Source organism: Chiroxiphia lanceolata, chromosome 8 (assembly GCF_009829145.1).
Source record: "Chiroxiphia lanceolata isolate bChiLan1 chromosome 8, bChiLan1.pri, whole genome shotgun sequence".
NCBI classification, from domain to species: Eukaryota; Metazoa; Chordata; class Aves; order Passeriformes; family Pipridae; genus Chiroxiphia; species Chiroxiphia lanceolata.
In genome coordinates, this window is record NC_045644.1 from 12,227,743 (window position 1) to 12,340,792 (window position 113,050).

Here is a 113,050-nt window from a genome sequence, read left to right on the forward strand (position 1 = left end):
TATAATAAATATTCATGGCTAGGCTTCGCGAACGAAGATTTGGGAAGGCACTATCCACATTTGCTACAGGCACACTGGTGGCTTATGAGGCCAATACGTGACAGACATATCTATAATAAATATATCTGAGAATAAATAATGCTCAGGAACTGCTCACAGAGATAGTTTTCAACACTACCGTGAATCTGTTGCTTAAAATCTGTCTTAGTTCCTCTCTTCAACCACTGCTTTTTGCTTCACTGTAAGAGTTCACTATAGTCACTTCTACTCGTTGCACATAAAATAGCTTTGACACCAGCTCTTTTTCCATCTTTTGGCTACATATAAAACATTCACAGTTTAACAGCCAACATTCATAGTAGGCAGCAAGCTGAGCTTGCCCAAAGGTCACAGGTAGCACTCCTGAGCAACTCCTGTGTTAAAGTTGTTTCTCATACCCAAGCAAGGAAGAGAGCTGCATCACCTCCATCACTCGTACTTGCAGCCAGCCATGGAAGTCAACAGTGAAAAAGAACAAGGCAAAAAGAACAAGGCAAGAACAAGTGCTGTGGTATTTACATAGAAATGTATATGCACAGAGGCCTTTGGATTTCAAAAGTTTGTCACAGTTTTTAAAAAATAAAATGTCCCTTTTATACTCTGAGGAGTTAGACATGCGTGCTTTTGTGTTTAGAGGATTTTCTGGGGGTTTGTTTTTTTTAAACTAATAAACCCAAGACTTACTGTAGACATTTCACAGGATATATTCGCACCATTTAAATTACAAAGACCTATCACTTTTGACAGGCACATTCAACATGTTTTGATATAAAATTTAAAAAAAAAAAGATAATTCTTTCTATAGAAAAGGAAAAACATATTTCAGATAACTGCTTCAGAAGTGGTGACTTGTTATAAATGGATCAGTGCTTTCTTCCAAAGAAATACTCAAAAATATTCCTAATTAGCAGTAAGCTAATTACCACAAAGCCTCCCGTGTTCAGCAGTGACGTGCTAAATCACCCCCGCTTGCAATTTCTAGAGCTTCACAAAAGCCAGAAGTGGGAAGAAGGAGCAGTGAGAGGAGTCACCGCCTGCTCTCTTGGGAACAAGCTGCAGCTCCCACTGCTGCCAGGCAGGAAGTCCTGGTGGGACTCTTGCACCCTCACTCCCTTCCCAGCCTTCCCTCCAGGCAAGCTCCATCCCTTCATCCTCATTGTCTGTGCCCATCACTGCTCTTTTCTCTCACTTTTCCGACCTTGTTTCCACTGTCTTGGTTTGATTTGCTGTGAGCCTGGGTATTCCCAACAGCACAAGGTAAGTCAGAGCCTTTCTGTAAAAGTTTTTCCAGCCTGCCCATCAGTGAGCACAAGATCCCCACTATGAGACAAGGGCATTGCTTCTTGCACACAGGTAGGTTTTTCAGCCAGGGGAAAAGACGAAACAGAGCATTTAGTGTGCAGTATTTGGAAGTTGTTTTGTTTGGGGTTTTCTTTTTTCCCTAAAGACTGATGGAAGTTCCCAAGCAAAAATAAAGCCATTTTCTTTCCATTTTCGAAAGCTGAGGTATTTCAGAATATGCCCATCAAACCCTATCCTAATCTCCAGAACTTGGAAGAAAGAAAATGTGTTGATGAAAAACCAGGAAATGAACCTGAAAAAAATTGGAAAATTCAAAATGTTTGAATTTCAACATTTGCAATGCAATTTTGTTATTTAAATAGAAACAAACTGGGTTTGGCTTTGTTAAAAAACAGCAGAAAATTTCAACAGAGATGTGAGCTGCATCAAGGCAGTTTCCCTTCTCCAGCTCAGGTTCAGCATTTCTCCTTCTTGCCATCATTGGCTCTTGAGTTGCTCAGCTCAAGGGCATGCAGACGATGCAGCTGGCTGTGCAGAGGTTTCCCACCTCATAACTACTCCCAAATGTGAAGAAGGATTATCAGGAGGTTCCCCAAATCAGAGATTTTCGGGGGAATCCCAGATTCTCCAAATCACCAGCATGTGATAATAACAATGGCACTGGAGAGACTTTCCCCCTTGGGGAGCAGGTGCTCCCTTGGGCTGGTCCAGCCCCAGCCCCATGGACCCTGAGCATCCCAAGCTCCCTGTTCCTCACAGCCCTCTCTGGACAGCTCTGGGCTTGGAGCCTTGGCCTGGCTGCAATGCTTGGGGCTGTTGTAGAGGTGGGAATTGCAGAGTGAGCTGCCCTGGAGGCTGATTCAGAGAAATTGCTTAATTTAGCTTCTCTGAATCACCATGAAGAGGAGAAAGCTGCTCTCTGACTACAAAAGGAACTGGAAAGCTTAGCAGAAAGTTTTCCTCTGTGAATCCTCATCCCCAGTGTCTCACAAGTCTGCTTCAGGGCTTAATCCACATGGCCCAAATTTTAAACTGTCACCGCAAGCATTATCTAGCAAACAAAACAAAAATAGTTGGGCCAGAGCAGAGAGTAGCAAGAACCACTTCTGTTTGTGTTACACACCGTTTGAGTTAAAACATCATTAAAGTTAGCCCCCAAAATCTGCCTTCGTTCCCTGCCTGGGGACCACAGGCAAGGAGAGCCCAGGGGCTGCATTTGAAGCTCAAGGATAAGCTCAGCAGTTGCCTGGACAAGTAACAGTGTCAAGATCTCCAGAGACAGTGAGTGACCCAACAGCCTGCCAGTCAGCTCAACACCCACTTAAAATCCCACAGAAAGTCATGGCTCATTTGCCTTGCTGCTTTATATAGAGGATCCTGAGCAATTATTAAATCACAGAGAGAAACTTAGAGGGGAGAAAAGGTCCCCAGACTCCAGCTCTCAGGTCAGCCTCTCACATTCAGAACATCTCTTTGCCAAAAGGAAAAAGCTCGGTCAGAGTGTTAATGGCTGGGACATGGACTCAGGAGAGCTCTTTTTGTTTCCATTTTATGTCCTGGAAATTTGCTAAGGGGTTCTCTTGGGCTGATAGACTTCAAAAAGAGGGTTTGCATGCTCACACTATCTGTGGGTCAGTCTGTCTGCACCCCACTTTGCCTGTATCCTCCTCCACAATCTCTTAAGCTTGGCAATTTTGAAAAAAGTGATGAAGGAAATCTGCTCTCTGCCCTCACTGGCTTGTGCTCAGCTATGACAGACACATCCAGAGGGAAAGGGCTCCTTGGTGATGGACAGGTCAGTCCTCCCAACCCCTCTGCATTTCTGTGGACCAAGAGGCTGCCACAGGGCTGCTCAGGGCTGGTGTGGGGAACACAGCCTCATCCTCTGCCCAGGGGAATGAACAAGGAGAAATATGGGTGCTACTGTCAGTGCTCTGCAGGGAGTCAGGATTCTCCACCCACAACAGCATTTATCAACTCACAGCACCAAGCAGTGGATTCGGGCTCTGCTGTGCAATGAAAGCACAAGGCAGACTCTGACACCACATCATCATCTCTGTCAGGGTTATACTGATCCGAGATTCATTTGTGGAGTCTGATCCACGGCTTCAAACCCAAGCCCAGGAATTAATGTAAAACTCAGTCACTGGGAGCCCCCTGCATGCCTTGTGCCTGGGCACTCTTCATTGTGCCACACTGAGATAGGATGGGCAGCTGTTGCCATCAAAAAAATGCCACTGAACTAAACAAACTTCATTTAGAAGCTGTGCCACAGGCTCCACCTCATTACCTGAAACAATCATGTCCATCAAATCCCCTTGTTTTCACAAACTTTACTTCTGGCAAATGATTGGAAGTGTAAGGCAATCTGAAACAGTGAATGTTTTGCAGATCAGACAGTGCTCGTCACAGAATGTTACAGCTCCTGAATTATTAATAGTAAAAAATGAGGTGTCCCAGAGCTGCTCATTTCTGGATGAGGGAGAGTAGGAGGGGGGTAAGAAGAGAGCATTGTGCTATTACGGGTTATTTTTATCCAATGTTTCTATGCTTCTGTCATTAGCTAATTGATGACACAGCCTGTTTAATATTATGTCTGCCTTTGGTATTTATAGTTCACCAATTACTGTAGTATCTAGGTGCTACTAACAAGCTGCTCTCAGATGAATTTGGATGCTCGTGGCCGGATTCCTTGGTGCAAGGAACTACAATTCACTTGAAGTCAGATGTTTCACGCTAGCCAAGGATTTATTGACTAGCCCACTTAATCATGTGTGGTGATGCTGGATTCCAGTTCATCCAGTACTGGGATGCAGCAACAGTAGGAACAAGGCACCATATCACATTGTGCAACAGTGACTGCCCCCAGACACCTCTAACATTTCTCCTGCACTTGTCACCTGTGATGTCAGAGAGCCAGTTTTACAGTGGGACACCTCTGAGTGTCATCATTTCCTCAAGCAGAGCCTGGAGCATTCATATCAAACTTTCAGATATTTGGTCCAAGCACCAATTCCCTGAGAGAGGAAGAGGAGATTTCCAGGCAGATGTCCAGTCAAATACTTCCCAAATACCAATGAGGTCTGTGTAGGTGAATTCACAGCACTGAGCCATAACATCGTAAGTTGTATGAGGTCTTGCACTCATGGCAGATGGTACTGACCTTTGGCAGAGCTGCTTGGTGAGAGAAGCAGTACTACCCACATGCAGAGCAACATCTGACTGTCAAAACTGCTCTCAGCTCTGACAGGCAAACACCAAACACCTCAGTTCGAACTTTGCCCAGAACCTCTTGTTCCTACACTACACTACCAGGAAAAAAATGTCTCAGACATATTAATTTATCTTTCCACCACTTCAGCTTCCATCTGAGAAAGACACATGCACAGTCCCAAGGACACTGTGTTCACAAAGGGCTTGCTGTTCGAGATGCAGGTCCCTTGGGCTGTGAACCATCAGGTCCTGTTGGTCTGTGAGAGACAGTAGAACTCAGCACAAGGATTTAGTGATTCAAGACCCACCACGAACGGACCTTGGACAAGAGCCATCTGCTTCTAAGTGCTACAGGTGGCATGCACAGGACTGGTTACCTACAGTAAAATGGCAATTTTCTGTAATTGTAAACAACATTGGTGCCCGTGTATTGCAGTCCTGCCTTTACTGAGTAAATCTGAGAAATAATGAAACCTGAGGAGAACATTTGAACTTTTATTGTACAGGGTAAAAGCTCTGTAACATTAACAAATCAAAAAACATTACTTCCCGAATAGCAAAATACCAGACCATTTACATTAGCCATGCTCAGACTCCTGCTGCGATTGGTGTGTAATTGTCCATCAGCAAAGAACAATCTCTCAAAATTAGTGCTTGTCACAGAGCTCCAGACTGCCTAGAGCTGCACTTAACAGGGCTTATAGCTGAAATGCACAGAAATCTGCTTTTAACCTCAAATCAAAGAACAGTCTTTCCAGTGGCATTCTCTCTGCAGCTGCCCCCTGCCTCCTTTTTATCCCTCCTTCATGAGGGAATCTAGTTTGTCCTTTAAAAGCATCATTGTTTTATAGAAACTGGCACATTGTGATGCAGCTGTGTGTGACCCACTGATTGCTGCCCCTACAAGACCCATGGGGACTTGGGGACCTGATGTATCCCAGTGCAGCATTACATTATATTACAATACCACAGACACTGTGCAGAAGAGATAAGTCATGAGACAGGACTGAGGCTCAATGACAACTGAAGGGGACATTCCCTTCCCACCACCAAGCCAGTTCCTAAGGCATCCAGCATTATAGTGGTTGGTCTGGCCAAAACATCCCCCATCAGAAGCGAACACCCCAGCACCAGAGCATTGTTGTCTGCTCCTACTCCTTCTCACCCATTTCTAGCCAGAAATTTTGTTATGAAGCTGAGACCACCTCACCATTGCAAGTTTTGTTAAAATAAGCACATGTATTTGATGAGTTTCATTTTCAATAAGCTGGCATTTTCTGCCAAAATGCATTTTGTTAGAAAACTCCCAGCCAGCTGTGACAGCATTCAAAATTTCTATGAAATTTCTTTTTCATTCATAAAGACTGTCTGTATTTTTAAGTTAGAAAGTGATGGAGAAAAGCTTATATGCCTCCAACATTGTATTCTTTAGTGGCAGCTCCCCAACAGGAAAAACAATAGCCTTAATTTTAAAAGGGAAGAGGAAGGCTGCAGAAACATCAATGGAGAAGATTATGTGGACTGGGGAGAAAAACAGCACAATTAGCTCCTGTCTGCACCCAAATGCTTCCTGTGGGATCTTCCAGCTAAGCCAGTGATGAAGCAACACAGTCAGGCTGGTTGGAGAAAGCAGCTTTGTCTTTCCTACTCCAGCACACAGCAAGTGGCAGCCTCCTCTCCAAAAATTTTCCCACCTCCGAGGATTGCTCTGTTTCACACTTTGTTTTCCCTGTCCCTTATCTCCCTTTTAGCTTCCCCAGTCTCCAGGAGCACACAGACATCTGGGGGGCTGTTCGGAAGCTCATAAGGCTCCCACAAGTACCCAGAATAAACTAATCTCTAGCAATTAGATGGAGGCGTTTTGCTGCCTTCAGTCAGTTGCAGAGGGAAGCAGAGGAGTGGTTCTGCTTTCTCTCTGCGCTCAAATCACAGAAACAGCAGTTACCAACGCAGGCATTGGCACAACAGATCAAAACAGAGGTTCAAATGCCTAAATAGCCTCTACCCAGACAGACACATTAGAGGGAGAAAAATCAAAGAAAAGAGCACGGTCCCAGAGAAGTTATGAAATCATTTGCTTTAGCAGCTCAGTCTTAATCTGCCAACAGCTCCCCTACAAGGCATGTAAGAGAATAAAGCTAGAAGAAGATGGGAGCCCTCTGGGAGTGTGATCTCCTCCAAGCAGGGTGAAGAAGGTCACAGTGCACTTAGGGTTGAACACAGTGTAAGGAGTTCAGAGCACATCCACTGCACTGCCTGGCAATGGGGAGCAGCTTCTGAACTAGACAGTGAAGGGAAGAGCAGTTGCTGCACGGAGGGCAGGTCTTTTCCTTCCCAGCCTTCCTCAGCCATTCCTCACCTGCCATGGTTGCAGCACTCAGGCTCCCCGTGATGACTCCTGTCACATCTTTAATACCAAAAGGAGCACCACAGGCTCTGACCCTGCTGGAACAGAGGGATCAGCACCTGCCTTGAGCCTGGAGAAAGGCAGATCTGCCACAACACCGGTCCCCTCTGCTTGTGCATGGTGTCACCAGAGGGAAAAAAGCATCTGGGAACAGCACAAGTTATGCCTGTCTGTCTCTCACTACTGCTGCAGCCCTGGGTTTCAGGGTGCTCCTGCAACCCTCCATGAGCCACTCTCCTGGATGTGCCACCTCCACAGAAGTGATGGCAAGGGTCTGAGCATCTCCTATGTTCAACCTTTTTGCCATTCTGGGCAAAGAAGAACCAGGGTTGCAGTGACCAGTTCACCCAATGTGTGCACAGCATCTTCAGGATAAAGCATGATCTTGCTGGCCTCAGGATGCTTTGTTTAGAAAGCACTATCCATCACCTCTATCCAAATCCTGCTTCCAGGTGGACATACAGGGCAGGACACAAGAAAGGACAGTCCATCTGCACCAAATCAGGAGAGGAAAAAAGAACAGAACAGAGCACTACAGGTTTTACTTCAGTCTCATAGGGGTTAAATAATCCCCTTGAGCTAAATCACACATTTGGAAGAGCTGAACAGTGATGTGCTGACACACCTTGGCACTGTTTGTTAGAGGATGGAGAAGAGCTGCCCCACAGCTGCACAAGGTTGCTCCTCACATTTTGCCCCTGCTCCTGCAGTTGGGTTGACTCAGGCAGGACACTGGGCAGGATATCCACCCCTGACATGCTTATTCCCTGCTCTTTGGCCAGCACCCTTCTACTCTGGAGTTTACACCAGTGCAAGTTGGCAGAGATGAGCTGACAGCAGCACTGAGCATTCTGCCCTGCCTGCAGTCCCCTTGCACTACATTTTGCATAGCCCAGACAACCCAAACTGGAACCTGAGCTAGGATAAATGGCCAAGCTGTTTCTCAGGATTAATCATCCTTAGATATGTTGCATGAGACTGCCACAGCCTCCACGGCTGGTGAGGTATTTGCTGTCTCAACTCATTGGGAGGCAGGAAAATGAAGCAGCTCTGTGAGGTATCCCATTACTTAAACAGTTTGTACTGAACCTGAAGTACCTCACAGGGAGACAGCCAAGGATTTGTCCTTCTGTTTTAACAATCCTGCCCCTTATCATAGTGTGTCTGAAACATTATAACAACAACAAAAATCCTCTAAAAAGACAGGAAAGTGTCCATTACTGCCCTATGCAAATTCAATGTTTCCAGTGGAGGAGCCCTGAATACATAAAAAAAATTTAATTGTGACCTTTGGCTATAAAACAGATTTTGCCCAGGGTTATGTCAGCAGCATGTCCGATTCCTCGCACAGATCTTTGATTCAGGGAATGTTTAGGGTTGGAACAGAGGCACAGTAAGTTAACTCTGCTAAATTCATCACACCACAGAAGCTGAAGGAGGCAGGGCTGAGGCAGACAAAGCTTGACGAATATTCAGTGCAGTGCCTGAATGTCCATCTTGGTTATGGGAGGGGAGAGCCAGCAAAGCTGCAGGATTACAGTGCTTGGAAGTGGTGAGCCCCTTCCAGGCACTGGGGTTCTCTGGGGATGCCAGAGAAGCAGGACTCTGAGACTGGAGATGCTCAACTGAGTGCAGTCACTCATACCTTTCTAATTTACCTCATTGCAGTTTGCCCCACTCCAAGTTGCTGAGCTTAGGAGGTGAGAGCAGGCCAGAGAGGAGCCTGCACTTTTGATTTCCAGAGCAAAAAGGTTTGATGCAAACTACAAACACACCACCACCACATCCACCACCCAGTCTTCATTTCATCCACCAGAAGGGAAAAAAAAATAAAATAAATTTAAACTTAAGAAAGGCTTCCAGAGACCTCATAAAAAACTACTTCACTAGGGACCAAATGACAGAGCACTGAGACCTCCCCTGTCCAGGGGTCACCCAACCCAGGGAAACTCTTAAGAGGTAGTGCACAGACAGCTCCCAGAAGAGTTGGGACAACCCCACCCCGCAAGGGACAGTGACATTCACCCCTTACAGCAGCACTATCAGAGGACTGACCTTCTCCACCATTTCTCCAGTCAGACTGCAAAGGCACAAAGCTGTCTTCCTGCTTAAGTACATCTTCATCCTGCCTCTTTCCCTTCTGCTCCCCCCTGCTCTCCTACCCCCACCCTCTCCTCCTCCACCTCACACCATCTCTTTTTCTCTCCTCCACTCGAACCTCATTTTGTGGCAGCTTCCACACAGTATATTTTGGTGTACATTAAGGACAGAAGAGCCAGAAAGCAAGGGTGTGAGTCCTGCTTCGAAAGGAAGAAATAAAACCAGTCTTCCTTGTCCGCACTGAGAGGAGAGGGGTGCACAAAGCCACTGACAGCAGGGCTTCCCCAACAACTTACATTTCATGAGAGCATAAAAATTATATTATTGGCTAAAATCTGTGTTTATTTTTAGCACAGATGATAACTGCTGTCAGCCACATTTATCTCCCCGCAAATCAGATGTTAATGATGATGGAGCAGCTCAGCTCACCAAAAAATTTGCTGGAGTGGTGTCTGCATGGGAGGCAGCACAGCAACAGAAGACAATGGAGGCGAAGGTGGGGAACCAAGCCCAGGGCCCCTGGTCATTTAGCCCTAGCTCCTGCTACAGGCCCTGACATTCTGTTGTTGCTCCTCTGTGCACCCACAGCTCTGCCCTTTCCCTCTCTTCCCCTAAATCCTCCACATCTGGATCTGAGCTAAACCCTTACAGTCACCCACACAGCCCATTACTGAGACAGGATCCAAACACTTTTGCCATCTGCTGTAAAGCTGGTGCCAGGCTGACCTTGGGTTAAGCAGCCAAGTCAAGGCTGGAAGTTCACAACCCCTCCAGGGTGATGTAGTTACCACTATACCCCATATACACCAGGAAATCTTGGCTGCAGACAATACAAGCCATCCTGTCTTTTAAATACGTGCTGTGCGTACACTACCCATACGTCCATCACAAACACGATTATCTTCTAAGTATTTATGTCATTTGCTGTAGTCCTCCACAATAAATCAGATGGCAGTATCAACATCAAATCATAAGGGAAGATCATTTGATATAGTAAAGCAGTGCTTTAAAATTGTTTATGACTGCTGTATTAAAAAAAAAAAAAAAAAAATTGTTCCAAAACAGTAATGACTTTGCCTTTAAAAATGAAGATATTAAACAAAAATTATAGCCCCAGAGGAGATAATTGCAAAAACGTAACAGAATAAAATAAAATTAAGAAGATGGCAAAATATACCTCCATCTTTGTAGATCCGAGCTTTCCCATTCTAAACACACACAGCGCTGAGGAGCAGCATGTTGGCATAGCTGTGCTGTCTTCCCTGTGTCCTTACCACCACTTTCGGTTAAATTAAGAAAAGTGTCATTCAGAACAAGTGTGTGCTGTCCCCCTGCCCAAGCAGTCAGGGAGGAGGAATTCTGTCAGCAGCAACATGGTGCAGTCAATTCTCATCTGAGACTAATGTGGTTCTGGGTGTCTTGAAGTCCCCAGTTGCCGCTGCTCACCCCCAGGCAAGAACCAGGGAGATATGCACCCCGGAGCTAGGGAAGTGCCTACCCTGGCACAGCAGCTCTCATGTAAGACAGTTTAGGACTCTTACTAATGTTATTTCTCTAATAAAGAATGATGCTGTTTGCTTCAAGAGTCAATTTCCCTGTTATTTCCCATCCCATAATATCTGACTGTGTGTAGGGCCACTCTTCAATGAACAATGGAGAGCATTCTCTCTCCAAGAGGCTTAGTAATACAGACAAGTGGTACAAAAAAGCAAACTTGTTCCTACCTGCAGAGGCCTCCAAAGTAGTGAATCTGCCCCAAGATGACAAAGCAGATCCAGGAGTACTCAAAGTCCCATCACCTACACAACTTCTCTGCAGGACCAGGGTCCTCCTGGCACAGAGAGGAAACCAGGACACCTCAATAAAGGACCATGCAGGATGCAGGTATTTCATGTCCACAGAAATCCTGTAAGTCAGAGCACTCACCAGAGCCTGATGCTCTCAGAGAAAACAGCAATGATCCTCTTCTCATCCAACTCAAAAAGCAGAGTTCTTAAAGGTCATCTGGACTTTCTCATGGCCAGGCAAAGTCTGTCCTGGTGACATCATGGTGTCCCATGACCCTTTGTTCATTCTCTTTAGGACATGCTCTCCTGAGCACCATTTTAAATCTTTGAGACTGCAAGGTCCTTGCAAGTCAGGTTGCCTCTTGTCTGAACATTTGGCTGGTGCATCACATGTGGGATAAGATTTTGCAGCCCCAGCACAAAATAAAGATGCTCCACACTGCACTAAACCTACTGCACATCTCATTCTCCCTTCCTCTTCTCCCCCAAAGATCCCCAATTAATTTTCCTGTGCAAAATATAGTCATTACACGCTCAGATTACACTATAAAAGAGAAACCCAGTTTTGTACTGGAAACACTCTTAGCCAATTTGTCAAGGACTGGCAGCTTGCACCAAATCTTTAATAATAGTCCCATAAGAGCTATTACAAGAAAAGCACAGTGGATCAAGCAGTGGTGGGAAGACTCTGGCATTACATGAAACAGGGCTGCAGGCTCTGTGCTTGCAGGCATCAGCCCAGGACACTTGAGACATTTCAGTGCTCCACTTGCCACCACCTGTCCCTATAACATCCTCGTGCCAATACTGCCATCAAATCCAGCTGCTGAACAGGTATGGGTGTAGCTCTCCCTACCTAAGCGTGGCTTTACCAAGTGCAGTAAGCTCAGGTAAATCAGGAACAATTATACTGTACCAGGTGCCTGCCCACCCAGCAGTGGCCAAAGCCTCCAACAAGCAAAGGTCAACCCTCACCCACATGGTTGCAGCAGAGCTGCTCAAGTGTAATGGTGATGAGGGAGGGCACCTATCACACAGGCAGAACCCTTTCAACACCACCACGAGTAGCTCCAGAAAGGAGCAGTAACAGCCAAGAGCACCCCAGCAGATCCCAGCTTACACCAAGGTAGAGCTAAACCTGGCTCCACACTCCTGTCCAGAGCCTGACCTCCTGACACACACGGCTGGATCAACAGCAGGCATCAGGTTATGTCAGAGGCACAGTCCTTCCTCCTCTCCAGCAGATCCAAAGAACCAGTGAGCAAGCAAAGCCCCTTACACAAACCCACTGCTCCTGAGCTATGGAAATGCAAAGAGGAGGGGTGAGGAGGGTGTTGTTACAGTAGCATTCAGAGGAAGAATTTGTGAAGTTCCCAGAAAGGAGACTTTAGAGATATGAGACAAAGAAAGATGTTAAGATCGTGCAAATGTTCCTTGTGTGTCTCCCAGGAGTCCCTGGCTTTGCATTCCAAATTATTTCAGCTCATCGTTAATCTTTCTCTATGCCCTGCTCACCAAGCAAGTAAAAATGTCATCCAGTTGTCAAAAACTACCATGTCTTACAGAGGAAATGCGTTTGCTCCTTCATGCTCATTCTCTGTGCCAGAAAGACTGACCAAACCTGTCCTTCTCATGCCTTATTTTAATTTGCCCAATTGGCACTGTTTGGATGTGGAGGGTTGTTGCTTCTGCATAGCCTGGCTCCATGTGTTCCCTCCACCCTCTCAGCACCTGGAGGTGCTGGTCCTTAAGAGAAGCTTTCCACCAAAACCACCTAGAAACTTTTCCCAGATGGTACTCACCATCCCAGCAGTGGGCATAGCTTGGAGAACAATATCCTAAACTAACAAAGAAGTAATTCAAAATCTTCAGGGAAACAAGGTTTGGCCCTGGGTTGGTAGAAAACCATGGAGCAAGACGTAACCAACATGCACCCCCACCCACCCAGAGATCTTATGGGAGCAGGGCAGCTTCACATTCACTGCAGCAAGTGAGGTCCTTTCCCAACATCCTCAGTTTGCAGAGCTCACTTGGCCCTCAAGGAAGCACCAGGTAAAAGGCAAGGAGTAGCAGAGTTGCTAAAGCCAGTCATAAGACAAACAGCCCAAATCCCTCTGGCAGACACACTAGCTGGAAACAAGATGAGCACGGGGGTGAAGTCCTTTTAGAGGAGAGGCAGCTTCTGCCACCCCTAAACCTGCAAGCAAAGCAGGAAACCCAGGAAGCTGAGGCCAAAGGGGCTTTGGCAACTGAATGGCAGAGTAAATTAAATTTAAAGGAGGGAGATGGCATAAAAGGGCCATAAATGCACCACAGTGAATTATGCACAGCCCTGAGCCGTGGTTACAATCCTGTGATCCAGACGGCTGCATTTATCACCACAGCACTTGCTAAACTCTGTTCCAGTTCTGGGAGCAGTTTCCCTAGAAAATGGCTCATGTTTCTAGAGTTGCCAGGTCTTTCACTTTTTGGTTTCTTCCATCTCTCTACCTTTTTTTTTTTTAATAAGCAATAAACTCTTCGAAGTCCTGATGTTTGCTCGAGCTCCCAGCGCTTCTTACCTTCCATGCTGCCCTTTTCCTCAAGGGGCTTTCAGTCTGTCCCTCTCTAAAAATAATTCAAGAGAAATTACAGAGGAGTTGTACTCCATCTGCCTCTAAAAATGGGTTTTGTGCTCATATTATTTGCCAGTGACACTCCATCGGCACAATTACCACCGCTATTTTATCTCTCTCTGCCTGCAATGCTGATGAGAGAGCAGCAAACAGTGCTGGTGTTTAAGCTGAATAAGTCACTTAAATACATTTATACCCTCAGATCACAACATACAGCATAAATCTAACCATCTATCATGCACTGACTTGATACAAATACTCACCACGATATCAGGCAAAGCAATCACACAAAAAATGCAGGATGATTTGAGCTGCAGCTGCTTGGAAGTCTTTGACAAGGGTATTAGATGAAAAAAATTGAAAAAAGGGATGAAGCATCTCACCTAGATGTGGCTTTTTCTGTGCTGATTCCACAGGGAAAGCAGTGACTTAAAAAACTTCTTGGTAGATTTGCAGCTATGCTTGTAATATCCTAATCCAGCAAGGGATTGCCCAAGGCTCGGCCTTGAAACTGGCTTCTTTTCATGAGCAAATCAAAGAGAAAAAATGCCCAGAACCAGAATGCTTTTTATGGGGAACCTGGATGCAGGTTCTGCCTGCAAAGCATCTCCCAGCTGCCCTCCCCAGCTCTGCTCTACTGCCCTGTCTGTGCACCAGGGCTGGGAGGCCTGTCTTCATCACTGCTGGATGAGAAGATGGGAGATAATTGGGATGATGCTTGGATCCTGTGCATCTGAAACATTTCTGAGTGACTCTGCCATAGACTTGACTGGTAAGAAATCACCCTGTGCTTCCAGATGCCTGAGATGTGACACGATGTCTGAGCAGGGTTGTTATGAAGTGTTTTTTTCTTGTATTCTTCATCTGGAATATGCTAGAGAAAGGTGAAATATTGTTACAGATCTCACTGTGTCTGGAGTCAGACGTGCTCTGTGCAATCCACCCTCTTCTGCAGCACCATTGAACCAGAGGACAGTGGTGTGGGCATGTTTTCCAGGGGACAGATAAAGCTCAGCACAGTCAAGTGCTTTGTAGTGGTCATGTAAACAACTCGGTGGTGATGGCATGTTGTGATCCTGGGCAAGACCCATTCTCAGAGCAGACAATTAACCTGACACCTTTGTTGCAAATTCCTTCTCCCTCAGCACTACAGAGTCCAACACAAGAACAGGGAATATGTGAGCCATGGTCTGTAAGCCTTGTATGGTAAGACACTTTTGCCCTTTTCTGCCTTGCAGGTGCTCAGAGAGCAGAGGGATGGAGGTGCCACACACTCAAATTGGAGACAACACTCAGCCTCACATCCACCCTGAGGATCTCTGCTCCCAGAGCAACATTTTGCCCACAGCACATAATTATATGGACTGTGCTTTAAATAAAAGCATTTCCTAGTGGAAGCATTGTTCAACAATCCCAGTCTTACTGTTTTACCAAGAGTCCAAAAACAGTCACAGAAGTGTTGATTTTTCCCCTTAGGATTGCTGATTGCTGGCTTTCCCATTAGGCTGGCTTTCCCAAAGGCAATTTTCTCAGCCCTAGGGGAAGACTTTCCCGACACTCCACTTCATGGTGGATTTAAGTAAACCCCACTGGTTACCTGGCCTCTCACAGTGAGCTGGGGAAGAGGGGAGGAGAGAGAAACTGCAGAGTGGGCCAGCATCCCTGCCCAGCTCACTTCGGGGCAGGATTTGTCTATGCATGCACCAGGCTGGGGAGAGAGGTGACAGAAGGAATCAGGCAGGTTACAGTGTCACCAGAGTAGGAGAAAGCTGTTTTGTCTGACATCAGAGACAGGGTTGTATCAGAGAGCCCAATAGTCTTCTGTATTCAGGTGAACTTTATCTCAAAATTTGGCACTAGAAGTCTCAGGTTCCCATCCTCAGCTCCAGAAAAAATAAAGAAAATCTCAGTGACCTGGTCTTGCCCCTGGTGCCTGCAGAGCACTAAAGGCAACAAGTGGCCACTGCCTCCCGTTTCTCTTCTTCTCTCAAATTCAGCTTCCATCCAGGGAGGGCAGATGCCTGGATGAAAGCAGGGGCCAGTCCTGGGGTACAGCAGCAAGTACCATCACTGTTCCCCTAGGCAGACTCTGGGCTATTTGGAAGCATCAGCCTAGAGACTGGAGGCAGCCAAGGGCAAAGCAGGTGCAGCCCTGGGATGGTGCTGGGGAAACCAGAACCAGCAGCACACAGAGGGAAAGGGAGTGAAGAAAGCAAGCTGCAAAACTTGATCAAAGCCCAGCAGAAATCTGCACACTGCCAGCAAAGGGAACAGGCAGAGGAGGTGTGATGGGTGGCAGAGGGCTCAGAAGTTGGCTGCCAGCTCGCACTGAAGTAGATAGGAAAGAAAAAAATCAGTTATCCCTCAGGCTGAAGTAAATTATGAGACACATCCCTCAAGAGCACGAGGTGAAGCTCTTGATCAGACAAGCGATGCTGGCGTGTAATTCCCCTTGATATCACCTGATTTGAATTTTAGTGCTTATGAAGGGTGCATGACTGACAGCTCTGGAAACTGCAGGCATCTGTTCCTGTGCAGAAGAAGGAGAGCACACAACCCTGGGCATAGCATCCCCATGCCAGCTCTGACGCTGGCTGGAGTTGCAAGGAGAGGCAGCACATCTGGGGAAGGAGAACAGAGCTCATCCCTTGCTCTGTGTCCAGAGCTGGGTACAATGGGGCCAGTTGATGCCTCGTGGGGACAGGCATCTGCCCCACGTTAGGTAAAAAAAATCAAGTTACCCACCAGAAGTAGAAGACATCCCAGGGTTATGAATCTCATCCTTCTAACACCTGTCCAAACCATGAGAGCTGGGTGGGAGCTGCAGAAGTAGAGGGGAGTGTGTATTCCAACACTGGCCCAGTACCAAAGAAGTAATCTTTTGGACACACAGCCTCCATTCACACACACACCCCTCCCCAGCAGGATCAAGCATGGGGTCTACCAACAGCTAAAACCACCAGAAACACCACCACCACCAGAGCTACAACACTTTTGTAAGACAGAAGCACCTCATTGCTGAGGATGACCCTCAATGTATCCATCCAAATCATCAGGCTGCTCACCCTGTATTACGGGCCATGGGAATGGTTTCCATTGGCCTGGGAACGGTTTGCATGCTATTAACAATCAATATCAATGGTAAAAGGCAGAGCAAAAAATAACATAAAATGAGATGTAGATTCAGTAAGCCCACACCATTTTAGGAGCAAAGTAGAAATACTGTCTATTTAATTGCAAATGGAATATGCTAAACCCTCAGCTCATGTACTCAGGCAGAAATCTGTTGACTCTTGTAACCAAAGTTTACTTAATTGCTCACTTCTTTTAGTTAATGCACCTCACTAACTCCTCTGCTGTGTTGCATACCAATTGAAACATGCATTTCTGCAAAAAGGACAACAGGATCCACTCCAAAGAAAAGCCACAACAGAGGTTGCTTTAAGGAATTTTGAAGGTAACTTTTTCAAGAGAAGCTGACTAGCAAAGCTGCTGCAAATTCAGGACTAGTGTAAGCATCAGGAGTTAGCAAATAGCTCACCACTGAGCAAATAAATCAATGCTGGGCTGTTACAGAAGGCTGGTCCAAGACATTTCAGGTCTGCTTGTCTTTTTCCTCTACAGCACCTGAATCAGCAAGGGACTTGGTAATTTCTGGAAGAATTGTGTACACTCAGTTAAAATAAAACTCCAGTGATGAGTTTTCCTAACCAGCCAAGAGGGAGTACTTCTGAACAATAGCACAGAAATTGCAGAGGATGAGGGAGCTCAAAAGGGGACTCAGAAGCAAGAACATTTATTACCCAGGCAGCCCCCAGTGTTTGTCCTGTCATTCAGCCACACCACGAGGCTCTGCACATCCTTCATCAAAGGGAGCTGCAAAGAGGCACAGCTTTCACAGAGCAAAACCAAGCACTTCAGGGAATGTTACTAAATTGGTTTTCAGGTGAGATGCAGTAACCAAGCATGTGTTTGCTCATAGCCTGCCCTGATTACAAGTAAAACAGGCTTATTTAAGCTGCTGCTTTGAGCACCTTTTAATTTGAAGTGACAAAGATGTCTTAAGCAAACACATTGTACTCTGCAGCTGGGGCCAGTTAACTACCTGTGGGCAGTTCCTGCAGCTCAGATGCCACAGAATAGCTTTTGGCATGATCACGTGAATGTCAAAGCAGTCCTAGAAAACTGTGCTCTCTGGCAGGAGCTGGGCACAGCACTCTAATTTTTTTTTTTAATTTATGCTTTAAACAAAACCGGTGTTTTTTCTCCAGAAACACTCTGTGCTTAGGATAAAATTTCAGAGTGTTCATGGGGAGAGGAGACAGGAGCTTATGTTGACTAGTTTCTTTACAATTTTGTAGGAAAGAATGGTTAATCAGCTACATCCCAGGGCTGATGCCAAATACAGCACTCCTTTAGTACTTTTGCTTTTATCAACCTACAGTTCTCAATGAGTCTGAGCTATCACTGTGTTTTGCCATAACACAAAAAGGCCTTGTTTCTATAGGGACACTTGGAAAATTAAGAGGGATCAACAAAAGTTGCAAATACATACTTCACTTGAAATGCATTCAAACCTCATGTAGAGATTCTCATTTCAGATTAAAATGGCTTTAAATTACTGCTTAGTCTTCTGCCAAGAAAGAGAAATGGCTCTTGCTGTGAAGAACGGTGAAGTTTAAATAGTCAAGACTGGCTGAAAGCAAAGCTGTTACATCCATTTCACACCTGGGCATATTAAAAGTGCCCACCATCCAAAAGGGAGACTCCTGGCCACCTTGGAATAAAGGCAATCTGTCAAGATCCAGCCTGAAAAAATAACATCCTTCAAAACAACATTTGCACATCTTTTTCTTTCTGGATCTTAGGTAACCTGAAGAGCTTACCAAAAAAAAAAAAAAAAAAAAAAAGCCCACCAAAACCAAACCAAACAAAACCAACAAAAAATCCCAACGACAATAAAACCAGTAAAAATAAAGTTAATGGCTGGTCTGGGACTCAAAAAAGGGAGCAAGACTGCCCTTAAAGCCAGCATAGGATGTGCAACCAGGAAATTCACTGCTAGGAGAAAGCTCTGGCCAGCACTTCATTATCCCTGGAGGATGCAGTACCTCCTTGAAAACCATGAAGTCTCCTTGAACACACTGACACTATAAGAGAAGAAGGATCCCAAACAGAAAATTCACAGATATACCCTGATTAAGAAACAGTTCCACAATTTGCCCATAACTTAGAGATTTCGGTCTATGGTTGCTCTCTCAGAGGGGAAAGGAGCATTGCAAAAGCCAGTAAGGCAGAAGAGAAACAGCTTGGAGCCCCAGCAGCAATTAAAGCAAGGGCTATTGGATTCGCAAAGGCACCAAGAACATCAACTCTTCTTGAAAACCAAGTCAAACCCCTCTCTGTGGAAGCAACCCCCTACTGTCAAAGCCTTGGCCAAGAGCAACCAGCCTGCAGAAGGTCAGCACTAATAGTGTGCATCACAGCCCCATGGTTAGATAGTACAGCCTGAGGAAAATGCTGCTTCTAGCCAAGGTAGAACACAAGAGCAAAGTTTACCTTCACCTTCATTTCAGAGCAGTCTGCAGAGTTCAGAACTTGATTCCTCCCCTTCAATTATAATCTCATTACCCTAAAAATCAAAGCATCTACCCTTCCTGGGCATCCTGCTTATAATCACTACCCAGTTGGCACCCAGTGGGGACACCCACTCCCAAACTGCACCATGACCCTGAAATTAGCTCAGTTGGTTTGCACCTGGTGCTAATAACATCTCACTCATTCCTGCTTGTCTGAGTGTCTCTATACACCTGTGATGAGGCACATAAACCCGCTGAGGTCAGTAGAGGGATATATTAAAAAGTATATGGGTTCCAGAAACCTACATAGTTGCTCCAATTTGAGGAGAAAGCAAGCTAAAGTTAAGGCTTAGCAGAGGAGCAGGCAGCTGCTTTGACCTCAGCCACATGCAGCTTATCCTACAGGTCCTGCCCTGCCCACTCACACCCACGGCTGCTACAGGCAGTTTCATCTCCCCTTTGGAAAACTGAGCTCCTCAAGCAAGCCCGACAGATGAGATCCTGACATCTTTCTGTGCGCTGAACAGCACAAGCAGCTGATCTGTGTGGGGCTGCTTACAAAGCACTCAAGTAGGGAACAGAAAGAGCAACAAAATCAAGTGCCTGCTTTTGGAAACACACTAAAAATACACTAGGCTAGAAGAGATGGCACAACAGCTAAACCACCTGCTAGGAAAATAATAGTCAATTGCTAAAATGTCGAAATACAAATATGCATGATTTAGATACTCTAATGTGGGTAAAGAGAGTTGGGATGGGCCAATTTTCAGGAAGAGTCATTAATATTTCAGAGATGGCAGACACTGGTTTTGCTGCTCAACTTCTCTTTCTGACACCCCTGCTAATTTTGTTTTCTGTTAATCTCCCATGGGCGACAGAGAACAAGGCAAAGGTCTGTTTCTCTCTGCTCTAACTTGTAACTTCTTTAGGACACAACAGTTTCACCCTAACATAAGGATATAAAATAGCTGCCCCAGACCTGGCATTATGAACTTGTGCAATTACTGGCAACCCTCCTGCAGGCAGTGCTCCGGGCCATGCTGCTGGACACCTCTGTAGCTGTTCTTTGTCCACATGGGCTGCAAGGAAAACCTTTCCTCTTCTTCACCTGGGCTTTCAACACCAACTGACTGCTCTCCTGTGCAATCCATCCCTCTCCATCCTGTGACCGCTTGCTCTTTGACAGTACTTAGAGAACTAAAGTTGCTCCTAAGTCTTGCTGCCAGGGTGCAGCAAGAGCCAACTGCTCCCTAAAGGACAGGAGACCACCAGAAACTCAGCTGCAGGGCCAAGCTTGTTAAATGGCACCCAGCAAGGAGCTGATCAGGGCCCTTAAGGTCCATTAGTGCCCCAGGGCCCAGCACCTGCTGTTCCCCTCACAGTAAAGCCTGTGCTCTGTGGTACTGAGAAATGTCTGTGTGTGCCAAGTTCCCAGCCTTTCTCTCTGCCTCCCCAGTCCTGGGGTTTGTAGATCTCAGCACAAAAAGGCCTGAGTCGTGTCCTGTTTTTCACTGCAGTTGACTCAAAGGGTTCTCACATTCACAGCAGCAGGACATGTTAGTGGGTGTGTGGTATGTGTTCCTGCTGTTCAGAATTCACAAAGCGAGTATAAATTAAGGACTGGATTCTTGTGCTGTGTCTTTAGTAGCTGGCAGGTGATCAGAGAAGGGCCATGCTTCCACATTTCAACTTGATATCTCAGTGTACAGCATCTTGTTTGTGTCCTGCTTGTGTAATACACTGAATACAGACCTGCCAGATGAGATCAGAACTTAAGTTAGATGTGAAATTATTTAAAATATTATCTACATATTGCAAGAGCTCTGAAAATGAAAAATATCACATACTTTGGTCACTGAAAGACTCCAGGATGGATTTGCTGTGCAAGCTCCAGTCCAAAGCAATTAAAGCGAAGAAAGATTTCCCCTAACTTAAGTGCCATGGATCATAGCCCTTCACCTCCATCTTTTCACTTATCTTTACAGGAATAAGAAGTTAAAGATATACTTGCTACTTCTAGGCTTACATCTTGCACAAACTGGAATTCAATTAACATTTTTCTGCAACAAAACCTGGAGAAGCACTTCAGAGCTGCTGCTCACAATGCAGAAGCCACTGAACAAATGATATTCTCATTAACGCTCTGCCTTTCCCTGCTGCGCAAGCCAAATCCTTGAACACTAAAAGCACCCCAGCATCAGCTGGGTTCACAGACATCCAGAGCAATTTTTCAAGCTCCCTGACTTTTATAGACCATGGGGGAAGGGATTTGGTGTGCTTTAATCCGTTCTATTATATGAACTCAGAAATGGTTTTCACTCTCTAGCACTATAAATTAAGCTGGCTGCAGTTATTCTATTCCTGATTATGATGGAAGTTACTGGCAATAATTTGATGACTGTATTTTCTTGCCTTTTCTTTTTTTTCTCTTTGATTTTAACCTGTGAATTTAGTTTCCCTGGTAGTAAGTAAATAATGCAATAAAATTGGAGATAGTTGCCAACACATTCACATCTTGATGCCTGAAATTGTGGATGAATAAGTAAAAGCTTCTGTACTTTGTAGGTGGAATTTACTGTATTCCCTTCCCAGCTCTTTAGTCTAGAAGAACATGTCGTATGAGAAAATCACAATTTTTTGCACTCCCCTGCATTTTTATTCAGTCTAGAAGACTAATCACTTTTTCAATATAAGTGAATTCACCTTTGCAAGTCTTTAGACAAATACTATGCCACACATTTTAGAGACTGAAAAAACTAAGGTCAGGAATCACTCACAGATGGAGTTTCTTACTTGTGCAATGCAAGCTACTATTAAGTACAGATAAAGATGGAAAAGAATCTGGTTTTTTAGCATACTCATAAAAATATATGCAAGCAGGGAACAGATTCCATCTGCTTGGCTTCCCCTCCTTGCCTCTGATCACTGTAATAACTTCTCTCCTAAACCCTGATAACAAATAGAGAGAAAGTGAGGCCACTGGTGAGGCCGTGCTGGCGAGGCCACACCTCAGGTGCTGTGTCCAGTTCTGGGGCCTTCACTACAAGGACATTGAGGCACTGGAGTAAGTCCAGAGAAGGGCAATGGAGCTGGGGAAGGGCCTAGAGAGTAAATCATATGAGGAGTGCCTGAGGGAGTTGGGGGTGTTTATCCTGGAGAAAATGAGATGCAGGGGGACCTCATCACCCTCTACAACTACCTGAAAGGAGATTGTAGCAACATGGGGATGACCCTCCTCTCCCAGGCAATCAGTGACAGGACAAGAGGAAAGGGCCTCAAGCTGTGCTAGGGGAGGTTCAGGTTGGACATCAGAAAGAATTTCTTCACCGAAAGGGTTGTCAGCATTGGAATGGGCTGCCCAGGGAAGTGGTGGAGTCACCATCTCTGGAACTGTTCAAGAAATGACTGGACATGGCACTAGACAACTGCCTGGTCTAGTTGAAATGATGGTGTTTAGTTAAAGGTTGGACTCAATGATCTTGGAGGTCTTTTCCAACCTAAATTACCCTGTGATTCTGTGAAAGATGTACACAAACTTGGATTACCTCTGAATAAGTTAAGGGCTATGCTGTACAGTTTAAAGTGTATTACGTAAGTTGCCTTTCTACAGTGATGGTATTCTGGGAGTCTACCTGTGCCTCTCTCATTCATGTGAATTAATAAACGTGGCTTTGATGACTGATTTCAATACAAATTACTTTCCAGTGTCAGTAAGCATAGCAGACTCCAACTCCAGGTTGGATACTCGGGACCTTAACAAATATCAGCTTCTAAAAGCTTCAGTAAAACCTACTTGGGATTCCACCAAACTCAAGTGCCCATGTCAGTTATTGTCAGTTATTCTAACTATAAGGACATGTCAGGTACACAGAAGAGGATTCAGACAGCATGACTGTCCTAAAATGATAACTTTAGCATAATGCACTTGACAGTGAAAAAGCAATAATAGCTATTTTGGGAACAAAAGAAAAATACAATAGATCTGATGACTAAGTGTTCCAGTCCTCAATGTAAAAGCAAAGTAGATCCCTGTCATATTTAACTTGATTCCTTTGAATTAAACACTTCCATTAAAGTTTCCCACAGTAGCTTTAATATTTAATTATGTATTCCACCAAAGGAAAGAACAAAATCTTTGCAAAGGGTTTTTTTTGGTTTGGTTTTGTTTTGATTTTTTTGGTTTTGGTTTGGGTTTTTTTTGTGCATGTGAAATATTTATCAGCATATCTCTTTGGACAAGTATTTTTATCCCCCAGGCAGGGGAAAAAAAACTTTCTCATACAAATCAGTTTCAAAACATTTTATTTTACAACTTGAAAGTTTTCTATACTTCAGCACCTCACGCGGTGACTTTTGTTATTTCACTTGTTAATGAATGGTAATTAAATCTCTTTTGGCTGAAAAGGTTGGAGGGCTCCTGCTGTATTACAAAAACAATTTCTGAAAGTTACAAAAATGCCTGAGTGTCTAGAAATTAAAGCATAAAGTTCGCCATGTTTTGAGTCCAAGTTTGAATCCCTTGGAAGGATTTAAGTGGAGAACAGCATGTTCCACTCAGTCTGCACAGTCTCCCCAGCTGAAGAGACATAATTATGTCACTTTGTATCTACCAGAGTAAACACACTGGTGCTCTTAATAATGTACATTGTGGCCACAAACTTCCTTGATCTTACTAACAACTGTAGCAAACATTACCTAAACCCTATTATATACTACCTACACAAAGAACTGCTACATGTGTACATCTAAGTAAAGACTTGTTAATTTTGCATTTGCTCAGCAGGGCTTGAAACAGCAGCCTATTAATTTTTCTTCTTTTCTGTTTTCTCTTTTTTTTCAGGTACTTTGAGTCAAAAGATAAATGGAGTGAGTGCTTACAACAGAGGTAGATAAAAGAGAAATAACTACATATTAAGGCATTTGGTAGTGTTACAGTGCTAAATAGAAGTATAATATTGAAAAAGAAATATCTCCACTATTCACTTACATCACTGCAGGCTTCTGCTGGCATCAAACGGGCAGGTTTGGTCCATGGTTTCTAAAGAAAACTATGTTAATTGCAATATAATATGCAGTACAAAATATAAATGTAATATAAAATATAATTCCAATGTACAAATGCATTTTATTACATACAATATATAAAATTTTCCTGAAGGTGATACAGTGATTTCAGTAGATTCTGAGTCTCTTTTTTAAAATTACAGTTTCTCGAATAACCCACAAATAAGGTTTAGCAAGAAACTGGGAATGGGAATGTGACTAGATGAGTAGATTCTTAGGCTGCAATTTTGGGAAGGGGTCTGGTTAAAGGAAAGCCCCCTATGTTGAAGTGAGGTTCATCATCAGGCCTGAGGGGGGGTAATTTCCTCTTCATATCCGGGCAAGATCTCTCCTTCTCCCTTTAAATAGAAACAAAGAAACAGAAAATACATATTTCATTCTGCAGATGTTTACAAACTAAGGAAATCCGTGTCCTCCGGAGTTTCTTTGATGCAACCACGTCTCAAGAGATCATTTAAAAAATGGTGATTAAAGCCTTTTAGGCTAAACCACCAACACTAGGTGTCTGTTTGGATCTAATTACAAGCCTACTGATGGGTTTTGGAATTATTAAACATTAGAAATAAATGAGCTTTCTTTGTGCTACTCCCCAAAATGGTCAGAACACCTCATTAGAGCAAGCTTGTTCGTGAGCTCCATGACTTCAGATTTCTAATCACCATCCCGTCCTAGCAAGAATACACCTGTTTTCAAACAAATAGCTACTTTCATAAAAGATGCAACAGAGAGGTGTTTTTTCTTTGTTGAATTTTAATGACTATATAGTGTTATCTGTCTTCACATTTTGACAAAGTTCCAGTGATAATTATCCTGTCTGTGACATTTGCAGAAAACTAACAGTATGCTCTAGGTGCACTGATAGCCCCAGGAAGTTGCTCCATCCAGGAGGATCCAGGAGGTCTTGAATTTGATGGCCTTAAGAGGAGGGAACAAGAGTTAGCTGGTTCCACTCATGTGCTTGGGGAGGTAACCACAGCACTACAAATATGAAGGGCAGTGTTTCAAACTCTCTGTGATATACCTGGATGCTTCAGAGAGAGGTCTCAAGATATTTAAGATTAATCAAGGGGAGCTTTATGAAGTACTAGTTTATCATAACAGCAGAGATATCAAAGCTTTACAAAGAAGGTCAGTGCCATCACTTTTATTTCACAGTCACTGAGATTGAGACACAAATGTGAGTGCAACCACACTGTTACTACCTTTTTTCAGTCCTCAGTAAGGGAAAAGAAAACACTTCCTGGAATTAATACTTTTGTCTTTGTCCCTAAATAACTGTCAGGAGAGGAGAAAGTTCAGAGAAACCCTGTAGGATTAGTTATGCATCCTTTTCCAAATTCAACCCATACAGAGGTGGGAGAATAGCCAAAAGATGGCACAGAAGAATGTAACCATGAAAACCATTTATAATTGGTTTTAATTGTATCGGTGTATCAATGGATATGCCAGCTGACAGCACTAAAAACTAACGTGCTGTATTTAGATGGCTCATCCTATCTCACTATTGGGCTTCCAAGTTTGGGGAGAGAAAATGATCCAGAATCCATGCTCATTCTTTCTTCACGCTCCTATGGAGACAACCAACAGACGTGCTCATCAGTATGGAAAATTCTATGCAACTGAATACTGTAATATATTATGCAGAATTAATGTGCAAGCAGTCACGTGCCAAAGCTCCCAGTTACTACTGACATCCCTCAGTGCAGTTATTTACACATACAGGACTGCTGGATCACGTCTCTGTGTGGATTTAAGCTTCATATTTTCTCATCGATCCTTATCAAGATCAAAATTGAATCCTGGCAGTACTTGAAGCAACTAGAAAAGTAGTGATGCTGAAGGGGTGCAAGAAGCAGAAGGAAAGAATAGGAGGAGATAGCAGAAGGAAGGCTAAGACAACTGGGTAAGACAGAATCAGAGAACAGAAAAAGAGGATTTCAAATTCACGACTAAAATCCTAAACACTGAATTTTCATTTTGAACACCAAACTACCTTCCTGCTGTCACTCATATTCCTTCAGCATCACACAGAAAGCTGCATTTGTTCAGTACCAAGACTTTAAATCACAAATCAAAGCTACCTTGTGCAAATCAATAAAAGCTTTAGATGATAACTTTGTGTGAGGTTATCTGAGAGTATTAATTCTCTTTCATAGCAGGGTAGTCAATAATGCTGTTAATGCTATTGTCCTGACAGAATCCTCTTTCTATTAGCAAAACCAGCTACATTTATTTCAGACATGATGTTAACATTAGCCAACAAGACAGAGATCAAGTCAGTGGTTTTGTGTCAGCTGGGATTTAGAGCAACCTGAGACTGTACAAATCCAATGGCTCTGGCTCTTTGGCATCCACACACCAGGCACTGCCTGTCCAGCCCTGACTGAGCTGTGGGATGGCTGTATGTCAGGGAGAAGGACTTCCTGGGGAAGGACCTAACTGCACAACAGGCTCTCTCTCAGAAAGCAAACAATGTGTCTTGCACAACTGGCAAGGTTGGAGAAGAAAGGCTGTACAGGGTTTGTTTTCTCTGCACTGCTGGTGGCCAACACAAAGCACAGCCTAAAGATTGCAGAAGTTGCAATTATCCAGGACTGATACACCCAGTTATGCCTTTGTGTCCTTCAAAGCAGGATGTAGTCCAACAGGCTTAACTAGGGAACAAAACAATGAGGGACAGAGGAGAGCAAAGTCCAGAATCTGGACACCTCTCAGCAGCCACCATACAAGAGAAGTGCAGGGCAGGGCTGGTAGGCCAATGCTGGTGCCTTCTACGCTGTGGTGGGGGCAATAAGATGATACCATCCTCCAGAAGCACCACCAACAGCATCTGAATGTACTTCCAAAACACAGATGTCACAAAGACATCACACTCATGGGACTACAGACACATTTGCCCACAAGAACAACTTGACAAGCTGTGCTAATGGCAGATATCTACCCTGAACCTATCCAGCACTAACTGACCTGCAACATGAAATTCCATCCACTGTATATGATTAACATGCCCCTGTTGAGTCATCATCAGCTCACATAATATGTTTGTTTTTTTTAATTTAAAGCAGTTGTGTCCCTAACAAGTGGAGTTTTTATGGCAGGAGTTAGTTCTAGATGAAATGTAACAACAAAACATGGGTGAATTTCTCCTCATCTGATGAACATAAAGAGATGTGATGCCAGGGTCCAAAATGGAAACATCCAAACTACTGTGAAGAGGACACTTAGCTGCTGGAAATGGATTATCAGGCATTATGGTAGCCTCACATATTGATCCTAAAGCTCCAGGAAGGCCATTAGCATGGCACAATTGTTGCTAAACCCAAACATTAAGGTAACATTATGCAATTTGCAGATGGACAAAAGTCACTGTTTATCACTGATTATTTTGCTAATTTAGTCATCAAATTCATTTGCTGGCTGAAATAGGATTAAGGAAAAAAAAGATACAGGAAACTTTGAATTATATTCAGACACATAGAGAACTGTTGGCTTTACTGTGTGAGGAAGGCACAGGCTGAGGATGGAAATGGGTGGAAAGACAAAAGCCTTTCTGTGTATACAGAAAAACTTGGTAACAGATCACATCATCTGACTGTAGAAATCTATGAAATTTTTCTTTAAAACTAAAGTCCACCCTCAGCACCCTCATCAAGTTTTTAGGTGACACAAAGCTGAGTGGTGCAGTTGACTCACCTGAGGGATGGAATGCCATCCAGAGGGACCTGAACAAGCTCAAGAAGTGGGCCCATGCGAATCTCATATCAAGGCCAAGTGCAAGGTGCTGCATCGGAGTCAGGGCAAAACTTCATATCAACCCAGGCTGGGGTTGAGAGTCGAGAGCAGCCCTGCCAAGAAGGACTTGGGGGTGCTGGTGGATGAAAAGCTGGACATGAGCTGGCAATGTGTGCCTGCAGCCCAGAAAGCCCATTGCAGGAGGACCCTTTTAACCTAAAGGAGGGTAGATTTAGACTAGCTATAAGGAGAAAATTTTCCTTTGTGAGGGTAGTGCAATGTTGGAACATGCTGCCCAGAGAGGTAGTGGATGCCCCATGCCTGGAAACATTCAAGGTCAGGTTGGACGGGGCTCTGAGCAACCTCATCTGGTTGAAGATGTCCCTGCTAATTCCAGGGGGCTTGGACTACACGGCCTTTAAATGCCTCTTCCAACTCAAACTATTCTATAATTCTACGCTTCGATGTGAGAGACCAGACACTAATTTGTGTCCTCTGGGTATCATCTCATCAGTATGAATAATTTAACTGGACTGCAGAACATGTTCAGCAACATCTCTGCTGGATGTTCTTGTCCTGGCCATAGATCATGGTAAATGTACACCAGACTGAAGTAACGTGAAGGATAGCATTCAGGAAAATTAGGCAACAATACTACATCACCTCAGTCAAATTTGACTACATTCTGATCAAAAGGGTAAAGTACGGTCTAAAAACAAAAATCTAGCTTATGCAGAAAGTTGTGTAGACAAAATTGTTATTTTCCCATACTTATTCTGTTGCTCCTTGCGTTTCTGAGCCAGATATTTCTTTTTCACATTGTTAAGCTCATTGTTAAGTCTTTCAATTTCACTTTTGTATTCTTTGCTCTGAGCTTCATACATATTCAGTTCTGAGGACAAAACCTAACAAACAAAAGACAAACAGCAAAAACAGGAGATGTTAGTTTCACTTACACATAAGTGAATATTTTTACAAGCACTTGCTCCTTTCATATGTGATGACATACCACATCACCTTTTTCTACCACAATTCTTTTTCCATTATTATGTTTCATTTCTGTTGTCCTCTGTTCACCTAAGGACAGCTTACAAAACTGAGGTTATGTCATTTAGCCATGATACAACATGTAAAATATGCTTCAGGTTTGGGAATGGTAATAATATATACACTAGCCCTTAATTTCTGAGACATAAATCTGCATGAAAACACAAAATGAAGGTCTTAAAAAACAATAAAGCAGGGAATTATTTGACAATAATGGGGTTTATTCACAGGGACACACTGTTAAGTGGAGTAATTCAATCCACACAGGCAAGGTAGTGCCAGGCAGTGTAAATATTAATACAATCCCACTTTCACGCAAATCAGTTAAATTTTTGAAAAGATGGACATGCATAGTGTGTTTTCTTTCTTTCAAAAGGAGAATAGCTTGACCTGGCACCCCAAAATGTCATGAACACCAGCACATTACAGCATACTGTGCCTGAAATACACAGTAGCAGTTGACTGCATTAAGGACAAATAAGGCCCATATAGAAAACTTCAAATCACATTCAGTTCAGCTAAACTTTGGCTTCTATTTTACATTTTCTACATTGTTTTTCTTCTCCATGGAAAGCTAAGATTTGCATAACAGCCTCTTTTGTTTCCTAAGGGCCCATCTGCTCCTGCATTTTTTCCCTCATGGTTAGTACAGACGTGATTATGATGCAGTGAACAGGAGATGATGACTTCAACAGAGAGAGGAGCCATGTAAGTAGATGAACTCCTGGGGAGACTGATCTCTCATGCAGGCAAGAACAAGGGAAGATCAGCTTATTCATAGAATATCACAGAATTCTGTCAAAGAATCACTTTTTAAATTTCCTACAAAATTCTTTCGGAACCAGGAAATCCTCCCTTCTAGTGACAAGGGGTTAGAACAGGTTCCTCCTGTCATCCCCATAAAATCTGCACATCTAATATACGTGTATGTGTTGCAAGACAAATAACAATAATTTAAGACTAGATTATATGTTCCCACTACTTTGTTAAAAAGAAAACTAAATGGCTTTGATTTGCTTCTTACAGATTTTAACAGTTTAAGAAAAGTGAAGGAGAATAAGCTTAATGAAAAGCTGGCAGTGTCCCAGAATGCCCATGCACAAAACTAATTTACAGCATTGTGCGGCACACTCATATCCTAATAAGACTTTTCCAGTATTTTAATGAATCAAGCTAGCATAATGTGTAAAAAAGTTCTCTTGCTGATAGTGGTTCTCCCTTGAGGAGTCGCAGAATTAACCTTATTTTTCCTGATCTAATCTACCAGGGCAGGCATGCTGTTCACTGAAAATCTTCCTGAAGTCTCATTCCCCTGGTGCAGTCACCCTGCAGTGCTGGCAGCCCCTCAGCCAGAGGCAGAGGGCATCTCTTACTTTGAGCTGTTTAGTCTTGTCCTGGAGACTGTGCCGGTAGTGCTGCAACTGTTCCGTGGCTTCAGGCCCAGGCTGCCGGGCCAAGACTTGCCTCAGCTCCACATACAGTTTCTCCTTTTCCTAAGAAAAAGACAAGAGGAAGAGCTCTTATAAAACTACTAAGGCAGCAGCACAGCCTGTGATGAAATCAATCTCACTGGAAATTGGAATGCAAACAGGAAGATACGTGGAGAAACAAATCTGCCTGTGTGTCATCCTTTCCTCACTAGCCATAAGGTATTTAAAGTTGTTGTGATAGCAATGGGAGAGCTCATTAAGAAAACATCCAGCTATTTTGAACCACGAATGAAATACTCTTAAACACCGTCATCAGTGAGCACATTCCACCACAGAGAACCTACAACAGTCACCGGAAGAGTATCCAGGGCTGGGAAATTAATTACTAGCAACTGTGCTTATTGCAATCTTTCTTCTTATGAGGCACACTGCCTTACATTAAGCATCGTAGCTTCACCCAACAGGATGTGAGCAGACTATAGAAATGTCACAGAAGGACTGTACAAAAGAATAACTTCTTCCAAAGAAAATCCTGCAAGGCACATGTACACACACACACACAAACACACATACACACACACACCTATATATTTAGGTAACCTTTCAGTTTAACTGCAGGGGCTCTGGGAAAGGGAAAGGAAGTATAAACAGCAACAACGATGACTAGCACAAATACACCATGTAATTTTATTTTGTCATGTGTCTCCTCTTCCTTTATGTTGGAACAGTAATACTTGTGGGAATTGTATATAGTCATGCCTGAACAGAAACCACGCCATGGACCCACTTACAGCTCTCTGTACTGAAATGTGGCTTTCAGTTGTGTTTTGAGGATGTACTTATTTTCACTCTGAGGAATAAAGCTGTGAACAAAGCCACCTTCATAGATTTGCACATTGCAATAGTTTTAGTATCTACCCTGTCAAACTAAGATCACTATTATTTAACATTATTTAGTAAGATCACATCCTCTTCTGGTACCTGGAGAGCTAAAATTAAAAAGGAGACTAGCAGACAAAAGATTTAACCGAGGAAGATAAAAATGCCAAGAAGGAGGTAGGATAGGCAATTATTTACACTGGATTTGACAAAAATCCTTTTAGCTGCCTTTTTTTAAGCTCCATCTACAACTCTTACTGCAGAATTCTTCCACTGACGTGGGAAATGGTACCTCCACGTCATCTAGAACTGCAACATTTGCTCCTGCTCAATAGTTGAGTCAGGATTTTCAGAAGTGGCTTGCAATTTTGAAGATGTAAAATTTTAGGTGCCCAGTCTTCAAGAGCATAAGGAATCTGGAGTTTTTAAACCTCATCATTTTCTGAGAACCATGCACTACAATGGCCACAAGCTGGGACCCAAAAACAGAATCACTTGAAATCATACATTACTTTCACAAGCATTGTCCTTAAACTCTGAAGATTACTGAGGAAGAGCTTCTTATAAATGAAGCTGTGCATAGTTTATCTCTGGAAAAATCAAAGCCCCCGAGACTCAGATTGAAGTTTGCATAGTGGCAAAAATTAAATTCATGATTCATTCTGAGCAGACAGTTGTTATGCAACAACAAGTGGTTTCCACTACCAGCTTTTCTTTCTGAGGAAGTAAGATTTTACTGCAAAGTAAAAACAACAGCAAAAGATTGTCAAAATCTGACTGGTCAGTATTAACATTTCACCCCTGAATGTATCATAGATTTGTATTTTGGAAGAGTGTAATGGTAATTTGGATAAATATGGAGCAGTAGATGGATTGAAGGTCTTATGTGCAATTGTTTTCCAATTTTTTTCTCTCCTAACCCTCTACAATGGCCAAGTCAGTTCTTCAAACATTGTGCAATGATGTGTATAATAATCTCATTTAGAGACAAAGTGTGCAATTCTATTATAAGGACAATCTATCTCATGCAACAGAGACTAGTTAGCTGTCCAATGTATATTGTCTCCCTAATCCAACCAGATGTCTTATAATGCATATCCTTCCTTGCTAAGCACTGTCCATCTCTTTTACATTTAGTCAATTAATTTTTCACTGGGTTAGAAGCACCATATGTCAGCAAAACATTAAAAGAAAATCCTGGATAATTCTTTCCTCATCAGCAGAAGTTTGTATTCACAGGTTAGCATTTCTAGAATTTCTGACGTTTAACCTTAGCATGGAAAAAAAAATAAAAATCAATTAATTTCAATTAATTTTAGAACAGCAACCACCAGAGTGAATCTAAGTGAGTCGCATGGTACATATGATTCTACCACCAACAATACATTGCTCACAGTAGTTACTTTTATCTCTACACATAAGAAGTCAGGAATGCCCCCCCCAAAAAATCAGCACAAGTTAATAAAGAAAAATTTTGTTTTCTATAATAGAGTCAATCCACTATGATTGGCTTTCTTTGGCTTGTCCCAGACTGCCTCCCCTCACACTTCCCTCTGTCCTCACAGCAGGCTGCAATCACAACATACATCTTGTCAGAGTTATGCAGTTTTGAGATTAAAGGAACTTGGAGTCAAAAACACACTGCAAGACACAACACTTCTCCTTGGGGAGGGGAAGGAAGATCCATCACATCTCTCTGTAACTCCATAGTGTTAAGCCTTCACTGGTAAGAGTAATGTACATGAGTTCAGATCAGGTCTAGGCCAGTAACAAAGCTTTTTTACATGATCCTTCCACAGTGAAATTCCCATGGAATTCAGAAGGTGTTTGACTGTAGGATTGAGCCCATAATAATTGCGTCAATAAGATTCACTGGTTTATGACATAAAATAAGACAAGGTGATGGTGCAGAGATGTTGGTACATGCATTTTGTGTATGTAGGGCAGGCAGGGACACTCAGATTGAAGGTTGCAGTCAAATTTCAGTCATTCTAAAGAGAATTTCAGCACCTCAGTGAATACCTGCTATAAAAATTGTGTAAATAAAACTACAAATTATTTTTAGAATAGCCCTTCCTGTCTTAGATTTGTTTTCAGGGGATTTCTGAGGAGCTCACAGATCCACCGTAGGCTCGGCCATGACAAAAAGTTTCTTCATCTCCAAGTCTCTCACCCACTAATTTGGAGGGGGAAGGTGTGGAAGTGAGTGGTGCTTTCCCCTAAATTTAACTAGGTGTTGTCTCAACCATATTCAGTATTTCTCCTGGCCTGTTTTCTCTACAGCAAATTGAGAAAAAATAATTTTCTTCTGCAGAAGACTGGCTCATGCTTGGCAAATTTCAGTTGATTCTCCAGGATCAAGTGGTCACAAGTTTGCTCAGTCTACAGCAGAAGAATCACTTTTGCCAGCAAAATCCTACTTCACAAGAAGCTATTGCTGCTGACCAGAACAGCCCGATTTGTTTTTCCCAGTGAGAAGAACCATCAGCACCATCAGACACATTTCCCAAAGTGACAGCAAGGCATTCACTGCTTAGACAGGGAGTGGGAGGTAGTCATCAGTTCCAGGCTGGAATAGACCATGGTACTTGGCATTAGCTCTAAAGATGTGACTCTATTTTATGTCATCCTGTCCCTCACCATGACACCAGGAAACTCCTGAAATGATTCATCTTGTTAATTAGACCAAGGTTTCATTCTGAGCCACAGACAATGGACAACCATACATTTAATGAAGATGTATTCACAGCAGAAATAGGCCCTGAAGTCCCAACTTCCTCCTTTTTATCAGACTGTCTTTCCAAGTAGATAATTCAATAAATTTACCTGGCATAGCAGCACCTCAACAGCCTTTTCCACCAGATCCACAAAAATCCTATTTTGCATGAAAAACTTTCTATCACACAAATCATTCAAACAAACAAACACACACACACAAGCCTTTGACTCAGAGTAAATTTCATTTATGTCAGCTCCTGTCTCCAGCAATTGAGCGAAAGAAAAAAACCCAACAAGATAAAGATGTGCAAAAGTGTGCAATGGAGTGTATGGCAGCAAACCCCGAAACACTCAGCCTAGCTAAAAATCCTTATTTTAATTAGTGAGGTGGAGAAAGCAATGTAGTAACTGTGTAAGATCTTCACAGCTCCTCATGGTTTTAGTGAGGATAATAAGTCAGTCAGTATGCTACAGGGGGCTTTCTTGTTTATTGGCACTATAACCAAAATGTCAGCACTGTGCTGAACCCCTGAGCCATTTTGTTCATGATGCCATGCAGCAGCAGAGTATCTTTAAGGGGTTGTGATTCCTTTTCATAAGTGTTAAACAGGACACCGAAATCTGGGTTAAATACATGGACATCCTCATGTAGTCATAGCTGTTTTACCTGTATAAGCTGCACATTTGTATGTTTGTATATACCTAACAATAGCTGTTGGCTCAGGACACCTATCTTTAAAAGTTTTAAGGGGTGAAGATAAAAATTAGCATATGGTGACCTTCACAAATTTTTGTAATAACAGAAGCAAATTGCCTCCAGCACGGTGAGAAATGTGCAGTATAAACTTTCTGTATAAACACTTCTCAAAAGCTCCTCTTCTTTCTTGTCTATTCCACATCCATCAGCAAACACCTTCACAGACATGCAGCTCCCTAGAACGGTTTCTATTTTCATCATCATCTAGACACTTTAAGTGTCCAGTGTGAGGTTTTTTTATAGGGTAAACTTACTAGGTTTGAAACAGGACACTGAGGCCGTTTCACAGAGTAGCAACACAAACACTGCATTAGATGCTTTGGGTTTTCTTGTCAAAATGTTGCCACCAATTTGAAGGAAAGGCTGGGATAATCCCAGCTTCGGTGACATCTGCACCACTCAAGATGTAGTTAAAATAAATCTGTCTTGTAACTTATACCTCTGATAATAATACTTCTCCAGAGCAAATCTGTCTCCTCTGACACAAACCAAACTGCACCAAATTGACTGGCATTTTCAAAACATGTTAATGAGACAGGAAAAAACACCTTGGAGCATCTTCTAAGTCTTCACCCTTGCCTCTTTTTTTGCAACAGCAAAAGTTGAATGCTGCTCTATTACCATCTTCCAGGAACAACAAAGTATGAACATTTCCAGCAGAAGTGCAACTCCAACTTCTTACTATTTTTATTATTATTGCTAAGTACTGTTACTACTGGATCCTTCTTAGGAAGGTTGTGGGAAAACAGGGGTTTTACCCCAATGAACAAACATATATGTTACATATACTCATCTCCTTTCAGCTTCTGAACTCTGCCCATCTATCAGAAGAAGATGGCATGGATGTGTCTTGCTGAAATAACAGCTGCATTTCTCTTTTTACTATGGACATTATACAAGAGTTTATAAAATCGTTAATCAGAGTAGCTCATTTAATCACAGTGATATAATCTACCATTGCAGAATATGATCAATTAATTATCTCTTGCTCTATTATGTGTGAGCAGAAACATACACACATATGCACACAAAAGAAAAGTGAGAAAAGAATTCTCACTGTTCCTCGAAAGTGAGAATTACCCCTGACAATTACATGGACTGATGTAAATATTCCAACTATTTCCACAGTGCCTGCAGCTTGACAGCTGGGTTGAAGAGAGCTCTAAACAAACCTTTGTTTCACATTCTAGTAGTAGTTTGTCTTAAAGTGTCCTGGAGGAGATTCGGAAGTTGATACAAATCTTATCAGCAATTTAAATATTCTAAGTGAATAGTCTACAAAGCAAACAATGGGGAACCTTTTACTGTACAATAATGATTTTATACAGCGTTTCAAGCAAAAAAAAAATTAAATCTCTTCTTCAAATCTAGACTATTTGACCTAAAACCTTTGTATTATAATGTCAGTGTAACAGCATGTAATTTAGCTATTCAATAGCCCTTTAGATTTTTAAAATATCAGATGAATCAAAGGAGAATTATCACAGCTCTACTGATAATAATGAGCTGTTCTTGCAGGTGGAGGCTTGGGATGGGGATTCCCAGCAGACTCAGCTTCTGCTCTCACTTCAGACTGATCTGACAGATGACCTCGAAGGGTCAGAGAAATTGCAGAGCTCCTTCTAGAAATGCCTATTTGTAAGTTAGGCACCTACATCTCTTTAATCACCTGCATGACTTAAACCCGTAGATTTCCCTGAAAGATGAGAGCACTTTGCTTCAAGTCCTTTGGTGTTCTGCAATTGCTACTTCTGAACAGCTGTCTCAAAGTCAAGTTACCACTTAAATCTACAAATACCTGTCTAACAAGGCAGTAAAGCCTACATACAGCTTTTTGACAGGGTGGCAGAGTTTCCCTGCATATGCCAAGTACCTCAGGGAAGAAAGACCAGCCTTCTGTTACACTTTGGAACCTATTAAGAAATAACAGTACATCTAAGAAACACACACAGCAATTCTGAAATCATGAATGTTTTAATGCATGGCTTCCTTCAGACTCACTGTAATTAGAGCTGAGCCTCTGCTATCCTTTGAGGAGTTCTGTTTCAGCTCCCTTTGCCTGCTCCTTAAAATTCAAAGAAACAGAAAGAGGAATAAAGGAAGGGGAAAGACAGTGAATCCTAATGTCCATGTAAAGACAACTGCAGTGCCCAAGTGTGCCATCTCCTATTTAAGATTACTGGTACATCTACTAAGATAGGCATGAGAAGACCAGCTCTGAGTCTAGAAGATGTGGAGCAACTGGCTGACTGATGCACCCTACTTGGCAGAGAGTCTCCCTGCTTGAGGTTCATGACTGCCATGCGCTCGGCAGCACATTTCTGGATGTCTCAAGAGAAGAATGGAGAAATAGGGTTCTTTCTACACCTATTTGTGCCCTCATGTGTCCAATTTTAAGCTCCCTTTCTAAAAAACCCAACCAAACACTGTTGACTCTGCCTGCCTCTAAACTGCTGCAAAACAGCCTTAGCCTGCAGCATCTTTCTGCACGTGTTCTCTCAACAAGAGCACCATTCACACTCCTCTAAGTATGAAAATAAGTGAACTGGAATAGACAAAATCTAGTCTTTCCCTGTGGAATCACCCTTTTTTGTGGGGTTTTGTTGTTGTTATTGCAGCTGTCATACAAAATAATAATCCATCACTGAATGGGATGCTGTAGATTGTCCATATTTTGCTGCTGAGGGAAGAGCAGAACACCCTTGCCTTAAAGGAAGAACACCTGCCAAAGGGTACACCTGAACAAAAAGATGTACACCTGGCTCTGGGCCACACTACATAACATGGGCTTGTGAACGTATTGCTACACTGCTGTCACACTCCTTCAGTATTTTAACTTCTCCAGCAGCTTCTGGATGGCTGACAGTCAGTATTGGATTGCTGAGAGCACTGCAAAGTTTCTGCACTGCAATGTATTCAGTCAGCACAGAGACTCATTTATTTTCCCTTAATGAGATAACTGGTTGATTAATATACTTTACCCTGGGGTGCACAGCAGATTTATTTCCTTCCCAGCTACATGCTGAACACAGGAATGAGGAGTAAACAAGTTTGTTTTCAGTTATTTGTTATTTACTGGAACAATTCCTGATCTTTTTACCCAAGCTTTATTCTAGCAAACTAATGTTGAAGCTAAGTGCAATTCTGACTATATGAACTCCTCATTTCAGTATCTGAATGCTATTATTTTTTTAATGTACACAGGCTGAAGTGTTGCTACCAGCCAGGGCAGTGATCCCCTTCCCATTCTACAAGAGTTCTGGACACAAAGAGTTGCTACATGAATTGTCAAAGTTCACTAAAACTCCTTGAAGATACTCAGAAATGACACTCAGTTCTCCAGGACCACCACACTGAGTAAGACAATACACCTGCTCCTTGCTTTGCAGAAATACCAGGGCTAGACTCCAGCAGCAGGTTAGAAGTGTGGGAGAAAATTCACAACCATAAACCACAATGTACTTGAAGCCAACAATTTCTTCACACATACTTAACTTCATGGACTGGGAGCACATACATTAAAATGCAGCAAACAAATCTATACTTGACATTCATCTGTCAAGGAGAGTATTTGTGTAATTAAATCAATCTTGCATGACATGGAGGGATGGCATCTGATGACCCACCAGAGTTCTCTTTCAAGCTCAAAGTCAAGTATATAGATCAATTCTCCTAAAAAACTTGTAAAACAGATTAAGCATTCATGTACATTTGCCACCTATAAACCCTAAGGGATTTTTACTCCACCTGTGAGTTCCTCATCTTTTTAAATGGCATCTGAATATTTCTGACTAAGATGCCATTAGAGGAGCTAAAATTGGTGCAGACCCCCAGAAGTTATTTTGATCTGTTTTCTTCCAATTTCTGAAATAAATTTGCACCTTGCTTCTGTCCAAAACCATTTATCATGGGAAATCTGTTTTGTTTATGAGGGCAGCACAGCTCAGTGTAGTTCCACAAAGACTCAATAAAAATTAAACTCTTCCACTAAGAAAATTATTCACCAAAAATGTTTTGTTTGATCACTAAGTAATATGATTGCTTCCCAATTCTCAGTGTCAGAAATATTTGCACTAATTTTATTGAAAAATTATTTTCTCACTCTAAAGTGTGGCCAATTATCTTCACCTGGTGACATTGATGCAATCAGCATCTTTCCTACCTGTTTTTGATAAACCGTGTTGAAACAAACATACTCAAAAAAAGAAAAAAATCTGTTTTCCTGGGAAGACTTTATTCTATTCCCTTTGAATTGCAACATATGTGGGAGGAGGGAAAGAATCTAAATGTCAGCATGTTTTTAAGAGTAGTTTATCATGCTGTAAGTTTCTATAGCATAGAACATCTTCTAATTCTAGATGGACTGAGATTAGAAGGACTAAAATAAACTAATGCGCGAAGAAGTGTATTCAAAATATGCAGAAATAGAAATTAAATCCTTTCTGAGGAGAGCCTGGGCAAGAACAGAACATCCCTTAAATACCTTGTGAACTGTTAAGGCATTCACAAAACTTTCAGGTAGATATGTAGGCCCTCAAGAGACCTTCACCCAGGTGACTCATATCTTTCCTGTTTTTGAGATATGATAATATTTATTACATCATCACAGGATTGTATATGAGTCGTGGTAAATTGCACTAAGAATTAACACAATGATCCCACAATTGGCTCAGTGGGAGTGGTTCTACCCTAGTCACAGGACCCTACTGGCTACACAATCTGTTTTTAAAAAAATTAATAATTAAGTTAATTGAAAAAGAATTATCAGTGTCAGAAAAAAAGGCACTAGAAAATTCTAATTGTATGGAAAAATCATCATGCCAGGCATAGAATCACTAAAAGACATTAATCCTTCAACTTAAAACCAATACTAAAATAGAAAACATTTTCACTTACAGTCAAAGCTAAAATCCCCAGTCAAAATCCTACTTCAGCAGCGAACCTTTCAAACATAACAAAAGGAAAATAAAACAATGGCACAAGAAGGAAAGAATCTGAAAAGTAGTCCTGAAGGATGACTTGATGCATTAGATACCTCCATATGTCACTTTACACTGCATTGAAGACTGTTCAAAGAAGTTCAAATAAGTTTCAAGATATCAGACTGAAATCAATTTGATGGCACGAACTCAGCAGACTGCTGCACATCACAGTATTGCACCAACAGTAAGATATTTTTCATTAATCACTAATTAGAACTGGGTTACAGCCAGAGTTCATGGGCATGCATTATATTTTCATTTGAAAAAACCCCCAGAAATTGTCTTTAGAGTCTTAACTCTAAATCCAGGCAACTCTTACAGTGTGCCTTTGACACAGCAGTGCCTAGTTCTTCATGACACTGGGGAAGTAAACTTTTTCTTTATGATTCATAGCCTGCTGAAAGCCAAAAAGTAAATGTTAGGGCTTACTGTATTTCTTATTTCTATATTTCAATACAAATCCCTTGAAATTCTTATTTTGAATTTCTTGAAATCCAGCTTAGAACTAGAGCCATAAACTCAAAACCCACACTCCACCAGGTACTGCTTGCTCTCTCTCTCGCTTCCTTAAGGTACATGACAATACTTAGGTTTTTACAAGGATAGAAAAGCATTTTTCTGCTTTTTTTTCATGTCAGGAACCATTTCATCAACAGTTAGAAGTTTTGGCAGTTTGGAAGTGAACCTCAAAGATCATATGGTTCAACCTTCCTTTCACTCTCATTTGCTTATACTGACACCAGTATATGTATATGAGTACAAACAGTAAATCTGTTGTCCCTTTAATGGGACCTCTCATGCAAGGGCTTTGGGATTAGATCTTCAATTGGCACCTTTTAAGCCTCTGAATCATTGAACACCAGGTTGCAAGGGGACCTCAAGGATCACCTGGTCCAGTCTTTCTTGGCAAAAGCACCATCTAAACAAGACAGTCTTTTCCATGTGGCTCCTTGTAAAAGGAGAGTCTTCATCTTTTTTTTAGCAACCCTTTAAGTACTGGAAGACAGTTATAAGGTTTCCTCTAAGATATTTTCTTTCAAGGCCAAACAAATCCAGTTCTCTCAGTCTTTCCTCCTATATCAAGCTTCCCAGTCCTTTGATCATCTTTGTGGACCTTCTCTGGAACCCCTCCAGCCTGTTCACATCTTTTTTACATAAGAGGGACTAAAACTGAACACAGTATTCCATGTGTGGCCTGAAATGTGCTGAGTAGAGTGGGATAAACTCTGCTGGTGACGCTTTTCTTTATGCAACCCAGTATCCTGCTGCCTTTCTTTGCTGCAGCAGCAAACTGTTCGCTCGTATTGAGCTTGTTGGCTACCAGGACCCCCAGGTCCCATTCCACAGAGCTGCTCCCCATCCAGGTAGATCCCAGCCTGTGCTGCACTCCTGGATTACATTTCCCAGCTGTAGGACCCTACACTTGCCTTTGTTGAACTTTGTGCCTTTTCAGGGTTGTTGTTGACTATTTCACTTCTCCTGTCTAACAGTGGGGCAACATTTTCCTTCTGTTTCTGCTTGTTGTTTACACACCTGAAGAACTCTTTTTTGTGGTTTTTGACATCTCTGGCCAATTTCCATTCAGTTAGTGGTGCAATTTCTTTGTGCTGACACGGCTATGCCAGCTACTGGCTATGCAATTAGATGCAATTTTACTGGCAAGAAAGTCTTCTCCCATTCAGGAGGTGGTATTAGCAAAATCAGAAAAGTGACTTTTTTGCTAGTAGGAATGGTGCTTTTTAAGCACAGAAAAGGCATAAAGCTCAATATACTCACCCCTTTAATTGAGGGCTGAGAGAACCACTAACTTGAGCTGCAAGATAGGGCATTAATCCAGTGCTTCCAGAGGAAGTCAAATCCTCTAGGAAATAGAGATAGAAAAAAGCCAAGTCCTAGTACAGTATAAAAAGCTAAAAAGAAAATTTCCCTTTTCATTTTTGGATGGAAAAATCCCTTCAAAAAGCTGACTTCATATATAAATGATAAAGGAGCAGTAAAGAAAGGATTGTATTTTGCAGTGGATTTTGCAGTTCACCTGTAAGTTTCAGTGCATACAAAGCACTCTCCCAAACTACCTCTGCTGAAATTTCTCTAAAAGCAAGATGAGAGAGAAACAATAATGGGCAGGTCAAAAGAGACTTTCAGGGATTCTACAGTCATTAGTTTCCTGAAGTGAATTGCAGTTATTTTTACGAAAACAGACAAAACTAACTTCTGAGAAAAAACTCTCCAACTCAGACTATCTACCTACATGCAACATGCAAGTAGGTTATACTCTCAAATCCAAGCAGAATCTACACTGGGCACCAAAAATTTGTAAATTTGAGAATTTGAGAGGGTAAAGTAAATCTCATCCATGTTGAAGACATAAAGATAAAATCCAAGATAAAACTGATCTGGGCCTTAAGAGTACCAAAATAAAGGTAGGTGATAGGAGAGTATTCTCTTCTTTTTCCTAGCAGGCTGGTAGATGAGAAACTCTCTTACTCAGCATTTGAGCACACATTTCTATATTATGTGCTGTATAATGGAAGCTACCCGAGCACTATGAGAGCAATGAAGAACCTAGCAGAAGAATGCCTCATGAAACTCTCAAGGTAGGGAATTTCAGAAGGACTAGGCTCTCATAAATTGGGCTGAAAAAAAATTGTACAAGATTGAAAAAAGTTGTATTTTACATAATAAATGGGGGGGGGGAGAAACTGTATAACAAATATAGGTAAGCAAATCCCAAAGTTCCTTCATTTCTTGGGAGAAAACTTTGATTTCAGTAGCTGCCAGCCCGCATAAACCCACATGGTAACACACTGTTCTAAAAGCAGATTTCTTTATGAAACTATAGTACCAGATCTGAGAAATAAAGATGGTTGTGTATATGTTCAGACACTATAGCAACAAGCACCTCAAATTGGACAAAATAGCTGTATTACCAAGTTAGCACAAATTAAATAAAACATCTGCCTATTTTGAGTGTTTAGCTACTGAATTGAGTCATGTATCTAATATATTCATTCACACACCACTATAAGAATGGAAATTATTTTATTCCCTTTTTACTTGATATGAGGCATGCAAAAGCTAAGTAACCTGCCCAAGGTCACAGATAATCTCTTGCTCTCCCCTCCCTGTATCTCACAATAGCTGAAATGGACCTCTGCTGCAGATAGCAGCATCCCTTCTACTCCTCCTACTCTCTGCCAGTGGGACAGTCAGTTCTCTGAGGGATTGAAACTTAGCTCAAAACTTGGCTCAATACAAGGACATGTGGGTGCTATCTGGCTGTAATCTCTGAGTCACATACATGAGCTAATCGTGCCTTTTGCCCTGGCACTTTTTGAAACTATGAGCTCAAGACAGTAACAGTCTGGAAGCATCACATCTTGACTGCCCAGTCCTGGGCTTTGATTGCTGGCAATTAAACAATAGTGATTATAAATATATATATGTATATGGAGAAAAGCAATGCTTTCACTATCACATGTAAGCATTAAATAAGACACATTTGCCTCCGCCTCCCTGCACAAATAATCTAGGTTGCAATTCTTTTTTACATTTATGAACAATCTTCTGAGATGACTGACAAAAGAAGTAACTGACATATAATGTGAATCTTTACGGTTAGCCATTCCAAGACATGCAGCTGAATAAAATTCTGCTCAGTCAGACATAAAATCAAATTAGAAGAGCTCACTCTGAAGAGAAAGAACTACATTTGAAACAAATAAGGTAGTGCATAATTCACTTTTAATGGGATAAGTTCCTAAAACCACACTAATCACAATCCTAACAAGGTAATACATTCCACTGCGAGTTTACCACATCACTGCTCAGTACACAGCAGAGCAGCAGAGCTTCAGTCATGTGAGGGATTTGCCCCACATGCAAAGTGAGCAACTGATTTTTTGCAGTCAGGATTTGTTCAGCAGAGCACTCCTGTTTATTAATAATTATACCTTATGGCCTTACAACATGTGTTGTTCATCCTACATGTGTTCACAAAGACTTTCACCCATCACTCAGATCCCTTGGTTAACACACAACATACTTCTCCACAATGCCCTGCAATATTCCTCAACAGTTTAGAAAAGAACCAAAAAATGCTCCATCTCACCTGCACAAATTCAGAAGGAAGGTAATGACTCAAACATGAGAGCTGGCTAACGCTGAAGTAACATTTCCTATGTGTTGCAAAAATGCCACTGGATTTTTATAGACCATAAGTATTCAAGACCTTGGCTTAGGATCTGATTTTTAGGACAGCCTTTTTCATCAGCACAGCAGCTCACAACTGTAAGAATGCCTGAGCTAAAGGAGAAAGTATGACCATCTGATTTGCAGCTACTCTTCAAAGTAGCATCTCGGGATGTCCACACTTATTTGGTGTACAAGAGCTGATAGCTTATAACACAAGATGCTGTACCTACAGGGCAACAATAAATCAAAGACAAATAAGAAAAGAGTTAATAATTTCTATGACATAGGATATCTTTTTACACCTTTATTAGAGTGTTCAACTATGAAAGTTGTTCTAGCAAAACCCACTATTCACTATGTTGCATATTCACTACCTCTCAGCATGTCTGATCCAAAAAATGTGCTCTGATGACCAGCTAAGAGATATTTTAGTATGAGATTTAGAGTCAAACTGGGTTTTTCCTGTACTGTCAGCAATCCAAGTATTCTGACTGAAACATAGGGAATCATTCTTTTAATCACATAGCACAGACTGTAGCTTGCTTCTACAGCTTCCTAATTTTTAAACAACTAACAGGTGAGAAATAAGGAAAAAGCTAATAAAAAGGATATGATTAAATACACATCAAGAGCAGGAAAAGTAAGCAGATGCTTTTCTATCTGTATCTATATACTGTGATACTTACTTAGCAAAAATTTCCATTTATATATCCAGCTGAAATCTTGTTCCCTGCATAAACCAGCTTTTATTTAAAAGACCATTTACCAAAAAAAAAAAAAAGTAACAGTCAGAAGACAGAACTACAGTACATGCAACACAAATGGAATTATTTTTCCCTTACACAAACATTATGGCTCTGTATGAGTATGCAGCAAGATGAATACCCTACAAATCAAACTGCAGGTTGCTGACACCGGGCTCAACCATCTCCAGACATGGGTTATTGCTAACTCCAAAGATGTTTTTAATACACAATATTCAATCCACCAAGTTTTTTTGCACTCTATTTTATTGCTACACTTTGATGTGAGGGAGTTTGTCATATAATATGCACACACAGAAATCATGGACACAGACACTCACAAGCTTCCCCTTAAACAGATATCCTGTTTTCTAGCATGGTGGCCACACACACATGAAAAAAGATTAAGTATGGCAAGCAAGAGATTAAGACCATTTTAAAGCAGATACACACAATGGCTATGCCCTGGTCACAGGGCAAGATGTGGATGGAAATAACTGGGAGTGAAGAGGTGTGACTTAGGCAAGCAAACACAATATGGGGAAAGCAGTAGCTCTCTGAATTAAGTTTGTATCCCTCAGCTCCTGCAGTCTCTGATTGTGAATATGGGGGATCTTACACCAACCAGCTACTGGACAAGTCATCGGCAATTCCCCCATTCCTACAGATGAACAGCAACTGAACTGAACTGAGCTGACTTCCAGGAGAGACACATAAAAAGAAGATATTGAATGCCTTTAAGCATGAGGAGACCTACCAGGATTTTTAAAAAGAGAGAACTCACAAAGCAAAACAAACTATATTGAGGGGAAAAAATTAAAAATTCCAGAAACGAGAGCTAAATTGCTGCTGTTTCCCATAAATCTAAAGTTCAGTCAGCATCAGACCTTACACTATCTTTTGAATGGGGACACATGGCTCAGAAGGGGGTCTGGTGGAGCAACCCTTCCGGTGCATGCAGCTCAGCTCTCTCCAGAAAGTTGATGCTACTGCTCTGTTCATTTCCTTCTGCTGGAAGTGTTCCTCAGGCTCGCTCCTTCATCAGAGGAGTTTGGAACAAGATAGAATCAGTTTAATAAGTTATTAGCAAGAGTTTTGTTTTAGTGAGTAACAGGGTACCATTTCACACCAGTGACCGATCCAGTAGGACACAGAGCCCTCCAAGGAAATGAGCTGGGGGTTTTGCTGCATCTCTGGTTACCTCTCATTACCCAAACGCTGCTAGGAAAGAGCCCTACATCAGTCATTGTGGAGGACTCAAAACACCGTGGAAAAACAGAAAAGAGCTCAGAAATGTGCATGGTAAATCCCTGAACACAATTTGGAGCATGATATTTTTTGGCCTTTACTGTTAGTCTCTCCTAGGGACAGCATTAATTTCAGCATTGTTGCACAGGAAATTGGTGCCTGAATTGAGGATGCAAAGGAACTCATTAACAATTCTAGCTATAATAATTCAATTTTATATAGCCAAACCCTGTCTCAAATCTAGAAAATAATAAAAAAACATAGAGTCACCAAAGAAGGACTGTGGTATAGACAGAAAGATTGTATCAAAGGCTAATACAGCAATGTGGGCTCAAAAACCTACTATTTCAAAGATTTTCTTGGGCAGGCAACTTAATACCTCTATTTCTCAGTTCTTCAGCTGAAAATCAGGATAATAGCAAAATGGGAATATACTAAGGATAAGGCAAGATACTCAATAGAGACTATGTAAAAATCTAACAGAATTGGGTTTGTCCTTGGGTAAAGCACAGTAAATTTGCAGCTATTTTTGCTACATTTTAAGATAACTATGTCACTGACAGAGTTTCAGTGCTATGAAACAAAGATCACATTTTTCAAGCAAAGGCACAATACACCATACATTACCTTCAAAGGAAATTGCAGATCTATTTTTTCCTATGAAACAAAAAATATAGACAAACCATGCCTTGATAACATCTGCTGAGCTTTTTCTCAAGACAGAGGGAGATTCAGGTCACATTCAACTCTACACTGAGTGATACCCAACACAGGCATCAAGACTATTAGTGTATTTAAGACCAAGATTTTAAAATCATGTCTAGAGCTGGTAAACCATAGCTATTCCCACAGTCACCAGAAAGAAGGAGACAGATTTCCCAGTTTTACACCTATAGTTAAAGCCAAAAAGAATCCTTTTTTTTACATTTTATAGAAATGTTTGCAATACAGGAATACAGTCTCTCCTCTATCCTACAACATAAATCTTACTGGTATCACTGGGGTTAAGGGACATCTGATAGAGTTAAAAAAGATAAGCTATCACAAAAATTATTTCTTGGTAAAGTTCAGCACAAAAACCTTGAAATCAAACAGGCCCAGACAGCAGCATATCTAAATCACACAAACTCTGTAGGATTTCTGCCAAAAGCCAAGGTAAGCACAAATTGTATCGAACAGGGACTTTCCTTCATGGTCTGGTCATAAGAGTCTTGTTTAAGAGGATGAAAAAAAAGCCTTTCAAAAAGTCTAAGACTGACTTGAAGATGAATCTATGACATGAATAAACAAAAGCCAACCTTTAATTGTATTTTCCAGAGTTGCCCAGGTATCAGTAATCAGAATATAAAAATCAACTAAACAGATGCTGCTTGTTCTCTTTCAGCAAGTCAGTGCTGCCATCTATAGCTGTCTAAAGGGCATGTAAAAGAAATTCAAAGTCATGCATCTAAATAACATTCAGGAAGCACGTCAGTAAACAGAGAATGCAGGGTGAGTCAAATACGTTAATAAGATGTAACAAAATAATGACACTGCAGTACCTGAAGGAGAAATTCTTTCTCTATCACTTCACTTGTCTTGCTTATAAGCCTCTTCTGTAGTCTCTGTACTTTCTGAATCAGCTCATAGGTAGTGGGGTCGCTGGCCTAGAAAAGAGCAAAGAACTCTCAAAAATTATACATGATAACAAGTTAGGGTTTCTTGTTTGCAAACGAAAATCATAATATCTAAGCGTTCAAAAGTAATAAATATAAAAGGGGAGGGGTGGGAGTGTTTGGTTTTGTTTTTTTAAATTGCATGCATACAAGCAGTCCTGAAACTTAATGTATCAATTTTAGCAGCAACTGGAACTGCCCACTGACAAATGAAGAGCAGTGCAAGTACTTTCCACTATTTAAGAACCTCAACAGTTGCTTTGAACAAAAGAAAGAGTAACTGCAATATGGTCTCGAAACAGATTGAGAAGTTAAGAGAAACAAATTTGTGGGGTACACTGATGAATTATGAGGCTCTAAAGTGTCCATACATGTGAAATCTCATTCTTCAATGGAATGAAGTGGAAAAAATGGTGACAGTGTATACACTTACTGCTGCCCTCTATCTACATAGCCCATAAAGACCAGGACCTAGTAGATGTTTGTCTCTCTGTCCCTCCTCATTCTTTTGTCACAGATTGAATCTGCAGGACGCTCTAAGGAACAAAGTAGTAATTCTGTGAGGAGCAGCCAGCAAAGCTGGCTACTACTTCATATCTTCTTGTTGGATCTTTTACTGAAGGGCAAACTCTGCCTGAAGCTTTTCCCCATTCAGGGATTCGTAACACCTCTCTCCCATCTGGTTTCTCTGCTCTCATGTAGTGTCTCATAAGGATTAAACTCATACTGCAGTAAAGGCTTCAATAAAGTCATGCTCTCTATATATCTGCTTGAGCTTATAAGGAACCTGGTATCTCATTGCTCCTAATCCTTTGTCTGATTTTATCTAAATTGACTAATCAATTCAAGTGTAACTAGGACACTAACACAGATACGCACACAGCACTCACAACACAACATCATTTCCTGAGAAACAAGGCTAAAAAGTAGATCAGTTTCCATGATCCACTCAGTCCTTGATTTTTTTATAGTGCTGCCCAAACACAGTGCCAATTGTGACAACTATAGTGATATGAGGGTGTTTGTTCATTAGGAATTGAACCAAAACCCCATCAGGATTATTTCACATGGATCTTGCCATCTGCTGGCCTTTCTGTGTTCCAAACACAAACAGTAAACTAGAATGGAAAGACATGATTTCTCATTATCATTCTCTTCATACGTTCGTTTTCCCAACATTGGATGTTTTGACTGGGCTGATTTTTCTTTGTTACAAGGTAGTGCTGGAGTTTGTACCTACACGTTTAACCTAGTTCATCTCCCTTCCATGTGAAAAGCTAATCACATTGTTCAACTTAAGCTCAGCATGGAAAGAGTAACTACTCTGTTAATAAGCACAGTCAAAATATTCAGCTTTGTTTCTGTAGGGACTGAGCATGTTACCATTCATTATCAGAGCAGCTAAGCAACCCAGGCTGGCATCAGATCAGAGACCCATGCAAAAGTGGAATCTCAGATGGCTCTGACTTACATCAAAAATATCCAGTGATGCCAACTGATGTTCATATATTTGGTCTATGCTTGATGGATTTTTTATTTTTCCCCTTCACTTGGCAGGTTCAAATTGTGTGAAAATTTAGATTAGCTGTTTATGTAGAACAGTTGAACTCACATTACCTGGAATGACTATCTTTGGGAGCCCACTGCTGTTTATGTGCAGGTCTCTTCCTTTTCTCAGAGATGTAATTTACCTTCTGACTTCATGTCTGTCCATTTTCTAGTCTACCTATTCTATGACCCTTCCAAATTCTGGCTTTCTTCCCATATACATCTCCCTAATTGGTGAGGGTAGGGTTGTATCTTTCCCTCATCGTCCTCTTTCTCATCATCCATGTTAAGGAATCACCCCCTTCTCAATCCACCTTATGCATTCTTACTCCCTTTAGCACTTGACTGTCTCTTTACAAATCCCTCTGCAATTTTTCATTGAGAAAGTGACACAAAAATAACACTGATTGCATTGTGCAAGGAAACCATTCAGCAGTTAAGCATTCCACTGGCACCATGGAAATTTCAGTCTGCCTGCCCCTCCGCATCATTTGCCTAACAGTAAATGAAATGGGCTTTGTGCTGGGTCACTGATTTGGTAATAGGGGCTTTGGGAACATGAAATGCTCACACATCACCTCTAATTTTCTCCATCTGTGAACTTTCAAGGGCTTCTGCAGTTCTTCTTCCAAAATTTTGCATCGAGTTTGTTCCTTTAACAGTTCTTTCTGCATATGATTAACCTCAAATCTGAAGACCAGCATAAAACAAAAAGAAAAATAACCCACTGAAACCATATCAGTGTGACCAAGGCACTAATATGAACATTAACAAATCATTCTTTCATGCACTACAGTGCACAGGAAGCTCTACACAGAAAACACAGAGTCACTTTGCCACTACAGCAACACTGTAGGGGCAAAAAAGTTGCAACATTGACATCACTAAACAGGTGGAATCATAAGGTAACGCACTTAGACCTCTTCACTTGCTCTATCAAGAATGGCTCAGAAAAGGGACTCTTGGGGAATCTACTCCACAGCCTACTGGATCTCACTGTTCACATCTTCCCACTTACATTAAGGCCAGAAGGACTGTTAGCTCATCAACCTACAAAACAGTTATGGGTCATATCCAGTAACCCCTGTATTGAATCTAACAGTTTGTGTTCAAAAGAAGTTTTTAAATCTACTTGGCTAATATAATCTGTTAAATAAAACACACTCTAGGGTCTAAGTAAGATGGACACCATTCCTAACAGAACTGAAGTTTGATTTCTTCTACTCTTACTACCTCTCCTCAAGGAGAGGTAGTTTGATTTCTTCTACTCGTACTACCTCTCCTCAAGGAATTTCAGGGGTGACTTGTTGCTGAATTTAAAACTACTTGAGCACTATCAAGATTCTTTGACAACTAGGCTTTTATGGTGGTGATAGGGGGTTAAGGAGCAGGGGGAAAAAAGGTGCTTTTTGCAATGGTCTGACCCTGATCATTCTAGTGATTGGATTCTGTAAGCTCTCCAAGGTCAAAAGGAGGTGGGGAATCACAATATGCCTGCCACTGAATCTTTTCCTCCTAAGCTCAGAGTTACATTTAGCTCAATAGAGAGTAAAATACTTTTTCTTAACTGTGAGGTTGGAAAAGGTTATGGAAGAGGAAAAATACATCTCCAATTGGCAAATCAAGAAAGCTAATTAGCAGCACAAGTGATATATGGAGTCTTTCGACAGGCAGTTTTCATGATGGTTTTGGACTTCATTAAAGTATGTGATTGCTGCTGCAGTTAGGAAGAATTGATCTACCCATCATGGCATGCATCACACTACACTTCAATACCATCACTGAGTTTCAATACATAACAGACTTTCAGCTGAATGTATTTGGGCAGCAAGTTCAAATCCTATTCCTGTCTGCAGTCAGTCGATGAAAACTGCAATTGCTAATGTTGTGTGCCCAGTTCTCTTTTCTGTTTCACCAAATCAAACTGGCATAATTCCACTGGAGTCAATGGGACTGACCACAGACTGAAGTTAATTTGTTCTGCTGAAAGGCATGGAATTATACTGATAAGCTAAAGATCTAGCCCAAAACTGTGGTAGCTACATAGAATTGGAGTGATGGTTATCTGCTAAAAACTTAACTGCCTCTTTTTACAAACCAAAACTGATCCTACAGAAAATGACATTAGTTTCCCATCAGGAAAGAATACACCTCTAATGGAGGAGGGTTAAAAAAAGAAATGAAGCATTAAGCCAGAGAAGGAGGAGATAAATCAGGTTTAGGCTATTAAACTTGTGTTTTAAAGAAACACAACCTTCAATGAAAATTTAACTAAATCTTTCTAAGAGAGCATGCCTGCATATAAATCTGGAAGGAGAGAGCTCCGAAAGTGCAGGAGTTTGTCATAAATATGTCAAATGTTCCCCATACCCTGTGGATTGCTTAAAAAAAAAGCAGTTCCATTCATCTGAGCCTTGTACCACTGTACCACTAAGCAGCTCACTGAACTATGAACACCTTTTGTGCTGATTTCTGTCAGGTTTATCCTGTGGGCAGTAATTCACAGTACCAAAGGAAATATGGAAACTAATTCAACTTTGGCCAAGAGGTCTTCTTTCCTCCTTCCTATATTTTAATTGTCTTAATTGCTGATAAGTTGTTTTATAAATTTAATCCAGTTTGTGTTAGAGGTCAAACCAAACAACCTCCTTCTCCAAGGTATAATGCTTGTTGATACAAATCCTTACCATGCATAAAACATGTTTTCTGTCTCAAACATAAAATCATGGCTGCAGTCACTACGGAAATGTATTCAATCAGGTTTTCTACCTGAGCTCCTCCACATTAGCCGCACTCTTGCCAAGTATTCCCTTCTCACGCCGAAGTTTTTTGATCTCCAGCTTGAGAATTCGGATGTCCTCCACCCTCTGTCGGTACTCACTCTCACCCCTGTTTAGGATGGCCTGCTGGATTTTTATCTTTTCATAGAGCAGAGCCACTTCATCATTGCGACGAATAAGCTGGGTCGCCAGGGCATGTCTCTCACTGAGCACCTGTAAGGGCACAGGGCAAAGCAGTGAGCTCAGCTACAGTTCCTTCACGCCATCCCCAAGGATCAGGACTACATTCATATCAGTCAAAATCATGTGCATTAAGAGGTTTCACTGTTTTTAATAAAAGAAATATGGCAAGAACCTAATAGTTTCCCCTGTATGGGTTCGGTCACCTGAACAGTATATACTACATATTTCGTGCACTTCAGTATCTTAACATTTTGGTTTTAAAGCACTACAAAGCTTTAGTAGTACCACGTTCACAGTAGTTGAGGATCTTCATCTTAAAAATACACTGGACAAATGAGGAAACAAAATGCAGGGTGTTTGAAAACTCAGATTAGAGATTCCTACCTTGTCAAATTCCTTCGTGTGCTTCAGCCTCTCTGCATCAGCTTCAGCAATGATATTTAGGAGTTTTCTCTCTTCTGCCTCCTGATTTTCTATGAATGTTTTGGTTTCCAGAGCCTGTCTTGTCATCAGAGCCACTTCAGCCTGATGGAGAGAAAGAATGCAGGTAAACTGTGCTTAGTAATAATTTCGCATTACACAAACCTACAATTAAGACTTAGGTTTTAAAAAATATTTCATACATTCTTTTAGCTTCCTGAGATGTACATATTTTGTTAGTTTTTGAGAACAAATCACCAAGACAAGCAGGGATTAAGACCCATAAAGAAATATTGTAAACGCTATTTTAATATAATTGTATTATACACAATAGAAATTTGAAAGGATTTTTATCTATGACAGTGGTTCAAGTTGTAATTCAGGGATGCCTCATTTAATAATTTTTTTAAAAAGTGTATAGGTCATATTTGGAAAACTTTTCAGGAGTTGTTATTCAAATTTTAAAGTCAGTCTGGGATGTAAGAACGGATAGTTCACCTTGCTGAAAAGGACAACAATCTACGCTGTAGAATAAAAATCAGCATCAACTCAGAAAAGGCTTCAGACTGGAATAACAGAATTGGTGGAGAAGATGGCAACCAGGCAGGGAACAGCAAAATTGAAGAGCTATAGCACTTTGCTTAGTGGATGTGTAGATGAAGAAGACTGGGAAAAGAAGGTTGTTCCTAAGTGAAGGAGCAGCAAAGTACTGCTAGAGTGACTGCACAGCACTAACAAACTAACACTGCCCAATCATTCTATCCCACTGTCACAAAATGTATCATTCAAGGCATGTATGTAGATAAAAACTAATAAGGTCTTCTTCAATTATTAGAAGTTTCTATCATTGCTATGCAACTAGAGCCAAGGTTGCTAGCTGACCACAGTCCATTTCCATAGATAGGAAAACTTGCAAGCCTTGACTCAAAGACTTTGCCACAGCTCTGGCCCTTATAAAGGATGATATTCAAGCTGCCTTTTGGGAACAAGCATCATTCAATGTTGAAAGAATTAGGCTGTGATAAAGGCTGCACCTGCAAACACATCAATTTAAGACAGAAACAGTTCCATCATCATAATAAAATAGCTTGTTCCATTCTTATTTTCTTTAATAAAATTCTCATTTTCCCATATGTGTGAGATGTATCTCTCTTAGTCAGTGTTAGATGTTCATCAGAATACCTCAGCTGAATGAAAATGCAAGCCACTTCACACTGAAATGCAATCAACACTGTGCAAAAGCTGTCTACAAATGTAAAACTGCTCATGTGTTCGGTACTGCTGGATAGTATTTTTTTTAATATATCAAAATTCTATGGTCTCCTTATGTCAGAAAAATATGAATTGTAAACAAGAAGTGGCATTAAATGTTGGCAGTAAACATTTATATAAACAAATCTCCTCACTGGAATGCACTAAGTTAAAATAAATCTGAACTGCCTTGTACAGTAAAGAACATAAATACTTTAAGCCACACAAAAGCCCAACAAGCTAACAGGATTTTCAGTTAGATTAAATATGCTGAAAACTACAGTAGGAGGGTCTGTGTACATTAGGTAAGAGAAAAGTAAATGAATAAACACAGTCACTGGCAAGGAGAAAAATGATCGGGTCTGAAATGGCTGTAAATCAGCACAGCTCACTTGAATTCAGTTTGGAGAATTTGTAAGAACTGAAGAACAGTCAGCAAGAAAGAATAATGTATATAGGACCTATACCAGTATCTCAAACCAAATTCAAACTAAATTCTTGTTTAGATTCTGAAATATTACTGTAAGTGAAGAGGGTTTTTTACTGGTATTAGAGGTCGAAAGAAAATATGAGTTTTACAAAAGTTATAACTGAACACAGAATGCTGAAATAACAAGGTAGAGGTTTTATATCCAGACTTCTAGAAAATGCTAACAAAAAAAAAAACCACATAAACATCTACAAAAATATACAAAGCCTGACTTGCCAGCAGCTCAAGTCTGGAAGGCCACAGATAGATTGTTTCCAACATTCAGATGCTCCATCAAACCACTCTAACCTGCAAGCCTGTAAGAAGGCCAACTGAAGCCAAAAGATGGCTTTGTACTGGTTTTAATGGAGCCTGGATCAAGTGTCCTCTGTTTCATTTACCATGATGACAGATTTTTAAGACCTTTATGCCATCTGAGATGAGCATAAATCCAATGTCTGTATAATCTCATTCCTATGAATCCCAGTTCTCCACAATTTAGCACATTCTTTAAACTTATTTCCAGGAGCAGCTTGCTTACTTCCTTCACATCAGCGAAATCAGGATGAAGGGAGGCTGGCTTGCAACACAAATAATTGTGTTCTTTTGTGCCTGTGACAATCAGCTCCCTCTGAATTCTCTTCTGTTTTAGTATTCAGCAGTGACACTCAGGTAAGAAGACCACAGTGCCTGGCAGCTAGTCAGCAATGTCATGACAATGTATGGACAAACTTATTAGTGAGTAATTGAGTGTGTAAACCATGTAGCAATCATATATTTGTCAAATAAATGGCAGACAGTTCTGAGGTGATGAGACAGAATTGGGAACTAGTTAAGGCAGAAAGCTGCACACAGGAAATGAGATGTTGTTTGACTTCTCCATCGCTGATAGAACAACTCTGAGACAGATCAGGTACAGGAACACAAATTCATCACCTTTTTACAAAGCCCCATTGACATCTTGTCATAACTGTAATGTGCTGAGAGGGGCTGAAAACTCAAGAAGTCATTGCAGCAAAGCAATAAACTGACAAAAGAAAACATTGGGAAAAGTGACAGAGGACTTTCAGGTTTTTTGAGGGGTATTTTTTTTGAGGTGTTTTTTTTCTCTAGTGCTTAGTGAAGATTAAAAATAAGCTTCTGTGGACACTAACTCCTTAAATCTTTCCAGAGCACAGCAAATTGGGTTGAGATATCACCACAAATCTAATAGCTTGTGTAAGGCTGGGTTGCAGCCAGCACTTAGAAGAACCAGAGCTTCAAGCTCAGATTTCCTTTGATTTACAACAGATTCTTCCTGCTTTATACCACAATATTAAAATAACTTTCTGTGCAGAGGGACCTACTAAAAGGCACTGCCTAACTCTCAGAAGACTAATGCTTGCTAGTTACACAGATATACAACACTGTGAAGTGTAATACAATGGGGTTTGTACTTAAAAACAGCAGAGAGAAAAGAAGTTTTTAAAAATAAGAAGTTTAATTACAAGGATCCATATTAAAAAGTTTGCTAGAATCAGGCTATTCCCAAAATCCACTTTTCTGAAAGCAAAATGGAACTTTTTAGTAAAAAAATGTTCAGTCACCAAGAGATTTAAAGCTTCCAACAGACAGTTCAGGACTTTTTGATAATTATAGGCAGAGATTAAATTTGTCAGATACACAGAAGATTTGTGCAACTACTATCTCTAAACTGTACTGAGATCTTGTGCTTCAATTACAGAATACTTTAATAAAATACAACAAGACGACAACAGACCAGAACATAATGCAGTTCTGTGAAATCATGGCAACTACTCTTTGTAGGAAGGTATATGTGTAAAGGGTCTTACTTTCAATGATTCCTTCTCCTCCTCTGAATGCTGATGATCTAGATGTGCTTTCTCAAGGGCTACATCTTTGTCTTTGAGCTCCTCCTTCAGCTGATCCAGCTGACGTGTTGAAGTTTTCAGTTTCATCTTCATATCCGCTATCTCATCCTAATAAACAGAAAGTGTGATCACTAAAATGAGCTTATTTGTGATGGGGAGTTCAGGCTATTTAGATGTTGGAAAATGTAGCCACAGTGCAAGAGAGGAGACATGTTGTACGTACTACAAGACATCACTTTTTAATCTAACAGACCAAAACAGCTTCATTAAATGACAATTTATTATGCCAGCATGACACTGCAATAAAAAAGCCTTTAAAAGATACACTGACAAAAATAATGACCATCAATTATGAGTTTAATAAGCCATTTAATTTAAAGTGCGGGACATACTATAAGAACAAGCAGTCAATCTGAATTATTATGAGTCAATCATATCCATCTGTTTTCATGCTTCTAGTAATGTGTTTTTCAATGATGTTGTATGCAGCTGGGGACAAATCTTTGGAGAGAAGCTGGTTTTGTGCAAACGAACATACCCAGCAGTGAGATACCTATATGGCTGCAAGGGAGAACAGAAAATGCTTACCTCCATTTTGCCTATGTTCTGGCTTGCACATAGGCGCAAGGGGGAAAAGAGTTCTCAGAGTTTGAGAAGTCCCTGGTATGAGAATATTTAGCATATATTTTAAGCTCAAAACACAGTGTAAAAAGGCTGGTAGCAGTGAAGAGAGATCAGGTCAACAGGAATACTTCTACTCACAGCACAAAGGTGCCTGCCTGTAGAAAAGTAACCATTTCATTTCATCACAGTGACAGCACATGTTATGACATGAAATGGAAACCAACAAATTCAGTGTTTAGACAGACGTGCTTTTCTGGATCTAATGAAAGTAGCTTTAGAAGCTCACAGAGAAGACATGATAATCTTTCATGTGAATACATCCTCTTTCAATACAAAACCAGGGTTTTCAAAGCTCTCTCAACACTGTCCACCATAGGACTGGACAAATGAGTGATGTTTTCTTGCATGAAGTCTTTAACATAGCTAAGCAAGATCTTGAGTCACGGCAATCTTCACGCAAACAGTACAGAGAAAGTGCTGATTAGTAGTAATTTGTCATTAGGCCCAACTGTGCATGTTCAGCCACTCTTGTGAATGCAAAAGTCTTATTAAAAGCTTATTAAAGGCTGTCTTTGCTACATAGCCTATAAATATCTTTACAGTTGCAAAAGATGACAGATTTAACATATAGCGCCCAGGCATACACCCAAATACATTCTCAATTCGTTATTTAATGAAGAACAGTAAGGGCACACAATTTTGCAAGCTGGTCTTCTAGTCAGCTTGCTTAAAAAAATGAACTCCTAACACCAAAAGAAACCCCAAGGATGAAAACGTTGGGTATATCTCATATTAAAAGACTGCCAGCATGTTTTTCCAGGAGATTTTACTGAGTTGAACGTAATAGTACTTTGGAGACCACCAGCAAGGTGGGCATAATGGGATCATTTCAAATTAAGCAATCTAAAAATACTTACAGCTAGCTTTATATAAATAAGCCTGTGCAAATTTGTTTTACTTCCCAAAAAGAAAAAGAATTTACCATAATGTTTAAAGCAACCCTCTTTTTTTTTTCTTTCATGACTGGCTGACCTGTTACTGAACACTGAATGGCTGTTTTTCTCATTGCTACACATAATACTGGCATATTGCCTTGGCCAAAAGATCTTCTGGGGTCAGCCTTCTCACACAGGACTTGCTAAAAACGTTTTGCACTATGCCAAGTAAGCTATTAAAGTCTAAACACTGGCCTCTGACAACTGGAACTGTGAACAACATAGCGTATACCACCACATAACACTCAAAACCAAAAAAAGCTGCTTCGTTTTCTAACTCAGCACATAGTTGCCCTTCTTTATAAGTAAGCAAATTTATGTTCCATGTTTTAAAATAAAAATTATTTTTAAAAAATCAGCATTGCAATTCTTCAACCTTATTTCTTCTGAGAGATTGTTTGGGAGCAGCAAGATTTCCAACACTGCATCCACTGATGAGAGGCTGATTAAGATCAAGTAACAACTCCCACATAAGTGGCAAAATGGTTCATTCCTCATAGAATTCAGTACACAGTTGGATAGGAACTTGGACAGTTCACTCTCATCTGCTTTTCAAGCAAAACACCTACCTATTCAAACCTAAGTATAAATTTTTAATTTACTATATATGTTTATGTCATAAATCTTTATTCAGAAATAACCCAGGGCTGTAAATATTTCACAGCTACCCAAGGTCCCAATCTCTGCCAATTACAATAGCATTTGTGTAATATTTTAGATCTTTACATCAGAATAACAGGATACATCCTTAACTGGTCTGTTCCCTTCTTCTAGTATCATTATTGGGATCCCCAAGGAGGAGACATGAATGGAGAAAATCATTTCCCGAGGAAAATGACAGTCTCTGAGAGGATAAAGCAAGGTGGAAGCATTTGGTTCTTGTCAAAAAATTCCACTTCAGCTGAGAAAGTGTTCCTTCTGCTTTCTAAACCATTATTCACAATAATGTGCATACACATTCAGGGTTAAGGAGGCAATCTTATTCCCCTTGTACCCTATCTCACATACATGCATACAACTCCTAAAGGGATAAAACAGAGTGGAGCCAGAATGGCTTCAAGATTCCAAAGCTCCAGTGTACCACGATTTCCTGCATGGTTTGAAGTAGGGATATTGCCACATGATGACTGCTGATTTCTATTTCCAGTCCAAATACAAACGGTGTAGATAAAATGTCAGGGACCTAAAACATTCATTTCCACAAAACCCACGGGGATGAGGAAACCACTTCTGCCATTGATCCACTGAGCTTTCCTTTCAACAAATTAAAATTAAATCGTCAAAAAAAACCAACGAGCAGAGAAAGAAACATGAGCAAAAACATATCCTTCTACCTTAGCTTCAATCAAATTTTTACTGTACAGGCTCCTCTCTGCTCTCAGAGTTTCACAAATGTTTTGCTGCTGTTTTAATTTAATCATTTGCACTTGTACTTCTTTCTCGTAGTCACAGATCTGTACTTGACATATTTCAAGATCTTTCATATGATGGAGGACCTGGTGCAGAAAGAAAGAAATTAACATGATTAAACCATCATCACAAGATTAAAAGGACAGGGCAAAGTTTGTGATTTTCTTCTAAGATCACAAGTTCAAATCCCTGTGATAAGCAGTTTCAGCTACAGCTAAAAATCACTTCAGTCCAAATACAAGTTTAACCTTTCAGGATTGCTTATGTGGGACAATATTCTATTTTAATCTGATATCTAGGTTTTGTTCAAGACTAAAACTTACAGATGTGCACATATTTAATTTAAAAACAAGCTACTGAAAGAAAATATTGCCACTGAGCAGGTTCAATAAAAAATTAATAGTTTATTTATAAAGTAAACTTAGATTTTGTAAATTATGTTGTTTTGGATGTCAGTTGTATGATAAGATGAATAAATACATGTATGTTTTTTCAAGAAGCCCTGTATGTACTCCTATATTCTAACAACCCATCTTTTTTTTTTAACAAACACATGATCACAAACTGCTGATGATCATAAATTGTTGATATATAATTACTGTAATAAGACACTCAGTTAATGTAACCTAGTCTAAATAAGAAGATAACCACTATTAGTTGTTTCTATCACAGATTAGAAATAATTATGTAAAGATTATTCAAAGAGAATGAAGTATTGTAGACTATAGAAAGAAGGTGATCACATGCAGTATCAATAAACAAAATTTTACACACACCTTTATTGAACAGTTACCACCATAATAATACATAATAATTATTATGTTAGAGGGACAAAAATACAAATAGTTGCTAATCATTATGATGGGCTTCTAAATTATTTTTTTGAAACCACCATAATAATACATAATAATTATTATGTTAGAGGGACAAAAATACAAATAGTTGCTAATCATTATGATGGGCTTCTAAATTATTTTTTTGAACCTTTCTCCTGCTGTACCAAGCTGAAAACTGAGGAGCTCAAGCAAGCAGCATTCACACAGAATTCAGCATTACAATTAAATAAGATTAAAAGAAATAAAAAGAAAACTAAGGAGTACACACATCAAGAACAACTTATCAGTTTCACTAACTGGGAGGAGAAAACAATGCCATCCCTTAAGCTAAAAAAAGATCAAGCATTAAAGTAAAATCTGAGGAACCACATGGACAAAATCCAGAAGAGAAGTCCATTTCCAGCTGCAGTTCATATCCTGTTCTCCTGACTCTGCTTGTGAAGGCAGCAGTTTGGGCTAAGATTCACATTTATATATCCAAGGGGAAGAATAAAAAAAAAAAAAGGTTTGCATCAAATAGTCAATAACTGCAAAGTTTGCAGTGGACAGTGTTGTCCCTTGCTTAGTGTAAAGCCTGTGAGGCCTAACTGTGGGGCAGGATTAAATAATTAAACATTCTATCAGGTACCTCTAACTAACTTCAAAGATAGAGGATAGCTAAACAAACACAAAAAATTTTATTACAGAAGCAGCAATACAATTCCAGCACACTGTAGCTGACTTCAGATGATCCCAGGAACTGCTTACAATGCAATACAAAAACACAGTCCTAGTTTATAACCTACTCCTGCCTTTTTCTCTTCTGTTGACACAAGCTGCCAATAGTAATAGCATGGAGAAGAAATCAATAAGGCGTGTTTTCTACCTCCACTATGGTGATCATAGGCTGGAGCAAGATTTGAAAGTAGGTCACTGCATTTGTAAGTGTTTTACTTGTGTTTGATACAAGTGAAATAAGACTATGGACAAAGTTTTCCGAGTTGTGCTCACTGGCTGGATGCTGACTCTGCTTATTCAGGAATTATTAAACCCAAATAATTCTTTCTTATAAATACAGAAAAGATACATGCAGTGTTTCACAACACAGCCCCGTGGGAGGCTGAGCATCCTCAATTCCTATTTAGTCGATAGCACACTACACCTCTCAGATTTGGCAAGGAGGGCCCAAAGCTAACAGAAAGTATTAAGTATTCATAGTTTTCTCCTGTATCCTCATAGCTTTTTTATCTGTACACCTAACTATCATTTACTGCTGGTTACCTGTTTGGTTCAATGAACCTACTCAATACCTCAATAATGGTCCTGCGCTTATTTGCTTACCCTTTTTTAAGCACTCTGAGAAATGCTGCCATGGCCTTAATGATATGCCCATTGAACATGAGGTTTTCCAAAAGATTATGTTAATTTTAAAAAGGAAATATATTTTTTTCAGTTTCCTGGATATGCTGTTAACTGTAAACTTACCATTTTAAAAGGCTTTATTTGAAGAAGAAACAACAATTAGAGAATGGTTTTGTGACCCCTCGGAAGACACAGTCGGGGACACTTCAGATGAAACCGAAAGATATACTTCACTGCCTCCTTTTAAGCAGCCTATACCTTCCATAGAGAAACTAACATTTCATAATTTAAGAATTTCAATTCAAAAAGGAAATATTCTACTAACAGTTGCAGGTCAGCAATACAGGTTACACAACAAAGAGCAAAGAGCAAATTTTTTTTCTTACTTGTGCTGGCTAATCTACAAGAAAGACTATTCAACAAGTGACACTGACTTAAAAATAGTACAAGTGAGCAGTCAGCCAAAGCAATAGATAGAAGAGGAACCTATGGATGAATTCTCACCCCTAAAATATTTTACTGTTGTGGATATAACTTTGCTGACTCTTCATCAGTTACTAGTAAATGATGATTTTGAAAGAGGAATTCTGCAGTTCTATAGATTCTGTCCTGCTATAAATAACCAGACAGCTTTCAGAGCCAGCATGGGTAAATCTTTGGACTTGGATGGGTTTGGCTCTTTACCACTCTTACACAATTCCAAAGATGTGCAGCAAGCTCCTGCAAAGCCAGTTTAGTGGTAAATGGTGATGAATGGACATTGACTGGCCATAGAGTCACTGCCCATCAGTACCTCATTCCCCACCAGCTGTGAAATGACTCTCATAGTTTTGCCATACTCAAGTTGCATAGATTAAAGAGCAAACTCAAATATTACCTAGTTGATATAATAATCCTGATCCTATGTCCTTCTTCTACCCTGTGTTTTGACTTGAAGGACAAGACTATTGTCTCACATACTTCTGTGCTCATACTTCTGCTCCTCACCTGTAAGCTGAGTCAGGAATTTAGTGAGCCAAGTCCTTTGGAAACTTGCAGCCACAATGCAGGCATCATTATACAAACAGCTCAAGTGTCATAAGCCATTTACTGAGCCTCTGCCTTATAAGAAGTGACAGAAAATTTGCAACCAAAGTGGCAGGGGAAGAAAAGACAAAGTAAATAACCAAACATTTGTTATTTTCACCCTCAAAATATTATGGACAACCCTAACCAGAACTACAAGAAAGAGCCTTGTAGTTCTGAGTGTTATGAATTAATCTCTGGCCCTAGTTTACAACATTCCTAACTCATATCTATCCTGTTAGAAATGCACCATGAGGGAAAGATGCAAAATATGACTTTGCAACAAAGACAAATCTCACTTTCATGGAATATTATTTCCAAGGAAATGATGAGGTATTCCAGGCAATGGAGCATATACCATTCAAAAATGATTTAAAAGCCCCTAGTCACCTGAAGCTAGAAAGGATAACTTTAAAGTGGAAAGATAGCAAATAACTTGTGAGTTGAAACCACCTGAAAGCTAATCCCAGTAAATCAATTAGCTTCTTGGAGGGCTCTTCAATGTGATAGTCAGCAATTAATGGAAGAGGTTAAAATCATGTTTCTGAGTTTACTCCATCAGGAATAAATTTATACATAATAATGAGCAGCAGGCAACACAAATTTTATGCAGTGTTTCTCTGCAGTTGCTCCTGGAAAACTTCTGTTTTGCAGAGCAGCTTGAACATGTTGAGATATTTTCACATACTTGGAGTAATCCTTCAAAATGCTAAGCCTCTTACAAAGATGTTGAGCACTGGCCTCAATTTTAGGACACTGGTAGTATGTAAAACAAGGTCCTTTGCAGATAAGACAGGACAATCAAAGAGTAATTGAGTTTTGAGAGTAGGACAGGAAAAAAACACTTGCACAAATAGCTGTTCCTACCTTCTCTTTGAGCTCACTGGTTTCATTGATGAAGCCATCTCTCTCCTTTTCCAATTGGTAAATAATCTTCCTTTGTTTCTGAGCTTCAATCTTATAATTCTGTATTTCTGCTTCCAAGTTCTGTTTTGACTGTTCATGGAGCTTCACCAAATTTATCTGCTTCTGAGTAGCATTTGTAGCCTTGATCAAGTTCTACAGAGAACAAAAAATAATGACTCCTGAGCTGAAAAGGCAATACTGTCACCACTATGACAAAAGCATGCCATTGTCAAAGTGGATTATGGACTTTCCAATGTTATTATCCGTTATCTAATTTGTTCAGTTGAAACACTTGAGCCTCAAATCTGATTTAAAAACAAAATCTCTAGCACAGCTGCTAAATAGAGCTTTTTCTGATTTGCAGTTAAAACACTAGTGTCTGTGCTACAAAAAAATTGATAGGATTGTTTACAAGTGGATATAACTAATGACCAGAAAAACCTTACCAGTTTTAAGGCATTTTGAATGCAAAGCATGCCAATAGCCAGTAAAATTAATAATAAAGCCAAATACTCTTCCTTCTCATGTATTAAATAGAAACTTCAAGGCAGAAAATAACTAAGCTTATCTTAAAATTATGCATAATGATTAAACAGAAAGCACCAAGATATCATCTTTACAAAATCAGACTTCTGGTCTGACTTTAAACTTTCTTTCCCTATACAAAACAAGTATTTGTTACCTGCCAAATCTGAGCCTCTGCTAGAGTCAAGACACAGGACAATGAACCTACACCAAATAAAGCACCTCAGAAATCATCTTTTGGCATTGAATTTAGTAGATTACACTTCAGGAATGCCCATAAACATGAGATGCTATCCTGCAGTACAACAACCTTGGGCTGATAGGAAATGATCAGTGTGAGAAATGGACTTAAAAGCAAGGACTAGTACTAACACACCCTGCCAAGCTGCTACGTGGTGTATCAACACTTTGGTTTCTTCCTTTACTAGCAAAGACTTAGTTTGCCTAGATTGATATTAAACTTCAAATGCTACAGAGTGTAAAAGCACACTCTTTGGATGCAATGAACTCTTTGGATACCAAATAATGGGTTTGCAGTAAAGGTGAGCACATGTCATATTTTTGAAGTACCTGATGGTTTACATGTTTATATGTTAAAACTTAGACATTTTCTGTGTGTTTACAGATACCACCACTATTTCAATGCACAGAAAAGAAGCAGTATGTGCAACTGCTAACAGAAATCTGAATGCTTTAACTTAACGTTATGTATTCCACAACATTTCTGTGGTGTTGTGAGTGTTTAAACTAAAGGTATTTTATTATCAAGCTGTGAGGTTTATCAGTGATACCAATACACACTCACCTGGTTTAGCATATCCCTTTCCCTCATAAGCCCATCTGTAGCTCTCTTGTCAATCTCTGACTGCTTTTTGGCTGATTCCAACTCTAGAGAAAAAGAGGAAAGAGAATAAATCCTGGGTTCAAAGTGTACAGCCGTTAAAAATGCAGAAACAACTCAGTGGACTTTTTTAAAAGCCTTGACTACAAACAGCTCTATTAGCTGTGAACAGATTTTACAACCCTAGGTATCAGCTAATGATGTTAATACATATTTGGGTATCTAGAAAACTTATCAAAACTCAGAAGACAGACCCACCCATCTGTTAGGCACCTACCTTTCTCCAGTCTGGATATTTGATTTTTTAGCATGCCTTTTTCATTTTCTGCATCAACTTTTTGTTCCTCTGCAGCACGCAGCTTATTCTGGATAACATCTCTCGTTTTGTTCAGCTTTGAAATTTCAAGGCGCATCTGAGTCGCTTCATCTTCTCTCTCCTACAGAACAGCAACAAGGAAAGGGGAGAGAAAGCATCCACAGAAAGAAAGAAGAAAATGCTTTTGCAGTTGGTATATATTTATTTCACAAAATTCAGGAAGTAAACATATAAATGCTGTGAGTCACCTGCAAGAAGATAATTAGCTAATTGGACAATATTAAAAAAATTTTACACAAAGCCAGCTAGGGAAAGGAAAATGATAATCCAATCTTACACTTAAGGGCTGAAGATGATCAATATAGAATACCCAGCTAATCCCCAGCAAACCTCACACAGCACTACCCAATTAGTCCTGCAGACTAACTCCAGCCAGCTCTAATTTCCTTTGAAGTAATAGGCACAGTGACTGTGATAAGAAAGATATCTGTAGTGTGGTCTGACTGCATGTCCCTAAGTAGCAGGTGCACGTTATTCCCAACTCCTTTATAACCTCTGTCTTTAAAGAAAAAGCATATGCATATGCTCTCATATGCTACACAACAGAGATAAAAATAATCAATCAAAACCCTGCATAACTGGTTACCAGGAAACACATCCAATAATCACAACAGGAATCAGTCTTTTTGCTTTTAAGAAGTAAATATAACTTCCTTGTATAATTCAGGGCCACTGTTGGGTTTTACAGCCATCACAGACTATAGTGTTCCACTTACAGCCTCAGATACTGATTCTGTGAGATGGGGAATCCTGGTATGAAAGTATCCTCTGGGAGGATGTGAATCTCTTCATTTTTTACTGGCAATAACCTTCAAGAGATTTAAGAGTACCCTCACAGTTCATGTTGCCCAACACCACAGTGGAGGCATTCAGTACACTGCAGGATGAAACTGCAAACACAATCCCTACAAAAACTGCATCTCACATCAGGACTGGGGCTCTCAGAAGCTTTAGCAATTGGCTTAGCTACTAACTGGGCAGTAGCTTCTATTTTTTTGTTCCCAGAAGTCCAGGTGCCTGACTTAAAAAGTTCCCTCAACTTTTCTTGAAATCAGGATAAGATCATAGAATCAAAATCCTATGACACTCTAGAGCCCCAAATGTAAGTCTCATTTGAGCACATTGTTTGTAAAGTTTTAAACAAGTATGGTATTGGTAGAAGTAATGATAACACTGGATAGCCCAGAAAAGACAGTAATTTTTTTTCAAATAGGTAAGAAAAATGTCCTTCAGTTTGCCTAAAAAATACAACAGAAAACAAGCCATCCTCCATTTAAGATCCAAATCAGAATCATCTGTGTTATATTAGTTACGAACTGAGCTTTTAATCTGTCAATGGTTAGTTTATCATTCTGACTAACAGGTACTATTGGCAAACAAACTTTTTATTTAGGTGAATTAGTTATACTTGACTAAAACTCAATTAGAAATTATTTTCTACCTGACTTTTCTCACGTTTAGTGTTTTAACCACAATGATGATACAAAATGCAAGATATGGTAGATAGATACATTTCCTTTTATCACAAGAGTTCTCAAAATACCCTAAAAAGCACGTGCAGGAATCATTTAATCCTTTTTCAACTGAAACTCACCTGCTTCTGAATTCTATGAAATGACTGTTAAATAATGGGAAGTAAGGGAAGAAAACCATTTAGATCTGAAAGTAAACACCATCTTGGTTACTTATATTTAATTTCCCCTACTGTGGAAAGGGAAAATTTTAGTGTTGAAAGCAATTCCCTTCAGTGGAAGCCATCCAGAACACCTTCATTATAATATATTAACATTTTTCAATGGGTTTTGGCAAAATTCAGATTAGGTTAATCATTGTAAGAAAGTCACTGCTCTTATTTGAAAATCTCACAGTCGAACCTTACATTTGTCAAAAGGGTGACATGCCCTTTATGAACACAGTGTGTTGAGCATTTTGGTTTATGTGTTTTACGAAACACAGCGCCTCCAGCATTACTGCTCCTACAGTGCCAGGTGAGATGCCTGGAGACTACCATGACCATGGTACTGCCATAGAAAGAATGGCACTAATTGTCAGGCACATCTACTCCTAAAAACTCCTCAGATTTCCTCCAAAACTGCCCATAAAGACAAGAACTGAAGTAATCCCTGTCCCCATCCAGTGGTAAGACTGTCATGGAAGTGATGTGGCTGATAGGATGGATGTACCTTCTGGTACTTACCTTTAGTTGTGTTGTCTTCTGGCTGACATCCTTCATCACCTCATCAAACATCGCACTGTGCTGTTCATTCTCTTGCATGAGCTTCTGATTTTTCATCTTAAGTTGCTCAAGTTCCTTACTAGCTTTTTCATTCAAGTTCTGTTAGATTAAAGAACAATCCTATTAATTCTTTTAAATCTCATTACGATATCTGCATATACATGAAGACAGAACCTTCCATCTTCCCTGGAGATAAAAGCTGTTACAGATTGTTGTCTGCTTAAAAACCATTCTTCACTGCTGATGAAATTACTAATGTGAAATATGATACATGTTCACATTGACTAGGGGAAATTATCATTTCTAATGAATAACACATTCAGTATCTTTTTTTTTTCTGGAAGCTTAGCTGGTCTCTATTGCAAGCGATAGATAAATATTTTACTTCTTGTTAGGCATTTGGCAACCATCACGTAACACAACTCGCTACATATAATTACTGAAAATGAGTATGAGATTCAAATTACTTCAATCATCAGAGTTAGGGGAGCTCTGTTTTATGAGCAAGCATCCTACATTAATATGCTGATAACATTTCTCTGGCTACATGGTTTGCTGAGACCAGGACACAAGTATTTTCCTCTTTAATTTGTCTTCAGTCAAACGCCTGGAACAGCGGTTTTGTGGTTTCTATAGAGAACATATTCTTCAATACTGCAGATACCAGTCTTTTCTTCTGCTTGATGGAACATCGCTTGCAGATAGTACAGATACAAGTGAGGAAAGAACAACCATCATATTTTTCACTCCAGTCATTAATGCATGATAAACTGATGAAGCTGGTATGTATTATGCCCTTAAAAAAACAACAAAGGAGGAGAAGGAGAATCTAATGTAAAAACAATGAATACTGTTTCTTGTAGTGTAAATGTCAGGATAACGCTGCTTCAGGCAATTCTTTATTGAGACTTGGACAGGGCTGGAATGAAGCTTATAGCAGCTGTACCAAACCACTACCACTGTCATGCAAGAACAGATATTTTATTATTAATTTCATGGGAATAAGAGCAGGCATCACAGACAACTACAATTCAGCTGACAAACAATAACCCGGTGACATCGCAATAGCTGTGTCCCTTTCTTTTGCAGATCTCTACCCTGACTCTTGCACAGTTGAGTAGCCTGTTGGACAGACTTCTAGGAAAAGAGAATGCAGGGCCTCCACAGACACCTTCAAGCCAGCACAGGCAAATGCAGAAGTCTGGTTAATTAGCCCAGGCACAGCACTTTATGTGAACTGCTGGTTTCCAGGACAGTTTGGACAATTGAATGCCCTTAAAATCTGTGCTTTGAATGGTTGAAAGGGACTATAAAAAGGAGGAAGAATGGAACAGAACTAGGAATTGTATATACAATGTGATTGTCATGGCAGATCATGGAGCTGCCCTCAAAAGCTGCATCAAATCAGTGATATTCAGAGAAATAATCAAGTCTTCTCTGTATCTCTTTATGTGAAGTATTTTACTGAGACTCCGTGTTGACAAAAAATTGGCACAGACCTCTTCACAATTTCAGGGACTAGAAGGGAAGAAAAAGCCATAAAAGTCATAAATTTACACACAACTCACAAGGAAGTTTCCCTTGAGGTAGGATTGGTTTACAGGGATGAGATCTACCCTGCCATTTACTTAAATTGCTTCTCTGAGAGTTTCTCAAAGTCTGGGGGAAATGGGGAAATGGACTGAAAACTTGAAAACTCACACACTTGCAGAACACTATGTCAGGACATTTCCAGATAAAGTTCTTAGAAACAGAATGAGGAAAATCAATCAAAAAGGTTTATGAAGACAGTTCTCTGCCCTTTCACAAAACTCTTCCGCAGGCTTGAAAGGTAGATAAAAAATACTGAGAAAAAGAAGAGAGAAGGAGATGGAGGTAAAATTTTTTACCAATGCCATTAGAGACAATCAATGGCAAAACTGGCAATACAGTCAGAAGTCCAGCCTGGCAGTCTTCTGTTACTATCATTAGATCATTCATGCTCTTCACATGTCTCATTTGCTGTGATTTTTTTCAAGATGATCTCTAACAATACCATTGCAATCCACTACTGATTTCTGTGAGGAAATCTATCTGAAATTTGTTAGCAAGCTTTACATACTTATTTATTTGTAAATTAGTACATATATAAAAACAAATATTTATTAAAATTTAATAACTTAAAATAATCTCCCTCCCTCTCTCTTCAGGAAAATCCATTTTCTACTTAATTAAACATCTGACTGTAATCTTAGATCTGATGAATACAGTACCCTACCTTCTGCTCTCTAAGATGAACCTCCATTTTCAGTTGTTCCTCTTTGCTTCTCTCTATTTGCTGCTGTAAATTCTGGATCTCATCTTGCTTTTTATCCATTTCAGCTAGAAGATTTGTCAGCTCAATCTCCATTTTTTCCTTCTTTCGAGCCTCTCGTAGTTCCTCATTCTGACGCAGCTGGATGTCTTGTTGAAGCTATAATAATAGAGAAGAAAACTGTTTTAAGTTCTTCTGCCTTTGACTCAGGAAAACAAGTCCTCTCACCGCTCTTACTATGCTTGATTTTGGAAACAACAGCTTCTATATTACTATACCCACTACTACATGGAATATGCCGGATCTCCTCAGAAATAATTATGTTCTCTAATGCTTGAACAAAAAATTCTGCATGAGGGAACCTATTTATTGATGACAAGAATTTGTTAAGCACCAGTTAGTTCACCCACACGGCAGGGTCTGATACAGTTCAGACATAAAAGTATTCCTCTGGAGATTCAGTGGCACTAATGTCTTTTCTGTTATAAGTGGTACTTTCTGAATGCAGCATTAAAATTAATTAGGGCTTGATGTTGTATTGCAAGGATTTTTACTTTTCTATCTCACCAGCAGAAACATTTATTACACTGATATTAAAGGAAAGCGAGACGTGTCAGACCAGTGCTCATTTTCACAATTGATCTCAATGTTTCTGCTCTCAAAGTTCCTCTGTGGGAACTTTAAAAGAGGAGCTTTTTCTCACATTTAATAGACTGTCTTGTGACTTCTGCTCTCTCCCTCCCCAAAAATGTGATGGAGCAGAATCAGCAGAGAAGAGACGCAGGGGGCTGATCCACATGGAAATACTCAAGTTCAGCAAGGACCAGCAATTAAAATATGTTCTTTGCTTAAGGATTCCTCCCCTCTGAGCTCACAGAGGAAAAGTTACCAGAACTGACAGGGTCTTCAACAGGATCTTCAAAAGGACATTGTCATTTAAGCAGTCTGAAGGGGAGAATAATTCCATACTGGGAGAATGGGAGGTGATTACAAATGCTGCAACAATCCTGTAAATTTAAGGGCTGATGAAGTGAGTATCAGAAGATTAAGGCTGACAAGATTCAACAGGTTGTGACAGGAGTTTCAATCCTCTCTCTTTTCTCCCATGCCCAAAATGCTGTCAAGAAAACACAGATTTTATATTCTTTTCTAATACATTCCCATTCATCCACTTTAGAAACAGAAACAAGTTCTGGGCATGAAACCTAGACTGATCATTACTTTCTTATTTGTGATTAATAAAAAACTGTAAGCCAAATGTTTTTTCTATCTCTTCTTTGTTCTTTTATTCTTTTCTGCTCCTCCTTTCTTCTGATGTCTTGCTTCAGCCCTTGCTTATATTCTGTTTTAAATTCTTTCATTCCTCATTATTATATTTTTACATTTGATGTGTCAGAGTTCTGTATACCATCTTCCATCCTTTTCTACTTTCTCTCCATTCAATGGCTATTTTACAGATCCTCATCCTTCTGTATCTCTAGCTGCTATACACATTTAAAGGAAGCTATACATATTCATATTCAGGCAAAGCAACCTTGGTCTCATTCAGGGTATTGGGAAGCTACAGAAGCAGCTGGTACATGACAATACACTTTGTAAAGGACACAGTCTGGAAGTACAGAAAAATCATTCACAACAGACTCCTTTCTGAGCACTCCTCATGTTTGAGATGTGAAAGAACAGGGACCATACTAGTCAATGGAGATCAATTGCAGGTGTGGAGAAAGGCTCAGGACAAAGCCTAAAAATCACCACCCAGTGATTGGTACAGACCTGCAGAACAGATTGCTCTGCCTCATTTTTTGCCTTCTCTGCTTCCTGCTGCTGCTCTGTGACTTCAGCAAGACTTTGACGTAACTTCACAACTTCTGACAACAGTTCGTCTCGCTCCTTTGTTACTTCTTCTTGAAGTTCTAGCAGTTCCTCGACACTGGAAGGAAGAAAACAATAATCAAGCAGTGTCACAGGCCATTCCTGTTCTTCCTCCTATGCCAGAGCAGGACCCTTGTGAAAAACAAGTGTTTAAAAGTAATTTGTTTCATTTTAAACTCCTCTGGTGGTCAAGTGAATTATATGCTTTATCTACTGTGATACTTATCACCACCAACCAAGTCCAATAAATCACTCTTTCTTGCTATATAACATTCTCACGGGTATCAATAAACCTTCAGTTTCCCAAAAAGGTAGCAGGAAACAAAATTCCCTCTTGTCTGCTCACTACAAAATTACTTAGGGACCAAAAATACCAGTGCCTCTGCAGTTTACCTGACTGGACACCTAACGAGGTTATGTCTTACAGTCACATAACGTAAGAATAAAACTGACTCTCTGTTTTGACACATTTACAATATGAAAGAAAGTCTAAGCCCTGTGGGTTCAAGCTCAACGTAAAAAGCAGCCTTATAGTTCTAAAAGACAATAGGGTTTTCAGGGCTGAAATCCTGCAAAGGAGTTACCTCATCTATTGGCCTTGTCCCTGGGCAGGGTATTTAAGCATGGAACTGAGGGCAATACAGAAAGAACTTCAAGAAGAAATTGTAAGTAGGCAGGTCTCAGCAGCCTGAGCAGAGCTGGAAACAGGAGTGAGGTGTTGGCAAAGTAATGGCTCCTGCCTCTTGCAAGAAAATGCAAAAAGCAGCCAGAGAGAGATGCCTTTAGGGAAAGTTACACAAGGGAAGACTTAATGACCAAGCCTTTAGGTCCAAGGAAACCTGTTAAAGAGGTTGAGAACATTTCAGGGACAAATGGTGAAGGAATGGATTTCTCTCGGACCCAGGTGGTCTACTGCTGGCACTTTCCTTGGAGGGGAAGTGTTTGAGCACACTGAAGACCTTGCTCACAGATACAAGTTGCTTTTTTGCAGCCTGGATATACAGTGCATGCAGAGATGAGCATGCCCCATGTATATCCTTTATGTATAATACAAATAAATACCTTTAATTGTGTCAAGCCATAACCAGCAGGGCCAACCATCAGTAATTTCAACAGAAAGTGCACAGGTCACAGGGTCAATACACTTAATCTCGTATTTGAGTTTACATTAATCTTACAGCAATAAGAAGAGTCTGAGGACCTGATACTACAAACAGTAGAATTTGGAGGGCTTCTGAGCAGCTCGAGGATGATTATTATTTGCAAACTGTAGTGGTTAGAGGATCCACCTCAGACTATGCCTCTCTATGCAAAAGTATCTGGTTTAAAAAAACCCAAACATAATCTTCAAAGTGTATAGGAACGAGAACACAGACAGTGTTAATGCCTTATAACAAAGCTAGGAACAGAGAAGAAATCAAGTCTCCCACTTCCTTGACTTGACCTTGCTGCTGTAAAATGTGAAAATGTTGACAGTATCTCTCTAAGACAAAGTATGCTGAAATGCTAGTCAGATAAAACAATATGACACATACTGAGAAAGTGCATAATATTGATTTTTATTTGATCTCTCAGTTTAATCCAGTGCTGAATGAACTCACTCAGAGCCTGATTCTGTACTTGCTCACTGCATAAACACATGGACAAATAAATGTGTATTCATGAGAAAAGTAAAAGGCAGAAATGATCTCTCTGTTTTTTAGTATCTTTGTAGGGTTTAAATGGCTTAATAAGGTGTAGAATGATAGAAAATCAAATTAGGTTTTCCCTCTTCCTGAGGAAAACTTACTTGTACTCCTGTCCAGCTCTTTCCTTCATTAAATTATTTAGGCGTGCAATTTCCTTTTGCAGTGAATTAATTGTTTCCTTTGCTTTCTGTTCCTTCTCATAGGCTGCATCCACCATTTTCCAGGACTTTTCAAGCTCCTAGGAACAAAATGGAAAACAATTACATAGATTAATTTGTGTTTAAAATTAACCACAAACTAAAAATTAATTGCCTGGCATTTTAGTTAGCTGAGAAAATAGGGTTTTGTGTCTTTTCATGCTTAGGTTCCCAATAGTTCCCATAATTGGTTATCTTTTTTGGGCGTGAGGGCATAGCAAACATTTTGAGCCATTCAGGCTATGTCAATTTACATCACAAAAGCCCTAATACATTTCTATTAACACACAGATCTGAGCATTATCAAATCTCACTCTACGAGGCTTTGATCATGTGAGTACCACTAATATCTAAAAATTTACTGAAAATTCAGTGCCCACAAAGGTACCACCTACTTAAATAGCTCATGTCTAGAGTAGAAGTCTTATTAGCTGTTAGGACAGTGAACATCTAATTTGATTTGGATGAGAAAAAGATGTTACTTGACTTTTCTGTCTCTTTGTTCATCTTCATCTGTGAAGAGGTAGCGTATTTTGATTTTAACTACATATTTAGACAAGCCACAACTCCTATGCCAAATTTCAGCACATGGAGTTACGTGAATGACAGATTTCTGTGCCTCTCACAAGTCTATGGTTTGATATCCACAAACAGCATAGGGGAGGAAGGTTCACTTAATTTTTTAACTTCCCCTGCATCTCTCTCCCTTGAATCAGATCCTTATGAATCAAAAACAAGCCTTACTTCTTGCCAGGTTCAAACCAAGCTCCTACCATTTCTGGAATCCTGTGCTAAAAAAAGCGCATAGATTCAGAAAGCGACTGGACTGGAAGGAAAGTTCCCAAAGACTCAGTAAATAATGAAGACACAACATTTGTCCCTGAGCTGCAAATCACAGCATGATGTTCCCTCTTTCACACCCTTTTGTCAGCTGGCTCCTATTGGAGTTCTGGACTTGACAGATTTGTACAGATTTAGACCCCAAGTGTGGCTGTGCAGTTCTCCATTAGCTCCAGGGTCTCCCCAGGGAGGGCTAAAGAGAAACAGCATTACATCAGGCCATAATATTCCTTTCAACTCCTGCTTGCATCATATGAAGATGGGGCAGGGAAAAAATATTTTTAAAACCACTTCCACAATGAAGAAAATAAAATAATTTAATTTATATCAAATTGTTTACAGAATTATTTATTGTCCTGAACATCTCTGATCCTACAAAAACCTCTATATAACATTAAACTCTAAATTATGACACCTATATTATGGTATGTTGTTAATATATTTATCAGACCATTAAAGACCAAATAAGTGTAATATTTAGCTGTTTACTGCCTAAATTAAAAATTCAAGTTATCAAACCAGCAGAGGTAACAGGCAACCAGATTTTTCTGAAAAGATTATACAAAATATAACATCTGCAGCCTCTTCAAACTGCAGAGGGAATATATTTTCATTTTATTTATTCAACTAGTTCAGCATATCCAAATTTGGGAAACCATCTGGAACTTAATGATCAGGAATGTTTGCTCTTCTTTTTTTTCCCCCCAAGCTATGATAAAAGTTAAATGGTGGGCTTTACTTGTTCAGAAATTCTGAAAGAGATTTTAGTTAATTAAATTCACTATCTACAAGGAGTATTTTCATTACTTAATAAATTACTTAGTTCAAAATTTAGTTTGAAAAATGTGCTTTTTCACTTAAGTATCAAGCACATTTAAATAGTTTTAAATACTAAAGTCAATTTGTCTTATACATTTTGAGTTCTAATTTGCATTCAAATACAGCAATGATCACACATAAAGGATTAAGTATAATCTAGTAAATAATACATTTTTCATTTATTATTATCTTACATAAAAATGTTCAATTATGAAATTTAAATAAATGCATGTTAGACTGAAATAATGGCATGAAGACATAGTGCATCATGTTGTATAGCAGAGGAGCATAAAATATAACTGTAAATAAATATGTTTCAGATTTTTCAACCAATAAGAGGCAACCATCCTTTCCCTATAAAAACGCAAATTGAAAGTAAGATTAAAGCTGATTACTTAAATCAAAGCTTCCTGCTGGCTGATTAGACTGTGATTAAAATTGGTGAATTAAATCATTACGATGGGAGTTATGGGGGATAGAACTGGGGAATAAAATCAATATGCTCTCTGAGAGGCTCTACTGGCTTCAGTGAGTATTTTGTTCTGGTATTTGCAAAAGTGATCCCCTGAAGTCAATAAGGCCATTCAGATAAGCAGTGATTTCAGGTCTCCCTAAGGTGTGCTTTTTGAACTTCATCTTACTTTTGATGTGCAAAACCAATTCTACTGAATTTGTATTGATAATACCAATATTTATCAATAAATTTAGGAAGCACAGGTGATGGCTCCATTATTAGTCAAAATCTAAATACGAATTTGCTACAGATTTCAGCATCAGCAAAACTGGGTTTTGTTGTAGTTGCTTCTTCGTTGTGTCTTTTACTGTGAAAAGCGGATCAACAGATCCTTCAACTCCAAAAGTAAAGAGGAGGAAATTTGATGATGGAAGCCTTCACTGAAAAAATATTCCCATTGTTACTAAGTGGAGAGGGGAACTGAAAGACTGCAAGCGTATCAGTAACACTGAGTAACTGCAGTATTCTGTTAGGTAACACGCTTGGCAGTCTGCTGCATAATTAAAGAATGAAGTACACTGAATATTTGACGTTAGAATCATTCAAAAATTTTTGGAGAAGTACTGAACTCTGGAACTTGTGAAGCAGAATTCATAAAGCATGATTGCCTTACTTTATTTTCATTAAATACCCCAAACATCAGTTTCATTGCTCAGAACCTGAGAATTAATGAAATGCTTTCTTAGTATATTGGATTGATACGCCTGGAAATTGAAAAGTTGGTAATTCCAAGCAGGGCAGTACAAGCTCCTATAAATTCCCCTTCTAGCATTCTTCCAGTGCAGACTCACGGATCAGTATCCCTACCCATGAAAAACAGAATTGTAGTCCCTTCTTGATTAGCTTGGCCCTTTGCTCCTTTGATAGGACTTTAAACAGCAGACTGCTACGTCCAGTTTATTAAAACTACAAAACAGAGCCCTGAACAACCACCAGACAATAGTTACCAGCTATTGATTATTACTGACCTGAGTCCCACCAGCCACTGATCTGTGTGGTTAACCCCTGCCCCAAACAAACCCCACTGATTAAAACCAGGCTTTCACACGGAGAAAAACTTTGCTTCTGTAACTTCTATTCATATATGAAACAGTGATCTAGAAGAGGAAGGCTGTGCTCCTGTTACCCTAATGACCCATCAAGTCACTGAGATTTAGGGCCTTAATTTGAAGAAACTATGCCATTTTTACGGGAACAGCACCATCAGGATTATTTTATCATTTATAAATAATTAAATTGTGGGACAGATTGTTTAATTTAGCCCTGAAGAATATCATCTTGGCTACTTTAGCACTTCAACTTCTCTCAACACTTATCTTGTGAAACACTTTTTTTGAATATTAGTAAGATTGCAGTGAAATTCTAGAGCTGTAATAGAAACTCCCTTCAGAAAGGAGAATAACATGGAAGATGAAGGGTATACCAAGAACATTTTAAATTATATCCAAATAATTTCTGAACATTTAAGGGAAAGACTAATTCTCATAACCAAACTGAAAAAGTATCAGTGCTGTATACTAGACTCACAGCAAGCCACTAGAATTGAAATGTCACAAGTGCATTGCAAATAATTTCTAACAAGATCATATTGTCAAGCAGTTTTTTCATTAGAAAGTCTCTTAACAGGTCTAAGAGTAGGCAGTATGGTGAAGCCATACCCTGCCTGAGCTTCAAATTAGCTGCTGAAGTTGGAAAGGCTCTTATTTTCCCAACACTTCTGCTCCTCAGTTTTATGATGTTACTAAGACAATGTCTCAGCTTGGGAACATCTTGAAGGATCACCTCTGCTACTGTTCACATGTTGAGTATTGCCACGTAATAGCAGAAAGAAAATCAGAAGGATCACTGTGGTTCCTGACACTCATCTACCAGGTTTTGATTAGAAGCAGTGAACATCAACAAAATTTTCTACACCTTTCCTCCTCCTTGAGGAGGCTCTGAGCAGTACCATGGGTTTGCAAGCTGCAGCCATAGGATGACAGTGCTGCTATTTCTATTTACTCTAAGTGTATTTTCTTCCGAATTCTAAGGACAAGAAACTTCATTTCCAAGAACTTGTATTTCTGTAGTGCTCATAAATCACTCTGGATTGCAACGCTGAATTTATTTTACTGGAACAAAACACTTTAGTGTAAGGCACAGAGGCTTCTCAAGTAAATGCTAAATTAAATGCTGTCTAGGTATCACAGGCTGTTTTTAAACCATCAGAATGTGAGAAGTTCCAAATACAGACTTCTGATCATTTGTCAGCTTTAGGTTTCTGATGGTCAAAACTCACTGTAAGCCTAAAAAAACCATCATATATTTTCAGTGACCCAAGCACTTTGATTTGACAGAGTTCAAATCAGTAATAATAAAGAACACATCCAAGTAAATTAATAAAATAACACTGAAATGCTACATAGGACTCCTTTTCAAAAACACTGTGAAACATTAATTTATATGAGTTGTCACTTCCCTGGCCTAAAGTCCATATTTCAGCAAGAAATAGATTTTTTCTGTTCTGGCAATAGTTAATATGCAAGAAGCCCTTCAAAAGTATTAATGAATAAAAAAACTGTGTATTAAGTTGAAAATGTGCTATTTTACGGAGGGAAAACTTAAACAAAATCTATTTGTGAATATTTGAAAGCTGATGGAGTTGGTTTATTGCAAATAAACGTAGAATTAGACTGAGACCTGTAAAAACACCAGGCTGAGAAAACAAAGCAGTTGGTAGCAAAGCAGAGGTTAAACAGCTGGAGATACCAGCTCTATTTTTCATTCTCCAGCTAGTTCTCTACATAAAACAAAAGTGTTCTTGGAGGTGCTTTTCGCATTATCATGTGTTTCATTAACAATTTCAGAACGTATTTCATTTTATTCAAAACTTTACCGTCTTCAGTGATGATATAGTTTCCTCATCATCTTTAGAGAGCTTTGTGAGCACAGCTACTTTAGATGACTTCTCCACAAGCTCAGCACTCAGCTTCCTGCATTTGCCCATGAGATGCTTTTCATTTTCACGAGACTTCTTCATAACAGCAAGGAGCTTCTCATATTCCAAACGGAACTGTTCCAGAGCTTCATCTCTCTTAAGCAGACTGATGAATTCTTGGGAGTCTTTTTCCAGTGCTTCGAAGGCACTTTCTTCTAGATATGGTTTGTCAGACTTTTCCTGAGTGAAATAAGGTAATCAACAAATCGGAGGAATTCAACATCTCACTTATGACCCCAGAATATAAAAAAGTAATATACTGAGTGGGTAACAGCTACTAAGAAATCAGGACAAAATTTTCTGTAATAACAGTTCTTTTGCTAACACGATATGCATATTGCAGGCTATTTTTCAAACACATCTCCCCTGATTTAACTGAAATAACCTGTGCTTTAACAGTCAGACTTCTTGTAATTGAGTCCCACAACTGCTTTAAAGATAAGTCTACAAAACACCATCATTGTGATAGCATTTGAATAATGCATCAACCATTGAGGAATTTTAGTATTTTAGTCTCAGGTCTGCCCAGTTCTCTTCCCTCTAAAGTTTGATTAGTTTATGCTTTCCATGCAAATAGTGCCAGCAAATCACTTGTTGACAAGTGTATCTGAAAGCTTCAGTAATAACAATGCAAGCCAGTCCTTCCTCTGCAGGAAATACTACTGTTAAATCTTTCACAGAGGACATTTTTTTTATCTAGCTCAGTTGTGCCAAAACCTTACAAGCATATCTCAGAGATGGTCTCACTTGGACAGGAAAGCAGCTCTCCTGTTAGCACAGCCCTGGCGAGTCCCCATCCCAAAAGACAGGCAATGAAATACACAGTTCCCACAACCTTAAAAATTGGCCCTTATGACTTGAAATAAAGGTCAGGCCATGCGACACATTGAGGTAGAGAGACCAGTTCCAAGTACTCCTTCTCGCCAAGACTCTGGTTTGGGGTGTCTTCTTCTGTCAGACTCTTTAGTGGGAAAAACACAGGCTAGCATGGAAGGGCAATCTGCAGTGTGAGGCTGAAACTTATTGCCTCCTCCTCAAGCGTGCTCTGGGACTCACAGGTTTCTTCTTATTTCATCCTCCTCTCCAAACCACAGAATCAGGGAGGGAGGGACCTCGAAGATCATCTCATTTCAACCCCCATGCCATGGGCAGGGACACCTTTCACTAGACCAGGTCCCTCAGAGCTCCATCCAGTCCGGAGTCGAACACTTCCAGGGATGGGGCATCCACATCTTCTCTGGGCAACCTATTCCAGTGCCTCACCTCCCTCACAATAAAGAATTTTCTCTTAATATCTAATCTAATAATCTAATCTAATATCTATCTAAACCCACTGACTTTCAGTTTGAATCCATTCCCCCTTGTCCTGTCACTCTATGCTCTTGTGTAAAGTCCCTCTCCAGCTTTCTTGTAGGCTCCCTTCAGGTACTTCAGTTTTGATCCTGTTTACGTTTGTGATCGTAAATAGAGTTAAGACTGGCAATAAGCGGGGCGGCAGGGGGCGAAATAACACCTACGATCTTAAAAGTAGCAGCTGTTCCTAAGATACAACTGCTGTTACTGCCTACGTACAAGTAGGCTAGTTGCTCTTGCTTTCAAAGCAGGACATAACTGAGCTCTGCTCACACGGGTAACCCCTACACATAAACATGGCTTATGGATACAGGTGATGCACAGGTGATGTTGTTGGGCTTATCCTGAGGTACAGCCTTCATCCTGTCCAAACAAGGGGCGGGGAAGGGAGGGGGCAGAGGTTCCAGGTTACCTCAGCCATGCTGCCGGCGGGCGGGGACAGCGAGGCTCGGGGCTGAGGGTCGGTGCTGGTGGTTGTGGCTGTGCCGATGCTGATGCTGGCTGGTGCCGGTGCCGGTGGTTGTGGCTGTGGCAGTGCCGGTGCCGGTGGCTGTGGCGGGGTGGCTGTGGCTGTGGCGGTGCCGATGCCGGCCCGGGGCCCGGCGGTGCCGAGGCCGCGGCTGAGCAGCGAACCTCGCGTCGTTTCGTAGCAACGGCGGCAGCTGCAGGCGGGGCCGGGCCGGCCCCCGGGGCTGCTCCCCGGCCATGGCCCCGGTCACCCCGCGCCCGAAGCGTGGATTTTCCTCCCAGGGCTGGCCATCTTGCTGTTGGAGTTCAGTCGGGGTTTTTTAACTAAGGACACCGAGCGCTGTTTGCCCTCCGATCCGAAAGGCTCGGAGCTGCTCCCCGAGGCAGCAGGATGGAGCAGCTCAGTCAGAGAATCACAGAATTGTTGGGGCTGGAAGGGACCTCTGCAGATCATCCCGTCCGACCCCCCTACCCTGGCAGGGTCACCTAGAGCAGGTGACACAGGAACGTGTCCAGGCGGGTTTTGAATGTCTCCAGAGAGGGAGACTCCACACCCTGCCTGGGCAGCCTGTCCCATTACTCTGCCATCCTCAGTGTACAGAAGTTCTTCCACATATTGAGGTGGAACTTCTCGTGTTTTAGTTTATGGCCATTGCTCCTCGTACTGTCACTGGACACCACCAAAAAGAGTCTGTCACCATCCTCTTGGCACCCAACTTTGAGATTTATATGCACTGATGAGATCCCCTCTCAGTCTTCTCCACACTAAACAGGCTCAGCTCCCACAGTCTTTCCTCGTATGAGAAATCTCCAGACCCCTCATCATCTTCGTGGCTTCCGCTGGACCCTTTCCAGTATCTCATTATCTTTCTTGTACTGAGTATGCTTGACGCAGGGTCCTGTGGAAGGTGATAAATGGGGATTTGTGCAGTTTTGAGAGGACAAATCATAGAACCACAAAATGGTTTAAGTTGGAAGGGGCCTTTAAAGTCATCTCGCTCCAACCTCTCTGCCATGGGCAGAGAATTCCACTAGACCAGGTTGCTCAGAACACATCCAGTGTGTGTCCAAAAATTATACCCATTTATTGAGACATTCCCACGAGCTTCCTGGTCCAGTTGGAGATGTCCCTGTTCATTCCAGAGAGGTTGGACTAGAAGACCTTTAAAGGCCCTTTCCAATCCAAACTATTCTATGATTCTACTCTATGTTTTTCAAACTCCCAGTGATTTGTGTCCTGTTAGACTCTGTAAGGGTGACTGTTTAGGCTGGTCTTCATGATAACTTCCATTTGAGCTAAATTAATTCAAACTCTACAAGTTCACCCTCATGGTAGCTGCAACTCTAACTGCAGTGCATACAGAGTAGGGTGACTGTGTTAGGAGTCTGTCGTAACTCGTGCTAAAGCCCATTTTTGATAAGCCAGTCATCGTGCCTTAAAACATCACAACTCATAGCACATAGTGGAACCATTAAGTGGAACCAGGACAAGACTCAAATGGTCATATTGAATTCATTCCACAACAATTAATATTAACAACAGAATGCCTCGACAGCTTCGTGACCAAAGAGCTGCACTGACACTCAAGAGGACACTGGGGTTTCTGACCTTAGCAAGAATTTACTGTAACTTGAGACCAGCCACTTAAAATTAAATTCCTTATTGAGGTGGAAATAACCACATCTGCCATCCTGCAATGGTGCTGTGACTGTCATGGTTATAAATGATGCACTGGTGTCATAGAGAGAATCTCTAGACAGGGTGGAGCTCTTCAAATGGGATCACTTTTTAACACTCCCTTTTAAGCTGAGCCTATGTTCCCAGCTCTGCAAAAACCTTTTTGCTAGTAAGAGCAAAAACCTCAGACAGCCACAGAAAAAATAAAAAAAAATCAACTTAAATAAAAACAAATAAATAAAAACAAATAAATCTCCAGTCATAGCAGGGACAAGCCAGACCTCGTAAGTTTCAGTTCATTGACAAGATTGTTATTTATTTCCCTATCTGACTTTGTTCAAGAGACACACATACTTTATAAATAAGTATAAATTATATATCTTCATATTCTTATGATGGTAAATAAGCAGAATCACCTGTTTCACCAGCTGCATAAAAGAGAGTTTTGCATCAGTGGGGTGTGTTGGTGTGCATGCAGAAAGGGTTACTAGAGAAGAAATGTTTTCTCACTGATTTATTTGAGGTCACAACCCTCATGCAGTTAATTTAATGCATGTTTCAAACTGTAGTGGCATGAAAATGATAAGCCATCACTTCCTGAATGTAAGGATTTATGAGCTACTGCAGAGATATAAATAAATAGAGTAAAATCTCATCATAAGATGACCCAGGAGAATGTAAGCCATTTGGGGCAGCGACCATGACAGTACATGTCTTCTGGAAAGCATAAAAGGAACCTTATGGGCACTGCAAGGTAAGGATAAGAAGAATTGATAAGGAAAGCCCGGCAGCGGGATTCGGAGTGTTTCCTCCCACATCCGCTGCTGTGAGGAGACGTCAGGAGGCGGCAGCACCGCACCACCGCCGTGATCGCTGAACTGCCCCGCACAGCTGCTCCCAACCCCGGCCGAGAGACGCGTTACAAACCTTAATTATTACATGGAGATACAACGGTGGGGTGAACATGTGCTCATGGATGAGGTTCTGCATTTGAATACAGTTTTGCTCAGTTTATTCAGATAATATCATTGATGGGAGATTACCTCTAAGGAAAGGAAAATTTATCTACCGATTTGCTAATTAAAATATTGTTTTATATATATTACAAATATGTTACATAAATATCACCTAATCTAACTGCAAGTCTTGTAATTTTCCCAGAGATATAAATCCATCAGAACCTCGTGGCCTCAAAGAGCAGTGACGCTGCAGACGCAGTCTGTGGGCTGACACCCTGGGAGCCAGATTGCCTTCTCAGAATTACATCAGTTTTGAAGCATTAAAAGGAACAAACTTCTTTTTCTCCAGTGACAAGGAAACACTATGTGGTCCTCGATTACTTAATTATCTAGCTGATATTTTTACTACATTCTTTTTGAATGTCCTCTCCACCTGTTATTTTCAAACTTAATCATGGTTTTATAATGTGAACAGTTGTTCTGTTTAAATTGGATTGAGACTTTCTGCTTTGTTCATAAAGATGATGCAACAGATCTCAAATAACAGTAACCTTTGATCATGCTTGGCACTAGAGTTGAGCCACTGATCTCAAGCGAAGGAAACACTTCCATTTCCGTAAAAAGTTAAATCACATGAACGTTTCAATTAACAGAAACACCCAGGTAAAGAGGTTCGTTAGTTCTGAGACAGAAGCTAAAGCTGACAAGTGGTCTGTGTATAATGTACAAATACACGCTCTACATAAAAAATTAAATAGATGACAGTTATGGAAAGTAAATAAAATTATTTCAATAATTCTGAAACTAAGATGAACTTGCTGTTCTCCATTATGGTTTGAAACTGCAGAACAGTTTTCCATCCCTGTTTTTCCTCCCAGTTCTGAAACTGGGATTACTATGGCCTGCCATGCTTATTGGAAAATTCCTCTCTTCTACCCTCCTCCAAACCAAACACAGGGATTCTCAGATCGCTGGAGGAAAGCAGTGCTCTGCAGATCACCATCACTGCCCACTGTGGGCTCTTACCACCACCAGTAGTATGGTTTATGCTACCAATCTGGCCTTCCTCCTACATATTTGGAGGAATGGTGTGGCAGAAGTGACCCCCACCCATCCTGGTTGCCCAGGAGCATTAATCCCTGGAGAGGCTATAAAGGAAAGCCTGCAAGGTAACATAAACATAGTTGGCCCTGCACCCTACACAGGTTTCTTCAGTCCTCAATTTCCATTACCTGCTTACCAGTTCTGATCTATGGCTGTCTTCCCAATCATGAACATCTGGATCTATTTAAAAGTTTGTTTCAAATATGTCTAGAATCATCATGTATTCATTAGCAGAAACAACTTCTCCCCCATATTTTCTAACAGCCTTTCGGTTCCAGCAGCAGAATCTCTTATTCCTGTTCCTCTCACATTTTATTCTTCAGCCTTTTAATTCTCAGCCACCAAATGTTTCCATAGATGAAAAACTAGTCTGGTATTTTTCACTATTTGACACTTGACTCCTCTGGGAGGAAGAGGCTATTAGAAAAAACTCTTAATACTCAGAGAAGTCTGTAGAAATCACAGCAATAAAAGATGTTATAAGGTCAGGTGTAGAGGGTAGATGAGGACACCATATGGTGAGCTGTGAAAAGGGGATCCTGTCTCCCTGCACAGTTCCGTGCATGATAGCTAGGAAGTGTGAAATGGTGGAAGACAGTCCCCCTACCCTTTCTTGATCTGCTTATGCTTCTGCTCTGCTGAGTCATGCTGAGCTGTGCTGCTGCAGATTCCTTTCGGTTTACGACGTGGGGCGTCAGCAAGGCCTGACAAGAGCAAGATTATCATTCCTGCTTTCTTTGAGTGTTAACATAATCCCTCTGTGTGCTCCAAACTGGCAGCTGTCTCCTGTATTCCTTGATTTTTTTTTTTATTTAGTACTTGTAATGGTTTAAGGAAATATTGCTAGTTTTGTAATGAATTAGAAATACTAGTGGAAAGAATAAAATAATTCCTCAATCTTCTAACATGTCTGAAAGCAGCTGAGAAAGATACCTAGAAATTAACTCTCAGCCCAAATCTTGCTCTTGTCCTGCACCTGCTGATGGGATCTTAGAGTTCATTTTAGAAATAATATTATTATATCTAATTTCTGCTGCAGTAGCAGCCACATCACAGAGCCACACGTTAAGTCCCAGTGTGCAAAGAACTATGATACTGTTACTCCAGTGCTCGCAGCTTCAGGTCCTGCCCAGCATGTGAGTAAGGTTAGCGGAGCTTGGCTCATTATCAAATAAATTACTACCTTTAGCAAGATAATGATCTCAAGCCTTCTGCAGTGCAGCAATACTCAACCAATGAATCATGTTCTAGAGTTGTCAGGATATGTGCTTCGAGCTTTCCCTCCTCTTTCAGACTGCTGAACTGCATAAAAAATAAACTAATACAAATCAAATTAATTTGTCTTGGTTTGACTTTTCCATTTACATGTATTGTATTGTTATCATAATTTGATACCATCTTAGGTGGCACAGAAAGTAGATCCTGAATGAGATGGTGGATATGTAATATAATCTATTGGGATGTGAGTCTTCCTTTGAAAAATGTTCAGGTCTTTCCCCTGTATCCCAGAGAAATTTTGCAGATGCATGTAAATGATAGTCACTGTAACCCATAGTGATTTGTATTGTCCAGTGTGTATTTCTATACATATACATCAGTAATTACTACCTTGTTGGGCTTTATACAGGTGATATTTAATAGGCATTTTCCCTTGGCTTAGGTGATGAATAGCTGAGATCCTGGTGAAGAAGCTGTTTTCTCTCCTCCTGCTGCTGTGAAGTTCCCAGGGGAAATAAATAATGCACAAGACAGGCTGAGTCCTGCAGCATAGAAGTGAGGAGATTTCAGTATTGCTCTTGCTGGAGATGATTTCCATAGATTAGGGCATATGACGAAGAAATGTACTAACAATACCCAGGTTGCTAATCAACCTGAAAAAACTTGATTCGGATACTAAGGAAATAATACCTATACACACAAATTTACAATCACAAACCCTTTGAGTAACATTAAAAGTGTTACTTAATTCAATAACCACTTCATGAAATACAAAGAACGGGCTGACTTAACAGTCCCAGCTATTACTCATGAACTAGCCAGCTACAAAACAAAGCTGTGCCCCCACATTTGCCTGGTGCCCTCTTGATATTGCAAAGTCTTAGTGCAGCATAACACACAGATTGTCTCCTACCACCACATATGTCCACCATCCGAGCTTAAAAAAAAAAATCAAAGCAGCAGTGGTGAAGAACGTGCAACATGCCAGACCAGTGGTAATATAAGCCAGTTGTTGCAATGCTGTGGAAAGAGGAAGGGGATATATAAAGGGATCTATAATTTCCCTAAAGGGGAAGCCATAAAGGGATCTATAATTTCCCTAAATCAGACAGATGTCACTATGCTGTTGCTCAGACTTGGTGCCCTTAATCTTCTTTGCGAAAGTGATACTTGTTGAGCAAACTTATTTATGTGAGAAATGTAAGAAGATGGCCTTTAGAATGAGGGCAGTGTTGGAAAACACTTTTGAAAAACCTTTACCGTGGCCTTTATCATTAGCTAATACTGCTGTGCCGCAACTCCCCCACCCTTACAAGGCCCAAGCCTGTCCGAGTTCAAAAAGCATTTGGTCAACATTCTCAGGCACATGGTGTGATTCCTGGGGTTGTCCTGTGCAGGGCCAGGAGTTGAACTCAGTGATCCCCATGGGTCCCTTCCAACTCAGGATATGCTATGATTCTAAGGAAACGAGCACGACTTCTGTGCCTCGGAAGGATGTTAGGCAGCTCCACAAGTTTCTATTTGTGCCACCTTTGAGCAGGAAAATAGTTCGGCATCCCTGGGATCTGCTCCTTTGCTTTGATAAGAGCTGTACGCGAGGTTACGTGTTTCAGCTGCTTTCCTGACTCTCAGGCACGACCACCAGGAGGTCAGAATACATCCGAGAAGCAAGATGAGCGCATTTCCTCTCCGTCCTCCGTGCCCTCGGTACGAAACCATCTGGGAAGCTGATGGGGGGAGCCGAGGGGTAGATCAGACTGCTCGCTGCCGCCCGCCGGAGGATGGCTGGGCTCCTAGGGCTGGCGGGGGTGGTTTGAAGGAGGAGAGAAACAACAAACCAAAGAGCGGAGGGCGCCCGCTCGGGCCGGGCTGGGCTGGGCGGGCTCCTGCCCCTCGCCGAGCGGAGCCGCCGCCGCCCCGACAGCGCCGGTGTGCGGGGACCGCCCCGGGAGCGGCGGCCGAGCCCGCCCGGCCCGGTGAGTGTCGTGCGGGGACCCTGGGGTCCGGGGGTGCAGCCCGGGGGGACGAGGGGTGCCAGGGGGTGGGGAAGGGCCGTGCCGGGCTGGCCGCAGCGGGTCGCGCTGCTGTGATTGCCCCCCGGATTCTCCTTAGGGAGTAACTTTTGCCTTTAGCTCGTTTTGCGCGCCTAAGCGGCTCCTCTCGGTGGGTACCGGGACACCGGCAGGATCGGGCCCCTGAGGCAGCTTGCTGCGCCCACCAAAGTTTCTGCAGAGCTTTCGGCATCTCTGTCCCTGCAGCCCAGGCGGGAGCCGAGCGCGGGGGGCAGGAGGTGCCCGCTCCCAGGGCCCCGGGAGCGGCGGGAGAGCGGCCAAAGCCCCTTGGGAGGAGCGCGGGGGGACCCTCTGCGGGACCGAGCCCGAGGGACCCCTCGGCCACCTCTCTTCGCTGGGGACACAGCCAGGGGGGTCCTCGGGCCAGCGCTGACCTCGGGCATGTGCAGTCCATGCAGAACGCATCGCTGAGCTTTGCTGCGTGTTCAGTGGTACACGGCATGGGCTTAAAACTTCCTTGTCTTTCTTCTGAGTTACACTACGTCTCACTAATGAGCACAGAGAAAAGGAGTGATGTTTTCAGTAGAGCTGAAGGAGGGATATTTTCGGTAGAGCTGCTCTTCTTTTGTGTGGGCATGTTTTGAAAGTGGCCAGCATGTATTTGTAGCTCAAACCAGAGTGAGCCAGGACTGGGATGCTAGAAGTCATGGGCTGTAAAACTGACATGCAGAACCAGAACCTTAATGGCCTTTGCATCTCCAACTTGGCAATCTGCCACTGAAGCAGTTCTCTTGGGAAATGCCATACTGAAATCCTTCAGGAAAACAGGACACGTTGCTATTGGTATCTGTTATGTGGTTGGGCAAGATGAGCAGCAGCAGTCTCTCTAGGCAAACATCACTATTAACATGTTTTTAATGAGTACTGTAAGCCTAACCCATACTCAGCACATCTCCTTCAGGCACCAGTGTTTGCCATGAGCTGCCAAGCAAGGACATGAGCTGCCATGAAAGCAGCACTTGGACAGGAGAGCCACTGTAGTGTAGGATGCCTTGGTTTGCAAGGTTTTTTGGTTCGGTTTGGTGATGATGATAATTCTCCTCTGCAGCTCTGACTAAAGTGATTGTCTACCTTCATAGGTAACTGCTTTTAAAAACCGTTTCTTCTTAATATATGTGAAAGGTGCTCTCTCAGTCCTTAAGGAAAAGCAGAGCATAGAAATTAGGAATGGAAACTTCGAGCCTTCTCTTCCTTGTTTTCAGCACAATAGACGCCTCGTGCTGCTCCCACATGGGAAATGCACACACGTGCATTAAGTGTGATTGCCACAGATGTGGAGAGAGGTGAATTGATTTGCCAAAGGTCAGAGAGCCAGTGTTAGTACTGGGATCAGCTCGAGGATTTCTTGGTTCTCCGCTGGTAGATGACATTCTTTGTTTGCATGACTTGGGTGTACAGGACTCAGTGGTCTGTGTTTACACCAGTGGCATCTGCAAGGAAGAAGAGACCTGTGCACACCAAAGGCATTGTACCTGTTTATCAAGAGCTTGGGCAGTGGCCCCTCCCCACCTAACTGTCTTCCTCTTTTTGTTGCTTGAAGCATTACAATCTACTAAGAACAACCTTTCTTTTTTTTTTTCACACTACCCTCTCTGTCTCAAGTCAGACTAAATAGCCCTGGTGAGGGATTGGGGAACTTGGTGTTCTTGAGTAATTGTTTCAGGCCATCTAATGACTAGGGCCACCAAAAGCTGCATGTCTGCTCCCCTTTTGTTTTTTTATTGGTTCTATGCATGGCATTAAGGGCTTTTGTGTGTTTCTGCAGGATGTCTCAGGAGGATGCCAGATGCCAGTGCTTGTGATTCTTTTTACATGGCAATGAGTAACAGGAGAAGGGAACCTAACACTGGTGTTCCACAAGCTGATCTAACTAATTTCTGCCTTTATGTTTAAGAAAAGCTGTATGTTTTTCAAAGGGACAATTTCAGGCTTCCATTTGCAACTATCTACCTGCTGACTGTTGTTCTCTTGTTTCAGTGTCTTGGAACTTGCTTGCAAAGTAATTAACACACCATGATATCAGGAAACACACTTAATGGGTTGTATTGTGGTGTACTTTCTTTTTTTTTTTTTTTTTTTGGCTCATAGCTTAAATTAGTTCCCTGAGTGCAATAGGTACACAGCTAAAGGGGTGGTTTATTTTTCTCAGTTGCATTGTTTTCTTCTGACACATCTGCATCCCCTCTAAAACAAATATCCTGGCAAAATTTAAGCTAAATTTAGCCTCTGTTGACAAGATGAACATTAAGAAGCAGTATATGAACCCCATGAAAAGTCTGCATGAGTCTCCCAGCTGTCCTGTGCTGTCCTGTCCAGCACACTCTGCTCTGCAGAATTGCAATTGCAATCCATAGCAATGGTGTGATGGAAAAGGAAGCTGAAAAAAGCTTCTGGCTTGTCCATTTAGGTCCCCTTTAAAATGGACTGTTGGGTGGGCCAGCTCTTTCTCTCCCAAGTGTTATTATAATCCATTTATACTGGGGAAAAAGCAGGTTTGCTGCCAGGCAGCATACTTTCCATCAGCACATGTAATTGCTGGGTGGGAGAGAGAGGTAGAGACTCTGGTTTTCAGGCTGGAGGGAGCATGACCAGGGTGTGCAGTGGGCAGCATTGTCGTGTGAACCATGAATTCCAGGTTTTGCAGGGATGTGAGTGAGCTCAGCCATGTAAGCAAAACCTCCTGCCTGTTCACTCCTCAGCGTGGGCAATAGGCAGGGAGGCAGGTAGCCAAGCTTTAAGCAGCCTCAGGAACAGAGAGCTGGCCTGGGGTGCAGCTGCAGCAGGACTCTTTTTTTAGCTTGTTTGTACTTACACACACGTGTGGGCCATGAGAAGTTGGCTGAGCCAACCTTGACCAGCAGTTCAGGAAAACAGACGGGTTTTACTGCCATGACCTGAAGGCCAGAGTAGCTGCTGAGCTTCACTGGAGCAGGGGCAGCTTTGATTTCTGTCATGGAGAGGAGGCTCTCATATAGGGCTGACTCAAAACAAACACTGTGCTGTGTTGCTCCAGCTTCCTCATGGAAGCAGTGTTAAGGCACGTGCAAGACAAGGAGGTGATCCAAGACAACATGGCTTCACTAGGGGCAAATCATACCTGACCAGTCTGGTGGCCTTCTGTGATGGAGTGGCTGCAACATTTGGCAAGAGAAGACTGACCAGTCATCTACCTAAAATTGTGTAAGACCTTTGGCATGGTTCCACATGATATCCTGATCTCCAGAGTGGAGAGATGTGGATTGGAAAGGTTGACTGTTTGGTGGATAAGGGTTTACCTGGGTAGATGCAACAAGAGAGTTGTTGTCGACGTCTCTCTGTCCAAGTGGAGGCTGATGATGTCCCTCAGGGCTCTGTCTTGGGACTGGTGCTCTTTTATATCTTTATCAGTGACATAGTGAGATCAAATGCACCCTCAGCAAGTTTGCAGATGACACAAAGCTGAGCAGTGCAGTTGACACAACAGAGAGAAGAGATGTCATCCAGAGGGACCTGGACAAGTCTGGGAGGTGGGCCCACAAGAATTTCATGCAATTGCACTTCTGCCAAGTGCAAGGTGCTGTACCTACGTCAGGGCAATCCCAGATATGAGGACAGACTGGGAGAAGAACTCATTGAGAGCAACCCTGCAGAGAAGGACTTTGGGGTTCTCATGAATGAAAGGCTGTACATGACTCAGCAATGTGCACTTGAAGCCCAGAAAGCCAAATGTGTCCTGATCTGCATCCAGAGCAGCATGGCCAGCAGGTTGAGGGAGGGCTTGTTCCCCTCTACTCCACTCTCATGAGACTCCACCTGCCACATCCAGTTCTGGGGTCCTCAGTACAGGAAGGTACATCAAACTGTTGGAACAGGTCCAAAGGAGGTCACAAAGATGATCACAGGGCTGGAGCACCTCTCCGATGAAGTCAGGCTGAGAGAGTTGAGGCTGTTCAGCCTGGAGGTTCTGGAGAGACTTCTTTGCAGTCTTCTAGTACTTAAAAGGGGCTTACGAAAAGGTAGAGCAACTTTTCACATGGACAAAAAGTCATAGGACTAGGGGGAACAGTTTTAAACTAAGAGGAGAGATTTAGATTAGATGTTAGGAGATTTTTTGCTTAGAAGATGGTGAGGCACTGGAACAGGTTGCCCAACAAAACTGTGATTGCCCCACCCCTGAAAGTGTTCAAGGCCAGGCTGGATGGGACTTTTGAGCTACATGGTCTAGTGGGTGGCATCCCTGCTTATGGCAGGGGAGTTGGAACTTGACATTTTCTAAGGTCCCTTTCAGCTGAAACCGTTCTGTGACTTTGTGACTGCCTCAAAGAGAGTGAGAGAAGGTTTGTGCTGATATGTGAGGGTGCACAACAGGCACACCCACTGCTGAGAAGGACCTGCTTGTAAGTGGCCTGACCACCCCCTAAGGTTCAGTCAAGGTCTCTCCAGCATCTGTACACATATAGTTGAGGGAGACTCTGACTTTAACTCTTTCTTTTGAGATTTAAAAATTATTTTAACAAGTGAGGTTGTGCAATTCCCGTAGCAGCAGTACCCACACAGCACTTCATAGTTTCTTTCTTCCAAGCAGAAGCACCTGCTGCACCTTACTGACCCTGAGCCACCATGAGACCAGGCACTGCTGGCCCTGAGGGCTTACAAACATCCACTAGGATATTGTGAAGGTACAGTGCAAATCCAGACCTTTGGGGTTTGGGGTGTCTTGCTCCTGTGTTTGGCAGTCTGTGCTGCTGCTGGCAGTGTCATGGCACTGGTTGAGCAGAGGCACCTGCAGCCCTGCAAGCTGGGAGGGCAGGGCAGGGCAGAACAGAGCCCATTTGCTCAATCTGGCCTCTAAGAAGACAGAGAGAAGTGAAACTGTGCACACAATCTGGTCAAAGCAGGTACGTGGGAGGAGGGAGGCGAAGTGAGAGGGTCCTCAGAAGAACAAGGTTGCATCAACATAATACAGAGCCCTTAAAGTACCCAGCTCCAAAGCCCAGCTCAGCCCACACTGATCATGATTTCATCAGGCTTTGGATGACAGTTGGAAGATTTGAAGTGGTGGTAGCAGCTGGAAATGAGGGTGGTGGATACCTGCTCCCCAGCCCATTGTGCAGCTGGGTAATATCTCCTTTATCTACCTGCAACCAACTTGTTGGGTCCTCTCCTCCCTTTGGTTGGGGAACTTTGTCTTTTTCCTGTTGCATGTGAAATTTCTTCACTTCTCTCTCCTAAAATATGGTAGTTTGTCTTTTGTGGTTCAGTGCTTCACATCTTCCTGTCTGCTCTTAGACTTATTTCCTGTCTCTTCTATATTTTCTGTTTCTCCCATTAGCTCTCTAAACCCAGCTCCCCGAGCAAGTATTTCTACCTTACAAGCTGCTTACAGCAGCCAGATGCCTTTTCTAGACAAACCAATCCCAGACAAAACTGTCCCAGCCCTTGCACTTATGCAGCTGCTAATTTGACCCTAATCCATTTTAAAAGGAGAGGGTTGGTGGGTGAGGATGGAGTCAGAGGAGGGAGGTCCTTACTTGCCAACATGTCTGCAAGGCTGGCAGACCCACAGTGTGATCTGCACACTTTCCCATGGGAGAAGCAGCATTTTGACTCTCCCCTGATCACTTCAAACTGATTATTTCTGGTCTCTTGAGCTTTTATGATAATTTTATTAGGTAAGGGGGTGAGTTAATCTCTTTTTTAATCAATTCCTAGTTTAGATAACTGCATTATATACCCAACTGCTGCCTGAACTTCCTCATTCATTCACTTTGTGTTTTGCAGACTTCCTGGCTGTGCTTCAACAGTGGGTGACTGAATATAGTCTTCTCTGCATCACGGCAATAGTAGTAATGTGAAGCCTAATGAGCACCTGCAAAGCCGTGTAGCAGGTAAGTGCTCCAGGGGTCATTCTTCCTTCCAGATTTGATGTGATTTAAAAAAGCGTCTTGATGGGCTCTCGCTAGGAGATCTTGAGCCTTGCAACAGAAATGCTGAAAGGAGATTGGTGTGGCTCATATTTTAGTAAATGTTCCCAACAGCGAGGTTCAGCCAGCTTCTTGCAAAGTAAAAGTAGCAGTGTTGTGAAAGTTTAATTTGGAAATGGCTTCGGTGTAGAAGATCAGTGTTAAAAGCCTCTCTCTTTTGGACTTTCAGTATAAAATTGTTTTTATCTCACTGCTTGTTACGGTTGGGATCTAGTCAGAGAGTGATGGCAAAAGGGAACCAACAGGTCCAAAACTTTGCCGATATCAGCTACTGCTGCATTTTCTGTTGTGCAGGAGAACTTGCGAGAGGTACCTCACCCAGACTGGGCAAGTACTAGATCCCCACTCTTCCAGGTGTTAGAGAGAGAGCAAAGGCATAGAAGTGTGTGGACAGCCTCTTGATGATCAAGGGTGACAGCAGAGGCAGCCAGATTGAAGGGAAATAAGCCACAAGTTTTCATGTTTGTATGAAAACCCCTGAAAACATGCTGAAAGGAGAACTGCTGGGTGAAACCAAGATGTCTGGTACTGCTGCTCTGCGAGTGTGTGACAGGAGGCTCTGCAGGTACCAGTGGTGGGAAGGAAAGAACTGGAGCTGATGACAGAGGGAGCCGCCAGAGCAGCAGTCCTGGCTGCCACAATGTCCTGCTTTGGCTCCGAGTACCTGTTAGTTCATGTTCTCCACATGATTTTTTTCTTTTATTTATTCTGGATCGGTGTTGGGTGGTGTCTGTCCCCTTTTTCCCATCGCAGAGTTCAAACGGCTGCTCTGCTCTAGCAAAGCTCAACTCTCAGCGTTCCCTGGCATGCTCCTCCAGCCCTGATCAAAGCTGTGAGAGCTGGCCCATTGCCATTCTCCTGTGTGTAAATGAAGCTCTTTCTCCTTTCCCTTCACCGTCTTTCATTATTATCCCTCTTCCAGAGGCAGGTTTTTCTGGCTGATCTAGCACATTATTTGTATCAGCGATATTTGCCTCAAGGCAGAGATGCTTTTTCAGCATTTATAGGGAAAGCATCTGATCCATCCCACTGCCATGCTTAGAAAAACCAGGCATGGTGTTGGCAGGGATGAGGACCATTGCAGCCAACTGTTGCAGAATTTAAGCCCTGTTAGGTACAGCCTCTGACTCATATGGTTATTCTGGTTGCCTGGCAAAGGAAAACTGTTACTGTTCCTTCACTTTCAGAAGCAGGGAGAAGAGCACGTAGAGAAGGTTCTTGTGTCTGACCAGTTGTAAGGTGTCAGCTGAGCCACCTGTGTAACCAACTCATCTTTCTCTGGGTTGCCTCAAGGGATGGTGGGCACTGTCAGTTGAAAAGATAGAGTTTGTGGCCAAACCCAAATGAAAACAGTGTAAATTGGCTTCAGAACGCCTTGCTTTCAGTTCTTCCAAATTGCAGAGGATTTGGTGACATATGATAAGCACCTGATGAGGAGTGGGAGCAAATGGTTCCCACGATGTCTGCAGGGAGGTGAGTAGTTCCCTAAGACAAGATACCGCCTGCCTGTGCCAAAATCCCAGCAGGGATCCAAAACAGCTTGTTTTGGAGAAAGCACATGCAGTGATAAGGAGACTTTCCTACAGGTAGGGGCAGTTAAGCAGTAGTCTAGACTGCCTTGGGAGGCAGAGATTCACTGGAAGTTTTTCAGAACAAAGTAGATAGAGACTTGCCAGAAACCATCCAGGCACAGTGTAGGCCATGCATAGGCAGAGGGAAGAAACTGTATTGCTTTTCCAGACCTCTTTTTTCCCTATTTTTTAAGTTCTTTTCTGTTAACACGTACCAGAGGTGGAGCTAAGGAGATGTTCTCAAGCTTAAAAAGTGGTGCTTGTTATACACACTCTAGTGCTTCCCAGAGGGGCTTGGTCTTGTGTATCTTTGTCCAGAATGCTTAGATCGTAGTCCTCCTGGATGTTCAGGTACCTTACTGCCGCTGGTTTCAGAGGAGAGTTTGATTCTTAAAGGCCTCTGGGGATTTAGCATCCAAATACTTTGGGACTGTTGGAAATGTGAGGGAAAATACTTGAATTTCAGCAGCACAGACATTTCTGCACTGCAGATTGCAAGTCATTCATGGTAAGTGAAGATGAGCCTTATCTTTTTCTTCCAGTCAAGTGGGGGCAAGGATGACAGGGATGTCTTCATCTTTATTTTGGGTAGCTGAAATCCACTGGCTGAGCCTCCCCTACTGTGACACACAGTGACATAAATTATCTGCACACTAGGTGACATAAGGACATAGAGCTGTACTGCAGTCCTACCTAGTGAGCTGGCTATGCTCAGTCTAAGTATCGTGGCCACTCTCTTCTGCTGCCAAAGTCAAAAGATGGTCTGAAGGTGCTTGGATGATGTGTATCCCACCTCCCTGGTGACCCATAACTGCATCGTGCTCTTGGAATAGGTGCAGGGTTATGATCTCATGCTCTGAAGGAGTTACAGGAAGAAATGTCAACTGAGAGGAACATGTTTGTGTAGTAAGTCATCCACAACACGTGCTCTCAGCTCAGCCTTGTACTTGCTGCTAGTCCTGGATACTTTCAGTCTCCCATGTGAAGCTGGAAGCTGTCTTTACTCCTTGCTAAGCTCCCTGCCTGCTGCAGCAGAGGGGATTTTTGTGCCTATGAGCAGGGGCCCCACAGCAATGACTCACAGTTCCCATTACGTGGTAACTTAGCCTTTAAGTGTGCAGAGAGGCTGTTCCTTGGCTTTCAAACAAAGCCTTCCTTTGTTGTGCTTATGTTATAAAGGAAGCAAGCTATGTGTTCACCCCACATCCCAAATGAAAACCACGTGGCTTCACAGCCTTAATATGTGTGTTCGATAATTCTGTTACAGCAGTGCAAGTTACATTGCTCTTACCCAATTCAGTTTACAAATTCTTCAAGGAAAGAAAGAGCTTAGAGATGTTTCCTTTTGTTGGTAAGAAAAGGGGACTGAGCAAAGAGCACATGAAAATTATTAAATATGGGTACATGTGGCAATAGGCTGGTCTCTGAGTCATTCCCTTGGGTGAAAATGGCTCTGAGTTGGTGGCCACGGGTGTTGAAAAGATGAGCTTCATGTAAATATTGCACGGAAGTGGGGCAGTTTGTTTTCTTGTATGACTTTGCTTTCTTCTGCTGCTTTTTATTTATTCAAACTCATTTTGAAAAGCAGGGTTACCAGCAGTACTCTGCAGCCAACATATTTGTGTGCGTGCGTCTGTCTTGGCAGTTTTTAAGTTTATGACTAGTGAGCCACGACTGGGATTACTGCTTCCCAAAGCATTTGTCTTGTTTCTCCTATCTTTTCTAGAGTCACCAGGTAATAAAGTAAGAGGGTCTGATTCTTCCTGCAGAGGCTGCCTTGAAATGCAAAGTGCCTCCGCTTAGATCAGGGAGTCATCCTAGTGAGAGTCAAAGAAATGGGGCAATGCAGTAAAAGTGCTGTTTCTTGTTCTCTCTTCCTTCCACACCCTCTACCCATCCCTGCAGGGGCTTTCACAGTCTGTTGGGAAGGGGGGGGGGGTTTATTATTATTTTTATTTTATTTAAGGAACTATATTGGGATTTCAGTCAATGGAATAAAGCATTGCTTTTCATTTCTGTGGTGATGTTTTGGCTACAATAGCCAGCTTTTAAATACAGTTCCTCCCCAGTTGTTTGAATACAAACAGTAGTAACTAGTTAGCAAAACAATAGTGCAGTATCACACAAACCTTCAATCGCAGTCAGTGTTTTTGAGTCCTGTTTAAGCAGATCCTTGGGCCTGCAGGTCTCCTGACTGTCAGCAAGTCAAAACTGTGATGGAGTAGATCTCAGATCGGCCAAATTCCCAGCCTGCAATGACAATTTCTTTTTGCTGTGTTTTTGTTCAACGTCTCAGTGTAGAACTGTCTGGCAACTACTGTGGTTTCTACTGTCTGTAATATATAAGTGCTCATTGTTCTATGACCAAAATGGAACTTCACAGTTTCACGTGTAAAATGTAATCATTCTGCAAGTCATGTCTGAGCCATGCCAATATCCACACGTGCTTTTCCTAGATGTGCTGGAGTGGTGTATCCCTGCTGGGAAATCAACTTTCTGATGTTTTCACCAACTATTATAATACTGAAGTGTTTGTCTCAGTGGATGTACAATGTACAGTTAAGCTGGATGTGTAAGGATGCAGAGCACGTGCTTACCTTAGGGATAGGAGAGCCAGAGTAGCCAGTGCCTGATTTGACAACACTGATGTGGGTTCTTTCTGCCTGGGTGAGAATTAAGTGGGGGAAAGGAGGGCAGATTTGAACAAATATCTTGGCAATTGAACCCTTTTTGTGTTCTCCTCACCTTTCCCTGCGGTGACTGCCAGACCGGATCAGTGAGCCATGGCTGCCTGTACCTGCAAGGAGATGTTGTGTGGCTGAGGGGGTGACAGCCAGAGTGGGTCCCAGTGTGAGCACCAGGTAGAGGCCAGAGAGCATCTGTGCAGTGACTTTGCTCCATACCTCGTGGTTGACACTATGAGACTTTTGGTAAAGCACTAGAGGTGTTGTGTCCATCTGTGCTGATGAAAGATTGTGCAAGGGAATGACCAGCTATTGTCTGGGCTCCCATCAGGTTGCGTTTGACGGGGAGGTAAGGGTGGTAAGTTAACTTTTTTTCTTTGTGTGTGTCTTTTCTCCTCCTAAAAAAAAAATTAAAAAAAAAATCAAAACCAAAACCAGCAAAACCCACAAAAGTTCTGTCTGCTCCAGTTGTTTTCCTCACAGTTAACAAACAAAATTTATTTGGCTTAAAAAGACAAGCTGTTCCTGGCCGTGATCCTACTACAACAGCTCAGTACGTGGGTGGGAGCCATATACACACTTCCTACCTTTCCTCTCCTGCCTCCCCTGCTGCCAACACTATGTTCCAATTTGTGAAATCCCTTCTTAGTGGTACGAGGGGGAACCCCAGGCACTACACAGACTGCCCATGGGCTGCTTGGTGACAAGAGCTGAGCTGGCTTGCACAGTCAAAAAGCAAAAAAAGACATGAAGGCAATGGGCAGGATGCTGAGTAACACACTCCTCATGCTGTTAGCTTTGTCTCCTGGTCTCCATGGGCACCTCTTCTTGGGTCCACCTTTGCAGTGAGTAAACAGTGAGTGATCTGGGGGCATGACCTGGCTCTGTGTTTGTTTATTAGTTGTTACAGCTGCCTTTAATGGTGGCTGCTGGCTTTGGGGGCTGGAAGAGGGAGCCAGAATCATGTTTGCTTTACTGGCATGATATCTGTATGCACTGAGAAATAATGACTTAGAAATGGCCACATAAATCTCCACTTGCTGATGAAACTGAAAATCTAACGTGCCACATCTGTGGGTTTTGGAAAAGAGACCTAGAAGGCAAATAGCTCCCCCTGAACCAGAGAGAAAACTTTGTACTGTGTAAGCTTTGGAGTAAGGGAGACCATGGGATTTTATGGCAATATCTTATAAATGCATCTGTGTGCAGCAAAAGCTGACGCAGGAGGGGAGGACCTCTGAACATCCTGAGTGGTACTGCAAGAAGAAAAGAAACAATCTGTGCTACTTTTACCCACACTGGAATGTTAAGGCTTCAAACTGCAGCAAGGGAGAATTAATGAGGCCTGAGAAATAGCTTTCTGATGGTAAAGGTAATGAATAACTGGAAGACAGGAGAAAGAATCCCTGTCTTTCCTAAGGCAAGTCAAGCACTGCTCTGCCTGAAGAGATGCTGACAAAATCACTCCTCGTTTGGACCTGGGGCTGCATGGCAGTGTCTGCTTCCAGAGCACTGTCAGTGCCACTGACTGCTTATCTATTCTGTGAATCCGCCTGTCCATGGGAAGGAAGGGCTATCTAGTCCTGCACACAGGATGAGCATCAGCATTTCCTTGGAAATACCTGATCTGGTGACCCCCAAGAGGAAAATATTGCTTCCGACAGTCCACAGCAGACCTGTTGGGCAGGATGTCCGACTCTGGCTGTGCGACTGACCCTGTTGGCACTGCAGCAGGCCTGGGACAGGATGTCCACGGATGTCACAAAAGGCTAACGTGTTCTCAATCAAACAGCAAAACAATAGCTATCAGGCAAGTGGCCTTGTCCAACTGCTGTGCTGTGGCCGGCAGCTAATCTGGGGTGGGGCTTCCAGGCATGGTTTGGAAGGCAGTTGCTTGGCCATACCTGACTTTTGTAGTACTGGGCAGGCCAGCTGGCTTGTTCTGGTTTCAGACGTGGTTGTGGTACCAGTCTCAACACCCAGGCCTCTGCACTTCATGTATTGGTGTCTTTGGTCCTTCCCCACTTGCGGCTTTGGTAGAGAGACAAAGACAGAGCCCAATCCCTTTGGTAGAGAGACAAAGACAGAGCCCAATCCCACCTGTCTGTGCTGAACCAGCTGCAATTGTGCTGGCAACTGGAATTCGGTATTTTGTCTGTAGCACTAATTTAATGCTCAAAAAACAAATCAGAATATGAGTTATCGCTGCTGTGGCTGGCACTGCTCTGTCCCAGCCGGCAGCTCATCACACCAACATCCTGCACACAGCTTAATTCATAGTAGGAGAAAGAACAGCACAAGTTGGTGTTGCTCAGGCTCTGTACTGGATTCTTTACCCCCTGATTGTCTTGGCTGGGCTGTGTGTGCTGCAGCTGACTGTGTGCTCAAGAGATGGGAGAGCAGGAGCCTCTCCTGGCTGCCCCGTGCTGTGTGATCTCTGGGTGGGCTGTGCTGGGTGCTGTCACAGCTGAGGGCAGAGTGGGAAGTGTGTGGGGGGGGTCTTTATGGCTCTGTATAGGTCTGGGACACATCCTCACTGCAGCAGTAGGGTCTTTGTCCTGGAGGATAGAAGCCAGCTGAGGAACCTCATCTGAGTGCCTGGGCTCTTGCTGTCTGTGCCAGGTGAAAGCTGGGCAGGGTGACATGTGCTGATGTGTACGCTGTGGTGTGGGAGGGGTAGACTGCTGCAATAGACCCTTAGTCATCCTGGGGTGTGTTTCAGTATGTGGAAGTGTTCATCTTGGCTCTCAGGGCCCTCCAGCTGCCTGAGGGTCCAGAGCCTCCCCAGATAATACTTCTTCAGTAAAAATGGTCTGAGAGCAAGACAGGTTTCAGTGAAGTCCTGCCAAAATCAATTCCTCGAATCCTGTGAAAGCTCAGGTCAAACCGGGAGAGCAGAGCGTTGACCTGAAAGTGATGAGGGCAGGAACCTCAGGGTCTGGGAAGGAGACCAAAGCTTAGATTACTTTAGTCTCTCCTGAATTTGGAGGAGAGCCTTCAACAGAAGTTTCTGTTATCCCAAGTAAGTGATCAGACTACAAGAGCATAGACATGAGCTCTCTTTTTAAAATATGTGCATATAAATTAAAACATGAAAATTTTCTCATTCTTTTCAGTGCAAAAGAGGCAAAATTTGAACAACAAATTTCCAACAACTAATGGGAAGGGTCAGTCTGGTATCTTTACAAGGGTATTGCTTTCTCTAGTGGTACCTTTGTGTTTTTCTTTGAACAGCCAACCAGCACATATCTATTCCTGAGGCTTTACATGCAGCACCTGGAAGGAGAATTGCACTCAGCACCTGTCCTGAGCCAGAAAAGGCCTTTTGACTGCTCTGTAAATGTTGATAGGGAGATGGTGGAAAAACAGCAAGCAGTATGCTATGAGGTTGTCTAAGTACATCTTTCTAAGTTTTTGGCAGGAACCATAATACTGACATATATCTCTGGAGATCCCATTTGTCTGCCGTTGTGCATGTGTCTTACAAATCAGAGCTTGTAGTCCCCTCTAAGAAAAAACATGATTTCTTTCAGTGGCAGCTGGACGTAGCTCTGAATACCTGCAGAGGTGGGAACAGTATCTGCAGGTTGGAGAAGGACATAGTGTGTTACTAAGAGCTTTCAGCACACTTTTATTCTTGACTAGATCTTCAAAAATGCAGCAGAAACATTTTCAGACTATACACTCAAAGGCCAAGAGGCAATTTTTTTTACTGTTTTACAGCAAGAGGAGGAATCGTGGAGCTCCCAGAAGCTGAGCCATGAGGGAGTATGGCTGGGCTGGATGAAACCCCTCAGACTGAGGTTCACACCTTCCCAGTTAGAAAGTCACAGTTGCAGGTTAGTGGCTGGTTTGAGCTATTAATCTCTCCAGGCAAAACAAGTAGCAGAATCCTTTCCAAGCCTCAAGGACCTTTCCAGTGAGAGTGTCAGAAATCACATTTGTTCCCATGAAATTTCTGGTTTCAAAAATTTGGCAGCTTTCAATAAAGAAAACCTCCCAACCAGCTGTAGTTTCTATCATCTCTTTGAAATGCCTCTTTTCTTGCAGCCTACCAAAGCAAAACACAATGTGGCAGCCACCTATTCACTGCCTTTTGTGTCAGCCCAATCGCAGGAAGCAATCGAGTGTGTCGTAAATGATGTCTTGGCGTGTTCCAGTGCATTACTGAACCGCATTCAGTGGCTTGACTTAGGGTTTTCTAATTTAAGAATCAAAGCTTCAGCCCACTCCTATCTGGTTTGTTGCTGAACACTGGCCAGAGCATGTTTTGCTTCCCAGGATTCAAAATGTAAGGGAATAAAAACCCTGAAAAAAATAAAGCTGTATGGGAACTCTTGAGTAAAGGAAGGGATAGCTTATGAAAGAGAAATGTCCTCCCATGTCTTCAGAGGAGATGGAGGGTTGTCTGAGCTCAGAGCATATGAGCAGCCTACAAAGGCAAGTTGCAAGCTGCCATTTAAATCCCCTTTACCAAGCTGAGTAGGAGGTAAAAGGCTCTGAAGGTCCAAGAGTGTGAGGAAGGCTTGGGTACATCAGATATTGAGCACATTTTAGCTGGAATGGACAGGACAGTGTCATGACTTTAAGCATCATCATCTCTGTGAAGGACTTTGTTGCTCATGCAGGGAAATCCCCTGTGGCTGTGGGAAGGGGGAGCACACATTGCCACAAGGCAGCAGCTGTTGCAGGTTGGTCCACACAAACCCCATATGAACTCTGTGATGTTCCCAGGTGAGGAGGATGTCTTCAAGGCAGAAACTGCAGGTAGAGCTGCTGCCTGCCTGTGTGAAGGCTTCTTCTTGTGCTGCTTCCCTTTCCTTACACCACGCTGTCTGTGACTGTGTTCCAGGTAAGCAGGTGAGCCAAACATCACCAAGTGGTGCAGCAAAGGGCTTTCAGATCAGCTGGTGAGAGAGCTGGCCTCCTTCTGCTTGTGGCTTCATGGCACCAACCTGAACTGCATGATAGCAGTGCCATCTTTCCCCTTCCTCTCTTGGGGCTCTCTGCATCATCCAGGACTTCCTGTAGGGCTGGTCACAATTCTCCAGGTGGGAAGACTGCTTCAGGCTTGAAAGGATGAGGCCTAACCTACCTGGGAGCTGAGGGTGAAGGGCTGCAGGTGCTCTTGGTGGAGCCTTTGAACATACCAAGTGCTGCAGGATGTAGCTGATTGTTGTTTCTAATCAGGCAGCAGAGGGATCAGCTGCTTTTATCTCTCTGAGCCCTCACTCCCCAGCTGGAGAGTGGCATGGTGTCTGCCCCCTCACTTCCCAGGCTTGTTCAGAGCGGTCATTAACCTTAAAATTGGTGAAGCCCCTACTCACTGAAACAGTGAGCACCATAGAAAAGCCTGGAAGAAAACTAGTTCTGGTGCCAGAGGCAGGTTTGAACAAGTACCATCACATGCTGGGCAGTGAGCAGAGACAGAGCTTTACATCAAGACAGCGAGGCTTCATATATCCTGGCCCTTCTCACTTTCTCAAGCAGCTTTCCTTGGTCTTGCTGCTCCTTTCTCTGTTTTGTGCCACAGGAGCACAACAGATGGGGTTTCTGCATTCTCAACTGGTTCAGGGAGGGCTGGTTTGGCTGCTGGCAGGGCTGGCCTGCCTGTGATGCAGCAAGGACCACAGCACCCTCCCTCAGGGGGTCTTTGGAGCCTTGGGACTGCCACAAGAGGGTCTGCAGCAGGTAGGTGGACGTAAGTCTGTTACTGAGTTTGGATGTTGTCCGTACTTTAAACGGGGAAAAAAAATAGCAGGGTGAGAAATTTGGAAAAGGCTGAAGAGCACTTTGAGAACTTGCTGTTTAAAAACTTACGAGTACCTTTTTTTTTCCCCCCATACTTGAAATGTTGCTAAATTTGATGCATAGATTAAAAAATTGCTGTTTCTCTTCTTTAGTCTCCAGCTTGGAAACTTTTGGACTCACTCCCTCTTCCCCACACAAAAGCTGTCTCAGCCAGAGCAGGCATAAATATTTTTATCAGACTTAAATAGCTTGGGCTGAAGTTAAAAGCAATGGAAAAGAACGACCTTTGTTATGGGGAAAGCTGGAGCCCCGTAGCAGGCAGTGCTACTGGTTTCACCTGTATTATTGAGTCTCTCCATATTAGCCAGGAAAGCTGGATGTGACGAGATGTGGGAACGCTCTGCCCATACCACCCTTACTGCTGCCAAGGCCAGGCTCCACTGACCTTGGTCACTGAGCATCATTAATCTTAAGCCTTAACCGAGGTTAATGTTTGGCTTCATTTTCTGGTGCGAATAGCTACAGTAGCAAAAGGGCAGTTTTGACCAAGAGAACTTCCTGTGTTCAGGCTGAAAACAGATGTGCCTCTTGCAAATTCACGTGATCTGAAGATTTTGTCACTTCCCGTTTTCATAGTGACTCTCTTCCAGAGTTTGATGCCTGTAGAATTTGCTGGGGCAAGAGATGCGTGTGTGCTTCCTAACCTACTCTCCTGCAAAATCAGCTAGGGTAGCCTAGAATGTTAGTGACCTGGAGTGAATTCAGCTGAGCCAGCCAGTGATGGACTTGGGGATGCCAGGTCTAACCCCTTCTGCTACCAGAAGGGACAGGTAACTTCTGGAAGTGGTGTGCCCATGGGCAGCTGGGCATGAGAGAGTCTTGCAGGCTACAAGAAGATCCCAGGAAAGCTGACTTCTTTCAGCCTTATGCATCTAAGAAGTAACCCGGTAACAGTAAAATATTCCATCCACAGGGACAGAGCTCTAGCAGGGCAATGCAGCAATGTCATCCTGGTCAAGACTACAAGAAGGAGGCACCTGGCCCCTGGCCATGTTATTTTTAAGCTTGGAAAGCACATGTGGTCTGCGAGAGCATAGCACTAAGGAAAGGAACTCACCAGCACTTCCTGCCCTGCCCCGGCAAACTGATAAAGCCCTTTGCAATGCAGGGCGACCACAGTTTATTTTTAAAATGTGCCCAGGCATTGAGCTCACAGAATAACTGGAACACCCAGATTTGGGCATTAATTCAGCTTTAATTCATTGCCTGATGAATTAAAGAGTTAATGTAAATGTAAAAAGGACAAGACAGGCCCACAAACCATCTCCAGAGAAATGACTGCATAAGAACGTTTATCTGTGCATGTGCATGGGATCTAAAGAAAGGGAGTTGGTAGATGTTGCACAGGGAGGGGCATGTAGCATTATCCTGAGCACCGTGTGAATTTTCTTGATGCTTGGACAATGCATCTCAATCCTGTTCCCTTCCCTTGTTATTCCAGTCCCAGCCCTCTCATAAGCAGAGATAATTGCATGCCGAAGGATACAGTTCCCATATACATTAAATGCTCACATGGAGGAAATCTGGGTTCCTGCAATCAGAAGCCAACAGTTTGTTGTGTAGTTGCGATAACAAGGTCCACTGGGATGGATCTGTCTTTATTGTGTGCCCTACAGAGGCATAAATGAGATTGCCAGAGATGTTCTCCTTACCCAGATGCTGGGACAGCAGGATTGCTGTGAACCAAAATATGCAGAGTTCAGGCCTGCAAGGAGCTATTGCAGGAGGAGGGAATTACAACCCTCAGCTCCCGGAGCACAGAGCGCCTCACCATCTCTTGGCTTTCTGTGAGAGAGCCTCATTCCACAACAGGATTTGTTAGGAATGAGATTACTATTTCTTGTCTGATTGATTAGATATTTTATTGATAGCCTTATTTCTGTAATAAAAACCCTTCTCTCTCAGACACACTTTTGAGGGATTAAAACAGCTGTTAAAATTTCTTCTGTTCTTCTGATCTTCCTACGCTGGGACTGAGGAGTGATGTTGCCAGAAGGAGGGACTGGTGAGCTCTCCACATCACAGCAGTGGGTGACAACTTCAGGTTGTACTGCCCTGGGCAGGCACTTGGGCTCTTGATAGCGATGCCAGCCCTCCAGAAACAGAAATGCCACCTGGGAGGAAACAGCCCAAGCACTATCTGGCCCAGCCTTCTGTGAGGTCTTGTCAGGACCAGACAGATACCCCGGCAATGGGACCATGTTCTAGAAAGTTGAGAATTAAATTCTTTCATCATGAGTCTCATGGCACAGAAAGCTTTAATAAATGTGAGGTTCGAGCAGCAGAGCCAATAACCACACAAAAACACTCCAAAACACAGTAGTGGGCTCAGTCATGCCAAGGGCCTGTGCAAGGCTGCTGGCACATGGCTGGTGTGTTCCTCACAGCCATGCTGAGGGCACTTCCAATGGGAGTGAGCTGACTGCAAGCACAGCTGTTAAGGGACTGTTTGGGAGAGATGGCTTACATCAAAGCCATGGTGTTTACTAATGTCTTCCACAGATCAGTAGTGTAGTAAGCACCAAAAATAAACAACCTGCTGCTTTTAAAACCACTTGGCTAAAGGAAACCCTTTCCAGTTTAACAGTGTCTCTGTCTCTGCCCTTTCTCTTGGGACCATGATCATGAAGCATCCTGGGAGGCAGAAGGGTTTGCCACAGCCTGATCCTGATGGTGTTGAAAGGCAGGAAGAGCTTTGCCTGTAGTGCCTTTTTAGAAGCACAAAACCATGCAGGCTTGTTCCCACGCAGGTGCACATCACCAGCACTGGCAGTGAAGGTTAGCTCTGATCCAAGCACGCTGTGTGGGTTCCCAGACATGCTTAACATGGAAGGTAGTCAGGACAGCCCTGCCTATGCCATTGCCACATCTGCAACATCAGCCTTACATTGAGGAAAAGCAGTGCTCATCTCCAGTCCTGCTTTCTTACCTGGTGAGGTCCTTCCTGCTTCTTTCCCTTTCTGTCCCAGGAATTTTAAAGGGGGGAAGGAGGATGGACGTGCCCTCCCACACTACCCCAGCAGCATCACAGTGGGTTGACAGGAGCTAGTGCCTTCATGGTTCTGTTCGTCGAAGATCACTTGATAAGAGCCACTTTCATTCTCACCAAAAGCTGATAAAGCCTCTTCAGGAAGTTGGTTGATAACTTGCAGAAACACCGTACACTTAGGAGCTTCTAGACTCAAGCATTTTTTTCAGGGCTAGAAAGGATGCCAAAGTTTTTATTCCAGTGGGAAGTTTCTTTCTTTTTTTTCTTACTTAAGGGAATATGCTCTGAATAAGGGGTCATTCTACCTTTCTTTCTCTTCCAGGGAAGGAACTGCCATGCCTGTGGGAATCTTCCGGGTGTGCGTACTGGTGATTACAGCTATCGTCAACCACCCGCTCTTCTTCCCTAAGGAGAATGGCACTGTCCCCGAGAACACGGAAGAAATCATCCAGAAGATGAAGGAGCGGGAGGAGAGCCTTCGGCTGGAACAGTTGCGCTTGGAGCAGGAGATTGCAGACCAGGAAGCCACACAGAAGGCTCTGGAAAACGCTGCACTGGTAGTGGAGGAAACCAAAGAGGAAAAGGTCCGATGGGATATATGGACTGCCCTTTCCATGGTCATCTTTCTGCTGATCGAGCTCTGGAGGCAGGATTTCCAGGAAGGGAATTGGCAGGACATAGGAGGAGAAGAGGATGACATGGCTGTCCTGGGGAAAGCATTTAAAGGAGTAGCCTTCCCTAACAAGGCTGTCTTGGTCAGCTTTTATGAGAGGCGCATCCTGGGCACCACCGGAGACATGGCTAGGATGCGGGAGATGGTGGAAGGCTTTGCAGATGACCTGCTGGAAGCCTTGAGGAGTGTTTGTAACCGGGATGCTGACATGGAAGTGGAGGATTGCATGGGTGTGGGGAGCATGTATGAGAACTGGAGAGTGCGTAAACCTTTCGTCTGTGATCTGATAGTGCCTTTTGCCCCCCCGGAGCCATACTGCTTTCGCTGCCAGACCTGGTGCTCTGGGGACTCCTTTCCCCCAGATGAACAAGGTTATGGCACTATCAAGGTGTGCAGGGCAGATGAGGATGTGACAGGTTGCATCTGTGACAAGACTAAACTAGGGGAAGATATGCTGTGCCTCCTCCATAGCCAAGTCAGTACTACCAGGCCCAGCAGTGAGATGGAAGACCTCCTGTGCTTCAAAAATACTCAATATCTGGATGCCGATCAAGTCATGAAGTGGTTCCAGATTGCTGTCACCAAGGCCTGGAACAGAATCTCCCACAAGTATGAATTTGACCTTTCCTTCAGCCTCCTGGACTCACCAGGAGCCCTGAAGATAAAATTTAGATCAGGGAAATCAATTGCCTTCAACCTCACCCCTGTGGTGCAGTATGAAAACTCCGATGTTTACTTCATCTCCCATTTCCCTCGGAGCAGCCTGGCAGCAGATGTCCCCTCCAGCACTCACTGGTTTCTCACCTTTGCAGTCTACGAGAGGAGGTTCATCCATTTGGTCTCCAAAACACTACCTGCCAATGCCTGCCATGTCAGCTGCCTGCAGATCCTCTCCTTCCTCCATGGGAAGCAATGCAGCCTCACAGGTCCAAGTGGGCTCACCAACTACCACCTGAAGACAGCGATGCTGCATCTCCTGCAGGCACGTCCCAGTCAGGACTGGGCCCCAGAGAAGTTGGAGGCTCGTCTACAGGACATGCTGAAATTCCTGGAGAAATGTTTGCATGAAAAGAAGCTCTACCACTTCTTCATTGGCAATGGGAAGGTACCAGCAGAGCTGGGTTTCCCCATCGTATTTCAGAGGGCTGAGCCTCTCAACCTTTTCCGTCCCTTTGTGCTACGCAGGGACGTTTACAGGAAGACAGTGGACACGTTCCACGAGATGCTCAGGAACATGTCTGCACTAATAAATGAGTACACAGTGCACATTCCCCTTGCACACACCAATGGGATCCGTAAGGAATCCCTTTAACCAAAGCCAAACTCTAAGCACAAGCCCAGAGGGCAACTTTCTGAAGCCTCCTGGAGACAACTGACTTTGCCAGTATAGCTTCTTGTCTGCAGCTGAACCAGTCCTGGGCCATGGTTCCTGCAGGGAGGATGAGGCAAGGCGAGGAGGATAGGTAGAAACTGGAAGATGTGGTATTGAAGTAGGTTTCTGCTCCACTGCTCTGCTGGCTCAGTTTTATGCAGCTAAGAATATAGTTTTCTGTTGTGCTTCAGTCATGCTGCAGTGGTGGTTGAGGAACAAATACAATTAATTTATTCAGATACCTGCAATGCAAACAGTGGTGGTGGGTGATGGTGGCCAAATACTTAATTTCCTTTGGAAGGGGGAGATAAGAAAAGGGTGGAGGAATCAGAGACAGGATCTCGGGATCAAAGGAGCCTATCTGCTCACAGACAAGAGGAGCTCATAAGACTCCATGCTTGTGTAGAGAGGAGGAGGGTCATGCACAAGATCTGGACTGGATGGAGATCCCTAAATCAACCACAACTTCAAAGGGACTTGCAGCGGTAGTTTAAATGGCTTGTCCTGTCCTTCAAAAACACCCTGCATGCTGCACGTTGCATCTCCAGTGGAAGGATGTAGCAGGGTGCAGGGTCTGTTTCTTCGGACCATTTCATTCGAGTCTTCTATGGTAACATAGCTAGTGGTTTATATTCCTGGCCATTTTCTATGGGTAAATGGACAGGAATCTTTTTTACCTTAGATAAAAGAAACATCACTATTGAGTTCTGACATTTTGGTTTGTTTGTTTTCCTTACCTTGGTGCAGTAAGTTTCAGAACAGCCAAGAAAGGAAAATGGGGGTTGAACTACATGATCTTTTGAGGTCCCTTCCTACCCAAACTATTCTAATTCTATGACTGCTGTAGGTTTTGCTTTCATAAAAGAAGCAGTTCTCCAAAATTATACTGTAATGAAGCCAATCTCAGCAGTCTGGTAGCAGAAGTGAACAACCACCCTCCGAATGAGAGGGCATCTCCCCGCATGGTTTTGATGAGGCCAAGGCCAGCAGGATCACTCTGAGTCAGGAGGAGGAGAAGGAAGGGATGAAAAAGGTGCACATGTAGTAGAGCTCGGCAGTGCTGTCTCTGCATCTCCCTTGTGATCAGTGTTGTATGCCTTCTGCTCCACATACACAGGCAAAAGCTCCCTTATAGGGTCTCCTCAATCTTTTTAAAGACTGCTGCTCTGATGAGGCTCTGAGGAGCTGCTGCTTGCAGACTGTAATATGCCGAGCTGGGAGTGTGAAGGATTAGTGAGCTGCTGCAGGCTTTCAAGCCAGGGGAGAGTCTTGTGGCATATGCTAAAAAAAACCCAAACAATATAGAAATGAGGATGACTGAAATCCCTCAGGAATCAGCATGTTTGCTGTGGCAGTGGGCTGCCCAGCCACAGCAAGGTGGCTTTGCTAGAGGAGTGGGCTCAGGAGACCCTCACCCTCTTCAGTGTGCTTTGTACAGGGCCCAAGCCAGGGCCTCAGTGCAGATTTGCTTTGTGCTGGTCACAGAAGCCTGTGTTCCAGTGCTAAGAGGCCTTTGCCGTCATTTTCTTACACTAGAATTTCCTGCAAAGTTTTACGCTAGGGCTTCTCTGAATCCTGTTTACAAGAGGGTAGTTCTTCTATGAGGTGAGACCCATCAGGGATGATCTTACCACATTCCACAGATCCCTTTTTATCAATCTTCTCTTATCAGATACAAGATTTAATCCTGTATCATTGCTGGGGACAGCATACAGCATGAGGCTTATTATCCAGCCTGTTGATGAGCAAACTCTCCATAGTCGTGCCCTCTCCTCCCTTTTCCTGCTAAAAACCATTTCACCACTTCATTGATGTCTGCTCTTCTCTGTCCCACCACCAGTGATGGACACTTTATGCACAAAGGCAGAGAAAGCTTTTCCTGTCTCCACATGTGGTTTGTAAGAAAGCACAGGTGGGGACAGGGAACTCTGCTCGAATCACTGCCTCTCTTGGCTTTTATTATCATGGCTATTGGGTAGTTAAGTGATGCCTCTGAGCAGAAAGTAAGGGGTAGGTAGGAAGTAAAATGGGAGAGGAGAGTCTGGTGAGTAGTGCCAATAGGAAAGAGTCTTGGATCATCAGTGCTTGCTTCAGAACCTTGGAGATGAGTGCCTGGGATGGGAGACTGCCAGGGCTGGCAGAGAGGGCTGGACTAATTGCTAACGCTAACGAGTGCTGTAAGCCCCTGGCTTTCACTAGTACAGCCAAGCAAGCCTTCCCCAGTTGGAAAGAGCAGGAGCAGTCTCGGGGACACGACAAGCAGGTAGTGACAAGCAGAGATACAGGGAGGGTGGGTCCTAATACTGGAGCCTGGAGGCTGCATCAGAAGCTGTGTAAGTTGTTTGCAAACCCAAGTAATTTGCCATTTTTACCTGCCCAGGTTTACTGCACAGTGCCTGTAGCAGATCCAGCTTTGCATGGGCTGGTGGCAGGCAGGTCATACTGAAGAAGTTGTGGTTGGAGTTGCTTCTAAATGTGTTCCTAGCCCAGCCAGAGAGAAATAAAAATTTCTCTGCCGCTTCCTGTCAGGAGTCTAAATTTAGACTGTCCAAAGAACAGAAACAAATTTGTGACCCAGGTCTCTCAGGAAATGACATTCAGGGTTGAAAAATAACTTTTATATAAGGTTGAGTAGGGGGAGCATGAGAAGAAAAGGCTGTTGAACAGAATAAGGTAACGCCCCTATTAAAATGTCAGAACAAAGCTTTGCAATGCCAGTCCTACGGGCCTGTAAACGAGCCCAAACTCGTCTTTACACAGCTCCAAGCACTGCTGCTCAGACTCAAAGGGAACCCAAACTGATAAGTGGATTAAGTCTTTTGTTCTTTGTTTTCGGTACTTGTGTGCCTGTTCTCTCTTATGCCCAAACTGACCCTGAAGTGTTCTCATGGGGTTTAGTTGAACCCAAGCTGGAGCCGAACCAATGAATTCGTGGATTTGATTCCACTGAAAGAAATTGCTTGGCTTAATTTTCCTACATAAATATGCTCATTTTGCCCTGAGCACCTTTTAAGAGGTCTGTTCTGTGCATTTAGGCTGTGAGGAAACCCACACATACTTGTCTGGGGGGAAAAAGTGGTTTGTGATTATAAGTTGTGCTCCAAGGAGCCTCAGGGCAGAGATCTTCCTTGTCAGCCCTATACCAGAGGTATAGAAGTGTCCCATCAGAGGAGATGTGGGTACACAGCGTTTCTTTGGATCAGACCTCTGCAGTGGTTCAAGGAGGCTATGATGTGAAGCACATCATTCCTTGGACTTCCTTGTCTGTCCTGTATTAAATCTTTGCCCATCAAGTACTAGCCCTATCAGTAAAAGCCCACATTTCACAAAAAAGGTTTATAAAACAGTTCAGCTCCATCAGCTGTCAGGCAGTAAAAATGCCCTAAAACATTTTAGTGTTGCCCATGTGTAGTTCTGCCTTGACTGAAATCTGGGTGGGCATTCATAGGAAGCAGCTTTAAAGGATGGAGGTAGAAATGAGAGTTTGTGGTTTAAAGTGGAAAATGTTCTTTTAAAACCAAACTGCGTATGACATAAACACACAAGATGTCTTTGGCAATGCCTGCATCTCTGTAAGACATTCTAGGAAGGGTAAATGGCCTGTCCTGCACCCCTTCCTTGTGTCTCAGTACTGTTCTTGCTATTTGCTGACTGGGTGAATTCAATAGATGAACTCCTAGTGCCTTCTACTGCTTTCCAGCCACTCCCTCCACCCTCAACTTGTGGTTTTAATATTTTATTATAGGCTCTGTCAAGGCAATGGAATTAGTGGTGGCTTGATAGCAGCCACTGATCTACAACATAGCCTCAGGAGCCATTTGCCTTTAGGAAATGTCTTGGTCTAAGGTTATTGCTGTTCAGGAGCTGAATGTCTTCTGAGGGGAGCTGTTGTGTGTTCACTCTTTACTATGTGGCAGCCACAGAATACGGCTTCTCTCTCTCCAAGTTGCTCTATATACAGGTCTTAGAGGGGTATAAAGATGTATTTTAGCAAAAGGATCCAAAAGTTTATCCAGTATTCAAGCAGCAGGATTTGGTGCTTGTTCACCAGACATTTTTAATGCAAAGCCTTTGCAATGTTTTCTCTGTGGTGAAGAAACAAGACTTTATGCACCTGTAGCAACTTTGCTGCTGACCATTGAGGGGTTGGCTCTCATAGGAGCCTACCGAGTAAACAGCTTTATTTATTCCTTGTCTTTTTTTAGGATGGGGGGTCTGTGTGTCTGTCTGTAATACATTAGCTCAGAAGCAAAACTGTAGTATGGCAATGCAGCTGAGATGGGCAATAACACCAGAACTCTCCAAATTAAGGTCTTCCTTGATTGACAATGCTGTACTTAAACTGCTGCTTTTATAGCAGGATACTGTTGAATTTGTATAGATCTTCTCATGCAGCTTTATTTATAATAAAGTCTTGTACAAAATCTAAATTAGTGTGAAGTCTCTTTTGTTTCTAGCTCCCCCAAAAATGCTTCTAACAGAGCAGAAGGATAGAGTGAGGGTATTTCCAGTGTGATACTAGCACAGTGAGCCCAGCATCAAGAATCCCTGCGATTCCTGACCAACTGTAGAAATAGCTCCAGAATAAATTGCAATGTGAATATAAAGTGGAATAGCTATTCCAAAATAATGCCAGGCTTGTCAGTCTTCTTGAGAATATGAATCCACAGGAATTCAAAATAATTATTCTGAATACATCTGCACAAAAATATCCTTTCATGGCAAGTTCTAAATGATACTGGTAGTTGTTGCCCTTTTTGGCTGAAC

At 42.1% G+C, this 113,050-nt stretch overlaps 2 protein-coding genes across 8 annotated transcripts; one reads left to right on the forward strand and one right to left on the reverse strand.

Annotated features, from left to right (window-relative positions):
* Positions 1-24,161: 24,161 nt before the first annotated feature.
* Positions 24,162-80,338, reverse strand: CFAP58 (cilia and flagella associated protein 58). 3 transcript variants are annotated; one of them, XM_032695440.1, is made up of 19 exons: positions 80,288-80,338; positions 80,134-80,215; positions 78,267-78,548; positions 73,123-73,259; positions 71,235-71,391; positions 69,426-69,620; positions 67,130-67,267; positions 64,834-64,993; positions 64,521-64,603; positions 63,152-63,343; positions 58,967-59,128; positions 55,975-56,121; positions 52,387-52,527; positions 51,809-52,032; positions 49,618-49,729; positions 47,378-47,482; positions 30,259-30,378; positions 28,610-28,743; positions 24,162-24,444 (listed from the first exon to the last, which is right to left on the reverse strand). In XM_032695440.1, the coding sequence occupies exons 2-19, from the start codon at positions 80,140-80,142 to the stop codon at positions 24,321-24,323; spliced, it is 2,622 nt and encodes an 873-aa protein (XP_032551331.1). In that variant the 5' UTR covers positions 80,143-80,215; positions 80,288-80,338; the 3' UTR covers positions 24,162-24,320. The 3 variants fall into 3 exon arrangements, with proteins under 3 accessions (XP_032551331.1, XP_032551333.1, XP_032551332.1); XM_032695442.1 differs by having other exon boundaries at positions 80,134-80,206; positions 80,285-80,309; XM_032695441.1 differs by having other exon boundaries at positions 80,134-80,196; positions 80,260-80,296.
* Positions 80,339-86,713: 6,375 nt separating this feature from the next.
* On the forward strand, positions 86,714-112,713 carry ITPRIP (inositol 1,4,5-trisphosphate receptor interacting protein). 5 transcript variants are annotated; one of them, XM_032695278.1, is made up of 5 exons: positions 86,714-86,855; positions 91,785-91,878; positions 92,981-93,087; positions 95,106-95,262; positions 106,561-112,713. In XM_032695278.1, exon 5 carries the CDS (start codon positions 106,574-106,576, stop codon positions 108,221-108,223), a length of 1,650 nt encoding a protein of 549 aa, XP_032551169.1. In that variant the 5' UTR covers positions 86,714-86,855; positions 91,785-91,878; positions 92,981-93,087; positions 95,106-95,262; positions 106,561-106,573; the 3' UTR covers positions 108,224-112,713. The 5 variants fall into 5 exon arrangements, with proteins under 5 accessions (XP_032551169.1, XP_032551165.1, XP_032551167.1 ...); XM_032695274.1 differs by lacking the exon at positions 95,106-95,262 and having other exon boundaries at positions 86,715-86,855; XM_032695276.1 differs by lacking the exons at positions 91,785-91,878; positions 95,106-95,262 and having other exon boundaries at positions 86,715-86,855.
* The last annotated feature ends 337 nt before the right edge of the window (positions 112,714-113,050 follow it).

What these genes read in the sequence shown, in the direction of transcription:
- CFAP58 (XM_032695440.1), bottom strand. An exon ending in CTATATCATCACTGAAGACG is followed by an intron (nt 73,260 to 78,266) that starts GTAAAGTTTTGA and finishes TTTTGTTCCTAG; the next exon opens with GAGCTTGAAAAGTCCTGGAA. An exon ending in AAAATTTGATTGAAGCTAAG is followed by an intron (nt 56,122 to 58,966) that starts GTAGAAGGATAT and finishes TCTGTTTATTAG; the next exon opens with GATGAGATAGCGGATATGAA.
- ITPRIP (XM_032695278.1), top strand. Translation starts at nt 106,574, where the DNA reads ATGCCTGTGGGAATCTTCCGGGTGTGCGTACTGGTGATTACAGCTATC.